The sequence below is a fragment of the Malania oleifera genome, chromosome 2, assembly GCF_029873635.1.
Source record: "Malania oleifera isolate guangnan ecotype guangnan chromosome 2, ASM2987363v1, whole genome shotgun sequence".
Classification (NCBI taxonomy): Eukaryota; Viridiplantae; Streptophyta; class Magnoliopsida; order Santalales; family Ximeniaceae; genus Malania; species Malania oleifera.
Genome location: NC_080418.1, coordinates 59,117,883 through 59,262,061, shown reverse-complemented (window position 1 = coordinate 59,262,061; position 144,179 = coordinate 59,117,883). Strand labels below are relative to the sequence as shown.

At 37.0% G+C, this 144,179-nt stretch overlaps 2 protein-coding genes and 1 long non-coding RNA gene across 6 annotated transcripts; 2 read left to right on the top strand and 1 right to left on the bottom strand.

Moving 5' to 3' along the window:
• Positions 1 to 34,391: 34,391 nt before the first annotated feature.
• Positions 34,392 to 75,805, top strand: LOC131148597 (protein CONSERVED ONLY IN THE GREEN LINEAGE 160, chloroplastic). Of its 4 annotated transcripts, none has more exons than XM_058098425.1 (9): positions 34,392 to 34,883; positions 35,416 to 35,465; positions 35,557 to 35,632; positions 35,741 to 35,836; positions 36,604 to 36,684; positions 36,809 to 36,900; positions 58,829 to 58,921; positions 64,948 to 65,016; positions 75,451 to 75,805. In XM_058098425.1, the coding sequence occupies exons 1-9, from the start codon at positions 34,569 to 34,571 to the stop codon at positions 75,635 to 75,637; spliced, it is 1,059 nt and encodes a 352-aa protein (XP_057954408.1). In that variant the 5' UTR covers positions 34,392 to 34,568; the 3' UTR covers positions 75,638 to 75,805. The 4 variants fall into 4 exon arrangements, with proteins under 4 accessions (XP_057954408.1, XP_057954407.1, XP_057954409.1 ...); XM_058098424.1 differs by having other exon boundaries at positions 34,465 to 34,883; positions 35,735 to 35,836; XM_058098426.1 differs by lacking the exon at positions 75,451 to 75,805 and adding an exon at positions 65,951 to 66,157 and having other exon boundaries at positions 34,467 to 34,883; positions 35,735 to 35,836.
• LOC131148598 (uncharacterized) lies at positions 50,679 to 53,448 on the top strand. The gene is made up of 4 exons (XR_009135012.1): positions 50,679 to 51,131; positions 51,765 to 51,897; positions 52,004 to 52,079; positions 52,198 to 53,448. It is a non-coding gene; the product is annotated as an uncharacterized LOC131148598 (long non-coding RNA).
• Positions 75,806 to 78,212: 2,407 nt separating the features above from the next.
• LOC131147704 (phosphoenolpyruvate carboxylase-like) lies at positions 78,213 to 89,792 on the bottom strand. Its single transcript, XM_058097232.1, has 11 exons — positions 89,536 to 89,792; positions 89,075 to 89,427; positions 87,063 to 87,454; positions 86,703 to 86,787; positions 84,574 to 84,796; positions 83,995 to 84,098; positions 83,756 to 83,843; positions 83,334 to 83,488; positions 79,974 to 80,972; positions 79,111 to 79,497; positions 78,213 to 78,695 (listed from the first exon to the last, which is right to left on the bottom strand). The coding sequence occupies exons 2-11, from the start codon at positions 89,240 to 89,242 to the stop codon at positions 78,408 to 78,410; spliced, it is 2,889 nt and encodes a 962-aa protein (XP_057953215.1). The 5' UTR covers positions 89,243 to 89,427; positions 89,536 to 89,792; the 3' UTR covers positions 78,213 to 78,407.
• Positions 89,793 to 144,179: the final 54,387 nt, after the last annotated feature.

Genomic DNA, 144,179 nt, shown 5'->3' with positions numbered 1-144,179 from the left:
CATGATAACACTCGAATGCCACACACTGATATAACCTGTGTTTGCCTTACTGAGATGTGTCTCACCCCTACTATACATACATTTTTACAGGTCCTTTGAGTAGCCAGAACTAGCGTCCTGGTATTGGGACCTTAGTCGTCGGTGTACTGCAGGTAGCGCTTAGGTAAGTGTTAGGACTTTTGTTTTGCGGGTTGCTGTTTTGGGGTATGTTTGGCACCCAGGTGTACGTCTTGTATGTATGGAGCCTAGATTCCATTTTTGGTATAGGCTCTGGTATGGTACTGAATGTGTATAGAAAGTTCTTTTTCCACTATGAGTATGATTGTGTATGGATGCGTATAGGGTGCCTGGTAACCCCACGGGGTCCGACCCTTATTCATTATGTTGTATCGTTGTTATTTGTATGATACAAGGACAAGTTTGGTTACTTATTCACCCTCGGGTCCCATTATCGGGTTCGGGGCGTGACAGCTTGGTATAAGAGCTAACCATGTTGTTAGGTCTTGTAGACTTGGTTAGGCTTAGCTGTAAGCACATACTAAAGTATAGGATGTTGGATGTGGGTAGAGTTTGTTGAGGGTTGTTCCATTGCTGGACCGGGATTTGTCGACGATATTCCGTGTTTTTCCTAGAATGATGATTTCAGTAAAAGTAGGGTAGATCATTGATGACTTTCGTGTCAGTGTGATAGGACAAACCTAGACCTGGCAGGGAATAGTTACATGATTTGTTGTAGATATTTGTGTTAATTGTACGTGATATAGGAGCCCTAACTGATTCTATTCTATTTCAGAATGGAGCCCAAGAAAAATAACTTGGGAAGTGGCTCTGAGGAGAGTGCAAGTGATGAGTCTTCATAAGTGCCTCAGGGTTTGACGAGGCAAGTTATGCGGGAAATCAGGCGGAGTGTGAGGAGACGCGAACGCTTTCCTACTGCTACGGGGTGTACCATCGAGAGGTTCACACACATGCATCCACCGACATTTGCCAGGAAACCCAACCCGATTATAGTGGAGGACTGGGTTCAGAAGACTGAGAGGATTCTGGAGGTCCTCAACTATACAAATGAGCAGAGAGTCCTATACGCTACTTTCCAGCTGTCTGGGGAGGCGAGGCATTGGTGGATTGCCGTGAATTTACTGGAGAAGCAGAGAGCCAGTGTTTCTGGGATGTCTTAAAGCCTTTTCAAGGAGGTGTTTTTCGAGAGATACTCGTGATGCGAAGGCGGATGAGTTTTCTGCTCTATCGCAGGGAGATATGACGATGTAGGGGTATGTTGCTCGGTATATAGAGCTATCCTGCTTCGCACCGTGTCTAGTTTCGAGCGAGTATGAGAAGGCATGGAGGTTTTAGAAGGGTTTGAGGAAGGATATCTACAAGCTAGTAGGTATGCTTCGGATCCGTGAATTCTCGGTTTTAGTGGATAAGGCCTTGGCGATCAACACTAGCATCCGAAAGGATGAGGTGGATCAAGAATTGAGGAAGAGGGTAGTACCTTCTAGTTCTCAGTCGGGATCTCGTCAGGGATCATGGAAGAATAAAAGCAAGGGCTCAGGTTACCGTCAGAATACCGAGCGCTAGAGTACTCAAGCGAGTCAGTCATAGGATCGTTGTACTAAGTGCCTTAGATGGCACGAGGGTGAGTGTCAGTCATTTGGGGATAACTGCTACAACTATGGTCGATCAGGCCATATGGCTCGTGACTATCGTGCCCCGAATAGAGACGTGCCTGCGTCCAGTCTGAACCGAGGGAGCAATCAGATAATTCGAGGAACCATTCAGCCGAACACAACTCCGGCTAGAGTATATTCTCCTACTCCAGTTGATGCTGAGCATGCGGGGAACGTGGTGACATGTACTTTGATGTTGCTTTTGAATAAAACTTCTATTTTGTTTGATTCAGGTGCGGCTCATTCTTTTGTATCTGTGAGTTTTGTTAAACTATGTAGAGCGGAGACTCATGTCATGAACGAGGTATTATCTGTTGCTACACCATCTGGGAGTATATCATTCTGTAGGAGGATGCTAGCAAACTGCCCAGTATTAATTCAGGGAAGGCTGCTACCGATGAATTTTATAGTATATGATATGTTGGGATTCGATGTCATTCTGGGGATGAATTGGTTGTTCTCCAGTTATGCTGTGATTGACTGTCATAGGAAGGTAGTAGTTTTCAAACCTCATAGGGAGTAGGAGTATGAATTCGTGGGATCGTGTGTGCGTTCGATGTCACAGGTTCTATCGGCATTATAGGCGAGGAGGTTACTCTTGGATGAGTGTCAGGGGTACCTATCTTGTGTGAAGGAGCCGTGAGATGAGTTGAAACTTGAGGGTATGCGGGTCGTCAGCGAGTTCCCGCATGTGTTCCTAAATGATTTACCCGGTTTACCTTCGGATCGTGAGGTGGAGTTCGTGATAGAGTTGCTACCTGGCAAGGCACCGATCTCTAAAGCTCCATACCGAATGGCTCCAGTAGAACTTCGGGAGTTGAAGGAGCAGTTGTAGGAACTACTGGACAAGGGCTTCATCCAACCGAGTGTTTCGCCCGAGGGAGCTCCAGTATTGTTTGTAAAGAAGAAGGGCGGGTCAATGTGTATGTGTATTGATTACGAGAGATCAACAAGGTGACTGTGAATCGCTACCCAATGCCTCGTATTGATGATCTCTTTGACCAACTTCAGGGGATGCAAGTCTTTTCGAAGATCGACCTACGATCAGGTTATCATCAGGTGAGGGTCAGATATGAAGATGTTGGGAAGACTACTTTTCGAACTAGATATAACCACTATGAGTTCTTGGTTATGCCGTTTGGGTTGACCAATGCTCCGGCGGTGTCCATGGATCTGATGAACAGGGTTTTCCATGAGTACCTAGACCAGTTTGTAGTGGTATTTATTGACAACATTCTGGTGTATTCAAGGAGTTCGGAAGAGCATGAAAACCATTTGAGGTTGGTGCTATAGATTTTGCGAGAGAGGAAGTTATATGCCGAGCTGAAGAAGTGTGAGTTATGGTTGGATCAGGTCGCATTCTTAGGCCATGTCGTGTTTAAGGGTGGCATATCAGTTGATCCTAGCAAAATTGAAACTGTGGTTGACTGGGTAAGACCAAAAAGTGTGCAGGAGGTTCAGAGTTTTCTAGGATTGATAGGTTACTATCGTCGGTTCGTAGAAGGCTTCTCTATATTGTCTGGACCTCTGACACATTTGACCAAGAAAGGGGTGAAGTTTGAATGGACCAATGATTACAAGCAGTGCTTTCTTAAGTTGAAGCATCGGCTGGTTACTGCTCCTGTTTTGACCATTCCTTCGGGGGATAGAGGTTTGTGATTTATAGCGATGCGTCTCTAAAGGGTCTGGGGTGTATGCTTATGCAGCAGGGTAAGGTAATTGCATATGCTTCTCAGCAACTGAAAGAATATGAGAAGAATTATCCTATGCTTGAATTTGAGTTGGCCGTTGTTGTTTATGGACTGAAGATCTGGCGACACTATTTATATGGTGTGCAATGCGAGATCTTTACTGACCACAAAAGGTTCAGGTACTTTTTTTCGCAGAAGGAATTAAATATGAGGTAGATACGGTGGCTTGAGTTGATTATGGATTATGTTTGCACCATCAGTTATCACCTGGGAAAAGCTAATGTGGTAGCCGATGCATTGAGTTGGAAGTCAGGACCTGCGGCTGTATCTGCTGTTGTAGCTCAGCATCACATCACATAGGATTTGGAGAGCTCAAGTATAAAGTTGGTATCTGGGGATCATCGGGATTTCTTGGTGGTCCAACCGACTTTATTTGAGTGTATAAAGGCCGCGCAGGCTAGTGATGTGGAGTTGGCAGAGGTTATGGAAAAGGTACAACAGGAATTGGCTACAGAGTTTAACATCTCTGAAGGAGGTGTGTTGAGGTTTGGGAGTAGGTTATGTGTTCTGAACAACGGGGAGATCAGAAGGACAACTCTGGAGGAAGCGCATCGTTCTTTGTATATGGTAAAACCTGGTAGTACGAAGATGTATCATGAATTGCGCGAAACCTTCTGGTGGTCTAGTATGAAGAGGCAGATTGCTTAGTCCGTGGACCATTGTCTGATGTGTCAGCAGGTGAAGGCTGAACATCAGAGGCCAACAGGGCAGTTGCAGCCTTTGCCTATTTCGGTGTGGAAAAAAGAGCACATTTCAATGAACTTTGTTACCAGATTGCCACCAACACTTCATGGGCAGAATGTTATTTGGGTGATTGTGGATAGATTGAAGAAATCTGATCATTTCATACCGATGAAGGTTAGTTATCCTTTGAGTAGGCTAGCAAATATGTATGTGTATGAGATTGTGAAAATGCACAGGGTACTGGTGTCCATTGTATCAGATCGAGACCCAAGATTTACTTCTTGATTCTGGTTGAGCTTGCAGGAAGCATTAGGGACGAAGCTTACTTTCAGTACAGTGTTCCACCCTCAACAATGGAACTAGTTGCTTAGATTTGCAAAATTTTAATAAAGGAGCTCCCCCTAAATTTATGCAAGTTATTAAATATTTTAGTTTATGAAGCTTCTCTACTATGCATTAAGCCTAACTCACGTCTAATTTGTATGAATCTATCCTCAGGTAGTGGCTTAGTGAATATATCAGCCCACTGTTCATTTGTACATACAAATTCAAGAGCCACATCTCCTTTTTGCACATGATCACGAAGAAAATGATGTCTAATCTCAATGTGTTTAGTTCGTGAATGTGAGATAGGATTTTTAGAGATGTTGATCGCACTAGTATTATCACATTTAATAGGTATTGTTTCATAGTGCAATCCAAAATCCACAAGTTGTTGTTTCATATAAAGAGTTTGGGCACAACAACTTCCAGCTGCAATATATTCAGCTTCGGCGGTGGATAAGGCAACTGAGTTTTGTTTCTTAGAGAACCAAGAAACAAGAGATTGTCCTAAGTAATGACAAGTGCCGCTAGTGCTTTTTCGATCAACCTTACTACCAGCAAAGTCAACATCAGTATAACTAACAATCTCAAAGGTAGTGTGCTTAGGGTACTAGAGACCTAGCTCTATAGTTCCAACTAGATACCTAAGAATTCGTTTAACAGCTTTCAAATGGGATTCCTTAGGGTCAGCCTGAAATCTAGCACACATGCACACACTAAACATAATATCAGGCCTACTAGCAGTGAGATATAGGAGACTTCCAATCATGCCACGATATAATTTTACATCAACAGGGATCCCTTGCTTATCTTTATCAAGCTTTATGGAAGAGTTCATAGGTGTGCCAAGAATTTTGCAATCTTCCATATTAAATTTCTTTAGCAAGTCCCTAATGTATTTAGATTGGCATATGAGAGTTCCATGATTAGCTTGCTTAATTTGTAGACCTAAGAAGAAACTAAGTTCACCCATCATGCTCATTTCAAACTCACTTTGCATGCATTTGGCAAACTCATTACACAACTCATCATTGGTTGCTCCAAAAATAATATCGTCCACATAGATTTGAACAAGGAGCATATCATCATTTTTGGACTTGATGAAGAGTGTAGTGTCAATTTTTCCACGGGTAAACTCATTTTCTAATAGGAAACCACTAAGCCTCTCATACCAAGCTCTAGGAGCTTGTTTCAATCCATACAGGGCTTTAGACAACCGGTAAACATGATCGGGATATTTATGATTCTCAAAACCGGGTGGTTGTTCTACATATACCTCTTCATTGATGTAGCCATTTAGAAATACGGTTTTAACATCCATTTGAAACAATTTAAAATTTTTAAAAGCGGCAAAGGCAAGTAGCATACGAATGGCTTCTAATCTAGCAACAGGAGCATATGTTTCATCAAAGTCAATCCCTTCCTGTTGGTTATACCCTTGGGCAACTAATCTAGCTTTATTCCTAGTTACTATCCCATTTTCATCTTTCTTATTTCTATATACCCATTTAGTTCCAATGATGGTGTGCTCATTTGGCCTAGGAACTAAGGTCCACACTTTGCTTCTTTCAAATTGATTAAGTTCTTCTTGCATGGACATTACCCAAGATTCATCTTCTATGGCTTCTTTAATATTTTTAGGTTCTTCTTGGGATAAGAAAGCGGAGTGGTTTACTATATTTCTCAATGATGATCTTGTAGCTACTCCACGAGATGGTTCGCCTATGATTTGATCTATAGGATGACTTCTAATGTATTTCTACTCTCTAGGCAACTCTTGATTTCCATTCTCATTACCCTCAAGTGATTTTTCGTTTGCTTCTTGATTTTCACTTGCATTATTTTCAATGGACATTTTCTCTAAACATTTTCTAATATCGATATCATCTTCATCATCTTTGTTAGAGAATGGATTAGACTCATCAAACACAACATGAATGGATTCAATTACAGCTAAAGTTCTTTTATTGAAAACCCTATATGCTTTACTATTAAGTGCATAGCCTAGGAAGATGCCTTCATCAGATTTAGAGTCGAATTTTCCTAGATGCTCATTATCTCTGAGCACAAAGCATTTACAACCAAACACATGAAAATAGGAAATATTTGGCTTATGGTTGTTCCACAATTCGTAAGGGGTTTTATTAATTGATGGTCTAATTAACACCCTATTCATAACATAGCATGCAGTATTAATAGCCTCGGCCCAAAAATATTTAGGTAAGTTATGCTCATTCAACATAGTTCTTCCCATTTCTTGTAGTGACCTATTCTTTCTTTCAACTACACCATTTTGTTGAGGTGTCCTAGGTGCAGAAAAATTATGAGATATGCCTTCTAAGTCACAATATTTTTCTATGCTTTCATTTTTGAATTCCGTGCCTCTATCACTTCTTATGTGAGTGATTTTATGTCCTTTTTCATTCTGAATTCTCCTGCAAAGTTTGGTGAGATGTTCACATGATTCATTTTTATGTGCAAGAAATAACACCCATGTGAATCTAGAAAAATCATCCACAATTACAAAAGCATAAGATTTACCACCAAGACTTTGCACAGAATTAGGCCCAAATAAATCTAGGTGAAGCAACTCCAATGGTCTAGTAGTAGATATGAATTTCTTTTTCTTAAAACTAGACTTTGTTTGCTTACCCATTTGACATGCATCACAAATTTTGTCCTTTACAAAAGACATTTTAGGCAAACCTTTAACCAATTCTTTTCTAACAAGTTTAGACAACAAGTCCATGCTAGCATGCCCCAAACGCCTATGCCACAACCAACTAGCTTCATTTATAGCAGAAAAACATGTTTCTTGTTGTGAAGCTAAATTATCAAGAGATGTAGTATAAACATTTTCATGTCTTTCAGCAGTAAAAAGCACTTTGTGGTCCATTTTATTTTCTACTATGCATTTGTCATTTTCAAATGATACTTTATATCCTATATCGCACAATTGACTTATGCTAAGTAGATTATGTTTCAATCCATCAACCAACAGGACATTATCAATAGTAGGAGAGGAATCCTTACCAACCTTACCTACCCCGATGATGCGTCCTTTGGCATTGTCGCCAAATGTCACGTAGCCTCCATCCTTGGGAACAATTGAAGTGAATTTTCCCTTGTCACCGGTCATGTGTCGTGAGCACCCACTATCTAAGTACCACCGGTCCTTGGATGAGGATGATCTTAGGCATACCTGAAAAATAAGCTAAGTGACTGATGCTGGTCCCCAAATTTTATTGGGTCCATGGGGGTTAGTAGCAGGGTCTACTTTAACTACCCATACCTTTCTGATTTTAGCATACTTATTCCTAAGTGGACAATCAAATTGAATGTGACCAATCTGTTTGCATTTAAAACATTTCAATCTACACTTAGGTTCTTTAGGAGGGATATGAGATTTTGACTCACGAGTAAAATGCCCTAAGTAAAGATTAGGTCGTCTAACATTTTCAATGCCATTAAAACCAAGACCCTCTTTACTTAAGGAATTTCTTTGGGCACCAAGTAATTTTTCAAAATTTTCTTTGCCCTTTGTGAATTTAAAAATGATTTTGGAGCTATCCTCCAATTTCCTCTCAAGCTCAGCAATAGTGGTATCTTTTTCTTTTAAAATAGATGCATGAGAGATTTTTGCCATATTAAACAATTTTGACCAATTTTCACATTTCTTTTTCAAATCATTTTTCTCTTTGGTCATTTTGCCAAGCAATTTTGAAACATGAATATATTCAAATTGTAATTCTCTAAATGTAGGCATGCTGTCAGAATCACAATCATCTGATGAATAATAAGAAGATGATGAACTAGAAGACGATACCTCATCCCCGTGTGCCATTAAGCACAGATTAGCGACCTCCGTGTCACTATGATCTGAATCCGAGTCGTTGCTGCTGAATTGGTCCCATGACGTCCCAGCCTTCATGGCTCTCTTCTTTTTCTTAGCCTCCTTTTTCAGTATAAGGCAGTCAGGTTTGATGTGCCCCACTTTGCTGCAGTTGTAGCATGTAGGAGCATTTGATTTTTCCTTTCTTTTACTGGACTCTCCCTTCTCATTAGTGGAGTCTCTATACTTTTTAAAAGGCTTCCTGTTCTTCCTGAAAAATCTACTAAACCTTTTGGTTAGCATTGCCATTTCCTCGTCAGTGTCAGACTCACTATCTTCACTAGATGTGTCATTTGATGCTTTTAGTGCAGTCACCTTCTTAGCCTTGTTATGCTCATTAAGTCTTTCATTTGTGGACAGTTCATAAGTAATCAAGGAACCTATCAGTTCATCTAGGCTCATGGCCTTAAGGTCTCGACCCTCAGCAATGGCCGTAGCCTTAGCTTCCCAAACAGGAGGTAAGCCTCTAAGGATTTTTCTGATCATCTCATATGTGGGATAGGTCTTTCCTAATGCATGTAGTGAGTTTATGATGTGTGTGAATCTAGTGTACATGCTCTGAATGGACTCACCTACATTCATCCTAAAGGCCTCATACTCACTGGTCAACATATCTATTCTACCGTCTTTCACATCTCTAGTACCCTCATATGTGACCTCTAACTTATCCCATATTTCTTTTGCAGTTGAACATGCCATAATCCTGTTAAATTCATTTACATCAAGACTACAATATAAAATATTCATAGCAGTGGCATTAAGACTAACAGCTTTCATATCATCATCATCTTATTCATCCTCAGTCTTAGGAACCCTAGCTGCACCCTCAATTCTCATAGGGACATAGTTTCCCTTAGAGACAATCCTCCACACCTTCCAATCAGTATTCTGAAGGTAGATGCGCATCCTCTGTTTCCAGAAGGTGTAATTAACACAGCTAAAAACGGGAGGTCATGTGGAAGATGGTCCCTCAGGGAAAGGGGTCACGGAGCTATGAGCCATGTGTGATCTTTGTGCAAAATAACAATTAGTCTATGCTACGTGGCTCTGATACCAATTGTTAGCTTTACCGTGATCCCAAGAGGGGGGGTGAATTGGTATTTTTAAATTTTACCTCCTAGGTATTCCTTTCTAACAACAGTATGTTCACAAGCCTAGGGTCAATCTAATGCGATTAATGTAAATATACCTGAAATTAAATAAGGCAGTTTAAACAATCATATAAGCACTAGAAAGCAGTAAAGAGAGGATGACACAGAGATATGTTATCGAGGTTCGGCCAACTGCCTACGTCCCCGCCTTGGCTAACCAGCACAATGATTATCACAATACCTTGCTCACTTAAACAGGTGGAGCGGCACCTATACAAACCAGGTCAAATTACCACAGGGCTGACCTCAACCTTTACACCAATCCTTACCGGGCTGGATTACCGCCCCCTCAGGCCACGCGTGGAATCTCTCAGATATACAATCAAAGGTATAATACAAGAGTGCTTTCACGTAAAGCAGATTTGTACCACAAATGCGCACAAGCACAAACACCATAGATGATTTAAAATGTAAGCTCTGTGTGGTCTAAATATGTCAACTCTCAACAATGTTTTCTATCTGTGTAGCAAGTACGTGAGAGAGTGTCAATAATAATCTGTGTACTTCGTAATATTCAGTCAAGAGTGTTCACACAGAATATCAAACGAGCCTCAATATTATCAATCAATAGAATGCGTATATGCTTGGATTGCAAAAAGGATAATCTTTGTTTTCGGCAAATGATATATATACTTGTATAAATAATACCACAAAGATTGATATATCACACACACGAATATCTTTTCATAAATATATCAATATGAGCACCACAAGATATTCGGTAATGTTTGAAAGTATTTTTGCAATCTCCAAACAAAGACGAACTTCCTAAGATATTGCAATGAGAATGCAATACTTGGGATGTCACAACAAGTCTTTCTTAGGGCAGGCTTATTGGCAAAGCCTCCTAAGAAAACTTAAGTTATGCTCTCAAAAATCGATTCAAATATGCAACAATATGGAGAGCTAACCTTTAAGTAAAAAGTACTCAATACACTTACAAATGATTTAGATGAATGAAGAGTGTAAGCTTGAGTAGGTTTTAAAAGAAGTGTGAGTAATGAGAGGCAAAAATGAGTATTTTGGCTTGAGAGAAATTTTGTTAATCTTTTTGCTAATCCCTGCTTAAATCACCAAATGAAGGAGTATATATAGACATACTAAAAATTTTGACCGTTGGGGACTTATTAGGGATTTTTGGAAAAGATTAATGACACTTAAGATAATTTAACCCTGTTTAAAAAATTATTAACCGCGATAAAAATAGGAGCAACCCGAGAGGTCCGGTCGACCAAAAATGTTTCGGTCGACCGGGACTCAAGTAGCTCGGTCGACCGGGGGCATTTTGAACTGAGTGGTCGGTCGACCGGGACAGGGCGATTTTCAAAAATACTGAGGTTCGGTCGACCGGGGCCTTTTTGAACTACAGGGCTCGGTCGACCAGGTTGTTGGGAAATCTCTCAATACCCCTCGGTTGACCAGGTAGATGTAGTACAAATGTGGTCGGTCGACCGGGAGGTCAAAAAGTTGACTCCCAGGTGGTTCGGTCGACCGAGGTCAAATGACCTATAAGGGCTCGATCGACCGGGCCTGGGTCAAATAGTTGACCCGGACCGGTTTCGGTCGACCGAGCCAAATTAAACTGAGTTGGCCGATCGACCGAAAGTGCACCAAATGTGCATTTCGGTCCCTTCTTGCAACATTCAAACCCTATTCAAGTGCCTATTACATACAAGTGCAAAAGTGAGTGTCCTAAGGTCACTTGGGTCCAATTTGGAAACACCGAAAAACTCCGGTGTCGGTCGACCGAACCCATAAGGTCTTTCTATGGTTTGGTTTGAGCTTGCAAATTAAATCATGCATGTGATGTGTGTGAGCTTATTACAAACCGAAAACCCTTATTACAGACAAATTTCATTTAAAAACTATTACAATTAAGAGTATGAAATTGTCTTCAAGTCTTTAAGCTTTTCACGTGCCACTGAAGATATGCTAATATGAACCTGCACATGAACTAGATATTTATTAAATACAATTGTATTTGTCATTATCAAAACTAGGGTGTGACCTATAAGGTCAACAGGGGGTAAGGTATTTCTGAAGATCGCTCTAATGAAAGGAGTGATGAGATTTGGGAAGAAGGGCAAGCTGAGCCCGAGATATATCAGACCATTCGAGGTTCTTGAGCGAGTGGGTCCGATAGCTTACAAGATTGCACTACCTCCAGCACTTTCGAGGATCCACAATATGTTCCATGTATCCATGTTGAGGAGGTACATGATGGATCCGTTGCATGTGTAAGTCATGCAGACTTGGAAATCAAGGGTACTTTAGTGTATGAGGAGATACCTATTCAAGTTCTGGGCCGTAAAGTTCAGAAGCTTCATACCAAAGAAATACCGTTAGTAAAGGTATTGTGGCGGAACCACGAGGTCGAGGAAGCTTCTTGGGAACTGGAAATGGAGATATGCCGAAAGTATCCGCAATTGTTCTAGTGTATGTATATTATCCTACTTCAGGTTGGGATAGGTGGTTAGTCGTTGGGAGTATGTGTGTTGTGAACTCCTCAAACAATTTATGTATGTAACCACAGTATTCCTCCTCCATAAGTGAGAGCATGTGTATGTATGTATTGAGACGGGGCTTCATTATAATAGCCGCTGATTCTTTTCAGAGTCGAGTTTGTGTTTTGAATGTATGAATGAGTTCGTGAATAAAAGATTGAAAATTTCACGGACAAAATTTTTGTAAGGAGGGGAGGTTGTAAGAACTCGAACCGTGATATATGAATTTAAATAATTAAGAGAAGGGTAAACATTGGAACTTGAGCAGACTCTGTCGACGAGGAGATTTTGTCGAAGAAGGCTTTGTGTTTCTCGTCGACGAAATTCAGACGCTCGTCGAAGAGGAGAAGCCAAGGAGTCTCGGGAAACCGGTGTTCTCAGGCTCGTTGACGAAGTTACCGTCTCATCGACAAGGTGTCTATATGACCTCGTCAACAAGGACGTCATTCGTCGACAAGGGTGGCCGGGTCAAAGGGGCTATAAATATCAGTTTCATTGCTTAACCATTAAGAAACTTCAAATATCTTCTCCCTCTCTCTATAGAACTCATCCTACTCTCTTTTTCTCTAGATTTCTTCGTCGTTCATCATATGATTCGGTAATCCGACATTACCACAAGGATCGTGGAAGGATTCTCTACAAAACCTACGGATTGGAATCCCATTTCGAAGATTTTTGAGTTTTGGCTTAAAATCGAGGTAAGGCTTGGTTTTCTTTTCTAATCCGGTAGTTTGGTAGAGGACGAGGTTGTGAGTATATTCTATACTGTGCTTTGTAGGTTTTGAGAATTCGGTTCGCTGTTTAGGAGCCGTAGAGTTTGGGTTTGGTCTTTTGGGGGAAAGGTAAGGGAATGCAGTTTATGTTTGTTATTTTTTAAATCGGAATCAGTGGAACTGTGGTCCACAGTCCTGCGTGTGTTTTGGTTACTCATTTAGGGAAATTTAACGGGTAAAACTATGAGTTTTTCATGATTACAGTTTTGGGAAAAAAATGGTATTGGGTGGCATCTTTGGTTTTGTTGGAAATCGTGTGTATTTGATGATTTATACTGTGTAATTGGGATGACCACACCTTGACTTTATTTGAACTGTATATGTTGGAAAATCGGGATTTTAGATTACCAAATGGGCGTGGTATGTTTGGTTCTATAAGCATGCATTGATGTGTTATGTTGAAACGCAATAGGAACTGGGTTCTGAATTGTTTTAGGTACTGAAAGAGTGTCCAACTCTATATCCAAGGGCGTGTGTTTATTGCTTTCTATGTTGGTAAGAGTGTTCGACTCTATATCCGAGGGTGTGAGCCTATTCCGGTTGATCATTGAAGGGTGTGGATCCACCAGTTTGCGCCGATACGATGCTATAGGAGTCTGGGACTAGCCATGTGCCAATGGCGCCGTGCATCGCGGGTTGGCTACAGGCCAACGCCGGATATCACAGACTGGCTACGTGCTGAGGGGTGTGACGACACCGTGTAGATCATGGATGTGCGTATGCGTGTGTGTTGCGTGTATGCACTGTACTGGAACTGTATTGTGAAAATACTGGAATTGCATTTAACTGTGTATAGTTGCTGTCATGATAACACTCGAATGCCACACACCGATATAACCTGTGTTTGCCTTACTGAGATGTGTCTCACCCCAACTATATGTACATTTTTACAGGCCCTTCGAGTTGCTGAAACTAGCGTCCTGATACTGGGAGCTTAGTGGCCGGTGTACTGCAGGTAGCACTTGGGTAAGTGTTAGGACTTTTGTTTTGCGAGTTGCTGTTTTGTGGTATGTTTGGCACCCGAGTGTATGTCTTGTATGTATGGTGCCTGGATTCCATTTTTGGTATAGACTCTGGTATGGTACTGAATGTGTATAGAAAGGCTTTTTTCCGCTGTGTGTATGATTGTGTATGGATGTGTATAGGGTGATTGGTAACCCCACGGGGTCGGACCCTCATTCATTATGTTGTATCGTTGTTATTTATATGATACAGGGACGAGTTTGGTAACTTATTCACCCTCGGGTCCCATTATCGGGTTCGGAGCGTGACAGACCAACAAAAATATATACAATATATATTCCCTCAGATTTGGGGTACATGAAGCCCGAAAGAGCTTGTACCCTTTTTAATTACAATCATAGGGATATTAAATCAATAAAATATTTTATAAAAATATCTCCCATATTTGTTTTAAAATTTTTTATGATTTTCTAAATAATTTTATAATATTTTCAAAATTTATGGAAGGTTTCAATACATGATAATAGGATAATAAACTAAGATATTAAACTGTCAGAATACATATAATAATAACAAGAGTACATATCTACTAGGATATTACAAATACCAAAATAAGCAACAAAATACCATAATACTATATGTGTTAAGATACTAAAGATATTATAAAAGGTAATACCACATATATTACAATACCGAAAAAAAAAAATCCAAGTAGTATTCAATATAGACATAATAATAATACCATAGTGTCATATATGCTACCATAATGAGAAACTACCATCAACAACAACAACAACAACAACAACAACAACAATAATAATAATAATAATAATAATAATAATAATAATAATAATGATGATGATGATGATGATGATGATACCATAACGTACCCTAATCATAAACTACCCTAATAAATAATGATAATACCTTTAATAATACCATCATAATAATTTATACATGATCCTAATAATAATAGTAATATCACACAAATAATAATATAAAAAAAATCACATAAGCATAACAAAAAATTTCACCTAAATATGAACGGATGATAATAACAATAGATCACATCACCTAAATATAAACATAAGAAAGAAAATTAAAACAACATACAATATACACATGAATAAAGAAATAATAAATAAAAATGATCTTTAAATATATAAAAAGTGAATGCATATGTGAATACCTGTGTTCAGTGTGTGTTATGGTATGTGTAAACTAGGAGTGTGTTCATGAGTGTTTAGGTTGATGTGTGTGTGTGTTTGTAAGTTGGTGATGTGTGAGCCGTAGGTACTCGCAGTTGTACCAGCTGTTACGGTGGTGCCGGAGGGAGGGTGGCTGTTGCTGTTGGATGGCTGGAGCAGGGAGCGATAGCAGTGGTGACGGCGTGGGCGTGTTGCAACTGACAGGTGGCCGGAGTAGTGGAGTTGTAGAGGCTAGTCCTTTGCGTCTGGCTTCAGCAGGGCAGGGGAGAACTAGGCTGCAGCGGCAGAGGGGAGGATCATGTGCGTCGGAGTTGATGGAGATGCCTTTGGTGGTGCTGAAATCTGGTGTGGAAGCTGCTGTGCTATGCTCGGTTGTTGTAGCAAGTCCGGCTGGAGGCAGTGGTGCTGCGGGGTGTTTATGGCCGGAGGAGAGCTGGAGCTTCTGTGAAGTTGTTGCTATGGTGGAGCTTCTCCTCGGGAATACTGGCAGCAACTGGAAGGGAGCCTGTGCTGTCACAGCTGAGTTGCGGAGGAGGGGAGATGGAGTGTGGTCTGCTGGTGCTAGTGCTTGAAGGATGCTCGGCTACTGGAATTGGGGAGAACAAGGGAGAGCCAGAGAGAAAAACTGAAGGGGGAGAGGAAGAGAGTTTGAGGGAGAGAAACAGAGGGACGGAGAGAGGATTTGTGAGAGAAGTTGAGGAAGAGAGCAGGGGAGATTGAGAAACAGAGAGAATTTGGGAGAGAATCAGAGGGTGCACGGGGGAGGCTCTGCCGTTGCAGAATAGGGGTTTTTTTTTTTTTTCTATTTCTCTGTGCGCCCTGGCTATGTCCTTGTGTGCGTGTGTGGCTATGTAGAAAAAAACCCTAGGGTTTCCACCCCAATCTTCTTCTTATCTCTTTTTTTTTTTTCAATTTATAATAATAATACTAAATAATAATAATAATAATAAGTAATAATAACAATATTAATAATAATAAAGGAATAAGAAAGATGACAATAATAATAATACTAATGATAATAAAAATACTAATAATAAAATAATATTCATAATAATATTAAAAATAATGAAAATATCCTAATAATAATAATGCTAAAATAATAATAATAATAATAATAATAAATAAATAAATAAATAAAATACGACACCTTTGTTATATTTGGCCCGGGAAAAATGGGGTGTCAACAATAGATATGTTAAGTAACGTAGATAGAAGCTATGTTATATGTTATTTATACCTGTATTCTCAGATTCAGTTATTCATGATGTTTTTAAATTAGATTTTTACAGAAATGTAACTCATTTGCCACACACTAGAAATAGCATATTTCATCTTACTGAGCATTGTCTCATCCCAGTGATTTAATATTTTTTTCAGGTGATCCAACTAGGCGAGCAGATCAGGCTCACAGGTAGAGGGGGCTACAGTACTGCCCTTTCTGAGGGTGAGTATTCTAGGAAGTTATTTTCTATGTCCTTACTTTCAGTTGGGAGTATTTTTGGAAAATAGTTGTGTATGTACAGTTTGAGGAATACTCTAACACTCTAGTATTGTAGTATATATGTGGATATGTTTTTATGTATTCAGCTTCCCTTTATTTAGGTTGATGGTTAGATTTAAATTAGAAGGTATCAGAGTAGTGTAAGTTTCAGAATATATATTAACAAATAAAAAAGAATTAGCAGGTCATTACAGTTTGGTATCAAAGCCTAGTATGTAGACTTTAGAGTGCAGTGGGAGCAATACCAAAGTATAGTAAAGGATTTGAGGTTTGTTCTGTAATTTGGGTACATGATTTCAGTGGTGTTTTGTGTTTTTCCTAGGGTGACGATTTCAGGAAAACCATAGTAAACTATTGTCGGGTTGTGTGTCTAGGTTGCAGAACTGGATTTTGAATTAAGATAAGGGAAGGGAGTTAATTATGAATATAGGATTCCAGTTGAATGAAATAGTATAGGTTTGCATGGGAGATAAGATCATTAAAGCGTGTTCCTTATTTTTCAGGATGGACCCAGGAAGCAATGACACGAACGCTGGGGAAGACAGGCCAGGGCCTTCCAGTATAGGAGGTGGAGATACTGAGGCAGTACTGCATTGCGTCACCCAGCAAGTAATGGCTAAGATGGCTAGGAGCTCAGGGAAGCGTAGCTGCACGATCGAATAGTTTATGCGGATGAAGCCCCCATCTTTTGCTGGAGGAGATGATGAACAGAAGGTGGTATTTGCGGCATTTAACTGACATGAGAGGCGAAACACTAGTGGAGATCAGCGTGATTAATTGAGGAACAGAGGCCGGTTCCAGTGCCAGTGACGTGGGACTGATTCAAGGAGTTGTTCTTCGAGCGATATTTTCTTGCTATTGTTCGGAGCACGAAGGTAGGAGAGTTTATGCACCTAGTACAAGGGCAGAGGACAGTATCTTAGTACGCAACTCAATTTATTGAGTTGTCGCATTTTTCCCCATATTTAGCACCAGATGAAGAGAAAAAGATAAGAAAGTTTGAAGAGGGTCTGAGGCAGAACTTGTTTGAGCAGGTGATTGGTTTTAGGGACATTTGCGGAGGTCATAGATAGGGCTGCAATTATTGAGAGTGGCATACAAAGAGGTATTGCAGTTTAGAGTCAGAGAAAGAGGCCTACACCTTAGGGTTTTCAGGCTGGATCGAATAGGGGCCCATGGAAAGGAGGCTGTGATAGGGGAGATCAGAGACAGATGACCGGACCTCGTGAGAATTAGGGTATGTAGACCTGCTCGATATGTCAGACATGCGGGAGATGACATTTAGGAGAGTATCGGGCAAAGAGAGATGTTTACTATTATTGTGGAAGACCCAGCCACATGGCACATGCATGCCCAAGACCGCCAGTCCAGGTCCTAGCTCCCAGACCCTATCGGGGAGGTTATCAGGCAGCAGAGGAATGTAGCCCCAGCGAGGGTTTACAATTTGACACCGGATGATGCTGAGACTGCTACGGATGTGGTGACAAGTACTTTTACTGTTCTATCATATCTAGTTTTTTTTTTATTTGATTCAGGTGCTACTCATTCCTTTATCTCTGCGTCCTATGCCAAATTATCTAGAAGTAAAACCCAGTCATTAGATATAGAATTGTCAGTGGCTACACCGTCAGGGTCAGTGATAAAGTGTCAAAGGGTACTTCGAGACTATCCAATAGAAATTTAGGGGAGAGTGCTACCAGCTGACCTGATTATGTTAGATATGTGCTGGGTATATATTGGTTGATAGTTAATCACGCCAGTATTTATTGTCATCAGAAATAAGTAATTTTTAAACCCCCTAGTGAGTAGGAATTCAGATTTGTCGGTTCACGTGTACGTGCTCCGTCGCAGCTAGTGTCAGCCATGCAGATGAGTAGATTGCTCCTGGACAAAAGTCAAGGGTTTGTGGCTTTTGTAAATGAAGTGTTAGAAAATGAATCGAAACTTTACAGTACACCAATAGTACAAGAATTTCCAAATGTTTTTCCAGAGGAGCTACCTGGGTTGCCTCCCGAAACGCGAGGTGGAATTTGCTATAGATTTACCTCTAGGGACAGCACTGATCTCTAAGATTCCTTACCATATGACTCCAGCTGAATTGGGAGAATTAAAGGATCAATTGCAAGACTTGCTGGATAAGGGATTTATACGACCCAGTGTATCGCCATGGGGAGCTCTAGTGTTGTTCATAAAGAAGAAAGACGGATCTATAAGGATGTGTATTGATTACAGGGAGATAAATAAGGTCACTATTAAGAACAAATATCCTCTACCCCGTATAGATGATCTATTTAATCAGCACTAGGATACACGAGTGTATTCCAAGATTGACCTTAGATCAGGTTATCATCAAGTAAGGGTAAAAGCAGAGTATGTTTCGAAGACAACCTTCAAGACCAGGTATGGGCACTATGAATTCCTCGATATGCCATTTGGTCTGACAAATGCCCAGCTGTGTTCATGAACTTGATGAATAGAGTATTTCACTAATATCTAGATCAGTTTGTAGTGGTTTTTACTAATGATATACTGGTTTACTTGATGAATTTTGAGGATCATGAGGAGCATTTGAAAAAGGTACTGCAGACGCTTAGGGAGAAAAAGCTCTATGCCAAGTTTAGTAAGTGTGAGTTCTGGCTTGAGAAGGTTGTGTTTTTAGGCCATGTGATCTCAAGAGATGGTATTTCAGTGGATCCCAACAAGATTGATGTGGTGGTAAATTAGGTCAGGCCGAAGAACGTGCAGGAAGTCATAAGTTTCTTGGGATTGGCAAGTTATTATCGTCGATTTGTTGAGGGGTTTTCAGCCTTATCAGGACCTTTCATTTATAGTGACGCATCTTTAAAAGGTCTCGATTGTGTACTGATGTAGCATGGTAGGGTGATAGTGTATGCTTCTAGGTAGTTGAAAGAATATGAAAAGAACTACCCTACTCACAATTTGGAATTGGATACAGTGGTGCACGCACTGAAGATTTGGAAGCATTACTGATATGGTGAGAGATGTGAAATATTTTCTAATCATAAGAGTCTAAAGTACTTATTTACGCAAAAACAATTGAATATGTGGAAAAAAAGATGGCTGGAACTCATTAAGGATTACGATTGTACCATCAGCTACCACCCAGGTAAAACAAATGTGGTGGCTGATGCACTGAGCTGTAAATCAGAGGATACAACGCAGTTAGCAGTAGGAATTCAGCACCCAATTCAGATGGACTTGGAAAGGCTTGGTGTGGAGTTAGTGAAAGATGATTCTCAAGCGTTTATTGCCAGCCTGGTTGTATAGCCTACACTATATAAAAGGATTAAAGCTGCTTAGGGGGATGATCTAGAATTAGCGGACGTAATAGCCATAATACAGGATGGTCAGGGAGAGAGGAATTTAGCATTTCTGAAGATGGGGCTTTGAGATTTCGCACCAAATTATGCATACCTACGGATGATAGCATTAGGAGATTGATTTTAGAGGAGGCTCACAGGTCTCTATACACAGTTCATCCCGACAGTACGAAAATGTATAGGGATCTGCGACAGTATTTCTGGTGAAGCAGCATGAAGAGAGAGATTGTAGAATTTGTACAATAGTGCTTGACGTGCCAGCAGGTTAAGGCTGAGCACCAAAGGCTGGTAGGACAGTTGCAACCACTTTACATCCTTGAGTGGAAGTGGGACCACATATCCATGGATTTTGTTACTAGGTTATCGCTGGTGTCACATAGTCAAAATGTCATTTGGGTAGTTGTTGATCGGCTGACAAAGACATCTCACTTTTTACCTATTAAAGTTAGCTACCCTATGAACAAATTAGTAGAGATTTACATTCAGGAGATTGTTCGATCCCATGGAGTGCCAGTATCTATAGTCTCAGACCATGATCCACACTTTACATCATGGTTTTGGAAGAGCTTGCAGAAGGCTTTGGGGTCTCAGTTAGCATTCAGCATTGCTTTCCATCCTCAGATAGATGGTCAGACAGAGATAACGATCTAGGTACTTGTGGATATGTTGCGAGAGTGTGTGTTGGATCTTGGGGGTAGCTGGACCCTGTATTTGCCACTGGTGGAGTTTGCCTACAACAACAACTATTAAGCTAGCATAGGGTTGATACCTTATGAAGTGCTTTACGGTAGAAGGTGCCATTCTCCTTTATACTGGAGTGAGTTAGGTGAGAGGTGAGTTTTGGGGCTAGAAATAGTACAGCAGGCATACGATAAAGTCTAACTTATTCAAGATAGAATTAGTGAAGCACAGAGTCGGCATAAAAGTTATGCGAATACTCGCTGCAGGGAATGGAAATTTGAAGTGGGTGACCATATATTTCTAAAAATAGCACCATTGAAGGGAATCATGAGATTTGGGAAGAAGGGTAAGTTGAGCCCTAGGTTTATTGGCCCATTTGAGATACTCAAGAAGATTGGGTCAGTTGCCTATCGGCTAGCTTTACCACCATCCCTATTCAAAATTCATGACGTATTTCATGTTTCTATATTAAGGAAATACGTCCCAGATCCTTCCCATATTATCAGTTACGCAAAATTATAACTCAGTGATGTTCTAGCATATAAGGAAGTTCCAGTGCAGATCTTAGATAGAAAAGAACAGGAATTGCACCGTAAGAAGATACCACTAGTAAAAGTCCTGTGGAAGAATCACGCTATAAAAGAAGTTTCTTGAGCTTGAAGATGAAATCAGACAGAAATACCCCTACTTGTTTAGTGAATTACAATAGTGATGTATAAGTTAAAGTAATAATAATTTTATTTTGTTTAGTACAGTGTAATTGTAATGTAGAGTATAGGATAGGTAGTATTTTGATTTTAGGGGAATTTTCTTTTATAGTTGTATTCTCCTAGAACTACCTATGTAACCATGGTATTCCTCCACCATAGGTGAGGACAAGTAATAAAATAAGTAGAGTGTTTATCTTAAAGGATGATAAATCATATGAATAACAAATTTCAAGGACGAAATTTTTATAAGGGGGGACAATGTAGAGACCCGACTAATTATCATAATTTAATAATAGAAGGAAGAGAGGAAAGAAGAATTAAAGAAAGAATATAATAGGGTCTCGTCGACGAACATAGGGGATTCGTCGATGAGCACGCATGAGGGGCTCGTCGGCGAGGACGTGTCTTGTTGACGAGAAGATACCAAGAGACTTAATGTCAGTTCCTAAACTTCGTCGACGAGGAGTAAATATTCGTCGATGAACGTCCTTCGTGGCCTCGTCGATGAAGTGATGTGTCTCATCGACGAGCCCATGGTATAAATAGTCCTAAACTTGGATTTTTACGTAGAATTATTAGCAAAATCCTCTCTCTCTCTCTCTCTCTCTCTCTCTCTCTCTCTCTCTCTCTCTCTCTCCTCTATGGTTTTTCCCTCTTCTCTATTTGATCTCGGCCCCATTTTTCGCTGGATCGATGATCTGAGGCCACCACGACGCTCTTGGGGAAGTTCTCTCCAAGTCTACCGAAGCAGATCGTTGGTGGGGGTGGGTTGAATTTCATCCCAATCTCAGGGTAAGGTATTCTATTCAGTATTTGCCTTTTCCACAGTTATTAGAAACGTAGTATACGAAGAAATAATGATATTTTTTTCTACAAAATGTTATTTTCAGGGTGTTGAGTGGGGAACCCTACGGGTGTAGGACCAGTCACAATAGGGGGTTTTTGCAGAAATCAAGTAAAGGAAATATACTATACTAGCTAAAGTAGAGATTTTTACTAGTAAAATATAGTATATGTTCATGGGTTTCAGAGCAAGAATTTATACAATTTATAAATTATGTTTAAGATGTTTTAATTATTATGTAGCATGAGAATATGGATATAGTACAGAATCACGTTTTGTAGTGTGTATACAACAACATGTTTTACAGAATATACAATCAGGGAAATGCTTTTACAATTTTTCATAATACCATGATTATACAGTTTTAAAGTACCATGACATACAGATTTACAGTTTATTTCAGATATATAGTTGATACAGATACAATTTATTACAACATCATGGTTAATACAATTAATACTGAATCATGGTAAAATAGAAAGATTGTATATTGAAATGTATTATATAGTATCAGACCCTGATGGACCATTACAGATCAGGTTACAGAGCACCGTACCGTAACTATTTTCAGTTCAGAGTGCAACCAAATAACTCAGATAGTATGTGCATTTTCAGCAATCGATCGTGCCTATGTTGTGGACAGGCTCCCTGTCAGTTAAGGTTGAGGAGATCGATTTGACTTTTGGAGTTCAGTTGACTTATCCTGGTTGACCAGCCAGTGATAGGTCCTACCTACGGGCCGCACAACCCTATCATGAGGGATTACATTATGACATACATTTATCCATCTAGGGAAGTTTTTCTCAGTTATTATATGTAAATATAGATTTACAGAAATAGAGGATGTACCTATGTATATTAGAAGTAATATGAATAGAAAATTTATAAAAACAGATATGTTAAGCAACGTAGATAGAATGTGTTATTTATACTTGTATTCTCAAATTCAGTTATTCATGATGTTTTTAAATAAGATTTTTACAAAAATGTAACTCATTTGCCACACACTAGCAATAGCATATTTCGCCTTACTGAGCGTTGTCTCATCCCAGTGATTTAATATTTTTTTCAGGTGATCCAGCTAGGCAAGCAGATCAGGCTCACAGGTAGAGGGGGCTATAGTATTGCCCTTTCTGAGGGTGAGTATTCTGGGAAGTAATTTTGTATGTCCCTACTTTCAGTTGGGAGTATTTTTGGAGAACAATTGTGTATGTACAATTTGAGGAATACTCTGACACTCTGGTATTGTAGTATATATGTGGATATGTTTTTATGTATTCAGCTTTTTGCTGTTTAGGTTGATGGTTAGATTTAAAGTAGAAGGTATTAAAGCAGTGTAAATTTCAGTATATATATATATATATATATATATATATATATGTTTAAAAAATAAAGAGAAATTAGTAGGCCGTTACATATTTCATTGTCTATATATGCTTATACATGTATACAAAAAGGAAAAAAGAAAAAAAAATATACCTTGAAGTAAGGATGCCACAATGGGTTGCCATAAATTTCAGGTTGCATAGAACCTTTGTCCATTAGTCTAATTATGTGCATGCCCAGTGCAGCCAAAGCTCTTAAAATTGTCCTATTCCAATAGTGTACTGTTGTAGGTGAATGTTGAAATCATTCTTCTATGAAACTTTTTTCTAAGATACAATATTTTTAAGGCACACTGCAACACCTTCTTCCACACTAACACATTTCTCATTCTTTAAGAAATGCATCATTTTTAGCTTATCAAATAAACTCTGAAATACATGTGGTATCATATGGTCATAGAGTGACCTAGAAGGACCTTAACTATATAAGCCTTGCAACTCAACATAGATGTTCTACATGTGGTTTTCTCATGAAATTATAATCACTCAAAGATTTCATGTCTTTTGCAGTGTAATTAAGAAAGAAAGGGAATGTGAACATAAAAATATAAATAAGAACACGTTTATAATAGTTCATTTTCATTATATATCAAAGACAACTACCGTATAATTACATACAAACATAAGGAAACTTAGAACTACCAAGCATTATGAGCATATTTCATTATGTCAAACATTAATATTATAGTTCATTCCTGCTCCCTTTAGTTGCAGACGAAAAACATAAAAGGAAAAAAAAACACTGTTAAAATTGGTGTATTCCCAAGAGGGGGGGGATGAATTGGAATTTTAAACTTCTTCCTAAGTTTAACAAGATATTAGCAGTATTTCACAAGTTAAGGTCTTTCTAAATGGATTCTAATACCAATTGTGCAGATAATAATATGCATAAATTAAATTATGCACGACATTCACAATGTATCAAATATAGCATACATGTGCAGGAATATAAAGTACTAGAAATTAAAGTAGACGCATGATATGTTATCAGGGTTTGGCCAATACTGCCTATGTCCCCGCCTCAGCTCGCAAGCCCGAGGATTACCACTATTACTCACTTAACGAGTGGAGTGGCACTATTTACAAGACCAGGTCAAATTACAAGGGCTGACCTCAACCTTTACAACCTCTCCTTACGGGGCAAAGAAGGCCTTAACAACCGATCCTTGTGGGCTAGATCAACACCCCTTCATGCCACGCCTAGAATACAATAATGAATATAAAATTTGCGTATAAATAAAGATGCTTCTAATACAAGCAGATTTGTACAGATACGTACAAGCAATAACCAATGCACTTCAATATGATAGGAAATATAAGCTCAGTAAAGATATATGAAACTACGCTCAATATAATGTCAATATGCAATCAAAGTGTAAAAGTGAGTTTAGCAAAGTTTCTTTGAAACAATATATATAAATATATCAACCAAAAATAAGGTTTCAAAGATTTTCAAGAGTATAATCAAATATCTCAAAAAAGGATTTCCAAAAGTTTAAACACAAGAGATATTTAACAAACAAGCTTGTCAAAAATATTTTCTACAAAACACAAAACAAGCTCAAGAATTTTGCAATAAAGATGCAAAGACTCACAATTGTTGGCCTAACATGACTTTTCAATCTTATTTTGATGATAACAAATAAAAGATGATTTAATATGTGTTTGTTACAATGATGATATTTCAGGAAAGACAAATCTCAAAAGAAAATCAATGGAAAGCTCACGATCACTAGGGACAAAAAAAGATACATTCATATGTAGAGTGATCCAAAAGAAGCTCAAGCAACACCAACATAAGTTATGTGCAAGTGGAAACTTAAAGCCAACTCAAGCTCAGGTCAAATGGGATATAAAGCAAAATACTTTGGAAAGGCTTGAAGATTAGAGTTTTAGACTTTAAGACCATTGTTGTAAGTACTTCATGTTTAAATATCTTATGAAATATTTTGAAACTCCTCTAGGGTTATTCATTGACTTAGAGACCTTATTTAAAACCCTAGAAAATGTTTTATGAGAAATCAAAGTAAGAGAGAAAAAATGTTTTTTTGAAAACTAAAACTAAAAAAAAAAAAAACAGAAAATGGTCTGCCCAGACGACTGAGGTTGACTACCAGAAGATTGAAGAGTTTCCTTAGAAGATTAAAGTTTTACTTCAGTTTACTAAAGAATTTCTTCAGAAGACTAAAGAATTAGTTCAGTATGCTAAAGATTTTTCTACTGAAACACAGAAGAGGCAGCACACCCTTAGAAGACTGAACCCTGAGTTCAGTCATTTGACCCTGTGTCCAGACTAAAATTTTCAGTGTTTTAAGGTACTTCAGAAGACTAAACCCGACACTTCAGTTTATTGAACACTATTAACGACTATTTCTTTTTAAATATTTTAAAATCGAAATAAAGGTTTCTTGTGCCCCAAATTTTCTAAAACCTTGGAAGATACTCAAAGTAATCTTGGGCAACACGAAATAACTTTTAGAAGCCTATAAATACATGATTTTTCAAATCAAATTATACCAAGAATTGAAAAATCTGTTCATAAGCTAAAAGCCATCTTACTATCTTGCTGCTCTCTCTTACTTAACTCTTTACACAACTGAATTGCTGAAAATCTGAAGTGTTGAAACATCATACTCTGAGTTCCAATTGCTGATTCTCATCTGGAGAAGGAACTTGGTGAATTTATTCTTGAGCTTCATTATATTTCCTTTGATATTTAAATTTTAAAGTATATTAGTGCTTTTGAATTGTACTAATCAACTCTGTGTGAGAGTGTCTTTGTACACCATCTTGTTTCTTGTCTCTTATGGTTCTTTGACTATTCCAGGTTGTTGGATCGTTGTACCAAGTGAGTGGTATTTCTTGGAGAGGTATTGCTCTAACCTAGTGAAAGAGTGATTAAGCATGGGGTATCGCTTGTAAACGGTTTGCTCCGCCTGGAAAGGAGTACTTTAGTGGTATCCTTTGGTGGTATTGACCAAAGGCAAGATGTAGGCTGGGGATAAGTCGAACCTCATAAAAATCTCGGTGTCTCGCTTTCCCTACTCTTTATTTTCAGCATCTATATACATCGTGCTATGTGTATGCTAAGTGCAGGTAGCTGAGATCAAAACTAAGATTAAAAGAAGATTCTTAATAAAAGAAAGTACGTTTTGATTAAACTTTTGCGGAAACCTAAAAAGGGAGTACATTGTTTAATCATTTGCGGAAATCTTTATTAAGAGAAGTGTAAACAAATTTTCATTCAATACAGAGCTTGAAACAAACTCATACATTCACAGGTTGTAAAAGTTGAAAGTGCTAAAGAGCTGCATACTTCATCTTAGTTTGATATTTTTGGTTGTTTACTTTAAGTTGTTGATTGGTTATTTAAGTTTTTCATTACTTGTGTTGTGTTTTGGTTTGTGGATTGAATAAGTAAATAAAACTTTGTGTGATTGTTAAAACAACAAGAGGTTAAGAATTCATAAAAGGTATTAAAAGAAAATTTTTATAACCCAATTCACCCCCCTCTTGGGACTACAGACCTCAACTTTCAACAAGTTTAAGAAGGTTTCCCAAAAAATGAATTTATGAATTCACTAGGGAAGACCTCTTGGCTTACTTTCATAAAAATCAACAATCAATTCATGTATTTGAGAGTATAAGCAAGTATAAACAATATGGGGTATCTAACAATACTCTCACCAAAGATGTTTTAGCAAAGGAACGAGAATGGCTGGAGTATATGGGCTTGTATGGAAATGAAAGGCACAAGAAATTTTAGAGAAATTTTTGGCTAATGATTTTTCTAATCCATGCTTAATCTTTCCAAATGAAGGAGTATATATAGACATACTTAAGATTATAACCGTTGGAATATAAAGGGTATTATTAAAAAAATTTAATGAATTTTTAATCCAATTTACCCTTAATTAACCTCAGTTATAACGGTTAAAAATATGGCAACTCGAGAGTTTCGGTCGCCTAGACCTTAGGGTCAGTCGCCCAAACACTCACAATTGGAAAAGTTGAATTTTCAATTTCGAGTGCCTGAGGACAAGTCCGGGTGGTTGAGCCAAGGTGATTTTCCAAATGCACGAGGTTCAGTCGCCCAGTTCATAGTTCGGTCTACCAAACTTTATGATTCGGTCACCCGGGGTAAAATTAAACTTAGTATTCGGGCGCCCAGGGATGGTAGAAAGTGTTAGCCTTTACGTTTGGTAGACCGAGAACAGTATGTTCAATTTAGGTTCGGTTGCCTAGGCCTTAGTGAACATGTTGACTTTCTACCAGTTCTGTAGATAGAGGCATTTTCGACGCTTTAGGTTTGGTCGCCCGAAGCCCTTTCAAACTTAAACCTAGGTTCCGTTTTTGAGCATAAGGTACGCTTGTTTGCATATGAGTATAACTTTTAAGATATAGGGGATTTGTTATGTGGTGTGTAGAGACGTATGGTTAGTTTATAGCCTAGGCTTTTTAATTTAGCCTAAAAACCTGGCGTTGGTCGACCGGAGGCCGATCGAAGTCTTTTCTATGGTTGTTGATTTCCCTATGGCGATTTGATTTTATAGTCCTACCATGCATGCCTTGCATTAATTATTACAAACCCAAAGAAAAATAGAATGAAATACAATTCAACTTGAAACAAACAAGAAAGTTCATGCTCTGCTCCTTTGCAATTTCATGGATTGCGCCGAATGGTGTGCACATTCAAATACTTTTTGGCTTTCATTTCTTATTTGTCATCCGTGCTTAGAAAATAAACCTGTTCATACATTTATCACACATATGAGATACTGTGATTTATCATAATCAAAACAGGGATCGGACTCAAAAAGTCAACAGACACAGTTCATTCTAGAAGTTCAGCAACTTAAAACATAAAAGCACAAAAACATATGAAAGTTCCCCATGTCAAAGAAAAAGTATCAAAACCAAAAAACATACAAACACTAAAAAACAACCAAGCAAGAACATAGTTAATCCTAGACTTTTTAACCAACCCATCCTTCTTATATTCAACATATTCAAAAACATCTTCCTCCAGCTCAGGTGAGTGATTTTTTGAGATCCTTGTTGTACACGATCCATTAGAAACATTCTCTATGCTCTCTAATACAACCATAACTTCCTGAATAGATATGGATTAGAAACAAGACTAGTAGCACTATTCTTTCCACCATTATATTCTTTAGCTTTGGCATTAGGAGCATATGTCCTAGTAGTCAAAGAAGAGGCTTATAAGTCCATTTAATGATCAAAATTTTCCAACCTAGCTTCCTTTTTAGAGTTACTTACACAGGGAGAACTAGAAGCATATCATGCCTTGCCATCTTTGGAGCTATCGCTAATGGAATCAATTTCACTAACTCTAACTTTGCCAAGTAGAAACTCTTCCTCAATTCAGCTGTTGTAATATGTGGCTTATATGTTGAGTGGAAAGCATGTACAATTAGAAAACATGGTAAAAAATAGTAGCTGAGATTTGCAGGAGCAAACAAAACCGTCAACATATTTTTCAAGATGACAAGAAACAATCGACTGTTTTGGTGCTGTTACTTCGACAGTTTGCTCTTAATATTAAATCGTTGATGATATGTCTGAAACCATCGATGATTTGGCTCAATAACTCAATGTTGATTTTTCAAATTTTGAATTTGGGAAGTTGTATGGGTTGGGTTTGGGGTGGAAAACCTCCGAAAGGACTATATATACATGGTATATGTTGTAACTCTAAAATATTCATCTATTTGGACAAGAAGATAGTGACAAACTTGTAGTTTTGCTCCTGTGGATGTAGACATTAACGAACCATGTAATTCTTCGTGTTATTATTTTATTGTTTTCATATAAACTGTGTTATTGTGTTTTCTATATATTTCACTATTGTGTGCTGCATTGTGAGATCGTTTGTTTTCGCTGTGCATTGATTTGTACAACAAATTAGTATCAAAGTAGTGTTGTAATGACTTCTCGAATTTCTTTTGTAAAGTTTGATGTTATTAAGTTTGATGGAACCGGAAACTTTGGACTATAATAGAAAAGGGTTAAAGATTTGTTAGCGCAGTAAGGTATGGTGAAGGCATTATACAGAGGTCAACCGGAAGGCATAGATGAAACAAGTTGGAAGGAATTAGGGAAGCAAAGGCTATGTCGACTATCAAACTTTGTTTAACTGATGATGTTTTGTATTATGTCATGGATAAGGATTCTCTGGCTACAGTTTGGCAAAATTTGGAAAGTCGATACATGTCTAAATATTTATCGAACAAATTGTTTCTTAAGCAAATATTGTATTGGCTTAAGATGGCGGAGGGTTTGGATTTGAACCAACACATCAATGCATTCAATTAGATTGTAAGTGATTTGATGTGGGTTGATGTGACATTCTAGGAAGAAGATAAGGCGTTGATGCTATTGGATTCCTTACCTGTGTCTCACACGTATGAAAATCTGGTTAACTCTAACATGGGGTAAAGAAACCCTGAATTTGGAAGAGGTAACAAGTGCCCAGTTGGGTTTTCGTCAGAGGAAAATAGCATGTGATGAAATTTCACAAGTTAAAGGGCTTGTAGTAAGGGGTAACCAGGAATGTGAGAGAAGTGAGTTCCTGAGTGGATCGAGTGGAAATAAATCTCGGTTGCAATCTAGGAAGAAGAAGGACATAAGGTGTTTTAAGTGTGGGGGAACATAAAACCAGAGTGTTCGGAGTGGAAGAAGGGGAATGCAAAAAATAAAGAGGGTTTGTCAAAATCTATGAATGTAGTAGAAGGAGACTCAGGGAGCAGTGATGGTGATATTCATTCTGTTTCATCGGGTTCAAAACGCCTCACGAATTTTTGGATCTTAGATTTGAGATGTTCTTATCACATGACACCAAATAGAAATTGGTTCAGCACTTACAGGTCTGTAAATTCTAGTTTTGTTCTAATGGGAAATGACTCTTCATGCAAAATTATTATAATAAGGAATATCATAATGAAAATGTATGATGGTATTGTGAGAACATTATGTGATGTAAGGCATGTACCGGACCTAAGGAAGAATGTGATTTCATTAGGCACTTTAGATTGTAACGGGTACAACTACAAGTCTAAAAGTGGGATAATGAAGGTGTGTGAAAGCGAATTGATGGTGATGGAGGGATAGAAGTTAGCGGTAAATATCTATGCACTGCTAGGTATCACAGTTGTAGGTGGAGCTGCAGCTATAAAATCTGAGTCAGGTAATACTGTTTTGTGTAAAACAGCCACACACAGGATGGAGGGTATTCTTAATTACATTTAATTAGATATTTGGGGACCGGTGAGGATAGCATCACGGGTTGGACATATGTATTTCGTAAGTTTATCACGAAAGGTCTTGGTGTACTTCATGCGGCACAAGTCAGAGATATTTGCCAGGTTTAACTTGTGGGAGAGGTGGAAAACTAGACTGAGAGTAAGATCCTCAAGTCAGATATTGGAATGAAGTATGCTAGTGTTCAAGGAGTTTTGTGAGTAGCATGTAAGATTGTATGCAGGGCTTGCAAGGAACTTCTTGGTAAAGTCAGTAAGTATGACATGTTTCTCGATAAACTGATCACCAAGGGTATCACTAGATGGGAAAGTTATAGGAGAGGTTTGAATAGGTTATGCGGTATACTACTCTGGTTAAAGAGTGTTTGGATGTTCAACCGTGCGTGTTTCTAGTGAGGTAAGATCTAAGCTTGGTGAAATGTTTAGACGATACATCTTTTTGGGTTATAAGAAATGTGGGTTCAAGTTGTGTATCAAACAAGATGGTGATCAGTGGAGAACTGGTTTTTGGTAAGAAAGTGATGGTGCAGCGTACTCAGGTAGACGAAGAGAAATAGGTGCCAGAAAACTGCAGCATCAATGAAGCATGTGATGCATGTGGAGTTGGAAATTCAAGGCAGATATTACATTGTTCATAATATAGGGATTTTTAACTTAGGAGACCAACAGTATCACAATATAAACTGCAGCAAAAATGATATTATGATGCTGGTGGAGTTACAGACTCAGGGTAGAGATAACATTGTTCATAATGCAAGGAGTTATAACTCAGGAGACTAGCAGGATCACAATGGATCCAGATGCACTATTAGGCCACCACTCAGGTATTGGAGAGGTTTAGCATGGTTAAACTAGTCACCGATACACTGTTGGCGAATCATTTTTATTTGTCTACCGCTCAGTACCCAAGGACAGATGATGATATTCGGGATATGTCAAAGGTCCCTTATGCCAGTGCAGTGGTGTGTTTTGGTAGAAAACAGAGAGATCAATCAGTTGTGAGATTTATGGATGCAGACTATGCAAGAGACTTGGATAATAGGAGATCTACAATAGGGTATGTATTTACTATTGTGGGAAGGCCTATTTGTTGGAAGTCTAGGGTACAATCTCTGGTTGTACTATCTACAACTGAGTTAGGGGTTTTTGGTAATAGCCGAAGCTGTCACAAATAAGTTCATGCATTGCTTGGACTTAGTTTTTGTCTTCAGTTTCTAGACGAAAGGTTATCCCAAACTATACGGATTTTTGTCCCAAGTTGTTGACTTTTTGAGTCTGATCCCTGTTTTGATGCTGACAAATCACATGTTTCTTATGTGCATATTTTAGTGCGTGAACATGTATTAGTCAGGTTACACATAAGATCAAAAGAACATGGAAGCCAAGGCAGGTCTTAAAGAACAAATTTGGCGCATTCTATAATGTCAAAGAGCAAAGGAGAAGAAGAATAAGACATGTTTTTAATTGTATATGCATTTATTTTTTATCATTTGGTCTGTAATAATGCATGCATTTGCATGATATGGATGAATGCTCAGATCAATTGTAGATAGACCCTAGGGACTAACATATTTCATCAAAAACTTTTTTCTAAAAAAACTAAAATCATACAAAGTTTTTGGAATAGCTTTAGGGTCAAAATCGGGGCAAAAACAAAGCCTTTGATCAACTGACGCTAGATTCCCCTTTGCACCCCAAAATGAGAGTTTTTCTCAAGATATGTTTCTACACCACAATCACAAAGAAATATGGTCAATACAAGGTTGCATTATTCTACTTATTTTCATCATGTAGACCTTCCACAATACTCATCACCCCTATTCGATCTCACTATTTTGATTCCTTTCCTAATCTTGAGCTTAATTGAGACTTTGAATGCTTAAAATTTTCATTAATAAGCTCAACAACACCATAATGGAAAAGATTTTCAATGAAGGTGATGAAATATCTATAACCACCCATTGCAATAGGAGTGAAAGGACCCGAAATATCTAATCACATACCAAGAGTGCTTGGTTTGATTATGTGCTAGGTGCTTAACCTCAATTTTGACATGAGTTAAGTTCTTATCAGACACTTGTCGAACTAATCTAGCATCGCTAGGGCTGTTGTAACGCCCCAACCTAGGTTTGCTAGGGAGCACTGCGTCTCTCTTCCTCCACCTAGACCAAACAATAAGGGGGCAAGTCTTATCGGACTAATGACTGACCTCACAGACCAACATGCGTCCTTTTCAGTGTTTTTTGTCCTCACTCACATACTTCCTGAGAAAACTTCCCAGAAGGTCACCCATATTAAGATTACTTCAAGTCAAGCACGCTTAATCGTGGAGTTCTTATGGGAAGACTCCTGAAAAGAAATTATGGGAAGACTCCTGAAAAGAAAGGTGCATCTTTTTGATATGGGTAGTAACATCTAATCCTTTTAAACCTTTCTTCCACAGGGTATCACATTCTCCCCCACTTACAAAACGCAACGTCCTCGTTGTGAACCCACATTTCTAAACCCAGGCGATGTGAATCTCATCACACTTCCGGTTGGATAATTGCTCTGATACCATTTTGTAATGCTCCAACCAGGGTTTGTCAGGGAGCACTATGTCTCTCCTCCTTCACCTGGACCTGACAACAAGAGGTGGGCCTTATCAGACAAATGACTGGCCCTACAGACCAATATGTGTCTTTTTTAGTATGTTTTGGTCTCACTCACACACTTCTCGAGAAAACTTCCCAAAAGGTCACCCATCCCAAGATTACTCCAAGCCAAGCATGCGTAACCGTGGAGTTCTTATGAGACTACTCCCGAAAAGAAAGGTGCACTTTGTTGATATGGGTAGTAACATCTAATCCTTTTAAGCCTTTTTTTCATAGGGTATCACAACTGCAAAATGAGTCAAGCCAAACTTTGTCAGGTTCAAACTTATTTATTAAATGAATGAACTTTAATATACTTGCTTAAGATAATTTATAATGCAAATGAACAAACCAACAAGCCTTTATTGATTCAAGCAACTAAGATGCTCATGAATGATTTGGTTTTTTTGGAACCTTTCACTGTGAGAGGCGAGACGTTTTTAGAGTTTTGCCAGGTGTCACGATCTCACATCAAAGGTGTACAAGAGAGATATTGAGCTTATAAGGATGGTTTAAGCTCCAACTATGAGAGGCGCCCTTTATAGGACAAACTTGCGAGACTAGTGGGCTTAAGGCAAACAACACATCACCAAAGTTAGGTCTTAAACCGTTACATTTCGTATTAGAGCTACCCTAGAGGTAATATTATGTGGATGGATCCTACACAAAAGTGTAAGCCACTCTAACAACGGCATCAAAAATTGGACAAAAGAGTATGTCATGATCCCACATCGAATGTGTACAACTATGTAAGATACCTTTTATACAGTAAACTAGTGACACTAGTGAATCAAAGCGAACAATATATTTTTAGAGTTGGGTTTAAGACTATTATATAGGCAAAATGGTGAAAATAGGCTTCTACTAATATTACGATAGATTTTTCTTTTTTTTTTTATTTCCTACCAAATCAACCTATTGACCATGAAAAGTGCCTCCATCATTAAATTCAAGTTATAAATTTTGAGTTAATCCAAACAATCCATACTTTTAAACATAATACAATATATTAAACTTGATTCTACTTTATTAAACGAGTTCATGAAAAGCATAGTTTAAATGTATTAAATGAATCCACAAGACCTCTGTTCTTTCATTTTTTGATATGTTTTTTTTTCCCAATTGAATCCGCATTTGTGGAGAATAAACGGACGGAGAGTAGCACGTGGAGAATTAATGGACACAAAGGCGCGATATACTTTCTTCACTTTCTGAACCAACTAGGTTCACAGCTGGTGAGTATCAACTCTCAGTGATCTCATCAGAATTGAGAATGGCAGTTCTGAACTACATTTCAGTGACCTCCACAGCGACACCCATATCTCCAGATTCACCACCTTCACCTCCCAATCCTAGACGGACCAAAGTCATCCTCCCTAAGAAGAAGCCCCTTAAGTGGTCCACCGGTGTTGCCCCCGGCGATTACGGTGGCCCGCCGATGACTACGAAGCTTCGCAAGTACTGGGGTGGCGAGAAAGATGACCCCTTAACTTCCGACGACTTCATATGGAACAGGGACTTCATGAGTCGCATGAAAAGATTGATTCAGGACCCTGACTCTTCCTCCCTGCAAACCCCTCCTCCAGAGGTTCAGTCAGCTTCGCGTTCTTACTCTTTCTTGCTTTTCGTTTTAATTTTTTTTTTAAATTTCTCCTGGGCGCTGGGAGTGTTATTTGTGTGATATTTTTTTTGATGGGTTAATTTAGTTGTGAAATTAATGGGTTTTTATGATTTTTGAAATCAAATATGTTCTTTTTGTTACTCAATGTCCGTGTCTGAAAAGTTTTATTTAAATCATCAATCAAACGGGTTTTCCTTTCAAGTTTCAATTGCTCTTTGGTAAATGGAATCTCCTGGGTTTTTTTTTTTTTTCAATTTTCATTTTGTCGGTTACTTGAAATTAAATCTCTCTCTCGCTCTAGCTCTCTCTCTCTCTCTCTCTCTCTCTCTCTCTCTCTCTCTCTCTCTCTCTCTCTCATTACGTTATATCCTTGGTTTGCTTGCTTAGTTCATAAAAATGGCATGGAACTTTGTGGTGTTTAAGATAACTGGAATCATATATGTTTCTGTTGGCGAGTTTCGTGTTTTATTGCTTAATTAAAATTGTGAAACCAAAATAGGAGGAGCCTTCTGGTTTTCTCAGCTTACATAGAGTCTCGAGCATTGACAGGTTTGTTCTTGATCAACTCTGACAATTTATAAATTACTTGTTTTTGGATTTATATTTGCTTGTTTTGATATTTTCTAGTTTTGGAATGTAGTTTGGAGGTTGATCTAAGCAAGGAACTTTCAGAACCCTCAAAGCTTGTGTTGAAACAGCAAATGAAATCACCTCAAGTAAGACGAATAGTATTGAGTTTTCACAACTTCAATATTTTCCCCCCCTTTGGTGTTAATTTGTGCACTTCCATTTTATCAATATATGTTTAATAAAATGAGATTCAGATCAGTGACAAAGTTTCATCAAAATGGAAATTCGCACCAACACGACGTGAGCAAGATAAGTGGGGTAGAGCAAGTAAGGCAGCAACTGGAGGCAGTGTAAGTGTTGTTTTTCTTGACAACTAATAATTTTACTAGAAAAGGACAAGGTTGAAGGCCATTAAACACATAGAAGCCTTTCAAATCTTGAGACCTTGCTCAAATTGCAACAACTCAGTGAAAAAAAAAGGAGCTAGAAGAAAGGACTTGATAAGGAGAAGCTAAAAATCTCTACATACTCATCATGGGCAGCAATCTTATGAACACATCTATGAGCTCTAAAATCAACCCTTTTCATCTTAAAAAATTCTTATATTCCTGACCTTCCTAATACTGCAAATAAGAAAAAATGGGGTTACACTTGAAACAATTTTGCATTTTTGTGCACACCACTATCACACCATCCACTAAAAAGCTTCACTTTTTTGGCATGACCCAAAGTATTCCCAGCAACAAAAAAAATGAAGGGTTAAAATCAACTAAGTCTGTTAACAATGAAGTAAAAAATGGTCCATGGACTTTCCTTTTCGTTTGTTGTCTTGTAATGTTTTGCACGTTGAGGAGTATTTGTGATTCTCCAACTCCTATCAGCGAGGTTATCAACTATTAACTGGAGGCAGTATGGTATTTGTGATATCTTAAAATTATGTTTCGTGAAAATTTTTTATTGGGTGCATTTTCAGTTAATTGGACCTTTTTTTCAGTTTTATTTTTTTTGACTCAGTTTTAACTTCAGTCATTATGTTAAATTGTTTATTTAACATCATTAGAAAAACATCCCTTTCAAATTCAGAGTTTTGATATAGCCTTTAGAGCCTTACCTGTAGGATGTGATGGTTCGGGAATTAAGCCAGTCTCTAGTGGACCCGGAGGCATTGGCTTCTCAGTCAAAGGAGCAGTATTTTAAGGTATTTCATTGAAGTATGTGGGCCTATTGTATCGTCTTCTCATTGATAGTATTCATATGCTCTGTATGTTTCTTTGACCATAAATTTATTCTCTTTTATCTTTCCATTTGAATTACTTGTGCAGTTGAAGAAAAATTTGCAAATCCTCACACTGGGTATAGGTGGTGTTGGAATAGCGTCAGCTTATGTTTCTTATTCTCCTGAAATTGCAGCTAGGCAAGTACATTATGGCTTGTTTGATTTCTAAAACATTTATGACTTCGTTCAATGTATGATCTTCCCATTAGCCATTTGATGGATGCTGCCAAAGGATAAATGGATAACTAGGTGCTCAAATTTTACTTGAAGATTTTCAAAGTAGAGATTTGTTTTCGTTGGGCGAATCTAGATATCTTAGGAATTTTAGTTAATTTAGGTTTTCTTTTTTTGGATATAGTTGTTATTATGGGTTTTTTTTATATTTAAAATCAAGTTATTTTGACCAGAAATGAAGATATTTTGATGGTTTATTGGGGAGATTAAGCTCAGCTGCCAAAAACTCAGATAAGCTGTGATATATTAGTTCTAAGGCACAGTATTTTTGACCTAAAAGTGGTATTTTGATTACAGCTGCAGGATTTGATTGTCAAATGAAAATTGGAATTTTCTGTGAGATTTTGAAAAATACATAAGAGAAATTGAATCTGATTCCGAGAAATAAAGGATTTTTGCAAGATTTTTAAGTATACTTGAGAGAAATTGGATCTGATCATGAGGATCAAGGACTTTTGTGAGCTTTTCACAATATGGAGGAGAAATTTGTCCTGCCCACTTCAGTTCCAGATTTGCTGATCCTGACTGAAGCAGTCAGATTTGCTGTGATATTTTGTATTTCTGTTAGAATTTGACCCCTTTTACTGAAAAGATAGGTGGATTTTCGAAAAATTGCAGAAAATAATTAGGCTGGAGTTGAAAGTCTGATTGAAGGCGCTTAGTAAGTAAGAAATACACCATGTATCTCGAAACATTGAGATGCTTTGCAAGAAATTCAGAATTTTCATAGAGAAATTGGTGGTGCTTCAGGAGAGACTTCCTGGAATAGACAGAAAACAGTTTAAGGACACTTGGGTGAGGCTACATGGGCCTCTCTATGTGCCTGTACTCCCTTACAATTTGATTTAATGTTTCTTTATCGGATTCCCAAGCCTATGACTTTGCACCAGGTCCATACTTTCATGCATTCCTTGTTCTCCCTCTTCAATACAAAAAGAAAATCTTTGCGTTGTTTCCCCATCAAATCTTGATTTTTTTTATTTACCGTTATCCTTACAAACCCATCCTTTATTATTTATTTATTTATTCCCAAGAATAGAGTGTGACTTTGACACATTTGGCTATCGAGTAGTTGGCTATTCTTAGTGATCAAACTTATGTATACCTTTTGCTCACTCCCTCATTTTTCCTTATATTGGCTAATCGACATAGAGAGCTATTTTGATTTCTATGGATTTTTAATGGGCAAAGCATCCACTTTGCTAGGTAAAGACTCGTTTGATTGGCAAAGAGAGTATTAGCAAAAGATTGACAGAGACATAGGGCATTTTGGACAACCACCTCTTACCTCATGGTATGAAATGAAATACATTTTTGAAAGAAAATATGTCCCTCCTTATTGGAGACATTAGACCAATTTTATAATATTAAACAATTGTTCTCTAGTGTGTTAGAATATTTTGTTAAATATAATGATATGGATGAGAGTAAAAAAACATAATTCTGTGTTTTTCATTTGCAAGTTTTGGAATATTAAAATTTTCAAAAAGTACTATTGCATGGCTTTTTAAATTGTAGTATAGCCTGATTCACACTCAAAATTGTTTGCTTAAAAAATCTTTTTTAATGCATTTGTATCAAAAATTGTGCGTGTGGTTTCTACTAGTTATAGGGTGTGATTTAGAAAATTGTCTATGTGAAAAAAAAAAAAAAAACTCAAACATGTACTTCGCTTGTGTGACACAAATTCTTTGTACATACAGTTGGTCCCAAGCCCGGATAAAGGAGCAGGGTTGTGTTAGTTAGCTAATAGCAAGCGTAAAACTTTGTCAGATCTTGTTATCATGAATTCTTACCAAATTCACCTAGGTTAAGGGAATATATTAGGTCAATATAAAAGGCAGAGGATAAATATGTTAGCACAAGAAACTAAAAATAGTCGTGGAATATAGGAACTCTTATGGGAAAAAGTATGGAAATAGTGAAAATAATGTTTAGGAGGAAAATTAACTTAATATACGTTCAAGAGATGAAATGGGTAGGAGAGAAAGCTAGAGGAATTGAAAAATCGGGATTTAAACTTTAGTATGATGGTATAGAGAAACATAAAAATGGGGTGGGTATTATTGTAGACATAGACTTAAAAGATAATGTAGATGATGTTAAAAGAATAGGGGACAAGATCATTAAAGTCAAGAATTCATGATAGCTTTAGGCTTTGAGATAGTGAACGTCATTAGTGCATATGCTCCCCAAATAGGATTAACATAAAATCTTAAAAGACAATTTTGGGATGATATGGGTAGTATTTTACAAGGGATACATGTGTCTGAAAAGACATTCATAGGAGCTGATTTGAATGGTGACATTGGAAAGGGTAATATAGGATATGAGAGGATACATGGAGGCCATCGATATGGAGATAAAAATGAGGCTGGTAATACAATCTTAGATTTTTCCATGTCTTACGATTTGGTTATATTGAATACTTGCTTTATAAAAAGAGAAGAACACTTAATAACCTTCAAGAGTGGGTATAATAAAAGCCAAATAGATTTCTTATTAACGAAGAACGGGGATCGTCTATCTTGTAAGGATTGTAAAGTTATTCAAGGTGAAAGTTCGGCCACACAACATAGAGTCTTAGTATTAGATATACATATTAAAAATTTGGTGAGAAGGAGCAACATAAATCAAAGCAAAAGAACTAGATGGTGGAACTTGAAGGGAGATAATTTGGTAAAATTTAATGATAAAATGAACAAAGAGTATGATTGGACAGTAGGGGATAGGGTTGATCTAAATACTATTTGGAATAGAATGACAAATTCTATCGTAAGAATAACAAAAGAGGTTTTAGGGGAGTCCAAAGGAAGATATTCGGGTAGTAAAGAAGGTTGGTAGTGGGATCAAGAAGTCAAAAAAGCCTTTAAGACAAAAAAGAACTAGTATAAAATATTGAAAAATTGTGGAAATATAGGAAATCTTTAAAAATATAAAGAAGCAAGAAAAAATGCAAAAAAAGACTATTAGTGAAGCTAAATATAGGGTTTATGATACTTTATACACTAAACTAGATACAAACGAAGGAGAAAAAGACATTTATAAACTTGCTAGAACTAGAGAAAGAAAATGCAAAGATTTAGGTGATGTAAAATGTGTAAAGGACGAGAATGATAAAGTCTTAATTAGATAAGAAGACATAAAAGAGAGGTGACAGAGATACTTTAATAAGTTGTTTAATGAAAACCAAAATGGAAGATTGAACTTGGACGTGACAAATGAGGAGAAGACTAAAAATAGAAAATTTATTCGCAAAATTAGAGTCCTTGAAGTTGAGGTGACATTAAAAATGATGAGAAGTGGGAGATTTATAGGACTAGTTAAAATACCAATTGAAGTTTGGAAATGTTTAGGGGATAAAGGAATTGTTTGGGTAACTAGTCTATTCAACTCAATTACAAAAACCAAGAAAATTCCAGAAGAATGGAGGAAAAGTACATTAGTACATGTGTACAAAAACAAAGGCGATATTCAAAACTGGAATAACTATTGTGGAATTAAGATTATGAGTCATATGATGAAATTATGGGAAAGGGTAATTGAAAAATACATTGATTGTGAGGATCCAATTTATTCACTCTTTTAGTTAAATGATGGACAAATAATCTACCCACATGTACAAGGACGCAGTGGGAACAATAAAGCAACTAGGAAGAGAAACAAAATAAGGTATCTTACATCTAAGGAGGATGGCATTTTGTTGATAAGGGAGCAAGTAGTGAGCACGATATTGCTTCAAAGGCTTTCAGGAATTCATCTTACACAACAAGGCATGAGTTGCTAGGATATGATTGTTTTTCATCTTTGCAACTTCATTTTGTTTTGGAGTTTGGGCACAAGATGACTTATAAATCATTAAAAATCTAGCCATACTGATGTATTTGTTGACATTATGACTACGAAGCATTCTCATAGGTAAAATTGAATTGAGTCTCTATTTTAGAATTGTTAAGATTTGATTAAAATGAATGACCTAACTTGAATATAGGTCTCTTCCTCTATTTATAATACAAATTAAATACATTCTAATGACGATAATACCCTTACTAACTCTCAATAATTAACATACTAATACACAATAATAATAATATATATAACCTATAACACTCTCCCTCAAGTTGGAGCATAAATGTCATATGCTCCTTGCTTGTTACAAATGAATTTAACGTGAGCAGCCCCCAACATTTGGTAAACAAATCAGCAAGCTGCATGTCCGATTTCACATGAGTGGTTGTAATGAGCTTCTGTGCAAGTTTCTCTTGAACAAAGGAGCAATCAACTTCAATGTGTTTTGTCCGCTCATGAAAGGCTAGGTTGGAGGCAATATGAAGAGCAGCTTGATTATCACACATCAACTTCACTTCCAACATATTCTTTCAAGTTCACAAGCAGTGTGAGCCATAGCTTTATATTCTAATTTAGCACTTGATGTTGCCACCATAGTTTGTTTCTTACTCCTCCAAGAAATCAAATTACCACCAACCAAGATACAGTATCTGGTGGTGGATCTTCGATCGTAAGGTGATCCAGCCCAATCTGCATCTGTATATCCATGGATATAAGTGTGACCCTGATCATGATATAAAAGGCCTCTTCCAGGTGCACCTTTGAGATATCTCTAGATGCGAATTACTGCATCCCAATAACTTGTCCTCAAAAAATCTAGAAATTGACTCACAACACTTGTTGCAAAAGATATATTCGGCCGAGTAATTGTGAGATAATTCAACTTTGCAACAAGTCTCCGGTATTGTCCAGGATTAGGAAGCAAATCACTTATATCTGACATTAACTTTTTAGGATCCATGGGTGTGTCAAACGGTTTAGATCCTAGCAAGCCAATTTCATCCAACAGATCAAGAACATACTTTCTCTACGACACAATAGTTTTGATACGAGATCTAGATACTTCTGTACCCAATAAGTATTTCAGCGGTCCCAAATCTTTGTTCTGAAACTGAGTTTGTAGAAAAAAGTTTGAGACTTTGAATACCTTTATCATCATCACCTGTAATAACAATATCATCCACATAAACAACAAGAAGGATCCTACCCGATGAAGTATGGCAATAAAACACGGAATGATCTAGAACACACTGTTGTAGACCAAAATCAAGTACTACAACACTGAAACGATCAAACCATGCTCTGGGAGACTATTTTAGACTATATAAAGCCTTCTTGAGCCAACACACTAAGCCTGACCCCCCCGAGCAACAAACCCAGGTGGTTGCTCAATATAAACTTTCTCCTCAAGGTCACCATGCAAGAAGACATTTTTCACATCTAGCTGAAGTGGAGGCCAGTGACAAGTAGTAGCCAAGGAGATGAACATACATATTGATGTAAGTTTGGCAATCAGAGAAAAAAATATCAGAATAATCCAGACCATACACCTAAGTGTATCTCTTAGCAACAAGACAGGCCTTTAGATGAGCAACAGGACCATCAAGGTTGACTTTCACAGTGTAAACCTAGTGACAACCAACCATAGGCTTGTTAGGATGAAGAGGTACCAAGTCCCAAGTAGCATTGTCATGTAAAGCGTATCTCTCTTCAACCATAGCATCCCTTCACCAAGAATGGACTAAGGCTTCCGAAACAGATTTAGGAAGGGTAGTAGATGATAGAGCAGTAACAAAACAATAATAGGAGGGTGATAAGGAGTCATAAGAAACATTTTTGGAAATGGGGTGTTGAGTACATGTGTGTTTACCTTTCTGAACAACAATAAGAGGATCAACATCATGGGAAGTCCGATCATCAGACAAGGAAACCAAAGGTGTAGTAGTAGAAGCTAGAGGGGACTCTTTTCCTTGGAGCCGCCATCGTGAATACACTTGAAAATTAGGATGATCAAGAAGATGAGAAGGACTCGAACCACATGGAGGCTCAGATGGTTGGTTGGGTAGGGGCAACAATGTAGGATTTGGAAGATTAGGCAAAGGAAGAGACTCATTGAGCTCAGAAGCACTCAGTGTCTTGGTGTAGTAAGGTGTAGACTCAAAGAAGGTAACATTGGCAGAAATAAAGAAGTGATGCAACAAAGGACTATAACAATGATATCTTTTTTGAATATATGAGTAGCCTAGAAAAACACGTTTTATAGAACGAGGATCCGGCTTATCCACCCGAGGAGTTAGTTGATGAACAAAGGACACACACCCAAATATATGAGGAGGAAGAGAAAATAAAGGTGAATTAGGAAAGAGAATGGAGTAGGGAATTTTACCACTAAGAACAGAGGATGGCATTTTGTTGATATGATAACAAGCAGTAGGTACAACATCACTCCAAAATACTTTAGGTACATGCATTTGATAAAGTAAAGTGCGAGTGTTTTCAAGATGTCTATTTTCCGCTCTGCAACCCCATTTTGTTGAGGAGTGTGGGCATAGGATGATTGATGAACAATAACAAAATGAGTGATGTAAGTAGTGAATTGTGCATTGAAAAACTCTTTAGCATTATCACTTCGAAGTATTCGAATTGGCAAACGAATTGAGTCTTTGTTTCAGAACAAAAGGCACAAAATACATGAAATAACTCATAATGATCTTTTATTAAATATAACCAAGTCTTTCTTGAGTAATCATTCACAAAGGTTACAAAGTACTGGAAATTCAACTTGGACACAACCCTACTAAGGCCCCATACATTTGAATAAACTAACATAAAAGGGCTTGCAACCCGTTTATTGACTTGGGAAGCGAAAGAAACACGATGGTGATTTCCCAACTGACAAGACTCACAATCGAGACAAGACGCAGAACTCAAATTAGTAACAAGACACTTTAACTTTTCCAATGAAGGATGACCTAGGCGATAATGTATTTGGAAAGGTGTGACAGCAGCAGTGCAGGCGGTAGAAGGAGATAGAGTCCACCAGCTTCATGCCCTCCCCCAATCGCCTTCCTTTTCAAATCCTAAATAACTACAAAATCAGGGAAGAATGTTGCTGAACGGTTCTGGATTTAGTAATTTTGCTAACGGAGATTAAAAGGAAATTTGGGAATATAAAAACCAAAGGAAGAGAAATAGAAGAAGTGGGATTTAGAGTCCCAATTCCCTTGATTGCAGCAGTGGATCCATCAGCAAGAGTAACATAGGGTAAATTTGTAGGATATTGAAGATTGGAGAAAAAGCTAAGCATACCTGTGATATGATTAGTGGCAGTGGAGTGTATGACCCAAGGACTAGGATGGAAAGTACTGGATGACAGACATACAATGTGATTGCTTATTTGGGCAAAAGATGCAATGGGAATAGAAGCTTGTTGTGACGCTTGATATTGCTGGAACTTGGAATACTCTTCCTCTGACATAGATATAGTGCGTTGCCCCACGCTCGAACCCAAAGGTTGAGGAGTTGGTGGTGGCTGCATTGGCTGCCCCCAAAAGAGTGAAGTCAGTGGTGGCTACATTTGCAACATGTGAAGGTCTGCTGTGAAGATCCCAACACTGCTTAATAGTATGACTATTCTGTCTACAATGAGTGCACTTGCGAGGAGTACCTCTGCCTCATCTGTCTCTACCACTACGACCACTCGAACCACCGAGATAACTTTTGCAGTTGTTTGGTAGAGAACTAGAATCACTTTGTGTAGCAAACGTTGTCCTTTTAGTGCCAGATGCAAGAGTAAGAGAATACATGCGAAAGGAAGCACGAAGGACACGATAGTAAACATTGGAAAATGATGGAAGCACGACGCTACTGAGTATTTGGGACCAAACTGGCTCAAACTCAAGTCTGAAGCTTGCTAGAACATGAAGAATTATCATCTACTCCTTCTGCTTCTACATCTCATGAACGTTGGTAGTTATAGGTTGGGTGATGTTAATGTCCTCATGAATATGCTTGATCTCTTCAAAATAATCTGTAATACTCCTATCTCCTTGTTGTAACAGAAAGTACTCCTGGGATTAATCATACATATGTGTAATGTTACTGGAGCATAGAAGTTTGACATAATCCCAAATCTCCTTGCACGTATCTAGATGCATACACATCCATGTAATTTGTGGCTCCATTGAATTCCAATAAAAAAAACAATCAAGGCATCTTCTTGAACCCACGGGTCTTTTCTCTTCTCATCTAAAGAATCAAATTGGAGCAAGTGGTCAGATTTCCCTAATCTTGCTAAAAAAATCTGAACAACTTTAGACCATTGAGCCTAGTTCTTTCTATCCAACTTTTGAGTCATTATTTGTGGTAGTGATGTAGGAAACACATTTTTGGGATTCATAGATTCCATCCCAACACTCTCAAAGCAGCAACTACATCAAAAACAAGAAGAACAATCAAAACTAATCAGGACAATCACAAACAATGTGAAACACCAACACAACGACGGACGAGGTGAACAACTCACCAACATATATAGCATTGCCACAGCACTCACAAATCATAAAACACACTAAAAAGAAAAAGAACAATCAATAATTGGGACCATGGTTTGAAATCGCGGTCGCGGGTAGCGTCGCGTAACGGTCGCGGGACGCGGGAGATGCGGGTGTTACGTAACGGGAAGCGGGCGTAACGGTTGTGAATTTTTTTCACGCGTGCACAACCATGCCAAAATCGAAAAATAAGCATGAAATCCATTAATACATGATTTTTAATGAATTTTAAAGGCCTTCATTCAACCTGCAAACGTTTTTTAATAGGCATTATGATTTTTATATTAATTTTAGTGCTTTGTTTACAAAAAAAAAAAACATATTTTTTTATAGTTTGCATTACTTTAATGAGTAAAAAATGTAGAAATGTAATTAAAATGAAGAATTAATTAAAGTATAGACATAAAGTTACTAACAACGAGTCAATAGACTCAATACTCAATTTACACAATACACATACATGAATTGGAAAAGTGATTGGTATCAAATATCAATAAATAGTTGAAAATACATGAATACAATATTTCAAACTTATAACATAACACATGTCACCACCAAAAAGAATGATGTGGAGGGTCTTCATAATTTGCATCTGTCTCGAGATTGGGATTGGAAATTATTTCCCCATCCTTGTGGAAATACATGGCTGAATGAACCCAAGTTTGCGTCATTTCGTTGTTGCTCCTCAAAATGTACTAGTGGTGAAAATCCAATTGATATAGGAGGTGCATAATCTTCTCTTTTTCATATCCTGAATAATGTCCATAAGTTGGGGCTGGGGCTGGGGCTGGCTCTAGGTAGTGTGTAGAAGAGGACTCACTAGGAGATGATGAATATGCTTGATGAGATCCATATGATTGTGATGATGAATTATATAAACTAAAGTCGCCAAAACTATAAGCCACATCATATGAATCTTTAGCGGAATCACGATCTCGTTGTTGGCTACTCCTTCCCCTGGGTTGTGAAGATTGGTAACCTAGAGAAATACCCAAATCATAATTTTTGGGTATATCAAGTAGCCCATAACAACTTTGAGGGTATGTTTCCCCTACAAATGATGTCACTGTATCATACCCATAATCATATTCTGCACCGCTGCCACCATCACCCCTAGCCCTAGTCCCAACACCACTAGGTTCACTACCACCATCATCATCACTTGGTGGGCTCAAACTAAGATTATCATCACTTTGTGTACGTTCAGGACTTAAACTTGAATCATGCACATTTATTGGTGGCTGATCATCTCCTTGTGCAGTACCACCGACCTCTTCATCTAACCAATTTCAGTTGTCTAGATCATCGAGTAATGGTGCCTCTTTTTCATGTAACCATGGACTCAAAGGATCATCTTCTTCGAAAATATAGTCCAAATTAATAGTGTTAAAGCTATCTTCAATGTCCTGTTGGCTTTTTCTCATTGTATGTCTCAACTTTAACCTCATGTTGTAATGCACGAAAACAAGTTTTTGTAGTCTCATATACTTTAGTCTATTTCTTGTTTTCATATGGATGAGGCTAAAGGTGCTCCAATTACGTTCACAATTTGAAGCTGACGTGGTTTGACTAAGAACTCTGATTGCTCTTTTTTGTAGCTCAAGAGCACACATGCCATAATGAATCCACCATTCGGCTGCATAAATAATTGAAGAAAAACACATTTCAATACAGTGTATTTTTGAAAAGCCAAATTTGGACATAAAAATTATTCAGCCACATTTACCAGGATTTGTTTGTTTCATTGCCCTTTGAACTAGTGGAGTTCCAAATGTCTCCTGCCTATCCCGATATAGCAACACCTAAAAAAGCAAAGATTGTGAAGTATAATTAATTAATTAGATATATATTATAGAAAGTATGACAAAATGCTAAAATAATTCATTATTCAACATAACCAATACTTAATTAATAGCCCGAATTTGAGTGTTTATATCGGGCACTAGCTTGGTTATCACTTTTTTAACTCCATAACTTCTCTAGCAACTTTAGAAGAGGGTCGGGCACCATACAAAAATTGGGGGTTAAAAAAGTATCCTAAAATTAAATTTACAAATATATTAATCAATATTCAATAATAGTGTACTAGTGTTGTAACTTTTAAATTAATTACACATGAATTAAAAGTTGAAATAATAAGAAATTGTATTTTATCTACACTTACTAGCTGCATGTAAGTCTTGATGCAATTGAAAACTCCACCGATGATTAATAATTTTCCAATAATCTTTGTAGAATCGGCAGTCTTTCTGAATTGCCAACTTTGCCCTATCAATTACCTCATATATGAAACTCATAGTTGGTTTTTCATCACCATCAACCAATTTAAGAACTTTTACTAAAGGTTCTTGTACTTTAATTATATCAGAGGCCTTCTGCCAAAACTCTTTCCCTAAGATAATCTTTTTTGCATTATATGTTGGGCCAGATTTTGCCATTTCAAACCTTGATTTTTTCCAAGGCAATAAAGTTGGTGGCAAATCGAGTTATGCAGGTTGAAGCAATTCATTATTATTTGTGAATTTTTTCATGTAATTCACTGTCCACGTGTGGTTGTAAATAAAAGAAGTTATTATTTTAGCATTTTCTAAGACCTTCTTCACATTACTTTTCTTACCAATGTCTTCAAGAATAAGATTTATGCAATGAGCTGCACATGCTGTCCAGTAGAGATTGGGTATCCTTTGCATTAATAATTTCTCTCCCGCCTTCATTGCAGCTTCATTATCGGTTACTATTTGAACAATCTTTTCCTCTCAATTTCTTCAACCACCTCGTCCATTAATCTGAAATGAAATTATATATTCAACAATTACTACTACAACAACCAAAAACAACAAAATCAAGCCGTTGTCCCATTAGTTGGGGTTGGCTATATGAATACTTTTTCGCCAAATTATGCAAAACAGTTATTGCTACTTAATTAAATATATGCTAGTCATCAAGTGGCTCAAGTAAATTAAAATTAGAAAATTACTTGAAATAATATTCAGCTGTTCGGCTCGGTACATCAGAGGCATCAAGTGACTTGTGGAAAACAGTGCCTCTATTGGAGTAAACTAAAAAGTTTATTATGTGTTTTCTTATGGGCCCTGACCAACCATCACACATAATGGTTACACCTCTCTCATTCCAAATGCTAGCAAAAGAAGATGTATAAGTTTTTTATTTCCTGATACTCTTGCTCTAAATATATTTCTGAGACCTCATAGGATGATGGACCCTTCACCTCCTTTCCAACCTCTACAGCAACATCAAGCATCGATTGCAGAAAAGGAGAGTCAGCTATGTTCGTTGGAATTCGATTATAAATTAGGAATTTGCTCAGTGCTTTTCCTAATTTACTCTTTAAACCTTTCAGAATTTTGGTATTTATTTTTGGTTGCTTGGCACTCCTACTTCTTTCTAGAGTAGGATCCATCGCTCTTAATCTAGCTTTAGGGGCATTAGGATTAATCCATTTTCGCCCATTGCCTCCAACTTCTCGAACACTTTGTGACCGAACTCTACCAAAACCCCCGGCACTGCCACTACGAGAGCCACCGCCCTGTTCATAATAATTACCACTTCCACCGGTTCTTGCCGTAAATCTTTGCCTCTCTTCCCATTCTTGGTGTGCTCGTATGCTTTCTTGTCGAGCAAATCTCATTATTTCCTCATTTGAATCTTGTTCATCGCTCAAATTTTCAAAATCTCCTCAGATTTGAGCTTCTACTTTATCTTGCCCTTTTTGTTTGTTTTTCTTCTTCTCTGCATATTGTTGTAGATGTTTCATCATTTTTTCTCTCACTTGCGTGGTTACATTTGGAGACGAAGACACCTGACCTTTTTTATGTGCCAAGTGTTGTTTTAATCGTGTAATTCCTCCTTTAATTGTCTTTCCACATAATTTACATAAGACAACATGTCTACTACCTTCCACTGGAGTAGCGAAATGCCAACCAATGTCTTCATTAGGTAGCTCTTCAATTCCTTGTCTCTCACGTGGCATATTGGTGCTTGATTAGATGACTTCTACACAAGTAAACAAAAACAAGTTATCATCCTTATACAATAAATTAAGAATAAAATGGTTCATAATAAATTAATTAGTTAATTACATAACAATATTACATAAATGATGGATTAAATTTAAACTTGAAGTTACTAATTGTTAAAAATTTTAGTTGATTTATACATATATAATATATTAGTTTATATTAGAATTTACAATTTAACAAAATAAATATGGAATTGTAAATCTTACAATTTAATTATTTAAATGGTAATATACTTGAACTTGAGTCACTTAAGAGTTGAGACTTGACTAATTGTTTATAGATTAGAATTTATTATAAATTGTAGAACTAATATTAAATTATTAATTGTCAAAGTAATAAAAAAATATAAATATGTAGAATATTAGTTAATAATTTTTTACTAAATCTGTACTCTAAGTTTCTAAGTTCTATGTTCTAGGTTCTAACTCTCTAAGAGTCTAAGTAACTCTATAAATTTTAAATTTTAAAAATTTATAGTAATTTTTTATTTTAATAAATAAATTCTACTTATACAATCATTACTAATTTACTATTGTTAATTTATATTCTAATTAAATTATAAATAAACTAAATTTATATACTAATTATATTTATAAACTGAAATTATAAAACAAACTGAAAATTACAATTTATATACTAATTAAATAAATTGAAATTTACAATTTATATAAAGTATAAATTGAAATTATAAAACATACTAAATTTAAAACTGAAATTTACAATTTATATACTAATAAAATGAATTGAAATTTACAATTTGAGCGACGAAGAAGATTCAAATGAAGAAATAATGAGATTTGCTCGACAAGAAAGCATACGAGCATAGCAAGAATGGGAAGAGAAGCAAAGATTTAGAGTAAGAACCGGTGGAAGTGGTAATTATTATGAATAGGGCGGTGGCTCTAGTAGTGGCAGTGCCAGTGGTTTTGGTAGAGTTCGATCACAAAGTGTTCGAAAAGTTGGAGCCAGTGGGCGACAATGGATTAATCCTAATGTCCCTGAAGTTAGATTAAGAGCGATGGATCCTACTCTAGAAAGAAGTAGGAGTGCCAAGCAACCAAAAATATATACTAAAATTCTGAAGGGTTTGAGGAGTAAATTAGGAAAAACAGTGCAAATTACTAATTTATAATCAAATTCCAGCGAACGTAGTTGACTCTCCTTTTTTACAGCCGATGCTTGATGTTGCCGCAGAGGTTGGAAAGAGGGATGAAGGGTCCATCACTCTATGAGGTCTCTGAAATATATTTACATCTTCTTTTGCTGGCATTTGGAATGAGAGAGGTATAATCATTATGTGTGATAGTTGGTCAAGGCCCACAAGAAAATACATAATAAACTTTTTAGTTTACTCCAATAGAGGCACTGTTTTCCACAAGTCAGTTGATGCCTCTGATGTGCCGAGCCAAACAGCTGAATATTATTTCAGATAATTTTCTAATTTTAATTTACTTTGTACCACTTGATGACTTGCATATTTTTAATTAAGTAGTAGTAATTATTGAATATATAATTTCATTTCAGATTAATGGACGAGATGGTTGAAGAAATTGAGAGGAAAAAGTTGTTCAAGTAGTAACCGATAATGAAACTGCAATGAAGGCGGGAGGGAAATTATTAATGCAAAGGATACCCAATCTCTACTGAACAACATGTGCAGCTCATTGCATAGATCTTATTCTTGAAGATATTGGTAAGAAAAGTAATGTGAAGGTCTTAGAAAATGCTAAAATAATTTCCTCTTTTATTTATAACCACACATGGACAGTGAATTTCATTAAAATATTCACAAATAATAGAGAATTGCTTCGTCTCGCATAACTCAATTTGTCGCCAACTTTATTGCCTTGGAGACCATTGTTAGGCATAAACAAGCATTAAAGGAAATGTTTACATCTGATGCTTGGAAAAAATCAAGGTTTGGAATAGCAAAATTTGGCCCAGCATATGATGCAAAGAAGATTATCTTAGGGAAAGAGTTTTGGCAGAAGACCTCTGATATAATTAAAGTATAAGAACCCTTAGTGAAAGTTCTTAAATTGGTTGATGGTGATGAAAAACCAACTATGAGTTTCATATATGAGGCAATTGATAGGGCAAAGTTGGAAATTTAGAAAGACTGGCCATTCTGCAAAGATTATTGGAAAATTATTGATCATCGGTGGAGTTTTCAATTGCATCAAGACTTACATGCAACTAGTAAGTGTAGATAAAATACAATTTTTTATTATTTCAACTTTTAATTCATGTGTAATTGAATTAAAAGTTACAACACTAGTACACTATTATTGAATATTGATTAATATATTTGTAAGTTTAATTTTAGGATACCTTTTGAACCCCCAATTTCTGTATGGTGCCCGACCCTTTTCTAAAGTTGCTAAAGAAGTTATGGAGTTAAAAAAGTGATAACCAAGCTGGTGCCCGATATAGATACTCAAATCCGGGCTATTAATCAAGTAAGTATTGGTTCTGTTGAATAATGAATTATTTTAGCATTTTGTTGTACTTTCTATGATATATATCTAATTAATTAATTATACTTCACAATCTTCGCTTTTTTAGTTTTTGCTATATCGGGATAGGCAGGAGACATTTGGAACTCCATTAGCCCAAAGGGCAGCAAAACAAACAAATCTTGGTAAATGTGGCTAAATAATGGATGAATGGATCTATTTAATTCGTCATTTTTATGTCCAAATTTGGCTTTTCAAACATACACTATATTGACATGTGTTTTTTTTCAATTATTTATGCAGCCGAATGGTGGATTCATTATGGCATATGTGCTTTTGAGCTACAAATTAGAGTTCTTAGTCAAACCACATCAACTTCAAATTGTGAGCGTAATTGGAGCACCTTTAGCCTCATCCTTACGAAAACAAGAAATAGTTTAAAGTACATGAGACTACGAAAACTTGTTTTCGTGCATTACAACATGAGGTTAAAGTTGAGACATACAATGAGAAAAAACCAACAAGACATTGAAGATATCTTTAACTCTATTAATTTGGACTATATTTTCAAAGAAGATGATCCTTTGAGTCCATGGTTACAGGAAAGAGAGATACCATTACTCGACGATCTGGACAACTGAAATTAGTTAGATGAAGAGGTCAGTGGTACTGCACAAGGAGATGATCAGCCACCAATAAATGTGCATGATTCAAGTTCAAGTCTTGAACGTACACAAAGTGATGATAATCTTGATTTGAGCCCACCAAGTGATGATGATGGTGGTAGTGGTCCTAGTGGTGCTAGGACTGGGGCTGGGGGTGGTGGCGGCGGCGGTGCGCAATATGGTTATGGGTATGATACAGGGACATCATTTGTAGGGGAAACATATCCTCAAAATCGTTGTGGACTACTTGATATACCCAAAAATTATGACTTGGGTATTCCTCCAGGTTACCAATCTTCACAACCCAGGAGGAGTAGCCAACAACGAGATCGTGATTCTACTGAAGATTCATATGGTGTGGTTCATAGTTTTGACGACTTTGGTTTAGATGATTCATCATCACAATCATATGGATCTCATCCAGCATATCCATCATCTCGTAGTGAGTTTTCTTCTACACACTTCCCAGAGCCAGCTCCAGCCCCAACTTATGGACATTATTCAGGATATGGTCAAAGAGGAGATTATGCACCTCCTATATCAATTGGATTTTCACCACCATTACATTTTGAGGAGCAACAACGAAATGATGCAAACTTGGGTTTATTCAGCTATGTATTTCGACAAGGATAGGGAGATAATTTCCAATCCTAATCTCAAGAGACAGATGCAAATTATGAAGACCCTCCGCGTAATTCTTTTTGGTGGTGACATGTGTTATGTTATAAATTTATAATATTGTATTCATGTATTTTCAATTATTTATTGATATTTGATACCAATCACTTTTCAAATTCATGTATGTGCATTGTGTAAATTGAGTATTGAGTCTATTGACTCATTTTTAGATACTTTATGTCTTTAATTAATTGATTCTTCATTTTAATTACATTTCTACATTTTTTTATTCATTAAAGTAATGTAAGCTATAAATTTTTTTTTTTGTAAACAGCGCACTAAAATTAATAAAAATCATAATGCCTATTTAAAAAATTTTGTAGGTTGAATGAAGGTCTTTAAAATTCATTAAAAATCATGTATTAATGGATTTCATGCTTATTTTTTGATTTTGGCATGGTTGTGCATGCGTGAAAAAAATTCACGACTGTTACGCTTGCTTCTTGTTACGTAACACCTGCGTCTCTCGTGTCTTGCGACCGTTACGTGACATTATCCGCGACCGTGATTTCGAACCATGGGTTGGCCCTACTGGCATTTGGCTGGTGCATGGTGGGGAGTGGGGTGTCCTATGGCGATGAGGTTTTGTGGGGTGGGTCGTCCGGTGGGGTGGGGGAGTGGTGGTGGTGTCTATTTATGGGTGTATGGTTTGTTTTGTGAAATAATATGGATGGAGGTGGATCTGGGAAGAACAACCGCTGGAATGGTGTTTTCTGATGACAACTGAGGGGAATAGGGTTTAGGTTGGATCACTGTCTGATACCATGTTAAGATTTGATTAAAATGAATGACCTAACTTGAAGATAGGTCTCTCCCTGTATTTATAATACAAATTAAATATATTCTAAGGACAATAATACCCTCACTAACTATGGGTAATTAACATACTAACACACTCAATAATAATGCTAAAAGACATATACAACCTCTAATAGGAACAAAAGGCACAAAAGATGTTGAATAACTCAGAACCATCCTTTATTTAATAAAGTCAACTCATTCTTGAGAAGTCATCAACAAATGTAACGAAATATTTGAAAAACCAAATTTGACATATAGGGCTAAGACCCTTAACATCAGAATGGGCTAACAATCTCTTTATTGTCTTGGGATGCAAAAAGGACAAGATGGTGCTTTCCGAATTGACATACCCACACTCTAAACTAGAGACACAGCTTAATTCACGAGCCAACTATTTTTATTTGTCCAACAAAGGATGAGTGAGACAATGGATTTGAAGCAGTGTGGCAACAACAATGCAAGTGGTAGAAGGAAAATGACTCAAAATAATAAAGTCCACGAGCCACTTGTCCCCTGCTGATCATCTTCCTCATCTTTAAAGCCTAGATGACAACATAGGGAGGAAAGAATGTTATGGTTCAATTCATCTATTGCCATCATGCTAAGAGATAAGATATTAAAAGGGAATCCTATACATAAAACAACAAGAGAGATGGAGGAAGTAGGGTTGATTGTTCCTATTCCCCTAAATTTAGTGTTGGACCCATTGGAAAGAGTTACACAAGGCAAGTCATCAAAACACTAGAGGGTGAAAAATATGGTCGTTGTACTTATCATAGTGTTGGTGGCAGTAGAATCTATGACCCAAGGACTAGCGGGAGAGATGCCGGACAACAAACAAGTTAGAGGGTTATCTATCCAAGAAAGGGATGCAATAGGAAGAGATGCTTGTTGTGATGCTAGGTAATGTAGGAGCTTTAAATAATTTTTCATTCGTGACAAATATAGTGCCTTTGAGACATCTTTAGTGCATTAATATCTAGTGCCTAAACTAGTAGAGGTGGAATCAGTGGTGGCTGCATTGGCAACTGGTGGGGTACCAAAGACTAGTGAGAGAGATGTTGGACAACAAACAAAGAGTTTCCTATCCAAGAAAGCGATGCAATAGGAAGAGATGCTTGTTGCGATGCTTGAAAATGTAGAAACTTTAAATACTTTTTCCTTTAAGAAAAATATAGTGCCTCTATGACAACTATAGTACATTAATCTCTAGTGTCTAAACTAGTAGGGGTGGAATCTGTGGTGGCTTCATTGGCAACTTGCGGGGTTCCATGAAGATCCCAACACGATTCAATCAAATGACCCACTCATTCGCAATGAATGCACTTGCGTGGGATACCTAAACTATGTTTGTTTCTCCACTATTACTTGAACCATCTTGGGAACCTTTGTTACCACCCAATTGATTGCCAAAACTACTTTGTCTGGAAAACATAGACATCTATGATCTAAGTTGAGGCACCCAGACAAGGGCTAAGGAATAAGTTCTGAAGAAGGCGTGAAGTACATGAGAGTAAACATCAACAAAAGAAGGCAACTCTGCACTGCCAAGATTCTGGGATCAGACCAATTCAAACTTGGGCTTCAAACTCGCTAGGACTTGAATAATTGTTACCAGCTCCCTCTCCTTTTGCATCTCAATGAAGACCATGCGGGGTTGCATAATTTTGAGTTCTTCCTGCATGTGCTTCATCTCTGCAAAGTACTTGGTGACACTTTTGTCTCTTTGTTGTAGCTGGAAGTACTCCAATGAAATTACTAGAATGCAGTAGTTTAGCATAATCCCATATTTACTTTGCTATATCAAGGCGCATACCCATTCTAGCAATCAAAATTATCTCCATGATGAGGAAATGATTAATGCATCTCCTTGGACCTAAACCTCCTTCTTGTTATTTATATGGGTATTTGACTGAAAAAGGTCTTTGAGCTTACCTAAGCCTCTCAACTCCTTTAGACTATTGCAAGTAGTTGCCCCCGTTTTACCTTTCTAGTTGTAATTTGTGGCATTGAATACAGAACAAGATTCTTGAGATTGATTGATTCCATCACCAAGATGTATAGTGTACTACTAATGGTCACACACAATCAATAAATACCACACTGGTAGAGAGACAATGGTTCATACTTGTTACATGAATGAACACAATTATCCAAGATCTGGCTTTGGGCAAAAACGATGGCACCCACGAGCCTTTTGGCTTCAAAAACATGTTCTATAGACCTAGATGACTAAGAACAAACAAGCTGGACTTGAAAACATTGCTGGAGAACTCCTTGTGCATTTGGAAGCTAGAGAATAAATTCTAGGGTTAACCTAGTTGGTACCCTGTGAATGCAACTGTCATGTTAAATTTTCAAAAGGAGGCTTGGAGCTATTGCTGATGTGAGGCAATGTTGGGACAAGTTTCCAGCAATCCAGCTATGGTTTTGATGAAGGCTTTGTTAACCTTATGGGCCACAATGTTGTTTAAGGTTTGGGCATTCACACATAGTACATGATGACGATGATGACTTTAGGGCTGTAGGGTTATAAGAATCATTACTTTGATACTATCTTAAGAGGAAGAAATAAAATGTTAGCCTTGGTGTATTCCTAAGAGAGGAGGGGTGAATTGGGTATTTAAAAATTTATCTCCTAGGTCAAATTAACCAACAACAGTATTACACAAACCTAGGGTCTTTCTATATAATTATAAACCCAATCAACACATGTATAACAGATAATGAATTAAACGTAAAACATACATGTGCTGAAAATGAAAGTGCGGAAAATAAATTGTGGAAATAAAAGACACGCACGATATATTATCAGGGTTTGACCAACTGTGCCTACGTTCCCGCCTCTAGCTCGCAAGCCCGATGGTTTCACTATGGCTCACTTAACGGGTGGAGTGGCGCCTAATACAATCAGGTCAATTAGCACAAGACTGACCTCAACCTATACAAATTCTCCTTGCGGGGCGGAGAAGGCCCTAACAATCCTTACAGGCTGAATTACCGCCCCCTCAGGCCACATCTGGAATACAACAGTATTTTTCACAGTAAGACTGGTATGGTGATTATGCTTTCATGTAAAGCAGATATGAACCCAATATGCACAAATAATAATCAATCCACACCAAACATGTAAAAATTGTAAGCTCAGTGGTGTATATGTGCAATCTACACTCAATATAATGATTATACTCAGTCAAGCACAAGACTGTTCAAACAAGCAATATCTTTGAAACTAGATAAAGTAAATTTCAATAGCTAATCAAGATTCCAAAGATATCAATCAAATATTCAAACTAGCTTAAGAATATTATCTTCAATGATATATGCACACTACTAGTTTGAAATATATTTTGACTTGTTCAAAATATTTTTGCACAACAAAAATCAAAGTCATGGAAGTCTTGCAACAACTATGCAAAGACCCCAAAGCTTGCTAATCTATCCCAGCAATGATTTATAATGTGAAATCAGTGGGATAAAACTAAGCTAAACTCTCCAAAAATAATATCACAATCAAACAAGCAAATGAGAGTTTTTAGCAAAATCTAGCAATCACAAGCACACTCTATAAGCTCTCTCAATCTCAAAATGTATCAAGGGAATGAAAATTTAAGAGTATTTGGACAAAGAGTGTATTTTGAAAAGGGATGATTTTTTGGCTAATGAAATTGCTAATTGTTACTAATCCTCACAGATGAGCCTATATTTATAGGCAGGGGTAAAATTATAACCGTTTAGGACCCATAGGGAATTCTTAGAAAAGTTTAAAAGCACTTAGGAAATATTAACCCCATTTAATAAATTTAACCTCAGTTAAAAACTTTTTAACCCGACGAGGTTCGGGTGACTGAACCGTGGTTCGGTCGTCCGAACAAACACATGTATAAAAGCTTTTAAAATAAGTTTGGTCGCCCGAGTTCAAGTTCGGTGGCCTGAATCAAAGTCAGTAGCCTCTGTTCGTAAATTCGGGTGCCCGGTCATAGGTTTGGTAGCCCGAACTCGTGTGTTCGGTCGCCCGGGGCTCAATTTGAAATAAGTAGCTAGGTCGCTCGAGTTGGTAAAATGTCCCTTTTGAAGGGTTCGGGTGCCCGTGGACGGTATGTACAAATATGTTCGGTCGCTCGAGAGCCTAAGTCAACTATTGACTTCTCAACAGTTCGGGTGCCCGAGGAGTTTTGAACTCCTGGGGTTCGGTCGCCCGAGCTCTCTCAAATTCCTGTATAATGTTCAAATTTAAATTCAATTTTAACACTCCTGAATTCTATATGATATATGTGCATGAGTGTTGGGACCTAGAGTCTCACTAAGGTCTTTTCAAGGGCCGTTTTGAGATAGTCCCAAAATCCGGCGTCGGTCGACCGAAGGGTGCTCTAAGGTCATTCGGTCCTTATGGTCATTTTACAGTCATTTTGAACTTACAAAACCTACATGCATGACATGCAGAGATTATTACAGACCGATATCCTAATTACTATTATAGATCCATATAATATAAATTACAACAAGAAATAATCTTCAGGGTTTTCAGGTTTTACTTCATGTGCCATCAATTGATTTGCTAATATAAACCTGCACACAAACTTGAAAGCCATCAAATTCAACAAGTATTTGTCATTATCAAAACCAAGTGTGACCTATAAGGTCACTATTTATAATATATCTTATTTACATCATACTTGATTGATACTCACGGACATATGGTAAAAATAGACTAAGTAACTAGTAATAGTTCTCTCTAATATTATTATGTCTCAATGATGTGCTATTTATCTGTGCTTTCTTGTGTTCAGCTATGGTGCTGGATTGCTTGGTTCCTTGGCGTACATACGCATGCTTGGGAGTAGTGTGGATTCTCTTGCAGATGGAGCTAAGGGGTTTGTCAAGTATGCAGTACATCACTCCTAGTTATTACAGTGTGTCAGTGAATTTCATATTTTCATAACATTATCATGCTATATACAGATAAATGACATGTATACCTACTAGGAGTTGTTAACTAAAGTTATTCATTCATTAATGACTGTAAATATCACGGGCAGCTGAAAAATTATTCACTTTAGTTTTTAGCTACAATGAGGCCATTATAATTTACTGGTGCTTGGACTTGGGTGTGCGTGCATGTCTAAATGTTTTTCGTTTTTTGATAGCAAGAACCAAAGTTATTCAATAATGACTGTAAATATCATGGGCAGCTGAAAAATTATTCACTTTAGTTTTTAGCTATGATGAGACCATTATAATTTACTGGTGCTTGGACTTGGGTGTGGGTGCATGTCTAAATGTTTTTCTTTTTTGGATAGCAAGGTGCATGTCTAAATGTCGGTTTGTGTATTTTCTGAAAATTTACCATCATTTCAAAGCATCCAGTAGGCAGGAGTACCTATTGTGAACCATGCCCATGGGGACCACCAAATAAAAATATTTTAATTCTTGGCATTTTATTTATTCTCGAAAAACCCCTTGGAAAAGAATATATATTTTTTGATCAAAAAAGAAATTGTGTAAAGATGGGAGAAGAAATTATCTAGAAGAGAACTAGAAATCCTCAAGAAAAAGGGTAAAAAACTAAAACAGAAAAAGAGAAAAAAAACAAGGCTATATATATATATATATATATATATATATATATTATATCAGCGAATGGAAGGAAATTCATTAGAGAAAACAGAGCATCCAGGGAATGCCGAGCAGGACAGACAGAACAGCAAAAGAAAAAAAGCAAAACCCCAATCTAGTGAGTACATCAAGGAAATCAAGAATAACAGCCAAGTCTCTCCCAGACAGTCTACTGTGCCAAACAGATATCATAGCCATCCAGCCATCAAGAAGGTCTGCAATGAAGAAACCTCCCCTACAAAAGCCCTACTATTCCTTTCTTTCGAAACAGCTCAAAAACTAGCAAGGGGGATCAGGGAATAGCCTTCCTTTTGGACTTGTTGGAGAGGATCCCTTCCCAAGCTCAAATCTCATCCTCAACTGAAGCTGCCATGATCCATTTCTGCTTAACATGAAAAAAGCTAGGATCCAGGGATTCCTTGTCCAAGAGCAGTGGAGAAGGATGTGGTTCACCGATTCCACCTCTTAGAGGTACAGGTAAACCTTTCTTTTGGGGATTGTCTAAGGTGAGGATTTTCCCCAAAGCAGCCTCCCAGGTAAAAAGGCAACTTTCACAGGGGCTGTTGTTTTCCGAACAAGCTTCCAAGGAAAGTTGGTCACACTGTGCTGGCATGCATGGGTGATTATAATAAGGCTTGACCAAGAAAATACCGTCTTTGCTTAAGGTCCAAACAGGCTCATTGGAAGAGACCTGGCTCCGAACATAATGAAGGCTGCTGTAGAAATGAATAAGAATGTTTGATCTCCCAGTTCTAAACATTCCTGATCAGGGGTATGTTCCAGAAGGTCCCATTATTATTTTTTTCCTGATGGTGACAAATGAGGGCATTTTTATCGCAGGCAAGCCTGTAAATGGAAGGGAAAGTAGAGCTGAGCTGGGAATCACCACAACAAATGTCATGCCAAAAAAATATATATCCTCCTCATTACCATTGCTGAAGTGGATGTGAGAGAAGAAATTCTCCTATCCTCTCCAGATGAATTTCCAAACACCTGTGCCATAGCCTTCAGTAACATCTTTGGAAATCCAGTCATGATGATTAAAGCTGAATTTAGTTGCAATAGCATCCCTCCAGAAATAATTTCTCTTAAAACATGATTTTGATAGCTATTTTCCTAATAGAGGCTTGTGAAAGTGAGGAGAGATCTATGGCCAAGTCCTCCTTTTTCATAGGTTGTTTAACATCTTCCCATTTAACAAGATGATACTTGAACTCCTCTCCTGTGTTCCCCCAAAGGAATTTTCTTTGGATCCCTTCCAGTCTTTTGGCAACAGCACTAAGGATGAGGAACAAAGACATAAAGCGGATCAGGAGATTGGCTAAGGTGATCTTGATGAGCGTGAGATTGCCACCCTTTGAGGATAATTCCTTTTCCATCCAGCCAGTTTTCTTTCAAATCTGCCAATAATGGATCCCAAACACCCTTGTTTTTGAACTTGGCACCCAGTGGTAGGCCCGAGTAAGAAATGGGAAAGGCCCCGAGATTGTAACCTAAGATGCTTGCAAGAAAAGGACCATAATCGCAAGGCCTCATAGAGATGATTTCACTCTTATCCAAATTCACCTTAAGACCTGTAACTGCCTCGAAATCAAGAAGAATGCAGGAGGTTAAGGATGTGAACTGGATCAATATTGCTAAAAATAATGGTATTATCTGCAAAAATCAGGTGGCAGACCTTTTGTTGTTCCTCCCAATGCTAAGCTCCTTAAGCAGGCCATCCTCATTGGCTTTGACTAAAATAAGGCACTTCATGATCAAGACAAACAAAAGTGGGGAGAGGGGGTCCTCTAGACGCAAACCACGCAAAGATTTGAAGGACTCCGTGGGGCTGCCATTAATGAGCACTGAAAAAGAGGGTGTATATATGCATTGATTGATCCAACTGCATCAAATGTCCCCAAAACCCATCCTTCTGAGAATATGAAGTAGACAATTCCAGTTCATGTGATCAAAAGCTTTTTCCATATCCCGTTGGCAAACAAAACCGCTGTTTCCTCCCTTCAAATAGGTGTCAACAACCTCATTTGCAATAAAGGCTGCATCCATGATCTGTCTGCCTGTAATAAAGGCATGTATTTTTCAGGATCAATGAGACAAAGGTTGAGTTGATGCTAGCTACAAATTTTCCAGAGCTGTGGAAATCATTGAAGACACCAAAGATATCTTGCTTGCGTGTCCTAATTCTTTTGAAAGAAAGCCATGTTGAAACCATCAGGGCTTGGGGCTTTGTCCTCATGGCAGCTCTTTAGAGCTGAAACTATTTCCTCTTGCTTGAAGGGTCTCTCGAGCCACTGAGCCATGGATAAGCTCAGATTTTTAAAGAAAATACCGTTCACAGTTGGCCTCCAAGGTTCCTGTTTAGCGTACAAATTTCTGTAAAATTTGCAGGCAGCCCTTTTAATTGCCCCATCCTCCAACAGGAGTTCGCCCCCCCACTTCAACTTTTGTCATCAAGTTCTATCTTCGATGCTCATTAGCAGCTTGGTGGAAAAATCAAGTGTTCCTGTCCCCAGCCTTTAACCAAAGGGCCCTAGATTTTTGCCTCCAAGATATTTCCTCTGCTGTGATGACCTTGGCAAGGGCTCTTTTAAGGCAACACTTTTGGATCTATTCTCAGAATTCAGGCTCCCTCCAAACTCTTGGTCATCCAACTCATTCTTCTTAAGGTTGACATTGCTAAAGACATTTTCATTCTGCCAGTTCAGTTTCTCTTTCAAAATTTTTAATTTATAGGCAATCAATCACATAGCTGGCCTGCCCTTCAATCTGCATGGAATGCCACCAGTTCTTGATCAGATCACCAAAACCTTCATGATTAAGCCACTTGTTCTCAAATCAAAAGGGGGTTGGACCCTACCTGATTCCTCTTGTGTCAAGCAAGATGAGGAAGTGGTTGAAAGTGGGCTGGGGGAGTAAGGATTGAGTAGCCTTTGGAAAATGGAAAGAACTAGATAAGAAAGTGAATTGTATTCCATGAACATGATTCAATCTAGTGTGATGTTTGGAATATATGACAAAGGTGGAGTGTTGGAATATTTCTATTAACATGATATCAATCTAGTGTGATATCATTCATGTCATATAGGTCCGAGTCAGACATAAAATTGTTTTGATTTTATATATATATATAAGATGGACAGTCAAACCTATTTCTCGATTCAATAGAAGCCCAAAGAGGTTAATAGGATTGCAAATAATGAAAAATATGTAAAAAGCAGGCCTGATTATGCTGTTCCTAATCCTAAATGAAATGTAACAATGTGGGGATCCAGCCCATCTTGAAACCTTTCCCATTATAATTCACTGAACACCACAGGCTAGCCAATTCCCATCCTGTCTTCATCTTTCTTTTGTCCTGATCCAAATAAACTTCATGAACTCTAGGATGAGACAACCATAGACCCATCTTATCCAGCAGTTGTTGAGCTTCTAGATCCTTCCCATTAATCTCCTCCACAGTTGGCAGAATCCCGTCCTTATACTGCTGCTCCATACCCATTCCCATCATCCTAAAATATAGGAACACCCTTCAACCTTCTATTGGAGATGGATGAACATACAATAAATTTCTAAGTAAATTAGATGAATCAGACTCGAGCCATATTGTTCCTGAAACTCATCCAGAAGCAGACCACCATCATGATCAAGCTGAATTGTGTCATCTCTGTCGCTGTTTGACACATCACCCCATTTTTTCTTCTCCTTTCCTTTGCTATTCCTCCCATTCGTATCACCTTTTTTACCATTCAAAGAGTCCACAACACACAAGCTGGCTCAGCATTACTTCTTAAATATTTTTTTCAATATCCCAGCAAAATCACCTTGCTTGGACTCCAAACTTTTTTCTGTACTTACACCTTCCTTACCAGTGCTTTGACAAAAGTAAATCTTATTGCAAAGATCATTTTCAAAAGAACTTCCCTTAGCATTGATCTTATCCCCTGCATCACATCACCTTTACTGTTAGTCAAACACGCTCCCCCCCCCCCCCCCCCCCCCCCCCGAAAACAAAGAAAAAGCCAAAACAAAACAGCATTAGCCAAAAGAACCTCAAGGATCTTGTCACAATAGCGGCCCTATCCCACTGATGACACAGAGACATCAGCCCACCTCCCACACTCGTAACGGCAGCAGCCCTTGCTATTGTACGCTACCTTTTTGCTCTGCAGCATGCACCTCATCTAATGACACAGAGACATCAGCCCGCCTCCTGCACTCATAACGACAGCAGCCCTTGCTATTGCACACTACCTTTTGCTCTGCAGCATGCACCTCATCCTTGCCTGTAATCTGCAGCAAAGATGGGTCCGGCTTCTTCTTCTCCAATTGGGAAATGGATCCAGTACAGTTGCAAGGTAGAATGCTCCCAAAGTGGATCCCTGATTACAGGGATAAAGTTTTTCATTGGAGAACATGATTTATGCTTGATTTTCTATTATCTGATTAGTGGAGGATTGAAATTTTGTGCCCGCATAGCCAAAATTTGGCTTAGTAAAATCAAAACAATGTGATGTCAAAAAATGTAGAATGCTGTACTTGTATGGGGCCTGTAATAATATTTGCAAACAAGTACAAGTTCTTACACATTTGGAGCAGATAAAATTAGTTTTTCTTCATCTATGTTTAAACTTGTGTTAGGTTCCCCGTGCATATAATAGCTAAAAGCTGGTCAGGCCTTTCTAAAGTAAATGCAACTTCAATGCTCAGCAAAGGGTTGTGTTCAGTCCTGCTTATGCACATTAAAAGGAAAAAGACAAAAGAGAGGTATGTTCTTGTCAGGTTTGGTTCGTGGAGTGGAATAGGGTGGGAATGGAATGAAAAATCATATGAGTGATAAATTTGTTTCCATTCCTTATATTCATTCCATTCCTACATACCAAATATGTGGTTGGAGTTGGATGGTGTTAACCGTGTACAGTCCATGATTGTATGAATGATTCCCCCTCAAGAGTGCTTTTTTGAATTTATTTTCCATTTGTCAGAACAATGGATGATTTGGAATAATAATCATTTTTTAATGATTAGGAAGGAATATAGTCGACTGGATTATATGCAAGTAATTGTTGTCGATCGCCATGGGTGAGCCTTGTTATTGGGCAGTATATTTTTGTGCATAAAGGAATTTTAATTCATTATATGACTGAAGCCGAAGAAAAAATATGATATATGATATTTGATATATGATATATGATATATAAATACATACACATTTCCTGTCTTCTTATCTCCTTTTCTAGCTAGAATGTAAACATGATCAGTTTCCAGTAGCTGACTGAAGATTCACTTGCAGAGGAGCAGTTATGCAGCCAAGGCTATTGATTCCTGTTGTGTTGGTCATGATCTTTAACCGGTGGAATGGGTAAAGTATCAATACTAACATGCTATTCTTAGTTTTAAGTTGCTTAGGGCATCTTTCTCTGAAATCCTATCGATCTTTGCGATTATTTCTTTAAATATCTTTGAAACTTTCAAAATTTTCCTTTTTCCTGTTGGTCTGATGTTGTTTATTATTTTATTTTTTTAATGATTTATTCATAAGATTGTCTTCGCCAAATTTGTGTTTTCACAGTTTTCATCTTTATCTTCCCCATAGAATGTTGCCTCTCTGATTCATAACTTTATGGAATCTTTTGCATTTGATTTTGAGTGCTCATGGTTTAAATATCATTTGCAGGATTGCTTGTACATTTGGTTTACTGGATTGATTAAACATGTAGTTTGTTCATTGTGTTATCAAGACTATCTTTGCTAGGGTGGTTAGGTTCTCAAGATCATGTGTATAGTTTACTGTATTGTTGAACGGCTTATTGCACATTGTCTGCAAAAGATTTGTGCATTTTAGAGAATTTAATGCCTGTTTAGGGGGTGGATGGACTGTTGGACGTCTCATGGAAATGTAATCATTCTGTTATGTGTTCCAAATTGTTTGAAATGAGAAAGTTACGTGATACCTGAGATTACCCCATTTGTTATGACACATTGAACCATGTCCGGTATGTCAAGAGATGATATTTTTTTGCATTATTTTGCCATTGTTACCGATGGCCACAATTCTTTGCAATGGGGTCTTCATTCTGATGGACTCCTTCACGCAGTTCAGTAAACAAAATAGAATGAATTTATTTCTGAGGGATGTCAAAATTCCTATTAAACGTAGTTGGAAAATTCAATCTTGCATTTAGCGCCGCAGTTTGTTATTTGTGTACATATGCTAGACAAAGGAAGTAAATATGGCAACTAGAGCTGCTATATCTCTACTTTTCACTAGCTGACACAACATTGTTTCTGAGCAGGTTTCTTGTTCCAGAATACAGTTTGATGCCCCTAGAATTGATACCAATGCTAGTGGGTTTTTTCACGTACAAGATTGCCACATTCCTCCAAGCAATAGAGGATGCATTTACTATAGTTGGGAAATAGACTTAAATTTAGGGAGACTACTGTCCAACTGCTACAGATACCGAGTTATTATGTACTTTTTGTGCAACTTGCTGAGGTATGTGTTCTGATTTTTAAAACTGCTGCTACATTTTACAGTTTTACACCATTGTCTGAGAGTTACAAATTTTATGCCATATTTTCAGCTCAAAGCTGAAACTTGTTTTGAGTTTTTCTACTTTGGTTAATTTCATGAAGTAGTTTGTGTTGTGTTTGGGAGCATAGAGTTCAACTCTTGGATTTAGATTTGTGAGGTCAACAAATTCAATACAATTGTATTGAATTCCGTTCAAATTCACGCAATTCCAAATCTAAAGTTTGAAATCCAAACTCTCAATAATGATTTTTATTTGAGGCTTTGTTTTTTATGCAAAATTTATCATTAATTTCTTGTTATATAGGCATGTTCTTGTCTTCCTTATTATGATGCCATTTGTAAGCATTGTGCCATATGGCTCCACATGGCTGTCTTTCTTTAAAATTTATTATTTTATTATTGTATTGGCACTGTTGCTCAACTAAGAGACAGAAGGCAGAAAGAGAAAGGGGCTTCTGGGGCAAAAGAACCAATTAATCATCCTAGTAAATAATGTCTTACTTCTATAAAATAAGCCTTTATTGTGGGTAAATAAGAAACCTAAAAGATAAAATATTCTAAAATTATGAATTAACTCCTAAATGATTAAAATATCAAAATAAACCCAAAATAACTGAAATTTCTCAGATTAAAATAACCCCCTAATTTCTAAATGTTCAAGCAGAATATAATTGCCTAGAATCATTCAAACAGGGCCCCCCATCAGATTCCCCTTGTTGGGGAAACTCAGCCTTTGAGTTCTGAAATGTATTAGTAACGACTATATAATCTGGACAGCTATCAAAGGAGGCAAAATCAGGATATGGCAAGAATTGCACCGCATCATCAATCCTCATGGGAACGGATCAAATAGATTTTAAGAAGCATCACCAAAAAGCTTCACGTCATCCATACTATGGATGGAAAAAGTATTGGAGAGCAAACTGGAACTAGTACCTGAATATTGGAGCTCCCCTGCAAGCATCATAAAAGGCTCGTATGCCCTATGATAAAGCAACTTGTCTTCCAAATAAGAAACCAATTAAAGATCCAAATCTAATGGCTCAAGTATGTATGCATTTGGTTCATAGTCAAGCATTGTGAGAAAACCTAGCAACTTAAGATTTTAGGTAAAGTGATTATCTAATATGGTATTAAAGCCTGGTTGCCTGGGCTTAAGTCTTTGGATGTGTCTATTGTAAGTTTGTCTAAAATTTAGCATGTTCCTGGAGTTATTCATTTTTTGTTTCTCTCTCCACATGTGATTGCGCTGCACATGGGGAGTGTTATCAAGGCTTGATTTACGTTGTTGGGCCACAATCTAGTCAAGCTTTTAGATAAAGTGGTAATCTAATAGGAATATATGGAGGGAAAAGGAGCATGTGGTGGAGGAGAAATCATCTCAAGGGAATAATTAATGAATTGAAGAATAGTTGATAAAATATAGAGCAGACAATTGCAGCTTATTCTTTGGGTTAAGAACACACAATTATGGCTCAATAATTGAGTCATTAATGAGCATTTTCCCTGTTGTCAACAATTAAGTTTGGTGACAGGTCATGGTTCATCTCTGGTGTAGAAGAAGCATAAACCGTGTCTAGGGTCACTAGAGAGAAGTCTAGGGACTCATCTTGATAATAAGACTTATGACTCGTGCCCATTGAAGAGTCAGTAAATTGTGCACTAACAATATGCAAATCATTAATGTAGTTGTGATCATTATGTAAAAATCACATGATAACTTGAAACAAGGGGGTAGTTATCTTCAATGAGCAAGTTAAGCCATTTCCTGAACTTTTTGGACTAGGTCATGGCTACCATTTGAACTTGCTATTGGCCAAGGAAACTCCCTGACATTACAGGTGATGTTCTTATGATTGGAAACCTGAAGGAATCTTTTAGCTTCCAAAGCTATGTGATATACCTCAAGTGAAGTGATATAAGTCTTTGGGTTTTGTGAAGGAATTTGATTCTTCATTTATTGTCTTAACCCTTTTTGGAACACAGTGACATTCTTTATAATCTAATTTGTATCAAACCCAAAGATCATTACATTTAGCAAAATACTCGAGCAAAATAGAAGATAGTTGTTTATAGTTATACCATTAATTGTCTCCAATAAGGAGGGATATATTTCTTTTTCGAAAGGTATTTTATTTAAGATCAATTGGTATCTAGTGGTTCTCCAAAATACTTTATGCCCCTTTCATTCTTTTTACCAAATCTCAAAAATACTGTCTCTTTCTCAGTCTTTTGCCAATATTCTTTTGCCAATCCAATAAGCTTTGATTGAGTAAATTGGATGGATTGGCAGTTAGAAAATCCATACCAATCAAAACAATTTTCTATGTTGACTAGCACAGTGTATGAACATGTGAGGGTTTGAACAGGTATCAAAATCAAAGGGACTGAAGAGCAAGTATGAGGGAATACACAAAGTATAGACCCTGTGCCAACTCACAGTTAGATAACAAAAGTAAATTAATTTTATAGGGGAGTACAAGCACAGACCAAACTCCATGTGGTCTCACCAGAGAATCCTTGAGCTGTTTCTTTTAGTTCGAGGAATCTAAAGATTCTAAATGAATTTTCATAGAAGAATTTCAATTTCTCACCGCAATATTCAATCTATCATTGGAAATACCTATAAAAATAACTTTTTATGTTGACTAGCCAATCTATGAAAAAGTGAGTGTTTGAATGACAATCAAAATCAAAGGGATTGAAGAGTGAGTATGAGGAATACACAAAAGTATGGCCCCTCTGCAAACTCATAATTAGATAAGAAAATTGAATTAATTTAGAAGGGAGTAGAAGCACATACCAGTCCATATGGCCTTATTAGAGAATCCTTGAGCAATTTTTCTTTTAATTTGCTGAATCAAACAAATTTTCATGGCAAACTTTCAATTTCTCACAGAAATATTTTGTTTCTTGTTGTAGCTATACAAAGTATCACTAATTCTCAGATAAAATCCAATTGACACTAATTTTTCTGTTGACAGATTAAATTTTCCTCCAAATTCTGAAATATCCAAGAAAAAAATTCAACTTATTGCAGACCTATTCAATTTCTTTTTAATATTCTTCAAAATCTTGTGGAATCATATTCTTCCTAGATGTAGTCAAAATAGGCAGTCAAAATATTCCTCTGAGGATCAAAATATTGGGGGTCCAAGTCAAACTAACTTGACTTGGTGTTTTCAGGTACTCATAAACTACCCTTTGATTTTCTTGACTTCTCTATCTGTTATTCAACAAGCAGGAAGAATAAGAAGTTAACTGAGCTGACAACTGCAGTGTCAGCCTGCTGGCAGTTGGTTTGTTGGGTATTGACTCCCTCCTTAAAAAATTCCAACACCCCCCCCCCCTTTTTTTTTCCTTCTGTATTTTTATTGAAGTTTTCTTGTGTCAGCTGTTCCCATTCTTTTTTCTGATGGTGACATTGGGATAAGAATAAGGGTGGGCCAATTGGGAGATTATTAAGTAAATTGTTCAACAAAGAAGAAATGATCAAGGGTGCCGAGCTAGTGGCATTTAAGAAATATTAGGACAAACGAGAGAGAAACTGTTGGCTTGTCGATTGAGTATTTCTTAATTTGCTATGGCAAACACAAATTTCATGTCGAAAAGTCCAGCAGCTGAAATTGATTTACAGATATGCAACTTATATTAATAAAAGAATGAGGTACAATCTGGTTTTCTATTATCTCCTTGGAATCTCTTTGATCTGAGGGCCTATAGCTTATTCTCGAAAGAATTGATGATTTTCCCAGTGAAATTAGTAGGATCTCAACAGCCAAATGCTTATTCACAAAGGATGTTTAGAAGATTAGTTAACATCTAGAAGAAATGCCTGTGGCCTGATGTTCTTCCTCTGCTTGGTAAGATTTGGAGTGGTCTTGGGTTTGGAGTGCGAATTCTTAGCTATTGGAGCTTTAAAGCCTTTATGATAGCTAGGATTTCTATTGTTCTTCTTCATAGAGGTTGCAAAAGTGAAGCCTCAATAGCATAGGTTTGAAAGTGGAGAGAAATTTTTGTCTTTTCTTTTTCCCAAACAGAATATGATCCCTTTAATAGGAAACCTTAGGGTTTGTAGAAATTCTAAGATGTATGAGACACTAACATGCTTGGTTTGGGCTTGTGACCGACAACTGGGCCCTCTTTTTATGATAAAAAAAATGATGTATTAAGAAAGGAAAAGGGTTTACTACCTAAAAGAGGACAAGAAATCCTTGATAAAAAAAGACAGACAACAGATGAAAAAAAATCTCACTAAAAAAAAAAACTATATGAGAAAACCCTCCTTAAGCCCTTTCCATCGTAATTCATTGAACACTGCAGATTTGCTAATTCCTTCTGGCCCCCCTTTTTCATTTTTATTTTGCCCTCATCCGATCAAACTTTGGTACCTCCGGAATCAGATAGCCACAAGCCCATCTCATCCATCAATTGTTGCACTTCTAAATCCTTCCCATTTATCTCCTCCACAAGAGTGGGCAAAACCCCATCCTTACTCTGCTGCTGTTTATCCAATCCATCATCCTCAAATTGTTATGGAGATTCCTTTTAGAGTCTGGTTCCTTTTGGCATACATGAATAGAGAGTGGTATTCATAGGAATGCCTTCAAAGACTACTTATGATTTCATATTGGTAAAAAGAAAAAGCTTTGGTTTTGTGTTGTTTTTTTTCTGTATCGTGGACTCTTTGGCATGAAAGGAAAACTAGGATAATTAGAAGTCAGAGGATTCCAACGCATTTGATTTGGTAGAAAGCTTCATTTTTGGCTGCATTTTGGGCTTATTCTTTTGGGGGTTTTAAGGGTATTTCGCTGTCTGGTATCTAAAGGGATTGGAAGGCAGCGCTGATGTGAATACTTTGTTTATTTTTTCCTTTTTTCTTTTTTTGCTATGGAGGAGGATTGGCTTGCCCTCTTTTTCCTGTAATTTTTTTTTTTTTTTTCCTTTTCTTGCATTAATGAGGTTTTTGTTATCTTAAAAAAAACCACCGTGTAGAGAAAGCCCAGATGGAAGCAAAAAGCACAATTCTTTCTCAGATCTAATCAAATCTGAAATGTGATATCTAGAAATCCGAGAGTTTTTCCCCAACCAATCTATCTGTATAACAGACAAAATGGTATTATGCCATAAAATCCTTGCACTATTTTGCCTCCCAAAACCTCTAAATCCATTCAACAAATCCTCCAAATGATGGGAACAAACCAAACACTGTCCCAGCAAACAAAATAGTTTGTTCCATATACACTACTTTTTGTTAAAATTGAGTTAAAGTGATAAACATTTAATTCAAATTTGTGAACTAGTTCTGAAATTTAACTTGAACTTGTCATTGAATTTGAGTACAAATTATTGTTTGGCATCTAATATTTGAATATTTCTTGTTTTTCAATTTTAACTGGATTTGTTTAGATCAAAATTATATAGTAGAATTAAGAGATAATTATATAAATCAAAGGTTTTAATTTAATAAAAAATAATATTTTTCTTATCATATATTTATAAATAATAAATTAATATTTATAAATAAAAAATAATATAACTAAATGAAGAAGTGGAAAGTATATAGAAGACATGAAAAGGGTTGACATGGGCAATAGCAGCCAATGGTGCAAGGTGGTGTCAATGGCAACTTGGGTGGCGAGGGGTTCAAGGTAAGGCAGTGTGGATAGCGAGAGAAAGGGTTTCATTTGGTTGTTGGGGCTTTTTCATCATTTTTATTTCTTATAATGGAAGAGACCTCTGAATTTTCGGTCTAACTGAATCAAATATGTTGCCATGTTTGATTGGTCATACTAATTTTAGAAAATTTAAGACAGCCACCAAACACTCCAATGTTTGACTGGTTCGTATATTTAGGAAATTGATTTAGACATAACCTCTATTTTGGAGAATACTTTGATCAAACAATTGCCTCCTAAGCCATAGAGCAGTGAAGAAATAAATAAACATCATGCTCACTACTAGTGCAACACAGCATTTATATCAAGAGAGACCGCCGTATCTGTTCTTCTATTCTGATTGTTGGTGTTAATTCTATTAAAAAAATGGCTTTTCACTCAAATGCTGGACTCTCAATCACTTGTTTGGCAAGGGGAAATGTATGAGAACTCTAAACTGGATTAGAATGAAAATATTTATGAGAAAAAACCCCGTAATTACCCAAACACTAAATCCTAACATTCCCACAAAAAAAATGCTGATGAAAATCCAACAAACTCAGTTGTGAAGAACCTCTGTCCCCAGTTACCACTAGTAATGGGAAAAGAGGAAAAAAAAAAAAGGTGCCTCAGGACGCAAAGTAAGACAAAAAGATGAAAAGAAAAGCCACCAAAAAACAAACTTGACCAAGCCAAATGACCTTCCAAAATCAAAACTTGCGACCATTCCCCACTTTATATTTGGCACATGGAAGGAGAAATTGTTTACCTGTGAAAAGAATTTACGTGGCCTATCATGAGATTGGATGCAATATTATTAATGTCATACCCATTCTGTTGCTAACCAAATTTTCTTTTGATTACTTCATGCCAAAGAGAACCAATTTCCAAAGGAAAACCTGATAACCAAAGCAATGTTTTTAGATACCAAATTGTCAGACCCAAGTCCCCCTCTTCCTAAAACTTGCAAAAGCTCTCCTGACTCACAAGATGATCCCTCCCATCACCTGCTCAAGGAAAGAATATTTTTTCTCTTATTATACTCAAGTTTGTTAGCAACATGTGCTGGAATCTTAAGCTAGGGTAAAAATACAAGGGAAATCAAAAAAGACATGCATGGATTAAAGTATGTGATCTCTCAAAGAGAGTGTGCCCTCCTCCACCTATTTTATGACATTTACCTGCACATTTGGTACATAGGAATAAAATGGAATCAGGAGGAATGGAATCAAAATTTTCACTTTATTTAATCATGCCCCCATTCAAATTTTCATGCCATTCCTTTCCTATCTCATTCCATTCAGCAAACCAAACATGCTGTTAGGTGCCTTAGCAACCACTAGGTCCCAAAATCTCCCAGAACAAGGATTCCCACCTAATGGAATTCCTAAATAAGTCGAAGGCTGCTACGAAATGCCACAACCCACAAGAGCGGCATGCCTAGATGCCATCTTTGGACTCAAATTAATAGCATCTAGACAACATTTACCAAAATTAATCTTAAGCCTTGAAACTAACTCAAAAATAGTGAGAGTATTACGAAAATATGACCTGTCATCAGACAAGAAATGAATGGAAAACTGCAGAGATAGTCTCTCCATGCTTACCTTTCAACAATACCTTGTACACAACCCCTACCAGTGGCCCTCTCCATCATCATATTCTAATACATCAACAAACAAAAATAAAGAGAACGATGCCCATGCCTTGCGCCCCTTGATGCTGAAAACCACGTCTTTGGTTCTCCATTCATATTCACAGAAGCACAGGAAAAAGAAAGGTGATCCATAATCCAAACTTGCTACCTAGGCTCAATACTCTTCCTAAGATCCTTTCCAAAAAACGCCAACCCTTTAATACACCTCAAAATGCAGCTTAAAGGTTATGCTCTGCTTCTTTCTTCTCTTGACACCCTCCACAACCTCATTAACCAGAAGGCACAAGGACAAGATCAAGAAAATTTACTGTAAGATTGGGAAAGATGTCCTCCCAATCACTAGAATACAGAAGGGAAATCACACTAAAGTCACCTCAAAACAATGTATTAAACATAGCATTAGACAAAGGGAAATCATGAAGACCTCACTGTTGATATTTATGTTGGATATTTTAAATTAAAAAAACTATCTATTTAATAAATAATATATAATAGTCATCGATTTTTATTTTAATTAAGTATATGTTAAATTTAATATATTAACTTTAAAAATTTTAAAATGTCAGCTACTACTTTAACATTTTGTATTTATGATACTGGAAGTTATAATTAATTTTAGTTATATAAATTATGATCTAACTTCATTTCAAGATACGTTTTTCTTCTTCAAAACAACTCTATATTCTACTCTATTTTGAGATTTATATTTTGTTGGGTAATTAAATAACACTTCATCTCCTAAAGTTCTAGTGTTTGCAAGCGTACACAAAACCAAGTTAGCTGAGTAATCTTGGAGGTTGTGCACGCAATGATTATATACACCGAGAAATATTTTTCGTAGGTGTGAAATCGGCTTTAAAGATAATGGTCCTTCCACGCCTCAACTTCTAATAAGTATTTGTATTTTTATTTAATATTAATTTTATTAGTCAATATTTTTCCTTCTATTATATTTCCAACAATCTTAAAGTTGAATGTTATTATCTATTTTAGAAGGAAAAAAGTTGCATATATTGAAAATTATTAAAAAGAAAAAAAAGAAAAAAACTTGCAATTCCTTTTACCATGGTAATTAATGCACATATATGTGTAATTTTGTAGTGCAATATCCAAGTGGATAATAGACAGTAGACATATAACCATAGTATTGACATTGGTTCGTGTTTCTGTGAACTAACTTGAATTAATTGAATAGTCAAATTGAACTATTATTAGTGTGATCACAAAAATGTGGGGGTACCTAGTATTAATATGATCAAAATATGAGAATTGAGAAATAACTATTGATTCATGATTTTCCTTAACCAAAGGACTAGCTAAAAAGCTAATAGAAAATAAACATCGAGGGAGATGTCTCTTAAGCCCTTAACATAAACTGCTAATGATGACAACTCAATTTATATGATTGGAGATCCCATGAATTAGGTTCAATAGGTAATAACAAGTCATTGAGTAGTTTGATGAGCACTATTATTTGTTTTGATCACTCCTCTGGTGTAACTGTAGCGATTGTGAGGTTGAGTTTATCTTTTAATAAGTCCATATTCTTTGTTAGGTGGTGTGTTTAGTTGCAGTTACACACTTGATGGATTTACTTATGATAGTGTGGAAGTGGAGCCGCGGGGCCGCTTCCTATGAAAGTTTATTGGGTTAAAATTTTCTAGAGCGCTAATGAATATCCACGTATAGTGCATGACCTATTCATACCCACCTGTAGGAGTCTCGTGTCCAGAGATGTTATGCGAGTGATATGCTTATAGTGTTACATTAAAAGAATTTGGTTCAAGAATTTAATATTCATCAAATTCTTGAAACACCTAAAATATATTTTTTTGTTCGCTCTATAGCTTCTGATTAATTGATGAACTTTGTGTCCTCAGATTGTTTGTTTTTGGTAGTTTCTTCTAAGATTGTGGTTTCTTTTGCTGTGGATTGTGTTTCCAGGAAGAGAGGATTCCTTGGGAAAGTGGAATGGATTAGCTGTGGTATCAGTAGGACATTATCTGTGTTAAAAGTGTTGAATGGAACCAGGCATTGTAGCCCCAAGGCTTGGCTGGCTGCAGCTGACAATTTCCCAACCTTGAGCAGCTGCTACTCTCACAAGAACAATCTTGTTGGACAGGACAAGTGAAAAATAGTAACATATTTTAAATTATTATTTTTTGTTTGAAATTTTATGGATAATTTTTTTTTAATCTTAATTTAAATTCATATTTTTATTTTATTTAATTTAAATTAGAAATTATGTATAAAATGAATGATTTAATTGTTAATTTAAGATATTAAAGTATTTTGTTAATAAGTTGCCAAATAATTGAAAATTATAAAATCTAATTTGGTTTTTTTTCTAAAAATAGCTGAAATTGACGACAAAAAAAGGCCACGATGCAAAAAATGTAATTTTACAATTTTTATATAAAATAGAAAATAGAAAATAGAAGTAAGAAAATGTTAGATTGTCAAGTTCTATTGGTTGGTAGTTCATCCAACATAGCTTTCCTTTTCTTTTCTAATTTTTGAATCATTTTTTTTTCTTTTTTGAGGAAAATCATGAAATAAAAAATATTTTTCAGTTAATTTTAAAAATTTAAGATTCTCACAAAAAAATTTTCCTAAAATTTTAAAATAAAATAAATTTGATAAATTCCAAGAAGTACAAAAATTTTCATAGAAGTTTAAAAATTGAACAATAAAGTTTTTTTTTTAAAAGTTCATAAAATTTTAAAAATATCATAAACAATATAAAATTTTTTAAGTTATATAAATTTTTTTTTTAAAAAAATATAAAATTTATAAAAAATGAAAGAGTGAATTTATAAGTTAATTTCAATACAATTAAGTAAAAATCTATTTACTCCCTATGCATTAGTTGGACCTGTACTCGCTAATTTTGTATAATTACATTTGTCATACAAATTAAGTTCAATACTAATAATGGATCTTGTTGAAGAAGAAGAATTTTTTAGTCTCTTTGAAATGTTCACAAAGATTTTAAAATTTCATAAATTTTTTTTTTTTAAAAAATTCTTCCCATAATTTTATTTTACTCAAAAAGAAAATCCATAAAAATTTAAAAATTCATAAAATTCCTTAAAAAATAAAAAAATCCATAAAAATAAAATGAAAGTTCGAAAATCTCATAAAATTTATAAAATTTATAAAATTTTAAAAAATATCACGAAGTTTATAGAATTCCACAATTTTTCAAAAGAAAAATCATAAAAATTTAAGAAATCCAAAAAGAAAATCATAACATTAATAAAACTTTAGAAGTTTCATAATAACTCAGGAAATTAGAGATTTTTTCATAAAATTTAGAAATTTAAAATATATTTACTAAACAGTCATAAAGATTTAAAAAAAAATCTTTTCGTAACTTCATTTCACTCAAAAATGAAATTTAATTCTAAAAGTTGCTTAAAAATTCAAAAAAATCCATAAAAAATAAAATGGAAGTTCTAAATTTCTTGAAATTTAAAATTTTCATAAAATTACAAAAATATCACAAAACTTAAAAAAAAAAAAAAAAAAAAATCTTAAACATTTATAAAATTTTAAAAGTTTCATAAGAGTTTAGGAAATTAGATTTTTTTTGAAATATTCACAAAGATTTTAAAATTTTCATAAAAATTTAGAGAATTAAAATATATTTCGAAAATGGTCATAAAGATTCAAAAAATCTTTCTGTAACTTTATATCACTCAAAAATAAAATTTAATTCTAGAAATTAAGTAAAAATTCAAAAAAAAAATAAAATTGTAACTTCGAAAATCTCATAAAATTTACAAAATTCATAAAAGTTCAAAAATATCATGAAACATACAAAATTCTAAAATTTCTAAAAAATATCATTAAAATTTATTAAATCTAAAAAAAATCTTAAATATTCATAAAACTTTAAAAGTTTTATAAAGAAATTAGAGTTTTTTTTTTTTTTTAAATATCCACAAAAATTCAAAAATTTTCACAAAAATTAGAAAATTAAAATAGATTTCTAAAACGGTCATAAAGATTAAAAAAAAAAAAAAATTCATAAAGTGACAAATTTTTTTTTTTCAATTTTCTATACAAAATCATAAATGCTGGTCCGTTAGGAAACCCAAGTAGATATGAAAAATTAGAAGCCTTCATATTTTCCTTTCCCCTCCCTAATATTTTTCAAGTTTGCTTTCCCCACCCTAATATTTTTCAAGTTGCATACAAGGCCTAAATCTCAAACAGTGTTCAACAAAGTCACTTTGATGACTATGCTTGAGCGGATATTCACATTATGTAAACTAGAGACGGGCACACACACATGGCTCTCCAATTATAATTTTTTTATTATAAAAAAATAATAAATAATTAAATAGCATAACGTCATTTTGAAATAATTATAAATAATCATAGAAATATTTTGAAATGATTATAAATAATTATAAGCATAAATTTGACATAATTATAAAAATATTTTGAAATAACTATGAATAGTTAAAAGAGTATTTTAAAATAATTATTAGAAATTATAAAGACAAATTTAATATTTTTGAAAGAAAAACACCAAAAAAAAAAAATACCCTTAATAGTATTAGAGATTCTAATAAACTCGCCGTTCATAAAGGAGATTCGATTGCAATGAAGGGGATTTTGCATGTTCTGCTGCAATCCGGCTATGTTTTCATCCGACAAAGATGGCCCTAAATATGAAAAGCAGGTAGAGCACAAACTTTTTTTCATCGGACAAACAAGAACTTTATTCGTATAATAAAAGCAACATCTAGTTGGGTGAACATTAGATGACAGTTCAGACCACTGACGAGCATCCTGCATGCTTCTGCATCATACTTACATAAAAACTGAAGGTAGACCGTGATTTATCAACACTGTAACATCATGAGTTTTCAACACCAAATGACTTTGCATTACCCAGTGTTTTGCAAGCCTGCAGCAATACCTTTCATGGTCAAAATAAGGGTATCTTCGAGGCCAGGAGCATAATCACTCGTAGGGTTGAGTTTCACTAGTTCTGCAGCAGGATTGCTCGATTCCCTTTGCTCCTGTGGCCCGACCTTCACAGAAAGGCTGGGATCCCGGATCCGCTTCAGTGTGTAGGCCTGGCAGACATTAAGTGTGGTGATGTATGAATCACGAAGACGGAGTCGTTGCTTCAAGTATGGGTCTCCTTCAAGCAGATCCTTGTGCCCAGCAATCTACAGATGAAAAAAGAACGAAATGGTATTCATTATCATCTAATGCATAGCTGCTACTTTACTCGTGCAGAATAAAAATCTGGCATGCAATTAAAAGTCATACAGATACAACACCGAGCTCATCCTTTTATCCACGTTTTACATCCTAATCCTGCACTTTCGACTTGAGAAATATTATATTTATTGAGTTCTTTAACTTGAAGCATCGAGGAAATGATTTTTGAATAGCAGTATTTCTCAGTTCTAGAAATATGTATTCTATGAATTTTAAACGAACTATATTGTCTTCAAAAGTACACAGACCCAGCAACTAAATACCGGACAAAAGACCAAATTTAGCAAAAGCTTATATGGGGTTTGCCAATAGCTAGAGCTCTTAAATTGCTCCAAGTTCAGTGATTTCCTTTTATATTACCTGGAGGAGGTGACATTTTGTTTCTTCATACTTGGCCCTCAAAAGTTCTCCAAATGGCAAGAGATCTTCCACAACTAGGAGCTTGTCGTACAAAGCAGCAATTCCAGGATTTCCTTTGGCAAACACCATCTCAACCAAGTCGATTGTGACCCTAAAGAAAGGCCACCCATTATACATTTCTTGAAGCATTTGGAGGTTCCTTCGATCCTTCTCAATTACATGCTTAAATGCTGCCCCAAAGCCGAGCCAGACAGGGAGATGAAACCTTGTCTGTGTCCAAGCAAAGATCCATGGGATTGCACGAAGTGATTCAATGCCCCCACTTGGCTTTCTTTTTGATGGCCGGCTACCAATGTTCATCCGACCATACTCCAGCTCTGGTGTTGCCTGTGGAAGGAAAGAAAGGACACAACTTTGTAACAGTAGTGCCACAATGATGAATTCTGGAATATTTTGGCAGGGGAAGTGATTTGGATTTTGGAACAAAAAAATGATTAGAAAAAGCATTAGTCAGAAAATTGGTGGCAATGACAAATCCACCGAGGATCTCAGGCACAAATGGGAAATCAGAAGGGGGCAAACTTGACAAAAGTGAAGCACCACATGCTAAATATGGAGAGAAAAACAGACATTATATCATATACCCTAAATAACATAAGATTATGTTAATTGTTCCAAATTTCCAAATATCATAAGATTATTTTAGTTATTCATAAGCTATTGAATTAATTGAGGCTAATTAAGTTATTCTCATTGAAAAAGTAAATTGTAGTTTAGAATTTCCATTTTTTTAACAAGGGAAGAATTTCCCCTATAATGGCCAGTTGAATATAGTCAAGAAGTCATATAATTATGATACTTACTAGTCGGAAGTATTCAACAAAACGAGGTTCCTGGAAAACTATGGAACGGTATTCCTTAGTAGCAATGATTGCCATCTCATCCATGAGTGAGCGCCATTCTGGCTTTGGTGAGATTGGGGGATGAATTCCATGCTCAAGTGTAGCTGCTGTGAAACGCTGGAGTGTTCTAAAACACAAGTGTTCCTCCCCAAATGACTGTTCAATTACTTCACCTTGAACTGTCACACGAAGAGACCCATGAATCGTATCAGATGGCTGTGACAAAATAGCAAGATGGGTGGGACCCCCTCCTCTTCCAACTGTCCCACCTCGGCCGTGGAACATTGTAAGCTTCACCCCATAACGCTTTGCCACCTTTACAAGCTCCTCTTGAGCCTTGTATAACTGCCAAGCAGCAGAGAGACGACCAGCATCCTTGCCAGAATCAGAGTACCCAATCATGACTTCTTGCTTCCCATTAATCCTGTTCCTATACCAATCTATTGAGAACAGACGCGCAACAGCAGCAGGAGCAGCCTCAAGGTCAGCAAGCTTTTCAAACAATGGGACGACCCTTAATGGCTTTTTCACATGGCATTCTCGCTGTAACAACTCAACAGCAAGTACATCAGAAGGGGCAGTTGCCATTGAGATTATGTAGGCACCAAAGTTGTCCGAGGGAAGCTCGGAAATGACATGAAATGTGTCCAATACATCAGCAATTTCTTCAGTTTTGGGAAGATCGGGGCCGAAAAGAGGACGCTTACCCCTGAGTTCACATAAGAGCCACTCTTGTCTGCGTTCCTCAGACCATTCTTTGTAGGATCCAATGCCTAAGTGCTTTGTGATAGCATCTATGACATCTGTGTGCCTGTCTGATTCTTGCCGGATGTCAAGTCTAACAAGCGCAAGTCCAAAAGTCGAAACTTGACGTAAGAAATCAAGAAGGCTTCCATCAGCAATTGGGCGATCACCGCAAGAGCAAAGTGATCTGTAACAAAGTTCAAGAGGCTCCAGGAACTACAAAATAAAATATATAAATAAATACAAAAAAAAAAATGCAATTATATTAGAATTAACATCATTTTCAGTATAATTTAGCACTCATAGTGAGCAGATGTAATGCTTTATAATATACGTGCTGCATCACATCTCAAGTATTGTACCATGAATAATTATTGAAAAGTCCGTACAAAGAAAGGAAAAGGAATAATGAAGAGAACTTCATTAAATGACAGAAACAAAATAAATAAACAACAAAAAGACAGAAACTTTCATTAAGGAACAAAGATGGAAGTTACATTCCTTGGAGGAAATTGAACTCTGATCATTCTGTGACAAATTTGAGTCTCGAGGCTTCTTATGCTTCGCTAAGACACTATATCTCTTGGCCTTATTGTGAGGTACTTCATACAAATTTGAGTCTTGACGCTTCTAATTCTAGCTGAGGTCCTAACACATAAGAATGGCGCACATTGTGCCAAAGGGAAACATCATCATTTTCTACATTTCTAGAATGGTGTTCAAAGCTTTTTAAGAGGGGGAGAAACTGAAAGAAAAAAGGGTTGTGGGGGAAGAAATTCAACATGGAGAATACCGGCTCTTATTGGTGATTGCCTCACAATGCTTAGGGAAGGAAATATTAAAACTAAAAATGAAGCCACAGGCACTTAGAAAAGGTGACAATGGAATTCTAGGAGGAGAGGGTACAGAAAAAGTGAGAGGGTTTTAGAAAATGGCAAAATGGCAGGAAATTTCCTGGCAAAATCAGCCCATGCCTACAAAAGCCAGAACATCTAGAAATCAAAACTATCTAATGTAGCTCATCAAGATCCTTGCATGTGATTTTCTGGGCCATGCCTCGCTCCATCTTTAGTGCTACAAAAAGAGAAAAAGACAAAAATATGATCCTAAATACGCTTAATACTATAAGGTGGGACTGTGGGAGGCAGATACAAACCTTTTGGATCGTACCAGTTAACACAAGGTGAGAGCCCAAGGCACAAACTTCAGTGAGAAAGACATAAGTCCCACCATTTATTGAACTTATTTAATCAAATCAAGAAATACAAAGCAAAAAAATTACAGTATATATATATATATATATATATATATAATCAAATCAAGAAATACAAAAAGTATGTGTAGAGAAGAAATTAATTAATTGCTATTATAGTCGAAACAGAACTTTTGAAAACAAAATATTGTTGGCACAACGTATTTCTTTGAACTCATATGTATCACTCTTAGCATTAAAATAACAATTTAGTGATGCAAATCTCTTGGAATTTTTAGGCTATAAGGTCATCAAAGAAAAGGTCTAACCAGTAATCACGTAATCAGAAATTTGGCATTTGAGAAGGGGAAAAAAAGAGTTTAGAAAAACTCCACATATGCCAAGTAAGATTATATAAGTGCAATGAAAGTTATAAACTAAAAGAATAAAAGGAATAACTACATGGGATTCTCACAAGAGTTCCTTATTTTGGGTCAGTGCATAGTTTCAGGTACATGGTAAGTTTTGAAGCATGGAACTTACCTCGGCAAAAACCATGTAGCCCAAGCCTATGTGAATTAAACCTGAGGGTTGCAGCCCAATGTTTACAGACTAGCCTCAGCTTGAGTTAAGTGTTGAAGCATAAGCCTCAAAAGCTTACTAAATGAAATGTGTTTTTAATCCTAACACAAAAAATAATGCAAACAAGATATGTAATGGATTTAGACATTGATATAAGAAACCCAAAAATCGATATCCACTAACAGAATAATTTAGTTAGAGCAGTGGCTACAAAATCTGTCACAGAATAACATCAAATTGCAGTTGAGTGTGTGTGTGTGTGTGAGAGAGAGAGAGAGAGAGAAAGAGAGAGAGAGAGGATGCTTCAATTACGACATTATCAGCACCATAGTATCTATGATTTATTTAGTTTATCAATCTCATACTATAAAATTTTTTAAATAAATGATTTGAGTATATATTTCTAAAAACACTAATAAATGCTTGATGCAGTAACCAGTAAATAAAATGAAAGAAACTTATGTTCAACCAGTGTAGTTGACCTCCTAGTAGAAATGAGAATGGACAAAAAATTATTGAATGAGCTAGCAAGCCTACTATTGCTTGGGCATCCAGCCAGTCACCTATTTTCCGTATCTTTCAGAAATTTTGCAAGCACACCCATGGGCACATATAGGCGACATTGGCTGCAACATGGATGCAGCTAGTAACCACCATTACACGTTCCTATCTTGTAATATCATCTGGACCATCCAGATCCGGATATTATTTGAAGAAAACAATACAGGTTTGTACAGTTGAGAATTGCCAGCTACATATCTCTGAAAGAAGAAGGTTTAATGAAACAGTAATGATTGTGTAACCTGCTCAACATTGGTGAAAGCTGCTTCCTCTGGAATGTCAGAGTTCCCACTAGATAATAATTGTCGAGAGCGTTCACGTGTATGATACAGCTTGTCCCTCAGATCACCAAGAATAACACGATAGGGCTCATTTGGAGGAATCTGTTTCCAGAACTCTGGGTTCATAAAGCATTAATGAGTACAAAAATCAGGGGAAAAAAGAAAGAGGAAATATATGGACCCCATGAACAATTGTTGGAAATGATAAAAAAAAGTTTCATTACAAAATTTTTTCTCCACCTAGAATATGGAAACAAACAGCTTTGATGGAGCTTTGACAATCCATAACATTTTTTTTTTTAAAGATATGTGACAATTCACAACTTCTAAAGAAAAAAAAAAAAATCAAAGGAGCAACGTTTACACTTTCTTATTTTACATACCTATGTAATGTTTTGCATCTCTCTTTGATGATCGATGAAGTTGATCAGCACGAGCACGAAGTTCATCACTGCATCGCCACATTGATAACTGAAAAGAAATAATGAAATATGATAATTACATTATAGCAATAAATGAAAGAAAAATTGAATTATGGCAAGGCAATGATGTATGAAGTGCACCATGTAACCAAATAATGCTCTAAAAAATAAAGTTAAAGAGCGGAACAAATCCTCCATACCTCAAACATAAGATCCTCAATCTGGGAAAAATACAGGTTAGCAGCCATCATTCTAGCCAATAAGCATACATCCCTTGTGACTTCAGGAGTTACCCTTGGGTTTCCTGCAGCCCGCATCAAAGTTTTAGGCAAGCAGAGCATCACAACAGAAAGGCATTTGGGGTGTGCACGTGCGCAAGTGTGTGCATGTTTGTGTGTGTGTGTGTGTGAGAGAGAGAGAGAGAGAGAGAGAGAGAGAGACTTTTTCAACAACCGCCATATCAATGTTTAGCCGAAATTGCTGAGCAAATACTCAATAAAAAGAAGCTTAGAACTCAGAATTTAGTGCTAGTAGTCTTGTTTCATAATTGTGAGGCAAAAACAGAAAAGAAAATGTTTTAAGTGAAGAACAATTCTACACGTGGTTTCTAAGTGAGAAAACTCAATTTTCTTACAGAGTCGTCAGACCATAATCTAAAAAAGTTGAGAGAGAGAAAATCTATCTTTAAAATTGGTTATTTCCTTTTATTATAATATGCATAATTCAAATGCAGGAGATGATGTGTTCATACAGGAATAGCTTGAGGGAAAGGATAGTACCATCACGATCCCCACCCATCCAAGAAGAGAACTGAATAAGAGGGGCATTGTAAGGAACACGTTCATTTATTCCTATGTTTTTCAAAGCTGTGTCAACACGACGTAAAAATTTTGGAACGCCTTTCCAGATTGTCTCATGAAAGTAACTCATTCCTGCTCTCATTTCATCTTGTGGAGTAGGAGGAGTCCTCCGGATTTCATCCGTACGAAATGCAGCTTGTATCTACAAGGGAATAAGTGGATAAGAAAGTTCTTTTTCATTTTTTTTTAAAAGAAAAAAGTTAAAAGTAAATAGCAATTTAACCCTAAGAACAGTAACAAAAAGTGATGCCAAGTTGCAGTAGTTTTTTCTAGCAGTTTATGAGACAAAGCACATTTGAAGCATAAAGAAAGTCCCCATGTGCACAGAATTCATTTAAAGCACAAGAAAGCACATTCATGCATAACTTATCACATCAAAGCCAAATGATGGACAATAGATGAGTGGAACAGAATAGGAAAGCAAGAGAACAGTCAAGAAACTATGCATATTACAATGCAGGGGGAGTTCCTGGAGATTTTATATTGCATGGAAAAAAATTTTGAATAATTAATTTTCAAACACCAAAACCTAGTGAAGGTTTCCAAGATCAAGGTTCAGTGATTGGCTTGAAACATTGGAAAAAGTTAATTAGGTATTAAGATCCTAGCCAAAGTGTAACACTAGTCTTGCCAGCTGTTGATGCACTCGGGAAAAGAACAAACTGCACTATAGAATAAATGCAAGAGGACAAAGATTTAGTTCCTTGACATGGTTCTAGGCAGCGAGTAACAAAGTTAGTGATTTAACATTATAGTTTCACACTTTTTTGCACAAACATTTGACTAGGTTTAAGCTAAATGTTCTTACTAGCATCTTGAAAATGTACTATCTTCACTAATTACATAAGCCAACACTTACTAAAATCATTCTCAGAACACAGAAATATTAAGAGATACTTTACTCGTACCTGAATCTCAAACTTTTCCATCTTAATGCATTAAAGAATTCACTTATGTTAACAGTTCAAACAGTGGGGAAAGATGCCTACTTGTCTCCCATGCTCCAATTGACTGCAACAGTTCTAAAAGGAAATAGTTACATGCAGAAAGGGCTACAAAAGCTTCAATACACCATTCAACATGTGTGTGTGTGTGTGTGAGAGAGAGAGAGAGAGAGGTTTTCTGATGACAACAATATGGCGTGTTGACTTCTATATAGGAAAAAGGAACAGTTTAGATCAATGGGAAACAGAAATCAAATTGAAATATCCATAGTTTGGCCATGCAACATTCAATCTAGTACACTGGAAATGTAGCAAAAACAGAAAGGTTATGTATGGTTTTTGGGGAATAGCTATTCCTAGGAATAAGATGGAACAATGTGAGACATTTGGAAATAAAGGTATCAGTATTCCTAGTCTATTTGTTATTATTCTATCCATCATGGAATGTGAAAGGAATATACATTCCCATGGTGAATTTGGGAATAATTATCCCTTGTCTTCCTTGTTATGGATTTATACAGGGTCTAATGTTGTCCTTTGCTTCATGATAATAACATCTTTTTTTAATGCAAAATATCAAATTCTTCAATTATAGCTACCTCTATTCCTAAGAATAGGCATTCTGTGAACCAAACATAACCTAACACTCTAGGTACACATAGGATACCGGTATTCCATTAGGGAACTTACCATGAAACCAGAATTTCAATAGCTACAAATCCCAAAAGAAAATTGAAAATTATAGAGTTTAGCATACAAAAAATAAAAGTTTTTCTCATAATTAATAATGTTTATACTACCACTATTCCACATTATCTCATTCATATTTAGTAGTGTTGTCCTCATCCATGGATGAATAACATATTAAATATAACAAAAAATGTGTCAATGTGGTTCACAATCTCATTTCCCCTTTTTGATTTGTTTCGTTTTGTTGTTGTTTTTATTACAAGTTTCATTTTAATTTCAAAAAATAGTAAAATATAAATATGCAATGGAAACTATGAAGAGTCAAATATTCATGGGGATGAGATCAAAATATTCATGGGGATGAGATCAAATATTTACTAGTGAAAGAGCATTCCAACATTGACAAATACATACCTCCCTCTGTAGAGCCTCATCAAGTTCCTGCTTGTCATCAGGAGTTATGTCCTTGGCATAAAGCTGGGCCAGGCAATTCCGTATCCTGAAAAGATAGTGAAAAAAGAAAAGAGCACATCATCAATAAGAGCCTAAACGAAGCAAATTACCATCAGGCAATTGCTCATTTGGCATTGGAATGACTGTTTTGAAGTAGGTGATTGCCAGTCCAATCCTGCCTGGTTGTAAAATACCAGAACCAGAAGTGCCTAAGATAAAAAAAATACCAAGCAAAGTACACAAGTGAAGCCCTACTACTACCAAAATTGATTTCCCACCCAAGGAAAAGAACTGTAAGACTTTCATAACCAAAGAACAAACCTTGCATGCTTTTGAAGCAGAGATCTACGAACAGATTGAGTAGGATGTGCAGTAAAAACCAAATCAACTGTTTGGTTTTTCAATGCATCAAAAACTTCTTCTGGGGATTTCTTCAGTTGCACCACAAGCCTCTTGAGGGTCTCTTCTATGTCTGATTCAGTTGTTGCAGAGTTTTCATCAGCGAAATCCCCTTTCTTTAACTTAATTCTTCGTCGGTAAGCAATCTGAACTTCCTCAGCTAAGTTGGCCAAGTTAAGCATGTGGGAAAAAGATTTAGCAACCACAATGGAATCCCCAGGATCCAAACTAGTCAGCACCCTGCCAAGCTCCTCCAATTTTTTGGGGGTGTGTTTCCCTTCATACTCTGCTGAAAGCTCATAACAATCTTGAACCTAATCCATTAGGCCATAGCAAACAATAAGTTATGCTATAAACTCCAGAAATGTCTCGCATGAAGTGCACTCATCCCACTGTTATGATTGTAAAGCAACTTATACAATATATACAAGTGGTGGTAATAGCATAATTCTTTCTCCCAGCATCTGCTTGCCAAGAACACCAGGGGAAAGAAATAAAACAAAAGGAGATTGAAATTTCAGAGATGAATATATTTATCCCTTCTTCCCAAAATATTAGGCCACACAGTTATTATATGATCAGTTGAAAGGAGTTTTGAGTTTAATCGGCTCCCAGATAATGAAAATAACTAAGATTAATATTTTTTGTATAGAAAAAATAATATAAGAAATATTCAAACTCCAGAAAGAGAAATACTTATCATTGTATGTTTGTCATAAATGGTCAGAAAAATAATTATGAAAATGAGAGAGTGGATAAAGCTTTTTAGTGTAAAAGCATAATCAGTATCTCTCTAAACCAAGTAATAAGCCACTTGATGCTATAAGGGGCTGTTTTGTATTATTGTCATAATTTCTGAAAACAAAAAATTTAAAACTAGAAATAGAAACCCAAATGAAAATTAATAACTACTTGGGTTATGTTCATAACTGAAACGAAAACTAAAAACATAATTTCATTTTTCTTTTCTTGGATCAAATAACAGTTATTATCATACCATCCTTAAATCGCCATAAAATTGTCCATCCTTAAGTATATAAGCAATTCACTAGTATCACAAAAATCTTATCCCTGCTTTTGAGAGCTTGGATTTCAGGCCTTAGATTTGGATTTGTGTGAATTTGGAGGAAACGTAGTACAAAAATGTATTGAGTTTCATCTAAATCCACAAATCCAAATTCAAGTCCTAAATCCATGCACCCAAATACTACCTATGAGTTCAGTATTTAGAAAAAGATTAAAGTCCAACTGACTTAAAAAATTATTAGAATAATACAAAGAATACAAATTAAAAGATATTTTACTAAAATACTAGAAATTGCTAATAATTATGCTTTTAAATCCATTCTCTAGTACTCCAAGAATAATCCTATTGTATGTGAATTAGAAATTTAAGAAAATATTTTTTGGAATTTTTTTATTTTTCATTTTTATAAATTTAGGGATATTTATTTTATTTACATATAGTAATTTTATTTTAATTTTTTCATAATAAAAAAAATGTGCATATAGTAATTTAATTCAAAAGGAAACTTTGGATAAATATAGTAACTGCGAACCAGCTTTAGTTTAGTTGCCACAATAGTTTACAATTTACAAAAGAAACTGGAAATGAACAAGGCACTCAAATGTCTTAGATCCACTTATTTCCATACTGCAACACATAGAAAATAAATTTTAAAAATAGGAAATAAAAAAATAATACCAAAGAGAACCCTCCGGAAAACAAAACAGAAAAACGAAAAACCTCATGAACTTCGCGGAATTAACCAAAAAAGGGGCTTTCAAATTGCAGAGTGAGTATCATGAAAAGCTGCAAACTCTGAATAAAATTTATATTTCAGTTCAGTATGCAGATAAGCTTGATCAGACAACCAAAGCAACAAAAATGCTCCAAAAACAGAAGCGAAAATTCGGAATATTAAATCCAGTACCGTCTCTTTGAGATTTTCTCCATGCAAATCCTGAAGAATGTCAAGGAACCGATCCAACAACAGAGCGTCATACTCCACCAGCTTGTCATCCTCAGACACCTTCTTCGGAACCAATAACCTCAATTGTGCATCGATTGAGGCCAACTTCTCTAAGTTCCTTGCCGCCATTTCTGCTCTTTCTCTGCTCCACTTCTGTTCAACTGCCTCGCGCTCTGTGATTTATCACTCAAAGCAGCGGAGAGAAAGCACGTGAAACCCTCCAATTTTCAACCGAAAAACAGATGCTTGAACAGAAATTACGGCTCGAAATAGAAACCTTGAATTGAATTGAACCAGCTGATTGAGGTGGTAGACTGAAAAACCAAGTATGTATGTTTCAGAAAGAGAAAAGCGGGTGCGAGGAAATGAATCTCGTGGAGCACATGAAAAGATGATTGCGTAGATTTGCTGAAAATGGGCACCTGGTGATCTCTACACAAGAAAGTTAAGAACCATCACGTGTGATTGAGAGAGAAAACGAAAAACAGAGAGGGAGAGGCGATGGTGGTCTTCACAGTGTTTCTGATTTGACAAGCTACGGTCTCCCTTCCTGTATCAAATTCCCCACTTTCTCGTTCGAGCTGTGGGCTTTCGATCAGATTCGGAAGAGCCTGGGGACTTTATAATAGGGCGTGCCGCGACACCTCACCTCACCTCACCTGGGCGAATACTAAACTTTAGTATATTTTATTTTCTTTATTTGTAAATAAGATTCAGATATTTATTATTATTATTATTATTATTATACTTTTGTTTTTTGAAAAATTATATTTATTTATTATTATTTTCAAAATTTTTCATATAATTTCATAGATATTTTTATTTTAATTATATTTTAAATTAGTAATATCATAACGGAAAATCATAAAATCTGGTATTTTCACAAACAACTGAAAATCGACAATTAAAACAAAAAATTGACGATGTAAATGCATTTCTATATTTTATTTTCCATTGTATAGAAATAAAAAATAGAAAATAAAAATAGAAAATAGAAAACAATAACGATATCAAACAAAGGTAAGTTTTAAATTTCCAAGTCAATATATGTAGTGATGATCACGTTAATATAGACCTTGGCCCATATTTTGAACCTTGGACCCCATACTTTTTTTTTTTTTTTTTCTATTTCCTTTTCATAGTCAAGGATATGGGGTATAATGTCCACATATCAACATGTGACTGAAACAAGACCACCCTTACATATGCTGAGTTGATAGTTGAGGACTACCTTAAAATTTCTTCGTAAGTTTAGGCTTAGCTCATAATATTGAGAATATCCTTTCTTGTTTATTTTTATTTTTATTTTTATTTGTATAAATTTTAAATTAAAAACCCCTAATAAGGATGTTTCAAATTTTAACTGATAGAATGTTAAATATTAAATATTTTTAAATTACTTTTTAAGATACACTTCAATAGTTTGACATATATATGACTGCTACAACAATATTAATTCAAAGTTAAAAAATAAAAAATATTTTTCATAATTTATTTTAATTTCATATAACAGAGGAAATTTTTGGGTTTGGTACTTATTGAAAAATTGGTCCTAATTTCTTTACATGTTTGCCATATAATTTTGAAATACATTTACATTTCTTAAATTATACCATTTATTAAAAATACCCCTAACTTCAAAAAGTAAGACTCACACACACCCCAAACTATCTTTATGGTTAAAAAAATAAAAATAAAAAACTCTTCCATTAACAAACAATAGTTAAATTTAATGGATTATTGTAATGTACACCTTAATGATTAATAATTTTTCTAGATAGCATTACCCTTATAAGCTTAAGAAATATATTAATTAGTAAATTTTACATATGAATATGGCAAAGAAGCCTACAAGTGAAAATAAATACAATATATAATTTTTCGCTCGGACAGTCAAAAATACAAAAGAAATAAAAATAAAAAATATTTTTATTTTATATATATAAAATTTTAATGCATTTTATATATATACTATATATAAATAAGATCCAGAACTTCACTCTATTTTTTTTTTTATTAAATAACATTTGCCTTGAATTTTAAAATCAATATTTTCCTTTTCAGTACCTTTTAGGTGTTTTCCAACCACAAGGGTGCTCTCTCTCTCTCTCTCTCTCTCTCTCTCTCTCTCTCTTTGGGACCCTACTTAGGCTAGGGTTGTGAAAGCCATAAAGACAAAAGAAATTAACTCTTTTTCTAAGACAAGTAGGACGGGACATGGGAAGAGGAGTGATATATCACTAATTATATAGAGGCAAAAACAATGTTTCAAGCTTCGGTTATAGATCAATACAATTGTAATGGTGTTACTACTATTGAGATGAAGTGATAAGTCCCAAAACCACAATTTGGACATTCAAAAAATACTGATAAGAAATAAAACATACAAAATCCCGACGCAAACTTCATTTAACAAATTTTATTCTAACAACCAGTGTTTGGAGTAGTGCAAGCAAAAACCTTTGCATGAACTTATGGTGAAGTGTGGCATGAGTTTTGAGGTTGTTTAATTCTTGCCATCTAAAAATGAGTGCCAAGTTAGTATGTTTCAACTTTTATATTGTCGCATTTAATAACTTAGTGAAACATATGTTAAAATGAAAGTACATTTTCCATTAATCCTTTATTTCATTCCACCCGCAAACAATTCTATTCCTCCCCATGAAAGGAATTAAGCATCCTCTGTACATTTTGCAAGGGAATCATAGAAGTTGTGGGCATTGGATGCAATCCTCAATTCAATTGAGGTGGGTCATAAAAGATATAGGCATTGATATTCTTAATTGGAATAATGGAACTTTATTATTTTTTTTTTTTTGCAATGAATTTTAGGTGTCTTGTCCAAGTGCATCAGCATTGGTCGTCTTAATTCAAAGTATAAGAGTTCGCCCATCTATATTACAAGAAAATGAAAAAAAAAAAAAAAAAAGACCAACAATAAGAAAGAAAGAAAAAGACGCTGGGATTTTATTCCAAATTCCCTTGGTTAGCATTCATTCCCTAGCCTTTACTTTTTATCGATGCACAATTCAAAGTTCACTTTCTTTGAAAAATTGCCCTCATATGAAGCAACTTGAAAAAAAAAAATAAAATGAGAAGGAAAATAAATATATAAATATGTTTTTTTTTTTTAATAAAAAATTTGGTTATTGAGAAAAATGAGAAATAAAAGAAAAAAATGTTGTAAATTATTGAATAAAATTTTTTTACACTATATTGGTCATAGATTTTTTAAAATTTTAATTGTATTCATATTTTTATTTTTGATAGTATTTGATATAAAAAATAAAATTCATTAGAAAAATTTATTTGATATAAAAAATAAATTTTAATAAAAAAAATTTTATTTGATATAAAAAGAATATTTAATTAAAAAAATTAAAAAATTTTTTATACATTTAAAAACCTGCACGAAGTATAGTTCGGCAGCCATAAAAAGTAAAAAATGATTAAAAGAGAAAGCAAATAAGAAGGAAGGATACACACAAAGATGTATACACCTATCCGGGGCTTATATAACATAACTTGGGTAAACATCCATTAATACAAAGCAAAAAATATAGGAAAAATTAAAAATACAATGGAAAATGAAAATTTTTACATTTAAATTTTTTTTTGAAAAAGGAAAATAAGCTAAAAAGTTAAAAAGGGATCCAGTGGGCTAGCTTCTCCATACTTGCACCTGCACACATGCTAAAGAATATAGTTAGGAAATCAAAATAAAAACTAATTGGTTCTTAAATTTGATTGAACAATTTAAAATTGATTAATCAATTTAATTAACAAATTGATTTTAAGTTCGATTGATCAATTTAAAACTAATTAACAATCCAATTTAAATCAAGGTTCTTTCCCTCAGGCCTATAAATAGAGAACTTCATAAGGGACATGAGGCACAGAGAAACAAGAAAAAGAAGAAGAAGAAGAATTGCTTATTGGAAAAATCGGGAAAGGATTGTAAGAAGAAAAGCTAAGAGTTTAAGAGATTGAGGTTCCGTGCAGAGAAGTTGGTGCTTGCGATCAAATTTCAAAAGTGAAGAGCAAAAAGAGAATATTGGAGCTTGAGCAAAGGAGGATCAAAATAGCATATTCTGAAATAAGAGATTGGTTTTCTAAATTTTGTGTTAGTCAGTTTAATTTTTTTTTTTAATTTTAGGCATGTTTAAAAATAAAACTGTAATTTGAGTTTAAATTTTAATAAATCCCTTGAGAATTTCTACAGAATCATTTGAGTAGGCTGAGGTACTTGACCCAGACTCAAGAGTTTAGATCAAAATTTGGATCTAAAAACTTAGACTCGAATATTCCTAGATCCAACTCGAAAATCCTGAATCAATTTGACTCAGGTCTAAGACAACTGATTTGAATACCCAACCCGAGTCCCATGGCCTGGATTTGACCCAAATACTTGGACCCAAGTCAATGTTGACTTGGGTCAACTAAGCCCAATCTAGCCCTGCGCCCAAACCTAAACTTAACCAATCAGCCCTAACCCGAGGCCCAAATAGGCCTGACTTAGACGACTCTACCTTGAACCTAACCAAAACTAAACCCAATTTCAACCCTGGCCCAAGCCGAGCCTAGTACATGCAACTGAACTATCCCAAGACTTAAACTTTGGCCCAACCTAAAACTAACCTAAAACCTAAAACCAAGTACCAACTTGACCTAACTTAGACATAAGCCCAACTAGCCTACAACCCAATTGGGTCTCACTCAGCCTAATCCAACCCAAATTAACCTAACCACTACTTCGGCCCAACAACTTAATCTAGCTTAGTCCCTGCCTATACCCCAACCCAAGACTAAGTTAACTGAAACCCTAATTCTTCTTGTTTGGAGTCTAAGAAAATTCATGGAAATCAACTAGCAAGTTTTTCAAATAATTCAGGGGAATGGTGTAATCCCAAGGGGGGGGGGGTGAATTGGAATTTTAAAAACTTTTGCAGAATAATTTACCCAATTCACCAAATGATATCCCAATCAAAATTTAAATGCGTATATGCAAGACAATCACAATAATATAAAAGAACATACACGTGTAGAAATCAAAGTGATAAGGGAGAGAGAAAATGATACAAAGATTTTTAACGAGGTTTGGAAAATCCCACCTATATCCTTGTCACGCCTCGAACCCGGAAATGGGACTCGGGGGTGAGCACGTAACCTAACCTATTCCTGTATCATACAAATCATCACAGATATAGTACAAAGGATGAGGGTCCGACCCCGTGGGGTTCTCAGGCACCCTAAACATATCCAATCATAATCATATACGCAGCGGAAAAAAGGTCTTCTATATACATATACAGTACCATACCAGAGTCTATACAAGAGCAGAACATGGCTCTAACAAAATGTACAAATTGGGTGCCCAAATACAACTTAAAATGACAACCCAACAAAACTACAGTCCTAGCACTTACCCAAGCACTAACGCAATACATTGGCCACTACGATCCCTACACCAGGACGCTAGTTCCGGTTACCCGAAGGACCTGTAAAAATGTACGTACAGTAAGGGTGAGACACCTTTCAGTAACGAAGAACACAGGTTATATCGGTGTGTGGCATTTGAGTGTTATCATGATACAACATACATGCAGTTAAATGCATTCCAGTACTAATTTACACAGTGCGTACACACACACATACGGCGGCCATTTATATGCAGCACTGTCACAATACATACACATGATCAGTAATCCTCAGTGTCGTCACACTCTTTGGCCCGAAGCCAGCCCACGACATAGGGCGTTGGCCCATAGCCAACCTGCGAACACGGCGCCACCGGCACATGGCTAGTCCCCGACTCCCATGGCATTGTACTGGGGCTAAACTAGTGGATCTACACCCTTCGGTCTGATCTGCAGGAATAGGCTCACGCCGTCAGATATAGAGTCGGACACTCTTGCCTACATGGCAGGCGATAACACGCCCTCGGATACAGAGCCGGACACTCTCAGTACCTGGGACAATTTCAGAACTGCGTTCCTACTAGCATTTCAACATATCACACACACATGCATGCTCATACAACCAAACAAACCACACTCATTTGGTAATCTAAATCATGATTTTCCAAAAAAATACAGTTTAAACAAATTCAAGGCACGACCATCCCAATATCACAGTATAAATCACACACATACTCGGTTTTCAACAAAACCCAGGATTCAGCCCGTCGCCCCCTTTTTCCCAAAACTGTAATAATGAAAAACCCATAGTTTTTTCCGTTAGATCCCACAAATGAGTAGCCAAAACACACACAGGACTGTGGACCACAGTTCCACCGAGTCCGATTTCAAAAAATAACCAATATAAACATAGTTCCCCTTACCTTAACCCCATAAGCAAATCCCAAACTCCAAGGTAGCAAACCGAGTTCCAAAACCTACAAATCACAGTACAGAATATGTTCACAGGACAGTTACCTACAAATCTACCGGATCAGAATTGAAAACTGAGCCTTACCTTGATTTTACGTCGAAACCCAAAAATCTTCGAAACGAGATTCTGATCTGTAGAAGTTGTAGAGAATCCTTCCATGATCCTTGTGGTAGCTTCCATTTCCCGATTCCGTCAACGATTGACGAAGAATTCTAGAGAGAAGGAGTAGGGAGAGGTTTAGAGAGAGAGAGAGAGAGAGAGAGAGAGAGAGAGAGAGAGAGAGAGAGAGAGAGAGAGAGATTTCAAATTTCTTAATAAAGAAGCAAAGGAAATTTCCTTTTATAGCCCCTTAACCCAGAAATTTCCAATTTTGCTCCTCTCTTAATATTTAAACCCATTTTTCATATTTTGGGTTCTTACAATCTCCCTTCCTTACAAAAATTTTGTCCTTGAAATTTGTCATCTTTCATTCCCAGACTCATACATACAATCAAATACATAGACACAGCTCAAGAGCGAACTGGCGATCACCACAGCGCAGTCCCATCATACATATACACATAGACACAACTCAATAGCGAACTGGCGATGACCACAACGCAGTCCCATCATACACATACACATACACATACATACTCTCACTTATGGTGGAGGAATACCATGGTTACATATACAACCATCTCAAGAGTTCACAGTACTCAAACTCCTGATGACTAACCACCTATCCCAACCCACAGTAGGATCATGTACAAGTGCTCAAAATAACTATGGATACTTCCGGTGTATTTCCGTTTCCAGTTCCCAAGAAGCTTCCTTAACCTCGTGGTTTCGCCTAAATACCTTCACTAATGGTATCTCTTTGGTACGAAGCTTCTGAACTTTACGATCCATAACTTGAATAGGTATCTCCTTATACGCTAAAGTATCCCCAGTTTCCAACTCACCATAACTAATCACATGTGAAGGATCCAACACGTACCTCCTCAACTTGGAGACGTGAAACACATCATGAACCCTCGAAAGTGCTGGAGGTAATGCAACTCTATAGGCTACCTAACCCACTCGCTCAAGTACCTCGAATGGCCCGATATATCTTGGGCTCAGCTTGCCCTTCCTGTCGATTCTCATCACTCCTTTCATTGAAGCAATACGCAAAAATACCTTACCTCCTACTTCAAACTCTAACTCACTGCAGCGAACATCTGCATAACTTTTTTACCGACTTTGAGTTGATTTAATCCTCTCCCGGATCAAACCTACCTTCTTAGACGCCTGTTGCACAAGTTCAGGTCCTAACACCTGACGTTCACCAACTTCATCCCAACACAAGGGAGATCGACACCTCCGACCATACAAAGCCTCGAACGGTGCCATCCCGATACTAGACTAGAAGCTGTTGTTATAAGCAAACTCCACAAGTGGCATAAACTGTATCTAGCTACCGCCGAAGTCTAACACACAAACTTGCAGCATATTTTCCAATATCTGTATCGTCCTCTCCGACTGTCCATCAGTCTGGGGATGGAACGTTGTACTGAAAGTAAGCTTCGTCCCCAATGCCTCCTACAAGCTTACTCAGAATCGGGAAGTAAACCTTGAGTCCTGATCTAATACTATGGACACCGGTATCCCATGTATTCTCACAATCTCATGCACAAACAAATCTTCTAGCCTACTCAAAGGATAGCTAACTTTCATCGGTATGAAATAAGCAGATTTCGTCAATCTATCCACGATCACCCAAATAGTATTTTGCCCGTGAAGCGCTAGTGGCAAATTGGTCACAAAATCCATGGAAATATGCTCCTATTTTCACACCGGAATAGGCAAAGGTTGCAATGGCCCTGTCGGCCTCTGATGTTCAGCTTTCACCTGTTGACACGTCAAACACTGCTCCACGAACTTAGCAATCTGCCTTTTCATATCAGACCACTAGAAGGTCTCACGCAAGTCCTGATATATCTTTATACTACCAGGATGTACCGTATACATAGAATGATGAGCCTCCTCTAGAATCGTCCTTCTGATCTCATCATCGTTCGACACACACAGTCTGGTCCCAAACCTCAACACACCTCTTTTAGAGATGTTAAACTTTGTAGCCAATCCCTGTTGTACCTTTTCCATAGCCTCTGCCAACTTTGCATCACTAGCCTGCGCAGCTTTTATATGCTCAAATAAGGTCGGTTGGACCACCAAACTAGCAAAATAAGCCTGATGATCACCAACCACCAACTCTATACCTGAGCTCTCCAAATTCCGTCTGATGTGACACTGAGTTACAACCACAGATACAGCTGTAGGTCCTGACTTCTGACTCAACGCATCAGCCACCACATTTGTCTTCCCCAGGTCATAACTAATCGTGCAATCGTAGTCTTTGATCAACTCTAGCCACCGCCTCTACCTCATATTCAACTTCTTTTGCGTGAAGAAATACATGAGGCTCTTATAGTCAGTGAAGATCTCACATTGCACCCCGTACAAATAGTGTCACCAGATCTTCAGTGCATACACAACAGCAGCCAACTCCAGATCATGCGTAGGGTAATTCTTCTCATACTCCTTCAGTTGCCAAGAAGCATACACCACAACCTTACCCTACTGCATAAGCACACATCCTAAGCCCTTCAGAGACGAGTCGCTATAAATCACAAATCCACTATCCCCCGAAGGAATGGTCAACATTGGAGCAGTAACCAGCCGGTGCTTCAACTCCTGAAAGCACTGTTCGCAATCATTGGTCCACTCAAACTGGACTCCCTTCCTGGTCAATCGATTCAAAGATCCAGACAGTTTAGAGAAACCCTTTACAAACCGACGATAGTATCCCATCAGTCCTAGAAGACTCCGATCCTCCTGCACATTCTTCGGCCTTACCCAGTCGACCACAACTTCAATCTTGCTAAGATCAATTGATATTCCATCCCCAGTAACCACATGGCCTAAGAACGCAATCTAACTCAACTAGAATTCACATTTCTTCAACTTAGCATACAACTTCTTCTCTCGTAGAATCTGTAACACAAACCTCAAATGTTCCACGTGTTCTTCTGTGCTCCTCAAGTATACCAGCATGTCATCAATGAATACCACCACGAACTGTCTAGGTACTCATGGAAAACCCTGTTCATCAGATCCATGAACACCGCTGGAGCATTCGTCAACCCAAAAGGCATGACTAAAAACTTGTAGTGGCCATATCTGGTTTGGAAAGCCATCTTCGCTACATCCTCCGCTCTAACCCTCACCTGATGATATCCTGATCACAAATTGATCTTCAAAAAGACCTGCGTCCCCTGCAATTGGTCAAAGAGATCACTATAAGAGGTAAAGGATAACGATTATTCACAGTTACCTTGTTAATCTCACGGTAATCAATGTACATCCGAATCGACCCGTCATTCTTTTTCACAAACAGTACTGGAGCTCCCCAGGAGAAACACTAGGTCGAATGAATCCCCTATCCAGTAATTCCTGTAGCTGCTCCTTTAACTCCCAAAGTTCTGCTAGAGCCATCCGGTATAGAGCTTTAGAGATCGGCGCCTTACTAGGCAATAACTCTATTGCAAACTCCACCTCACGATTCGGAGGTAAATCGGGTAAATCATCTGGAAACATATCCAGGAATTCGCTGACTACCCGAATATCCTTCAGTCTCAACTCATCCCGCGGCAGTTCCTTCAGACAAGCCAGGTGCCCCTGACATTCGTCCAAGAGTAGCCTCTTTGTCGGAAGTGCCGACAGAATTTGTGTGCTGAACGCACACACGATCCCACGAACTCGTACTCCTGCTCCCTAGGAGGTCTAAAAACTATCACCTTTCTACGACAGTCGATCACGGCATAATTGGAGAACAACTAGTCCATCCCTAGAATGACATCGAACCCTGACATGTCGTATACCACAAGATTCACTGGTAACAACTTTCCCTGAATTTCCACTAGGCAGTCTATCAACATCTTCCTACAGAAAGATACACTCCCAGATGGCGTAGTAACAGCTAATACCTCATTCATGTCTAGGGTCTCAATCCCACACCGTCCCACAAAATTTATAGATACAAAAGAATGGGTTGCACCCAAATCAAACAGAACAAAAGCTTTATTTGAAAGCAATAATAAGGTACCTATCACCACGTTACCTGCATGCTCAGCGTTCGCTGGAGTAAGAGAGTATACTCTGGCTGGAACTGTATTTGTTTGAGTAGTTCCCCGAGGTATCTGATTACTCCCTCGGTCCCCACTAACTGCAGGAATGTCTCGCCTCAGTGCTCGACAATCATGAGATATGTGGCCTGGCTGGCCACAGTTGTAGAAACTACCCCCAAATAACCGACACTCTCCCTCGTGCCACTTGTGACAATTGGTACAACAACCATTGGTCTGGCTTATCTAAGAGTCCCGACGAGATCCTTTCTGAGAACCAGAAGGTACCGTCCCCTTCCTTGATTCCTGATCCACCTCGTCCTCTCGAATACTAGTCTCGATCATCGTGGCTTTATCCACCAACACCGAGAACTCGCGGATCTGAAGCATATCCACTAGTCTGTGGATATCCTTCCTCAAACCCTTCTCGAACCTCCGAGTCTTCTCATACTCACTCAAGATCATACGTGGTGCAAAGTGGGAAAACTCTATGTATCGAGCCGCATACCCCTGCACTGTCAAACTCCCTTGAGTCAGTGTAGAAAATTCATCTGCCTTCGCATCTCGTATGGAAGCCGGGAAGTATTTGTCAAAGAACACCTCCTTGAAATGGCTCCATGTCATCTCCTCAGGACCAACTCTTTGCCTCTCTAGCAGACTCACCGCAATCCACCATTAACCCGCCTCCCCAGATAGCTAGAAAGTAGCATAGAGGACTCGTTACCTATCCGTGCAGTGTAGAACTCCTAGAATCCTCTCAGTCTTCTCCATCCAGTCCTCCGCTGTCGTCGAGTCAGGTCCTCCAGAGAACGTTGGAGGATGCATGGGTGTGAACCTCTCAATGGTGCACCCCACAGTAGTAGGAGAGCGCTCGCTTCTCCTCACACTCCACCCGATCTCTTGCAATACCTGCCTCGTCAAACCTCGAGGCATAGAAGGAGACTCCTCACTCGCAGTCTCCTCGGAGCCACTTCCTAAGTTATTATCCTTGGGCTCCATTCTGCAACACAATAGGAATCTATCAGTATCCCTATAACACATACAGTTAACACAATGATCTACACTAATCGTGTTAACTACTTCCTGCTAGGTCTAGGTATGTCCTATCACACTGACACGAAAGTCATCAATGATCTGCCTTGCTTTTATTGGAATCGTCATCCCATACGGCGGCCATTTATACGCAACCCCGTCACAATACATACACATGATCAGTAATCCTCAGTGTCATCACACTCTTTAGCTCGAAGCCGACCCATGACATATGGCGTTGGCCCGTAGCCAACCCACAAACACAGCACCACCGACACATGGCTAGTCCCTGACTCCCATGGCATCGTACCAGCGCTAAACTAGTGGATCCACGCCCTTTGGTCTGATCTGTCGGAATAGGCTCACGCCCTTGGGTATAGAATCGGACACTCCTGCCTACGTGGCAGGTGATAACACGCCCTCATATATAGAGCCGAACACTCTCAGTACCTGGGACAATTTCAGAACCGCGTTCCTACTAGCATTTCAACATATCACACACACATGCATGCTTATATAACCAAACAAACCACACTCATTTGGTAATCTAAATCATGGTTTTCTAAAAAAATACAGTTTAAACAAAGTCAAGGCACGACCATCCTAATATCACAGTATAAATCACATATATACTTGGTTTTCAACAAAACCTGGGATTCAGCCCATCGCCCTCTTTTTCCCAAAACTGTAATAATGAAAAATCCATAGTTTTCCCCGTTAGATCCCTCCAAATGAGTAGCCAAAACACACACAGGACCGTGGACCACAGTTCCACCGAGTCTGATTTCTAAAAATAACCAATATAAACATGGTTCCCCTTACCTTAACCCCGTAAGCAAATCCTGAACTCCAAGGTCCCTAAACAGCGAACCGAGTTCCAAAACCTATAAATCACAATACAGAATATGTTCACAAGACAGTTACCTACAAATCTACTCGATCAGAATTGAAAATCGAGCCTTTCCTCAATTTTACATTGAAACCCGAAAATCTTCAAAACGAGATTTCGATCTGTAGAAGTTGTAGAGAATCCTTCCACGATCCTTGTGGTAGCTTCCATTTTTCGATTCCGTCAACGATCGGTGAAGAATTCTAGAGAGAAGGAGTAGGGAGAGGTTTAGAGAGAGAGAGAGAGAGAGAGAGAGAGAGAGATATATATTTGAGATTTCTTAATGAAGAAGCAAATGAAATTTCCTTTTATAGCCCTTTAACTTGGAAAATTTCAATTTTGCTCCTCTTTTAATATTTAAACACATTTTTCATATTTTGGGTTCTTACAGTCCTCTCCTTGGGCAAACCCCCCAAGGATTCGACTATACCACTCCTTTAATAGGACGGAGCCACCCTCTACACCATTCCTTCGAGGCAGACCAACCTCTCCAAGCGATACCCCACGCTCGACACTCCTTCAATAGGGTAGAGCCCCCTTCTCTAAATGATATACCCTCATTCAGTATTTCTTTGACATTTTCAAAGTGGTTTGGCCGAGTATTCATACGCAATTTCAAAATATGGCCATTATATGACCGTTGGGCAATTAAATAATAACTTATTTTGAAAAAACCTAACCATTGGAGCTCAAAATGGCCTGAAGCCGAGAGGTCCGGTCGACCGACCAAAGGGCGATTTTTCTTTTATTAAGTGCCCAGTCGATTGGCTTCCATATTGCATCATCATTTGTGCTTTCAAAAAGATAATATGTTTATACATTAAGCACACTAATGAGATGCTGTGGTTTGTCATAATCAAAATAGGGATCAGACTCAAAAAGATAATAATAATTTCAGAAGAAAAATCACAAAAAACAACAACAACAACAAAAAGTTGTTGAGACTTATTTGTTTTGGATTTTCTTGAAGATTCAAGGATCGAAGATAGAGAGCTTTAAGCTCTATCACCATATGTTTTTCTCAGAACCTGCAAAAATGAGGGAAAATGAGTAAGAATGAGAAAAAAACAAAAAAAAGGAAGAAAGAATAGAGAAGAGGGAGAGATAGAGAGAGAGTAGAGAGAGAAAGTGGGGAGCAAATAAAGAGAGAGAGAGAGAGAGAGAGAGAGAGAGAGAGAGAGAGAGAGAGAGAGAGAGAGAGAGAGAGAGAGAGGGAAGGTATGAGATAGGGAGAAGAGAAGACAAAAGAAAGAGATAGAGAAAAGAGAAAGAGAGAGTTGTGCAAGAAAGAGAGTAGAGAGAGAAAGTGAGTGGTAGAGAGAGAGAGAGAGAGAGAGAGAGAGAGAGAGAGAGAGAGAGTGAGTGAGTGAGTGAGTGAGTGAGTGAGTGAGTGAGGAGCAAAAAGGGAAAGGAGAAAAATAGAGAGAGTGAGTTGTGTAAGAGAAAGTGTTGGAAATGATGTGATCCCAAAAGGGAGGGAGGGTGGATTGGAGATTTAAAAACTTTTCAGCTAATTAAATCATTTCGCTAATTTACCACAGTTCATATCCTATTCAATATTAAAAGCGTGTATGTAAAATGATCAAGCCATCAGTGCAGACATACACGAGTGTAACATATCTTATTTAAATTAAATGTTTGCATGCAAATAATTATAACAGTAAATAAGTAAGCATACACATATGGAAATAAAAACGTAGTAATTAAATGAGATAGAGAGAACGACACAAGATATTTATTATCGAGGTTCAGCCAAACTAACCTAAGTTCTCGCTTTAGGCGAACCCCCTAAGGATTCCACTATCCCTGCTCACTTAAACGGGCGAAGCAGAAGCCGTTACAACCTTTCCTTACGGGACAAGGTAAACCCTAGCTAAAATTCCAAGTTGAGCCCAACTGGTCTCTTTTACGAGATAGAGACTCCCTAGTTCAATTTTCAGGTTGAATTGAACCAGTCTCACTTACGGGACTGAGACTCCCCAGTTCAATTCCGGGCTGAACGCACACAATAAAAATTATTTTTGTACATATTAAAACACTTCTAAATACAAGCATGGATGTACACATTAAAAGCTCAAATACATGCACTCTCTAATGATATGCATTATACTCAGTAGAGGAAGGGTACTTTCAAAATAATTTTTGTAATCTTTGAAAAGAATGTATATGAGAAAAAGCTTCAAAGATTTAAACCCTACAAAATATTTTCTCCAAACAATATTTTTTTCAAGAACAAACTGGAGAACCTAGGGTTTTGGTTTCAAATAAATTTTGCACAAAAAAATAAAATAAAAATAAAAATATTTGATATTCAATGTGCAAATCAAAGCAAGAATGTATTTCTCCAATATAATATTGTTAGCTTTAGTGCAATCTTAAGAAGGGGGGGGGGGGGGGGGGGGGGGGCGGGGGGGTGAATTGATATTTTAAAAATTTGTTCCCTAGGTCAATCCACTAATCTAGCAATAGTATTACGCAACCTAGGGGTAATCTAAGTATGTATGAAATTTTAGATATGATATATTAACCAACTTCAGTACATGCACTACAATTTCAGTATTTCTCAATAAGATACAATATCGTGTCAATCAGATATGTAGTATATTCGGTAGGGAAATTAAATCAAGCACAAAAGCAGAATATAGTGCAGGAAATGTAAATATGACACTGAATATGATATCAGGGTTTGGCCAATCCTGCCTACGTCCTCGCCTTGGCACACCCTCACAAGGATAACACTATAAGCTCACTTAACGGGTGGAGTGGCACCTAAACAACCAGATCAATTAGCATAATACTGACCTCAACCTTTACAAACAATCCTTCCGAGCTGGATTGCCACCCCCTCAGGCCACGCCTGGAATACAATAAATGAATATGAAATTTTGTGTATAATTTTAAGTGCTTGTACACAAGCATATATGTACTACAATACTGTCCAGATAAATATGCACTCATAGAAGATATGAATTTAATGCTCAGGAGAGATCCAATATGTAAACTCTCTAAGATATGTGAGTGTATGTATACGTGAGAGTTCAACCTTTGATTCAAGATAAGATATTCAACATACAAATAATCAAAGGAAGTTTAACACAATCCAAATCAAATATCTCAAGGATATTCTAAATGTAAAGAACAATTGATATTTTGGATTGAAACTTGCAAAAACAATATCAAAGATTATATGCAAGCTTTCAAGTCTTGCAATATGAGTGTGAAGACTAGCAAGCTAAAATCAAGATCTTCCCAATCAAATATATATGAAATGAAATACTATGGGAAAGATCAAACAAGCAAGAACTCTCAAAATAAATTTTCAAAATGTATGTGTATGTGAGAGTGTTTGCCAAAGGAATGATTTGTAAAAGTGTATTTAATAACCACAATAACTTCCCTTCAACCTTGCAATTGATTTGCAAGAGATGGGAACAAGTAAAACTAACACTCAATCTAAAAGAATGTTTGCAAGAAAGTATGAGCGAGAGTTTTCAAAGATATGAGCTTGGAATCAAAAGGATATAGCAAAAGAGTATGAAAAATATGAGAGGAAAATTCCCTAATCACTTTTGCTAATTGGTTACTAATTAAGTCAAATGAAGTGATATATATAGGGACGATTTTAATTTTGACCGTTGGGGACCTATTGGGAATTATAGAAAATATTTAATTGTATTTTAACCTAATTTACCCCTAACTACTGCAGTTAAAAATAAGCAACTCGAGACTTTCGGTCGACCGAGTCATAGGTTCGGTCGCCTGAACAGACACATGAGAAAAAAATGAAGTTTTCATGTTCAGGTGCCTGAAGAATTGTTCGGTCTGTTGAACAAAAGTCAGAAAGATTTAGTGAGCAGTTCGGGTGCCCAAAGAAAAGTTCAGTTGACCGAATTCAAGTGTTCGGTCACCCGGGGCCTGTTTTGAACTAAAGTGTTTGGTAGCCCAAGTTGGTGAAAAGTGCTCTGACATAGGTTCAGTTGCCTGAGGGAGATAGGGTTATTTTTTGGTTCGGTCACCCGAAACCAAGTCAACCCGTTGACTTCCCAGCGGTTCGGGCGCCTAAAGTGTTTTGAACACAACGGGTTCGGTCGCCCGACCTCCCATAATTTTGCCTATATGGTCTGATTCATTTTCAATTTGATCCCTTGATTGAGCAAGTTATTATGGGGATTTTTTGTGCATATGTGTAGGGGCCTAAGGTATTTTCTAAGGCCGTTTTGAGATAGTCCCAAAAAATCCCGCATTGGTCGACCGAAGGGTGCCCTATTGACATTTGGTTCCCTATGGTCAGTCTATGGTCATGTTGAGCATTTAGTCCTATCATGCATGTGATGCAGTTTATTACAGACCATATTATAGTACAAGTCAATTAAAAATGAATGCAAATACAAGAGAAAATAGGTCTTCATTCTTTTGATTCTTCAAACGCCATAAATGAAGCTTGATCTTCATAATCCATCTGACTTGCTTGAGTTCCTACCAACAGTGCATGCTAAGGATAAATCTATTTAAGAAGCTCAGTGCACAGGTGAGAAACATTAGTTTTGTCATAATCAAAACAAGATCAAGCTCATAGAGTTAATAAATATTTACCATGGAAATATATGAAGAAATATCAAAGCAAACTCCCAAAATGATTTTCAATGTGAAAAGGAAATGAGAGAGTTAATGCCTTGAATGAAAAAAAAAAAATGCCTATAAATATTACTCTCTTGTAAAGATGGTTTTCAAAGAATAATGAAGAGAGTTGCAAAGTGTAAAAGATTTGCCCCAATAAAAGAGTTTTGCAATAAAAACGTGTTTTGAGGGAACTTTAATTAGGACAAAATTAGAGAGAAAAATGGCTAATCAAAGTTGCTAATCTAAGTTATGAAAGGGATATTTATAGTTTTTCAACAAAATATGACTGTTGGGGATAGATTAGGAATTTTTAAAATTGTTTAATTATGTCTTTATCCTAATTACCTCGATAAAAAAATTGGTAACCCGATAGGTTTGGTTGCCCAGTGCAATGGGCCGGTCGCCTGAATAGACACAACAAATTTGAAATAATTTTAGGGTTTAGTTTGCCGTAGGTAGTGGCCGGTCGATCTGGTAAGGCGAAAATCCAAACCTTCGAGGTTCGGTCACCTGTCCTCAAGTTCGATTTGCAGGATCATGGGCTTCGGTTTGCCGAGGCATTTTTAAACTTTAAGTTTGGTTTGTTGAGGGAGGTAGGAAAAGTCAAAGTCAGGGTTTGGTTGACCAAGGGTAGTACATTCAAATTGGGTCGATTGGCCGAGTAATGGTCAAAATTTTGACTTTTGGACAGGTTGGTCGCCTGAAGTGTATATAACGCAAGGAGGTCAGTCGATCGAGGCTCTTTGAAAAGCTTATTTTTCCTATCTTTTGACCTTATATGATATTGTCCCTTTTAGTGTGTTGGCAATTTAGGCTTAAGGGAATTTTCATGATGTGTCCTAAGGTCAACCTATGGCCTTGAAATAACCTAAAAAATTCGACGTTGGTCGACCAACTCTAAAGTCAGTCAATGGATTTGTGGTTCCCTATGGTCAGTCTATGGCCATCTGAGCATACAATCCATATCATGCAGATGCATGCATTATTATAGACCAAATAATAAAATCAAATGCAATTACAATTCAAAACATGTCTTCTTCTTCTCCTTTACTTTTTGACATCATGGAATGCGCCAGATTTGTACTTTAAGACCGACCTTGGCTTCCATGTTCTCTTGATCTTATGTGCGACCTCAATAATACTTGTTCATGCACTAAAACATACACATAAGAGATACTTGTGTTTGTCAGCATCAAAATAGAGATCAGACTCAAAAAGCCAACAGAGAGAGAGAGAGAAAGAGAGAGCGTAGAGAAAAGAAAATAAAAGAAAAGAGAGGGAAACCATAAAAAGTTTTAATATTTTTTAAAAAGTAATATAAAATATTAATAGAACATGTGTTATCATACGAACAGTGACATATGGTACATCTAGGACCGCACATTTGATTAGTGACGTGGTGCAATCTTGGTTGTCTACTGCATGTTTTCTTTGGATGGATGGATTGCTGCCAAATTAGCGATTTATGCCAAACTCCCAAGACCTATTAGATTCTACCACGTGAGGAGTGATATCATGCTGATGTCACCCTATTGCAGTAATTCAAAATATATATATATATATATATATATATATAACAAAATAAAAATAATACTTGGGACATTAGTTCCCAAATCAGAGTAGTCACTTCCAAATTTTTTTGACTACTTCATATACTTGGGACATTAGCTCCCAAATACGAATAGTTACTTCCAATTTATTTTTGCTATCTTAGAGGCACGTGACAACATTTGTTAAATCCAAGTAGTTGCTTCCAAGTTGTATTGGCTATCTCAAAGTCATGTGACAATAGTTCCCAAATTTGATTAGTCTTTTCCAAGTTAGTTTGGCTATCTTGGAGGCATGTGACATTAGTTCCCAAATCTAAGTAGTCATTTCCAAGTTGTTTTGGTTATCTTAGAGACATGTGGTAATAGTTCCCAAATCTGAATAGTTGTTTGTAAGTTTTATTGGCTATCTCAGAGGCATATGACAATATTTCCCAAATCTGAGTAGTCGTTTTCAAGTTGTTTTTGTTGTCTTGGAGGCATGTGACATTAGTTCCCAAATCCGAGTAGTCTTTTCTAAGCTGTTTTAGCTATCTTAGAGATATGTGACAATAGTTCTCAAATCTAAGTAGTTGTTTCCAAGTTATTTTGGCCATCTAAGAGGCACATGACATTAGTTACCAAGCTTGATTACTCACTTTCAAGTTATTTTGGCCATCTTAGAGGCATGTGGCAATAGTTCTCAAATCTAAGTAGTCGCTTCCAAGTTGTTTTAGCTATCCCAAAGGTATGTGGCAATAGTTCCCAAATATGAGTAGTAGTTCCCAAATCTGAGTAGTCATTTCCAAGTTTTTTTGGTTATCTCCATGGCATGTGGCAATAGTTTCCAAATCCAGTAGTCATTTCTAAGTTGTTTTGACTATCGCAAAAGTATATGGCATTAGTTCCCAAAGAGCAATCATTTTCAAGTTGTGATGATTTATCTACCTTAGTGGTACATGGCATAGTTCCCAAACCTATGGTAGTGGTCTTTTCATAAATTAAGACAATTTATACCTTTGTAAGTTTGTTGAGTTGACTTAGATCTCATGCATCTTTGTAAGTCCATACATTTTATTTTGCTAGAGTTTTTGTTATATAAGGCCTAATCCAAAATTCGTGTTTCTTGTGTCTTTATAGATTTGTTACTATAGGATGCCAAGAGATACGTCTTCCTTTCATCCTAAGTAACAAACCTATAATAGGGGCAACCGCAGACATCCCATTTTGTTTGGGGCTTATATAACATAATTTGGGTAAATATCCATTAATACAAAGCAAACAATATTGGAAAAATGAAAAATACAATGGAAAATGAAAATTTTACATTGAATACAAAGAAGGAAAATAAATAGAAAATTTTAAAATGGATTCGATGGGCCAGCTTCTCCATACTTGCACCTGCACACACACAAGAATTTCAGTTGGGAAATTAGAATAAAAACTAATTGGTTTTTAAATTTGATTGAACAATTTAAAATTGATTAATCAATTTAATTAAAAAAATAAATTCTAAGTTTGATTGATCAATTTAAAATTGATTGATTAATCAAATTTAAATCAAGGTTCTACCCTCATGCCTATAAATAGAAAACTTCATAAGGGACATGAGACACAAAGAAATAGGAAAAGAAAAAAAAGAACAATTGCTCATTGGAAAAATTGGGAAAGAGTTATGCGAAGAAAAGCTAAAAATTTAAGAGATTGAGGTTCAGTGAAGAGAAGTTGGTGCTTGTGATAAAATTTCGAAAGTGAAGAAAAAAAAGAGAATATTAGAGCTCAAGCAAACGAGGAACAAGATAGCAGCTTTAGAAATAAGAGGATGGTTTTCTAAATTTTGTGTGTGTTAGTTTAATTTCGTTTAAATGTTAGGCATGTTTAAAAATAAAATTAAATAAAATTATGTAATTTGAGTTTAAATTTGAATAAATCCTTTGAGAATTCCTATAGAATCAATCATTTGAGCAGGCCAGGGTATTTGACCAAGACTTGAGAGTTTAGATCCAAATTTGGATCGACCTGAATATTCCTAGAACCGACCTAAAAAAGCTCGGCCAATTTGACCCGGGTTTAAGACAATTGACCCGAATACTCAACCCGGGTCCAATGACTCAGGCCTGACCTAAATACTTGGACCTAAGTCAATGTGGACTTGGGTCAACTAAGCTCAATCCAGCCCCAGGCCCAAACCTAAACTTAACCCTCATCCCTAACCCTAGGCCTAAATGAGCCTAGCTCAGCCGACTCTACCTTAAACATAACCAAAATTAAACCCAATTTTAACCCTGGACCAAATTTGACCTAATACAACCGAACAAACCCAAGACTTGAACTTTGGCCCAACCTAAAACTAACCTAAAACCTAAAACCAAGTCCAACACACCCTAGCCTAACTTGACCTAACTTATACAAAAGCCCAGTTAGCATACGACCCAATTAGGCCTTACTTAACCTAATCCAGCTTAAATTAACCCAACCACTAATTTAACCCAATAGCTTAATCTAGCTTAGTCCCTACCTAAACCCCAACCCAAGCCAAATCATAATTCTTCCTGTTTGGACTCTAAGAAAATTCATGCAAATCAACTAGAAAGTTTTTCAAAATAATTTCTGAAGAAAAATCATAAAAAAAAACAACAAAAAAAGGTGTAGAGACTTATGTATTTTGGATCTCCTTGAAGATTTGAGGATCAAAGATAGAGAGCTTTAAGCTGTCTATCACCAAGTGTTTTGCCTAGCACCTGCAAAAATGAGGGAAAAAGAGTGAGACTGAAAAAAGAAGAAAAAGAAGGAAGAAAGAACAGAGAAAAGAGAGAAAACGACGAGAGAGAAAGGATGAGACAAAGAAAAGAGAAAGAGAGAGAACTATGTGGAAGAGAGAGTAAAGAGAGAAAGTGAGGAGTAGAGAGAGAGAGAGAGAGAGAGAGAGAGAGAGGATAAAGAGAAGAGAAAAAGAGAGAGATAGAGAGAAGAGAAAATGAAAGAGATGGAGAAAAGAAAAAGAAAGGTAGAGAAAGAGCTGTGCGAGCAAGAGAGTAGAGAGAGAAAGTGTGGAGCAGAGAAAGAGAGAGAGAGAGAGAGAGAGAGAGAGAGAGAGAGAGAGAGAGGGAGAGAGGAGAGAGACAAAGAGAGAGTTGCGCTAAATGAAGAGAGAGGGAGAGTGGAGAGAAAAGAAAAAAAAAGAAGAGAGGGAAAACAAAGAAAAAGTGTATATATATATATATAAGTATATATATATATTAAAAATAATATAAAATATTAGTGGAACACATGTCATCGTAGGACAATGACACGTGGCGCATCCTAGGACCACGTGTTTAAGAAGTGACCTGGCACGATTATGCCCATCCAATGTGTGTTTTCTCTGAACGGACAGATCACTGTCACATAAGCGATCCATACCAAACTCCTAAGGCCCATTAGATTTTGCCATGTGACAGGTTATATTATGCAAACATCATCTCATTGCAGTAAATTAAAAAAATAACAAATATATAAAATAAAATAAAAATATCAGCGCCATGTGTCGCCACCACTATCTGACACGTGGCAGAACTTCCCCACCATGGAATCGGTTCAAACCAGTTGAACCGATATGACTCGTTACAAATCGCAGGTTCATTTCTTTAATTTTTAATTTTTAAAAATTAGAAAAAAATACTTAAAATTGAAAAAAATATAAAAAATATTTAAAAAATTAGGAAAAATAAACAAAAAATATTTGAGCTATTTTAATTTAGATGAAAAAAAATATAAAAAATAAAAGACCAAAAATAAATAAAGTAGAGAAAAAAGTCTTTAAAAATCTCAGAAAATTGTAGAAAAATATTGAAAAAATTTGAGAAAATTCTTAATTTGTTTTTGGAAAATGAGGCAGTGTTTTAAAGATTCTTTTTACTTAAATTTGATGAACGTGCTTGATTATTATTTGTATATATTCTATTTTGGAATGTTGGCGTCGCAATGCTTAAACAAAGGATAAGATGGTATTTTAAATTAGACATTCCTAAATCGCACCTTATTTCAAATTTTCTTTTTAAATTTTAAATATTTACTTACATTTTAAGAAGTTAATTAAAGACCATTAGATTCAGTTTACCGATAATTCATGCTTAATTGGACACCGTTCGTAGAACGGCTGTGTAGGGGGTGCTAGCTAGTACCTTCCCCTCCCATAACTGAAGAGTTAATCCCAACTCTAGTAAATGCAGATTAATACCACTAGTTTCTTAGACTTAGGATTAGTCTAGAGACTAATCAATAAGTAGTAATGAGGTGAACTAACCGCACCTAGGTAAATAATAGGTTAGTAGCGACTCCATCGAACCTTAAGAGGGAAAAAGAAAAGAGTTTATAATACATTATCCCAAATGTAGAAAAAAAATTATTGAGGAAATAGCTAATTAGAGTTTGACTTTATATTTTAAAAGTATACTTAGAATTGGACCAAAACTAAAGGAGAAAACTTGCATAGTCGATTATGTAAAAAATTAATTGTTACATATTCGTCACATATATGAGTTGCTACCAAAATATGGGTCGTGCTTGATATATTGAGGCTTGTCCTATTTGATCAAACTTAGAATATTTTAAAAAATTTAAAATTAAAAGTCTAAAATATTGATGAAGAATTTTCAATTTAGAAAAGGTGCTCAAATTCATTCATTAAGTTATGGATACTTCAATCCAATACTAGATATTCGTTGCCTTTTACAGTTACATATCCACACAACTAACACCATCAAACTACTTGGTACACCTTGTAAATTATGTATTTGTCATTTATACTAAATTCCATAAGAGAAATTGTAGTTTTTTTTTTTTTTTTCTAAATTTTTTGGGTCCATCATCTCAATCATTATTAATTCAAGGCTCGTATTTGTTTATTTATTTATTTATCGGGCTAAAAGTAAACTCAGTTGATCTGTGATGTATAATTAAACAAAAACAAAAAAAGAATGCAACAGTAACCCCCACAACTATTGGTGCTCGTCAATACAAAGTCTCAGGAAACCTCAACTTGGTGGCTGAATAATTAATTCATTAATCAGCTAAGTACGCCAATTGGAGTTAGGAGCTGAGGGAATGGATGGACCATGCGCAGAGGAAGACCAAGATGATAGCTGTATGGTTAATACTTCATAGGCAGATCACTCCCCCACAAACGTCGTATACATATTACGTTTTCGCATTCGAGTGCGGGCGTTGACATTTACATCAATCACCAAATTCTGCGAGGTGAAGATGACGTGCAAGAAGAAGGCCCCACATACCATTTGTGCGTCTTTTATTTCTATTTTTTCGTCCCTCCCCAGTTTTCTATCGCCTACATCCTTTAATATTTTTTTATTACATAGGAACTCCAGCTATCAACAAGTCTTTCGGACCCCTTGATGCCTACGGATCAACGTCCTTCCCCTAAGTCTTGCTGATCAGGTAAAGTTCAAAATGCGGACACGACTTCCGTGTATTAATTGGACGTTCGACTAACCTGACCCCTGTGACACATCTTCATTACCATCCACTGTCCCCGCTGGCTCATAGAGCGAACTCTCACCATCCACGGTCCCATCTGGCTCACAGAATAAATTCTCACCATCTACAGGTACAACTGGTTCCGTGAATGAATTTACCTGGAATTGAACCTCCGATACTCCTTTTTACGTGCTGATGCCTTTCCACTGTGCCATGCTCGTGGGGGCGCCTATGTCCTTTAATTTTCTACCTTCTCAATTGACATAAAAAAACATAAGGACTAGATTTCAGTCGTTTGACGTGTGACATTATGTTAACATCATCCTACGACAGTAAATTTAAATATATAAAATAAAAAAAAATATCAACGCCATGTGTGGCCACCACTGGCTGATATGTGGCAGACCTTCCCCCACCGTTGACCCGGTCTAAACCGTCATGAATCACTGGTTCATTTATTTAATTTTAAAATTTATTTTTACCTTTTAAAATTGGAAAAAAAACTTAAAAATTAAAAAAAATATATTTAAAAGATAGGAAAAATAAATAAAAATTATTTTGTTATGAAAACCAGAAAAGACTAATGGCTGTCACCCCTTCGTTTTCCACCATAATAAATTCTTTGCTATCCATATTGCCATATAAAAGGGCACTCTCTCCATCTCATTTTGACACACACATTGCATGTTTGAAGTAAGTAGACACATAGAAAGGATGAGAGAAGAGGAGAGATAGAGAGAAAAAAGATATTTTGTATAAGGCCGGTTTCAAATCATCTTATAATTCCTCCCGAGATAGTGAAATTTTTGATCCCATCCACCCGCGGAGAAGGCATAGCCGAACCACGTAAAATTTCTGTCTCATCTCTATTTATTTTCCTACATCTTTTATAACATGCTATCTACACGAGACTCTAACTATCTGAGATATTTTTCAATCCTATTTAATTTATTTCTTGTAACTTTTACTCCACAAGAGTATAATATTCTTCAGAAGAGAATATTTTTTTTTTTGAGTTTAAAAAGAACCAATCTCCATAATAGATGGTAAGATAAACCTCCTAAAGAGGCTATATATTTAATCTCCTGAAGAGATAGACCTCCTGAAGAGGCTATGTATCTAGTCTCCAAAAGAGAAGATAAATATTTACATCTTGAAGAAGGTATATTTTTAACCTCCCAAAGAGATGTTAAAATCAACCTTCTAAAAAGGTGAGACGTTTATCCTCAAGATGAGGTAATTCATTTAACTTCCGAAAGAGGCGGTAAATTATTACCTATTTCCATATAGTAATTGAAATCATAGTTTTGAAGAGTACAAATTGAAGAAAAAAATAATGTTCCTGAATAAACATATTTAAGTACCCATGGAAGGGTGAAAGTAATATTTTATCTATTATTATCTCAGCTTTATTTTAGTTTTTACATTTTATTTTTATAAATTTCTATATTATTATTAATTTATTCAGATATCGAATTTAAGTAAAGTTGAATTTGTTTCCTATGATATCAAAGACAACAATTATTTATCATGAATTCTTGATGTTGATATCCATCTAAATACAATAAACTTGGAAAACACTATTTAGATGAAAATACCGCATCCCTGCAGGATCACGCAAAAGTTATGATCTTCCTTTGTTATCATTTAGATGAAGAATTAAAGACTGAATACCTCACTATCAAAGATCCACTTATCTTATGGAAAAATTTAAAGGATAGATTTGACTATCAAAAGACCGTGATTTTACCAAATGCTCGACATGAATGGTTGCAACGTCCTCTAGGTGTACAAACTATACTCTCGCTCGATGGACGTACTACAGAAAAGAGACAAGCGTCTAAGGTTGCAAGATTTTAAAACAATAAGTGAATATAACTCAGTTCTACATAAGATTAGTTTGAAGCTAAAATTATGTGGTGAAAATATTACTGACGAAGACATGCTTGAAAAGACATTTAGTACTTTTCATCTCACTAATTTAATGTGCTCCTACAGCAGCAATATAGGGAGAGGAAATTTACTAAATTTTCTGGTCTTCTTGTTGTTGAGAAAAATAACAAGCTTTTAATGAAAAATCATTAAACTTGTCCAACTGGTTCAACTCCATTCCCTGAAGTGAATATAATACATCTTGTGGTCGAGAACGAGACTACAAGCATGGTCGTGGGCATGGTTGTGGCCATGGTTGAAATAATCAATGGTATCAACGTGTGAGACTGCAATCCCCAAGAAGAGGGATGACCCCTAAAAGCGGGATAATGATCAGGATTAGCGACCAAGGTATCATGAAAATAAATGTTACAGATGCAGAGGAAAAGACCATTAGCCGTATGCTTGTTGTACGCCCAGACACTTGGTAGATCTATACCAAGCCTTCATAAAAGGAAAGGAAAAGAGTAAAGAGTTTGAAACAAATTTTGTTGATAATGTTATTCCAATAGATCTTAATGTTGGACCATCCAACTCTATTTATCGTGATGTTGCTGATTTTCTTGTAAATAAAAATGAAAATAATGATGTAATATTTTAAGATATAAAGTAAGCAATATTGCATTTGGATTTCAATAAATAAATAATCCTATTTATTGTTGCTATGATCAATTATAATAATGAGTTTTTAAATATGTATTGTAGCGTGAATTGTTCTAAAACTTTGATTGATTCTAAGATGTCTTTGGAAGAAGTTTTTTTATTTGACAGTGCTACAATGCACACAATTCTTCGAGATATGAAATATTTCCATTATTTGAATATATCTTCAACAAATGTTAAAACAATATTTGGTTCAACAAATTTGATTAAAGGCTTCGAAAGAGCTCATATAAAGTTACCTAATGGTACTTTATTTCAAATTGATGAAACTTTATATTCTAGCATATCTAGAAGAAATCTGTTGAGCTCTAAATATTTAAGACTCAATGGTTATCACATTGAAACTACAAATGAAGACAGTAAATAATTCCTTTATTACTTCTATCGTTTTTGGAAAGAAACAAATTTTTAAAAAATTGTCAACTTTATCTTCTGAATTGTATTATACAAAGATTAAAGTAGTTGAATCATATAATGTCCTGCACCAGAAGTGTAATGATCCAAAGTTATTTACACTTTGATGTGATTGTCTTGGACATCCTGCAGATGTAATGATGTGAAGAATCATTAAGAATTCACATGGTCATCCACTAAAACCAGAAGATTCTTTTATCAAGTGATTTTATGTGTACTGCTTGCTTTCTGATTACACGCCAAAACTGCGTAATTGGACGTTTAACTCGGGCTTTACGGTTTATATTTTTAATTAAATGTCCAAAATTGTCCAATATTTTAATAAAATTTCAAAATCATCATTCTTGAACTTTATTGCACTATTTATGAGAATTTAGTAATTTTTTGTCGCAGGAAAATTCCCGGGAATCAAAACCAATACCTGTTCGTATTTCATGCATAACTTTTCCGTATGAGCTCCGATTGAAATGATTCAAATTTCTAGAAAAATAGGAAAGGATTATATACAACTTTCATGTTTTGAGTTTTGCAAGAAAAGGACTCCAGAAGAGCAGAATTTGCGATGAATAGAGAACAAATAAAATGAGAAAAAATATACATATGAATGGGTATTTGATGTGACCCGGCCATGCATGGCCGGGTTGGGTTGTTCCACGCCGGGTCATAGGGCTTTTCCCCATCTCCTATAAATCTTCTCTTCCTCTTTCTTCTTTGAGAGGCAGCCCGGAGGGCTCTCCTCTCCGCTCCTCTCTTCTTGTTCTTCTTCTTCTCCTCTTCTCTTCTTCTCCTTTGGTTTTGTTTATTTTTCCTTTCAATTGCTGCATTGCCATTCTCTATTTCCCTCTCTTTATTCTCTCTGTTTTATTTAATCTCTTGCCCTCTCCCCTCTAATCTCTTATTTTGCAGTTCCCTCTCTCTCTCTCTCTCTTGCTCTCTGTTTTATCTTCCCTTGTCTCCTTGTACCCTCAGCCACCATACAATCTCTGCTGTTGTCCTGGAGATATACACAGCAACAACCTGCTGTCATAGCACTCTCGGCCTTCCACATAACAGCACCGCAGCCACAGCAGGACTCCAGCCAGCATCCTCTTCTCCTCCAGCAGCTTCTTGGCCGGCCAGTGTAGCAGCAACTCTACAATAGCAGCCCCCTGTTCCTCCACAGCAACCCGTGAGCATCCGGTCACAGCACCTTCTCGGCCAACCTCCTGCTGTCCACACCATCACAGCACCATTGTTGTCGTGAAGCACAGAGCCCCTATGCTGCTGCCATACCTGCCACACACAACCTGCTACTCTGTTTTATACTCTCTCTCTCTCCTCTTTCTTCTTTTCTTTTCTTCCGTTTAATTTCAATTGCAACTTAATGTTTTGTTTTTTTTATTTGTTTAGTTATTTATTAAATTCTTGGAGAGTTTATTTGAATATTGTTCAAGTGGTTTTAATTTCTTTTGAAGTTTAATTCTCTTTTTGTTTACTTATCTTATTTTAATTCAAGTTATTATTATATTTAAATTAGTGGCTTTTTTTTATCGTTCTTTCAATTTAAATTCCGCTTTACTTCTTGAAAAATAGTAATAAAGAAAAAGAAAAAAATGATAAAATATAAAAAAAGGAAAAGAAAAAAAGTGTTCTTGTTTTGAAGTTTTTTTCCCAAAAATCTAGTTTTTTTTGAAGATTGATTTAGTTAGGTTCCTTTTTGTTAAAGTTCATATTTTTACTTTTTGGTATCGCTCAAGCTTATATTTTTTTTATGTATTTACATTTTGGTTCGGGTTCTTGATTTGTGTTAAAGTCTTGGTTTTTATTGTATGCTTTGAATCTAATTGAGTTTCCATTACATGCTTTAATTCCATGATTAATGTTACCATTTTTAATTAGAGCGTGTTTCGATGTTTTCTTAGGTAGATTAGAGTTTCCATTGTTGCATGTTTTAGTTCCATGTTCTAGGTTTCCAATTTTTATTAACGCGTGTCCCAATGTTCCCTTAAGTAGACGTAGGGTTTCTATTCTTGTTTCCTTTTATTTAGTGCATGTTAGTTTAGAGTTTTAAATTGCGTGTCATTTTATTTGTCTCAAGTGAAATTGAACCATCTTAAAAAACCTGAATCTGAATTGAGTTCAGTGCATTTTTAATTTTGATTGGAAGAACGTAAAATCTGAGATTAAAACGCATTCCCTGAGGAGACGATCTAGCCCTTGGGCTTAATATTACACGATAGAACTTCTATACTTGGGATAGCTTTTGAGCTGCTCATTTTTCGAGTGAGTCAAGTTTTTGGCGCCATTGCCGGGGAATGTTGTTCTTAGTCTCAAATTTGCGTTTTTCTCGTCATCTTTATTAGTTTTAAGAAAAAGAAAAAAAAAATCAGAAAGCGAAAAAAGAAAAAATTTCGAGTTTTGAAAAATGGCTGCACCTGCACCGCGCACGATAATGGATTTTATGCAGCTTAAATATGCTACTGCATCCTCTTCTACTATTTTGCCTTATGATGAGCTTAATTTCATGATGCAACGCGGGAGGACGTCACTGCTACCCGAGTTCTATGGGACGGAATCTGAGTGCCCATATCAGCACTTAGCAGAGTTTGAATTAACCTGCAACATGTTTTTCTCTCATGCTAAAGCTGACGAATCTACTAGACTAAATTTATTTCTTGCTACTTTGCAGGATAGGGCACTGATTTGGTTTCATTCCTTGAGACCTCACTCTATCACTAATTGGACTAATATGGAGTGTGAATTTCTGCATGCATTTTGTCCCTCACAGAAAACTCAATTTTTGCAGGAACAGATTCTTAATTTTGTGCAGCAGGATGACGAGACATTTAGGGCTTGCTGGGAACGATTCAAGGATCTACTAAGCACTTGTCCACATCACGGGTTTGACTCATGGAGGTTAGCTGATTATTTTTATACTGCTCTTACCCCTGATTGCAAGTGTTTTGTCCAGACTATGTCTAATGGAGAGTCCGTCAGCGAGGATCCAGATCAGGTATTATCATTCTTTGATTACTTAGTTGACAATGTCCCACAGTGCAATACACGATACACTCAGGCACCAATGACTGCACACCCTATCAGCACAATTAATGGTGATGATGCATATGAACCACCAGAATACCCAGATATTCCTCCGCCTCATTACCAGCCACAACAGATCCCTCAGAGCTGTATGCCATTAGAATTTTTGGAGGATAACATAACACAGATGGCGAACATGCTCTAGCAGTTCATGCAAACTCAAGTCGATCATAATAATGAATTGCGGGACACCATTAATGCGATAAGCACACAGTTGGACATCTTAGAAAACGAGGAAACACTCACAGAACTTCAGCCTAGTTCTCAAGAGTACCAGCAACCGCAACAACAAATACATGATGTTTCTCTTGAGACAGCAGAGGCCACCATCACCTTCAGTAGCGAAAAAGATGATCCCCAATCTGAAATGCTCATCGCCGGGCAAATAGTTGTCCCAACACTAGAAGTCACGGCTGAACCAGAAGAAGTCAAAGAAAAATCAAAGGAAACGGGGCTAGAAGCGGAGCAGTTAGTTGATGAGGAGACTGATACTCATACGGAGCACCAACCTTTGGTACCTCATACTCCGAGCTCAAAAACCATGGAATTGTCACTCCTGCCTAAATCAGATGTTAAGGAGCCTAATGTGGAGGCAGACTCTTGCAGTGGTATGATGATATGTACACTCGATAAAGAGGATGACCAGACTAGTGAGCATATAATTTTTAAAGAATCAGGTAAAACCTTTAATGTTAATGCTTCTGAAGAACTGCAGGTAATTATTCCGATCACTTTCTCTCAACTGTTAGTTCGTGAAGAAGCACATTTCCTGGACATGATGTTGAATAAAGACCCTTTCTTGTCAACACAAGAGGGTCGACCTGCACACGTATTGTTTGGTATATTGATGAGCATTATTTTATTTGAGGTTGATTTTCGTGCAGGTATGACGACTGATCCACTGTGGCGGCTTAAATTTGGAGAACCGCCGATGCAATTTATATACCTGTGGCCATCGGACGAAATTCCCCCTGAGCCTCCGCCAAGACAATTGTGATGTTTTTCTTTTCATTCTTGTCCTTTTATTTTATCTTATTTTATTTTTAGTTAGTTTTCAGGTTTATTTTCTCATAGTTCGATCTTTGTTTTCCATTATTTCGCCACTTAGGTACGCCTTACTTTTCTCATGCACAGTATTTTCTATTTCCCCTATGCTTTCACATTGAGGACAATATTCCACTTTAGTTGGGGGGGATGAGCATTCGCATGTGACATTGTGCACGTACACGTACTGGGTTTAAAAAAAAAAAAAAAACATCAAAAAATCAAAAAAATCAAAAAGAAAGAGAGAAAGAAAGAGGAGCACTAAGGAATCACTGCACTATGCCATGTTTAACACTGTGTATACCTTTCACATACTTGCGTATAACTTAAGAATTACACACTTGAGTCAATCATGCGTAGTTTCTCTCTATATGATCTTATGACTCCATGAAGAATCGATTGGTAGTACATTCGTGTTAATTTGGCTATATAATTTCTTGTATTTACATGCATCTCACGAGGCTAAATAAACACATTCATATGATTCATTGCACTTAGGGTTTCCTATGAGCACTGAGAGAACACTCGTGGCGACTATGACACCTTGTGAGATATCCTTGAGCTATTTATCGTCCTTTTGAGCGTTAATATCAAATCAGAGTTCATAGAACTCAATTCTCTTTTTCTGGATGATTCCTTTATACACTAGTCTTTATTTTTGATTTGCTAGCCTAGAGGTGACACCTAGTGGGGAGATAGAAACCTAGGTCTTGTAGCCTACTCAAGATGTGAAGGCCGAGCCACCCCTAGAGATAGACTTAATTCATGAACTTCTATTCGAGCTCAATTCCCATTGATGGTATGAAGATTACAAAAGAAGTGTTATGATTGTCCTTCTTGATCAAGAAAAGATAGAAAATGAAGAATGAGCAGAAAAAAAGAATAAGCAATACATATGCACATGAAATGAAATGTTAATGCCGGCCCAAATACATATCATAAAGAATCAAGGACACGACACATATTTTTTCACGTATGAAGATTCTTCAACCGGTTAATGCCTCAGATGTATTCACGACAAGTTTGTGAATGAGTTGATCTAGGGTGGTCTCGGTTGGATATGGCGAGTAGGTGAGAAGATGTTAGGGTGAAGGACCCGACACCTCATAGATAGGCTAGATCCTTTCCAAACTAGTCCACTCCATATACTTAGCGTTGTTCCTTTTAATATGTGGGATGTTTGATCGCGACACTCCTCCTCACATATGATGAGTGAACCCATTTTCTTTGAGTGTTCTTGAGGGTATACCAGTTAGGCCGAGTCAAAGCGACCGTTCTGTAGGTGTCCACTGGCGTCCTAGGTGTACTGAGTCACACACATCACACACACCTCGAGAGTTTACCTGTTATACTCGAACTTATATGATTGCATTAACTCTGAATGTGCCACTGATTAACTTCATGTGAGTATACTACTTTCAAATCACATATAAACGATGAAACTTGCATGGGTGACGTGTTTTGGAGTCGTGTGCATTGAATATGAACGAGCTTGTGTGAAATTCAGTTATGTTCTTGTATGTGAAATGGTATACTATTGCCGCATGTGCATTGATTTCATGATTACCGGAGTATGTAGTTGTAGATACCACCTTGAGATTCATTCACGTCATTTGCTAGAGACTAGCAAAACGTTAGTTGGGGGGTGTGGTTACGCGCCAAAACTGCGTAATTGGACGTTTAACCTGGGCTTTACGGTTTATATTTTTAATTAAATGTCTAAAATTGTCCAATATTTTAATAAAATGCCAAAATCATCATTTTTGAACTTTGTTGCACTATTTATGAGAATTTGGTAATTTTTTGTCGCAGGAAAATTCCTGGGAATCAAAACCAATACCTGTTCGTATTTCATGCATAACTTTTCTGTCCAAGCTTCGATCAAGACGATTCAAATTTCTGGAGAAAGAGAAAAGGATTATCTACAACTTTTGTGTTTTGAGTTTTGCGAGAAAAGGACTCTAGAAGAGCAAAATTTGCGACGAATAGAGAACAAATAAAATGAGAAAAAATATATATATGAATGGGTATTTGATGTGACCCGGCCATGCATGGCCAGATCGAGTTGTTCCACGCCGGGTCATAGGGCTTTTCCCCATCCCCTTTAAATCTTCTCTTCCTCCTTCTTCTTTGAGAGGCAGCCCGGAGGGCTCTCCTCTCCGCTCCTCTCTTCTTGTTCTTCTTTTTCTCCTCTTCTCTTCTTCTCCTTTGGTTTTGTTTATTTTTCCTTTCAATTGCTGCATTGCCATTCTCTATTTCCCTCTCTTTATTCTCTCTGTTTTATTTAATCTCTTGCCCTCTCCCCTCTAATCTCTTATTTTGCAGTTCCCTCTCTCTCTCTCTCTCTCTTGCTCTCTGTTTTATCTTCCCTTGTCTCCTTGTACCCTCAGCCACCATACAATCTCTGCTGTTGTCCTGGAGATATACACAGCAACAACCTGCTGTCATAGCACTCTCGGCCTTCCACATAACAGCACCGCAGCCACAGCAGGACTCCAGCCAGCATCCTCTTCTCCTCCAGCAGCTTCTTGGCCGGCCAGTGTAGCAGCAACTCTACAACAGCAGCCCCCTGTTCCTCCACAACAACTCGTGAGCATCCGGTCACAGCACCTTCTCGGCCAACCTCCTGCTGTCCACACCTTCTCGGCCAACCTCCTGCTGTCCACACCATCACAGCACCATTGCTGTCGTGAAGCACAGAGCCCCTATGCTGCTGCCATACCTGCCACACACAACCTGCTACTCTGTTTTATACTCTCTCTCTCTCTCCTCTTTCTTCTTTTCTTTTCTTCCGTTTAATTTCAATTGCAACTTAATGTTTTGTTTTTTTTATTTGTTTAGTTATTTATTAAATTCTTGAAGAGTTTATTTGAATATTGTTCAAGTGGTTTTAATTTCTTTTGAAGTTTAATTCTCTTTTTGTTTACTTATCTTGCTTTTAATTCAAGTTATTATTATATTTAAATTAGTGGCTTTTTTTTATCGTTCTTTCAATTTAAATTCCGCTTTACTTCTTGAAAAATAGTAATAAAGAAAAAGAAAAAAATGATAAAATATAAAAAAAGGAAAAGAAAAAAAGTGTTCTTGTTTTGAAGTTTTTTTTCCCAAAAATCTAGTTTTTTTTGAAGATTGATTTAGTTAGGTTCCTTTTTGTTAAAGTTCATATTTTTACTTTTTGGTATCGCTCAACCTTATATTTTTTTTATGTATTTACATTTTGGTTCGGGTTCTTGATTTGTGTTAAAGTCTTGGTTTTTATTGTATGCTTTGAATCTAATTGAGTTTCCATTACATGCTTTAATTCCATGATTAATGTTACCATTTTTAATTAGAGCGTGTTTCGATGTTTCCTTAGGTAGATTAGAGTTTCCATTGTTGCATGTTTTAGTTCCATGTTCTTGGTTTCCAGTTTTTATTAACGCGTGTCCCAATGTTCCCTTAAGTAGACGTAGGGTTTCTATTCTTGTTTCCTTTTATTTAGTACATGTTAGTTTAGAGTTTTAAATTGCGTGTCATTTAATTTGTCAAAAGTGAAATTGAACCATCTTGAAAAACCCGAATCTGAATTGAGTTCAGTGCATTTTTAATTTTGATTGGAAGAACATAAAATCTGAGATTAAAACGCATTCCTTGAAGAGACGATCTAGCCCTTGGGCTTAATATTACACGATAGAACTCCTATACTTGGGATAGCTTTTGAGCTGCTCATTTTTCGAATGAGTCACTTTCAAGGGAAATTAATTGCTAAACCATCTATTTCAAAGATAAGTCTTGAATCTCCTAATTTCTTACAAAGAATTCTTGGTAATATATGCAAACCAATACATCCACCATTTGGACCATCTTCATGGTCTTAATTGATGCATTTATTAGATGATCACATGTTTCTCTACTTTCTACTTGTAATATTAAATTTGCTAGACTTTTTTCTCAACTGATTCGATTACAAGCTCATTTTTACGATTATCCAATTAAATCAATTCATTTGGATAATGCTGGTGAATTTACATCCCAAACTTTTGATAACTATTGAGTGTCACTTGGAATAGATGTTGAACATCCCGTTGCTCATACCTATACACAAAATGGTTTAGTTGAATCTTTTATTAAGAGACTTCAACTCATTTCTAGACTTATGATTATGAGAACCAAATTGCCTTTATTTTTTTGGGGACATGCTATTCTTTATGCTGCATGTTTAGTTCGTATAAGGCCAACTACTTATAATAAACTTTCACCCATGCAATTAGTTTCTGGGCAACAACTTGATATTTCTTATTTAAGAACTTTTGGTTGTGCAGTATATGTTCCTATTGCCGCTTGTTGACCCTATGGGTTATCCCGGTTTTAATAATGACAAATACTCTTTGTATTTGATAGCTTTCAAGTTTGTGTGCAGGATTATATTAATTGGATTATATTGATGGCATGCGACAACTTGAAGAAAATTGAAGACCTTGACATATTTATTTATTATAATTTATGTTTACCATTTTTTGGTCTGTAATAATTTAAGTTCAATGGTCTGTAATAATTAGTGCCCTACTTGCATGATAGGATAGATAAGCTCAAGACCATAGATGGACCTTAGGATCGACCGACGCCGGATTTTTTTGATAGACCTCAAAAAGACCTAAACTGACCTTATGTCCCCCATGCATGCATAAATGAGTGCCCTATCGATTTTAAGTTAATCATCATATGAATAGAGAAAATATTTTAAAAAGAAAAGGACTGCAAATGACGAAATTGGCATGTTCTGTCGATCGAACTCCCATAAGGGCAACAGGTTGACTTCGCGGTCGACCGACTAGATATATATAGGCAGACTTGGTCGACCGAACCTCATCAGGTCAACAAGTTGACCTCTCGGTCGATCGACCTGAATTATATGGGCAACGCCCTGGTTGACGAAACCCCCACGTGGGAAATGCCAACCGCCCGGTCGATCGAACTACCTAGTTCAAAATCACCTGGTCGATCGAACCGTGCGGAATTGGAAAAATCACCTTTGAAACCCTCTGTACGGTCGACCGAACTCTCAGTTCAAATTTCCCAAGGTCGATCGAACCGTGTGACTTGGTCAATCGAACCTTAAGTTCGGTAGACCGGTGCTCTCGGGTTGGTGAATTTTACTGAGGTTAAAAACTTCATTATTTTTTCTAACCTCATTTTAACTTTTCTAAAATGTCTTGGATGATTATAATTTGGGGTATTCTATATATACCCCCTCATTTGAAAAAATTAGCACATGATTAGCAATCTTGACTAGCAAAAATTCTCTAAAACTCAAAATCTCCTATGCTCATTTCCAAGCCTCCTACACTCACTTTTACTATTTCTTATTGCTAAAATCCCCTTGTAAGTGTGCTTAAGTGTTATTATCAATAGGCTTTTGCTCTCTCTTGTTTGATTAATTGAGATTATTTTCTTGGAGAGCAAAACATTAAGTTTTTCCGAGGAGATTTTATTAATAAGTCTTCCTTAGGAAAAACTTCTTTGAGCTTTTGAGTACTGCATTTTCATTGCAATATCTCAAGGAGTTCACATTGTATTTTGATTGCTAAAAATACTTTTGAAATCATCTTCAAATGTCTCATGTGGTTTACTTTGAGAAATATTTGTTGAGATATTTGTCCACGTGCTAAAAGATCTTTGTAGCAATATCCTTTGATTGATTTTATCATTTTGATCTCAAAGATCAAATAACTTTTACAAACTAAATCTGAATATCTCTTGAGGTTTATATTTTGAGAAAAATATTTGTTGAGATATTTAAAGTGTGCTAAGGATCTTTGTTTGTGCATTGTGATTGAAATCATTATTTTGACATAAAGATCATATCACCTACACTCTCACGTACTGATTGCAATATTTGCATAAATCTTTGAGAGTAGACACTAAGACTATATTGAGCTTATCATATCTTATCATTTGGTAGTGTGTTGATTATATAGATATCAGCTTGTGTGAGAAGCATATTTCCGTGTATGCAAAAATTGTATTTCACATTTGTTGTATTCCAGGCGTGGGTCTAAAGAGGGAGACTAGCCCTGGTAAATAGTCCCGGATTGGCTTAGACCCGGTTAGGAAAACTATGTGCACCATCCTAGTAAGGTGTAGGTTGAGGTCAGTCATGTTAATTGACCTGGTTGTAATCAGTGCTGCTCCACCCGTTAAGTGAGCATTAGTGGAATCCTCGGGCTTACGAGTTAGAGGCGGGGACGTAGGTACAGTTGGCCGAACCCCGATAACATATCGTGTGTGTACTTTTATTCTCGACACTTTATATTCCTGCACGTGTATGTTAGCGCATGATTTAATTTTCGTATATTATTTGCGCATTTGGGTTTATGTGTATATAGAAAGACCTTAGATTGTGAAATACTGCTATTGAATTAGCTAAACCTAGGAATAAATTTTAAATACCCAATTCACCCCCCTCTTGGGAATACACCAAGGTTAACACCCCTCCTCAAAAAGCTAAAATGGGTCCTTAATGTAAGCTTGGAATCTATTTGGTTTTGATTCCCTTTCTATTATTAGATATCTTGAACCTTTAACATGTGATTTGTTTAAAGCGCTGTTTGAATATTCTCATTTCGATGAACTAGTATTTCCTACATTAAAGGGAGCAAAATCAGCGCCTGAAGCACCATATGAAATCACATGGAATGCTATGAGTTTATCTCATTTAGATTCTCGCACAAATCAAAGTGAACTTGAAGTTTAGAAGATTATAAATTTGCAAGAGGTTGTAAATCAATTACTTGATTCTTTTGTAAATACCAAGGCCATACTAAAATCTCATATATACCTGCTGCAAATATTCCAGCACGTAATGATGTCTTTGAAGGACAGTAGCCGGCTAATGAACCTAAATCGCAAGTTAAGCGTGGAAGGCCTGTTGGTGCAAAAGATAAAACTACTAGAAGGAGAAAATTGAAATATGAAAACACTTAAGAAGATGTTACATAGGTGGATAATCCATTAGACATTCACAAACCCATTTCTCCTAAAAGTGAAATCCCTATTATGGAACATCCTGAAGAGGAACCTCCTGAAAAGGAGTCTCTTGAAGAGAAAACTCATGAAGAGATATCCCTTGAAAAGGGATATGTACCTAGAATAATAATGAGATCTCAATTCATTACACAAGATAAATGTGGGATAGAAATTAATAAAGTTTTTGTCAATAACATATTTACATATGCAGTGACTACTAACATTACCAGAAGTAATGAGGACCCTGAACCTAAATTTGTTAATGAATGTCGATATAGAAGTGATTTACTAAAATGGAAAGAGGCTATTACATCAGAATTAAACTCTTTATTAAAAAGAGAAGTTTTTGAACCTGTAGTCTAGACACTAGAAGATGTCCAACTCGTTAGATACAAATGGGAATTTAAGGGAAATGAAAAAATTGAAATTACTCGATATAAAGCAAGGCTTGTGGTGCAAGGTTTCTCACAGAAACCTGTAATTGATTATGAGGAGACATATTCTCCCGCAATGGATGGAATCACTTTTAGATTCTTAATTGGGCTAGCAATCGCTGAACGACTGTCATGCATGATAGTGAAATTTATATGAAAGTTCATGAAGGATTTAAATTGTCTGAAGCAAAACCCATAAATTTATATTCAATTAAACTCCAACATTCTTTATATGGATTAAAGCAGTTTGGACGCATATGGTACAGTCGATTAAGTGAGTACCTTATGAAAGAAGGATTTATAAATGATCACATTTGTCCATGCATTTTTATTAAAAGATCAGAATCCAGATTTGCTATAATTGCTGTTTATGTTGATGATTTGAATTTAGTTGAGACTCGTGAAGAGCTCACTAAAACTGCTAATTATTTAATGGTGGAATTTGAGATGAAAGATTTTAGAAAGACAAAATATTGTCTTGGCCTACAGATTGAACATGTAAATGACATAGTTCTTGTTCATCAATCTAAATATACCAAAAATATATTAAGGCAATTCTATATGGACAAAGTTAATCCTTTGGGATCTCCAATGATGGTGCGATCACTTGATATTAAGAAGGATCCATTTGGACCTCATGATAAGGGGGAGGAATTACTTGGTCCTGAAGTGCCATATTTAAGTGCTTTCGGCTCTTTGATGTATCTAGCCAACTGTACAAGACCTGACATCGAATTTGGTGTAAATCCACTAGCAAGATATAACTTTGCTCCTACTCGGTGACATTGGAATGGAATTAAGCACATTCTACGCTATTTGAGAGGTACATCTGATTTGAGTCTATTCCACTCATTTGATTCCAAGTCTCAATTAGTAGGATATGCAAATTCTAAATATCTATCTGATCCACACAATGCTAAATCTAAAACAGAATATGTATTTCTTTAAGGAAAAACTGTTATATCTTGGAAATCAATAAAGTAGACGGTTATAGCAACATCCTCTAATTATTCTGAAATACTAGCTATCCATGAAGCTAGTAGAGAGTGCGTGCGTAACAACTTGAAAAATTTAATTAATAAAAATAATAAAAGAAAAGAAATGGAAAAGGGGAAAAGGGAAGAAAAATGAATTTTTAAAAGAACGGTCAGTGAGAACTCGTCGATGAACCAACTGGTCTCGTCAATGAGCATTCTTCCTTGGCTCATCGACGAGGGCAATGTCTCGTCGATGAGGATGTACCGAAAGGGTTTGATATATTCTTAAACTAGTCGACGAACTCATGGACCCGTCGACGAGTGTTCTTATTGGGATCGTAGAAGAATCCACATGTCAATGAGTCCCCTGCCTATAAATAGCAATATCTTTCATTTTTAAGTGAGAAAATCACTTTTCTCTCATTTCTCTCTTTAAAATTCAGCCCTTATACCTTCTTACTATGATTTTGGCTCAGATTTAGCCCGATTCAATGATCGGAAGCTACCACGAGACTCCTGGGAAGATTCTCTACAACGTAGGCGAAACAAATTTTCGGTTTGGAATACTTGGGAATCACTCCAAAATCAGGGTAAGTGAGATATTTTAGGATTTTATTATTATTTTGAAATATATGGAACCTAGGAAGTATTAAATGAGTGTTTTTCTAAAATTTGAGTAAGTTGGGATTTTTGGAATACAGGGTCTTGTTTTCGTTCGGTTTAGGCAGGAACTTGAGGAGCAGGTAAAGGGAAATACTTTATAACAACTTTTTATTAATTTATAAACCAGTGAAATTTTGGGTATAAAATTCTATATATATATATATATATATATATATTTATTGGTATAATTTTCTAAACGGTGCAGGTATTAAAAATACTATTTTTGATTATATACTATATTGGGAAAAATCGTGTGGCATGAAAATAACTTTGATAATTAAATGGTTGCAGGTGCTGCTTAATTTTGACTGATGTTCACTTGTGGATACTGTTGGGTTGTGAATTTTGTTTGGTTGTGATGCCGTTTGGGATGATTAAATACTGTGAATGGGAATGCATTGATGTGTTTGCCTATACTGGATGTGTATTGTTCTGAGGTTTATGTAAATTGCGATATAGTGTTGGTAGTGGTATGAGGAGGTTGTTATATTGTACCTGATATAACTGTCATATAACATTAATAGTGGTATGAGGAAGTCGTTATATGAGCATTTATATTAGGGGGTAAAACATTGGTAGTGGTATGAGGAGTTTGTTTTACCTATTTACCATGAAAAAGGTGGTATATGTGTAACCTGTGTGTATGAGAAGCATGTATTGTAACCTGTGTGGTTGATAGTCCTGTGTGGACATGTATGTTGTATGTATGAGACATTGTATTTTGTGTGGATATGGACCCCATGTGGGTGAGAATGAAGAATGTGTATATCTTGTGTGGATTGATTGTGATATGCGTATACATGTGGATCTTTGTGAAATGATTGACATTGGTTGCATATAACTTTAATTACTTAAGTATTTGGGGTAAAGTAGAATACTCCGCCCGAGGGCTTGCTGAGGAAGGCGAGTGCTCTAGTAGTTATTTGTGGAATACTAGAGCAGAGAGAAGCCACTTGTATGGGCGGGTGACCTTCCCTATTCTCGAAGACTTTACCTGAATACATAACCCGAGGGCTTACTGAGAAAGGTGAGTGCCCTGGTTTTAGCACTAGAGTATAGGGAATCTACTTGTTTGGGCGAGTAGACTTTCCTATTCTTGGGAATTATCAGTAAAAATAATTATGTATGTGTTGCCCTTATTGGTCACGCCCGATTTTGATTATGACAAATACTCATTGTGTCTAATGAGTGTTTGAGGCTTTGTGCAGGAACTAAGGGTGTTAAAATAAAGATGTGCACAAAGTCAAGTAAAGCCCGAAGACCAAAGTTTTATTTCATAATGTAATATATTTAATTGGTCTGTAATAGTAAGTAGGCACTTGGTTTGTAATAAGCTCACACATATCACATGTATGATTTACTACGTAAGCTCAAACAAACCATGAATGAGAAAATGACCATAGAAAGACCTTAGGGTTTTCCCTTAGGTCGACCTTCGGTTGACCAACACCGGACTTTTTTGGTGTCTCTATTTTGGACCCAAGTGACCCTAAGACACACACATGTACACATATGTTTGTTAGGAACTTGAATAGGGCTTGTTTGTTTCAAAACGAGATCAAAATGCACACATGATGCACTTTCGGTCAACCAACAAAGCCAGTACATCTTGGCCTGGTCGACCGAAACCGGTCCGGGTCAACTGTTAACCAAGACTCTGGTCGACCGAGCCCTTACAGTTCATTTGACCCTGGTCGACCGAACCACCTAGGAGTCAACATTTTGACCTCTCGGTTGACCGACCACTTTTGTACTCCAACTACCTGGTCGACCGGAGAGTCCTCGGGAGAATTCCTAGCGGTCTGGTCGACCGAACAAGCTAGTTCAAAATGGCCTGGTTGACCGAACCTCGAAAATTTGGAGAATTGCCTTGCCCCGGTCGACTGACCACTCAGTTCAAATTACCCCTGGTCGACCATACCATTTGAGTCCTGGTCGACCAAACCATTTATGGTCGACCGGACCTCTCGGGTTGCTCCTATTTTTTTACCATGGTTAAATATTTTTAAATAGGGTTAAAATGCTTTAAACATCATTAAACTTTTCTAAATAATACCCAATAGGTCCCCAACTGTCATATTTTCTCCCATGTCTATATATATGACTTCATTTGAGAAAATTAGGGGTGATTAGCCACTTTGATTAGGGAAAAATTTTCTGAAAAATAAAAACCCTATACTACTCATTTTCTTACTCAAACCACTCATGCTTGCCTTCTATCATTGCCTACATATTTTGTAAGTTGATTAAGTGTTTTGCTTAAATAGGTTTGCTCTCCTTTTGCTACTTGTTTAACATGACTTTCTTGAGAGCCAAACCTAAGGATTCTTAGGGGGCTTTTTCTAATAAGCCTTTCCTAAGAAAACTTTGTGAGATCTTCTAAGCTTGCACCTTCATTGCAAGATCTTGAGAAGAGTGTATTTGTTTGCAAAATTTTTTAAACACTTCCAAATATCTATTGTACTTTTATTTTGCAAAATATTTTGAAGAGATATTTGTTTGTGTGATTGTAATCTTAGTTGCCATATTCTTTCACTCATATATTATTAGCTGAATACAAAGATTACACACCTTTTGCAAACCAAGCATATACATCATTTAAATACTCACATGCTTGAGATATATTGCTGATTGAAATACTGGAGACATGACATCTCTGTGTGAACTTATTTATTGAACATATCTAGTGATACAAAGACTGTCAGTTTGTCACTCTCACGTACACATTACACTGATAGAAAATACCTTTGAGAGTTGAACCATTTAGACCACATTGAGCTTACATATTGAATCATACTGTGGTGTTTGTAATTGCGCGTATTTGGGTACACATCTGCTTTACTTGAAAGCTTATTCATTGTACCATTTGATTGTATTTCAAATACTGTTGTATTTCCAGGCACGGGCCTGAAGAGGGAGACTAGCCCTGGAATAGTCCCGGATTGGCTTAGACCCGGTTAGGAAAGCTAGGTACATCGTCCTGTTAAGGCGTGTAGGTTAAGGTCAGCCCTAGTAATTGACCTGGTTAAGGTTGAGGTCAGCCCTGTGTTAATTTGACCTGATTGTAAATGGTGTCGCTCCACCCTTAAGTGAGCCTTTAGTGGAATCCTTTAGCTTGCGAGCTAAAGGCGGGGACGTAGGCACAGTTGGCCGAACCCTGATAACATATCGTGTGTTTGCTTAAATTTCTGCATTTTATATTTACCGCACGTGTATGTTATGGGTGAATGATGTGTATGACTTAATTTCCACAGTATATTTATCTACGCATTTGGAAACTGTATAGACTGATCCTAGGTTGTGTACATACCGTTGTTGCATAGATCAACCTAGGTGAAAAAGTTTTAAAATTCCAATTCACCCCCCCTCTTGGGAATACACCAATTCTAACAGTATGTGTGTATATGTTTGGGTGATAGAGAAGTCGACAATGATGTGATTAAGAATGCATTTTCTCAGTTGCTACTGATAATGAAATACAATTGTATGTATATTTTGTAATTATATATTAAACACTTTAGTCACACACTGTTGTAACTTATTTCTTCCTTACTGAGAGATGTCTCACCCCAGTGAATATTTAATCTTTTTAGGTCCTCCAGGTGATCGACCTTAGAAAACTCCAAGGCGGGGTAGTTTTGTGAGTAAATAAAAGAACAGATATGTGTATAGACCGTGTTTAATGTTTTGTCCTAGTTATGTAATATGGAATATGATTATACCTTTTTATGGGTTTGCATATGTAAATATAGCACTTTGGTATTTTGTTTGAGGTTATTTAATTAATTCTGCTACGTGAATGGTATCAAAGACGCGTATTTGGTCTCTTAACACTTCAGTCCCCATGTGGTGGGTCCGAGGTGTTACAGTGTGTGGCTCAAATAAATGATTTCTTATATTCAAGAAAATTGTGGTATTCAATCAATCAAGGGTATTCCAATAGTTTTATATGAAGACAACACTGCATGTATAACTCAACTAAGAGGAGGATACATAAAGGGTGACAGAAGGAAGCATATCTCTCCAAAATTATTCTATACACATGAACCCTAGAAGAATGGTAATATAGATGTTTAGTAGATTCGATCAAGTGATAATCTAATAGATTTGTTCACAAAAACTTTGCCTATTACAATATTCAAGAAATTGGTTCATCTCATCGAAATTAGACATCTTAAAGATCTTAGAAGAAGGAGTTAATATATGGGTGACTTCCAAGGGGGAGTGTTATGAAAACCATATATAAAAGATTAATGGCTGTCACCCCTTCGTTTCCACCACCATAAATTCTTTACTATCCATATTATCCGATAAAAGGGCACTCTCTCCTTATTTTGACACACACATTGCTTGCTTGAAGTAAGTAGACATATAAAAAGGATGAGAGAAGATGAGAGATAGAGAGAAGAGAGATATTTAGTACAGGGCTGGTTCCAAATCATCTTGTAATTCCTCCTAAGATAGCCAAATTTTTGATCCCATCCACCCGTAGAGTAGTCATAGCCAAACTACATAAAATTCCTATGTCATGCCCCGAACCCAGTAATTGGACCCAAGGGTGAAAAAGTAATCTAACCTGTCCCTATATCATATAAGATCAAGATACAGTACAATGAATGAGGGTCCGACCCCGTGGGGTTCCCAGGAACCCTATACATATCCACATACACAACAGGTACATAGCAGAAAATAAGTCTTTTTACACACAAATTGTACCATACTAGAGTCTATACAAGGAGTCAACTCCAAAAAAATATAACACAAACTCAGGTGTCAGCCAAAACCACCAACAGACCACCAAATACAGTCCTAGTACTTACCCAAGTACTTCTCGCAGTACACCGACCACTACGCTCCCAACAACATGACGCTAGTTTCGATTACCCAAAGGACCTGAAAAATATGTACGTACAGTAGGGGTGAGACGCCTCTCAGTAAGGCAGATATAGGTTATATTGATGTATGACATTTGAGTGTTATCATGACAGCAAAACATACACAGTTAAATGCAATTCCAGTATTTTCACCAAATGGTTCCAGTATAGTGCATACACGCACACACACACACATGATCAACCTGGTGTCGTCACACCCTTCGGCCCGTAGCCGGCCCACGATACACGGCGTCCCTGACACATGGCAAACCCCAGGCTCCCATGGCATCGTACCAGTACAAACTGGTGGATCCACACCCTTTGGTGATTAGTCGGTAAGGCTCACGCTCACGGATATAGAGCTGGACACTTTTACCAAATATGGCCTAGCGATTTTATATGCCCACGGATATAGAGCCGGACACTCTTTTAGTACCTAGAACAACTCAGAACCCAATTCCTATTGAATTTCAATAAAACCCAACCATGCTTGCTCATATAACCAAACAAACCATACCTATTTGAAAATCCGAAAATCATGTTTTCCAAACATATATAGTTTAATATAAAGTCAAGGCACGACCATCCCTATTACACAATATAAATCGCCCTATACGTACGATTTTCAACAAAACTAGGGATGCAATCCAATACCCCCATTTTCCAAAAACTGTAACATGAAAAACCCATAATTTTACCCATTAGATTAGCCCAAATGAGTAACCAAAATGCACATAGGACCGTAAACCACAGTTATACTAAGTTCGATTTAAAAAATAACCGACATAAACTGAATCCCCTTACCTTTCCCTAAATGACAAATCCTGAACTCCAAGGCCCCTAAATAGCGAACCGAGTTCCAAAACCTACATACCACAATACAAAATATGCTCACAAGCCTATTCTCTACACAACTACCAGATCAGATTTGAAAACCGAGCCTTACCTCAATTCTGAGCCAAAACCTGAAGATACCCGAATCAACGATCCGATTCGTAGAACTTGTAAAGAATCCTTCCCTGATCCTTGTGGTAACATTGGATCTATGATTCTCATTACATACAACGAAGAAATCTAGAGAGATAGAGAGTAGGTTGAGTTTTCTTAGCTGAGAAGTAATGAAAATATCTATTTATAACCAAATTTGAGTTTTCTTAACTGAGAAGTAATGAAAATATCTATTTATAACCCTTTGACCTGGCCACTCCTCGTCGACGAGACTCTGCACTTCGTCGCCGAGAACTACAAAGACTTCGTCGACGAACTTTGGCTTCGTCAACGAAGCTTGCTTATTCCCAATTTATCCCTCTTTTAATTAATTAATTTCTCTATATCACGGTTCGGGTTCTTACAACCTCCCCTCCTTACAAAAATTTTGTCCTTGAAATTTGCTATCTCTTATTCATAAACTCATTCATGAAATCAATTATACACTCGACTTTAGGAAGAAAACCAGCGACTACTATAACGTAGCCTCGTCACAACATATACATACCCTTACATATGGCGGAGGAATACTGTGGTTATATACATAAACCGTCTTAGGAGTTCACAAGAACACACACTCCAAAAGACTAACCACCTATTTCATGTAATGTAGGGTAATACACATATACTCAGAACAACTGTGGATACTTCCGGCGTATCTCTACTTCTAGTTCCCAAGAAGCTTCCCTAACTTCATGATTCTGCCACAATACCTTGACTAGCGGTATATCCTTGGTACGTAGCTTTTGAACTTTACGATCCAAAATCTGAATAGGTATTTCTTCATACGCTAAAGTATCCCCAATCTTCAAATTCTCGTAGCTAATAACATGTGAAGGATCCAACACGTACCTCCTCAACATGGATACGTGAAACATATCATGGACCTCGAGAGTGCTGGGGGTAGTGTAATCCTATAGGTTACCGGACCCACTTGTTAAAGAACCTCGAATGGTCCGATGTACCTCAGGCTCAGCTTGCCCTTCTTCCCAAATATCATCAACCCTTTCATCGAAGCGATCCTAAAAAGTACCGTACCCCCCCACCTCGAACTCCAACTCATAACGGCGAACATCTGCATAGCTCTTCTTCTGACTCTGAGCTGATTTAATCCCTTCGCAGATCAAACCTATCTTCTTAGATGCCTGCTACACAAGTTCAGGTCCTTACACCTGATGTTCACCAACCTCACTCCAATATAGAGGAAATTGACACCTCTGACCATACAGAGCCTCGAATGGTGCCATCCCGATACTAGCCTAGAAGCTGTTGTTATAAGCGAACTCTACTAGTTGCATAAACTGTATCCAGCTACCACCAAAATCTAACACACAAGCCTGCAACATATCCTCCAAGATCTGTATCATCCTCTTCAACTATCCATCAGTATTGGGGTGGAACACTGTACTGAAAGTAAGCTTCGTCCCCAATGCTTCCTGCAAGCTCATCGGAATCGAGAAGTAAACCTCAGGTCTCGATTTGATACAATGGACACCGGTACCTTGTGTATTCTAACTATCTCATGCATATATATGTTTGCTAGCCTACTCAAAGGGTAGCTAACCTTCATCGGTAAGAAGTGAGCAGATTTCGTCAACCTATCCATAATCACCCAGATAGCATTCTGCCCGTGAAGTGCTGGGACAATTCGATCGCAAAGTCCATGGAAATATGCTCACATTTCCACTCTAGAATAGCTAAGGGTTGTAATGGCCTTGCCGGGCTCTGATGTTCAGCCTTCATCTACTGACACGTCAGACACTGCTCCACAAACTGGGCAATCTGCCTCTTCATACCACTCCACCAGAAGGTCTCGCGCAAGTCCCGATACATCTTTGTACTACCCGGATGTACTGAATACAAAGAATGATGACTTCTTTCAGAATCGTCATTGTGATCTCATCATTGTTCGAAACACATAATCTGGTCCCAAACCTCAACACACCTTCCTCAAAGATGTTGAACTTTGAAGCCAATCCCTACTGTACCTTTTCCACAACCTCTATTAACTCCGTATCACTAGCCTGCGCGGCTTTTATATGCTCAAACAAAGTTGGCTAGACCACCAAACTAGCAAGGAAAGCCTAATGATCACCATACACTAACTATATACCTGAGCTCTTCAGATCCTGTCCAATGTAGTGCTGAGCTACAACTGCAGATACTGCCACGTGATCCGACTTCCGACTCAATGCATCGGCTACCACATTAGCATTTCCCGGGTGATAACTGATGGTACAGTTGTAGTCCTTAATCAACTCAAGCCACCGTTTCTACCTCATATTCAACTCCTTCTGTGTGAAAAAGTACCCGAGGCTTTTGTGATTAGTGAAAATCTCGTATTGCACACCATACAAATAGTGTCTCCAGATCTTCAGTGCATATACAATAGCAGCCAACTCTAGATCATGTGTAGGGTAATTTTTCTTATAATCCTTCAGTTGTTGAGAAGCATAAGCTATTACCTTACCCTGCTGCATAAGCATGCAACCCAAATCTTTCAGAGACATGTCGTTATAAATCACAAAACCACCATCCCCCGAAAGAATGGTCAACACTGGAGCAGTAGCCAGTCGATGTTTCAATTCCTGAAAACACTGCTTGCAATCATTGGTCCATTCAAACTTTACCCCCTTCCTGGTCAAACGTGTTAGAGGCCTAGACAACTTAGAGAAACCTTCCATGAACCGACGATAATAACCTGTCAGTCCTAGAAAACTCTGAACCTCCTGAACACTATTCGGCCTCACTTAGTCAACCACAGCTTCAATCTTGCTAGGATCAACTGAGATGCTGCCCTTAGACACCATATGGCCTAAGAAAGCGACCTGATTCAACCAGAACACACACTTTTTCAGCTTGTCATACAACTTCCTTTCTCGCAGAACTTGTAGTACCAACCTTAGATGGTTTTCGTGCTCTTCCGAACTCTTCGAGTACACCAAAATGTCATTAATAAACACCAATATGATCAGTCCACGTACTCATGGAAAACCTTGTTCATCAGATCCATAAATACCACCGGATCATTTGTCAACCCAAAAGCATGACTAAGAACTCGTAGTGGCATATCTAGTTCGGAAAGTAGTCTTCGCCGCATCCTCAGATCGAACCCTCACCTGATGATATCTTGACCGCAGGTTAATCTTTGAAAAGACCTGAGTTCCCTGCAGCTGGTTGAAGAGATCATCAATACGAGGCAATGGGTAGCGATTTTTCACAGCCACCTTATTGATCTCACGGTAATCAATGCGCATACGCATCGACCTGTCCTTATTCTTCACAAACAGTACTGGAGCTCCCCAGGGCAAAACACTAGGTCGAATGAAACCCCTGTCTAGTAATTCCTGTAACTGCTCCTTCAACTCCCGAAGTTTTGCTGGAGCCATCTGATACAGAGCTTTAGAGATCAGTGCCTTACTAGGCAGCAACTCTATCGCGAACTCCACCTCACGATCCAGAGGTAAACTAGGTAAATCATCTGAAAACACATATGGGAACTCGCTGACTACCCGAATATCCTTGAGCCTCATCTCATCCCACGGTAGTTCCCTCACACAAGCCAAGTACCCTTGACATCTGTCCAAGAGTAATCTCCTTGCCTGCAATGTTGATAGAATCTGTGGCGTCGAATGCACACACGATCCCACAAACTAGTACTCCTGCTTCTTAGGAGGTCTAAACACTACCACCTTCCTACGATAGTTGATCACAACATATCTGGAGAATAACCAATCCATTCCCAATACAACATCAAACCTTGACATGTCGTATATGACAAGGTTTGCTAGTAGTAGCTTCCCCTGGATTACTACTGGGCAGTCTTCCAACATTCTCCTATAGAATGATATACTCCCAGATGGTGTGGCTACAGACAATTCGTCTTCCATGACTTGGGTCTTCATCCCATATAGTTTCACAAAATTAATAGATATAAAGGAGTGGGTTGCACTTGAATCAAATAAAACTACAACTCTATTTAAAAGTAACATCATAGTACCTGTCACCACATTCCCCACATGCTCAGCATCTGCTGGAGTAAGCGAGTACACCCTCGCTGGAGCTGTATTCGTCAGGTGGGTTCCCTGGGATACCTGATTACTCCCCTGATTTTGACTTGAAGAAGGCGTACCCCTCTTCAGTTTGTGACAATCCCGAGCCATGTGACTCGACTGACCACAGTTGTAGCAGTTACCCCCAAATGGCTGGCGCTCACCGTTATGCCATCTGCGGCACCTGGTACAACGATCACCTACCTGGCTCATCTAAGAACCCAGATGCTCGGTATTCTGTCGGTAACCCAAGCCCCTGTTTCTCTTCTTCCACGATCCCTGACGAGATCCAGATTGAAAACCAGAAGGTACTAGCCTCTTCTTTGGCTTTTAATCCACCTCGTCCTCTCGGATACTAGTCTCAATCATAGTGGCTTTATCCACCAAAACTGAAAACTCACAGATTTGAAGTATACCCACTAATCTGTAGATGTCCTTCCTCAGGCCCTTCTCGAACCTCCGAGTCTTCTCGTACTCATTTGAGATCAAACACGGTGTAAACCGGGATAGCTCTATATACTGAGCAGCATACCCCTACACCGTCATACTCACTTGAGTCAGCGCAAAAAACTCATCCACCTTAGCGTCACGTACAGAAGCTTGGAAGTATTTGTCAAAGAACACTTCCTTGAAACGGCTCCAAGTCATCTCCACAGGACCAACCCTCTTCTTCTCCAGCAGACTCACGACAGTTCACCATTGCCCTACCTCCCTAGATAACTAGAAGGTAGCATAAAGAACTCTCTACCTGTCTGTGCAGTGTAGGACCTCCAAGATCCTCTCAATCTTCTCAACCCAGTCCTTTGCTATTGTTGGGTCATGTCCCCTTAAGAATGTCGGAGGATGCATGCATGTTTACCTCTCAATGGTGCATCCCATAGAAGTAGGAGAATGTTCGCATCTACGGACACTCCGCCCGATCTCCCGTAGGACCTGTCTCGTTAGTCTTCGAGGCACAGTAGGAGACTTATCACTCGCCGTATCCTCGGAGCCACTTCCCAGGTCATTATCCTTGGGCTCCATTTTGAAAACACAACAGAGTTCTATCAAGACTCCTACAACATGTACAGTTAACATAATTATTTAACCTTAATCATGTTAACTATCACCTGTCAAGTCCAGGTCTGCCCTATCACACTGACATGAAAATCATCAATGGTTTGTCTTGATTTTACTAAAATCCTTATTCTAGGAAAAACACAGAACACCGCCAACGAGTCCCGGTTTAGAAACAGAACATCCCTTAACCAACTCTTCCCCCATCCAATCTCCTATGCTCTGGTATGTACACACAACTATGCCTAACCAAGTTTGCAAGACCTAATAACCTGGTTAGCTTTAATACCAAGCTGTCACGCCCCAAACCCAGTAATTGGACCCGAGGGTGAAAAACTAACCTAACCTGTCCCTGTATCATACAAGATCAAGAAACAGTACAATGAATGAGGGTCCGACCCCATGGGGTCCCCAGGCACCCTATACATATCCACATACACAATAGGTACACAACGTAAAATAAGTCTTTTTATACACAAACTATACCATACCAGAGTCTATACAAGGAGTCAACTCCATAAAAATACAACACAAACTCAGGTGTCAGCCAAAACCACCAACAGACCACCCAGTACAGTCCTAGTACTTACCCAAGTACTTCTCGCAGTACACCGACCACTATGCTCCTAACAACAGGACGCTAGTTTTGGTTACCCGAAGGACCTGAAAAATATGTACGTATAGTAGGGGTGAGACACCTCTCAGTAAGGCAGATACATGTTATATCGGTGTGTGACATTTGAGTGTTATCATGACAGCAAAACATACACAGTTAAATGCAATTCTAGTATTTTCACAAAACGGTTCTAGTACAGTGCATACACGCACACACACACATGATCAACCCGGTGTCATGACACCCTTCAGCCCGTAGCCGGCCCATGATATCCGGTGTCAGCCCATAGCCGACCCATGATACACGATGTCCCCGACACATGGCGAACCCCAGGCTCCCATGGCATCGTACCGATACAAACTGGTGGATCCACACCCTTCGGTCATCAGTCGGTAAAGCTCACGCCCTCGAATATAGAGCTGGACACTCTTGCCAAACATGGCGTATCAATTTTATACTTTCACGGATATAGAACCGGACACTCTTTTAGTACGTGGAACAACTTGGAACCCATTTCCTATTGCATTTCAATAAAACACAACCATGCATGCTCATATAACCAAACAAACATCACCCATTTGGAAATCCAAATATCACGTTTTCCAAACATATATAGTTTAATATAAAGTCAAGACACGACCATCCCTATTACACAGTATAAATCACCATATACATACGGTTTTCAACAAAACCAGGGATGCAACCCAATACTCCCTTTTTCCCAAAACTGTAACATGAAAAGCCCATAATTTTACCCATTAGATCCCCCCAAATGAGTAACCAAAACGCACATAGGACCGTGAACCACAGTTCTACCGAGTCCGATGTCAAAAATAACCGACATAAATTGAATCCCTTTACCTTTCCCCAAATGACAAATCTCGAACTCCAAAGCCCTTAAACAGCGAACCGAGTTCCAAAACCTACATACCACAATACAAAATATGCTCACAAACCTATTCTCTACACAACTATCGGATCAGATTTGAAAACTGAGCCTTACCTCAATTCTGAGCCAAAACCCGAAGATACCCGAATCAACGATCCGATACGTAGAACTTGTAGAGAATCCTTCCTTGATCCTTGTGGTAATGTCAGATCTATGATTCCCGCTACATACGACGAGGAAATCTAAAGAGATAGTGAGTAGGTTGAGTTTTCTTAGCTGAGAAGTAATGAAAATATCTATTTATAACCCTTTGACCCGACCACTCCTCGTCGACGAGACTTTGCACTTCATCACCGAGAACTACAAAGACTTCGTCGATGAACTCTGGCTTCATCGACGAAGCTTGCTTAATTCCCAATTTACCCCTCTCTTAATTAATTAATTTCCTTATATCACGGTTTGGGTTCTTACATCCTGTCTTATTTCTATTTATTTTCCCACATCTTTTATAACATATTTGAGTTATTTTGACTCAGATGACAGAAAATGGAAAATAAAATGACCAAAAATAAATAAAATGGAGAAAAAGTCTTTCAAAATCTCAGAGAATTGTAGAAATTTTTTTTTTGGAAATTGTTTTTAAGATTCTTTTTATTTAAATTTGATGAATTTGTTTGATTATTATTTGCATATATTCTATTCTAGACCGTAGGCGTTCCAATGATTAGACAAAGGGTAAAACTGTATTTTAGACTTCACTTATATTAGTTCTGTGGGGGGGGGGGGTATATTATAAGATCCCCTCATTTGGAGGTCTTATTAGATATTCTTAAATCGCATCTTATTTCAAATTTTCTTTTTAAATTTTAAATATTTATTTACTTTCCCAAGGAGTTAATTAAAGACCATTAGATTCAGTTTGAGGATAGTTCATGGTTAATTGGGTACCGTTCATAGAACAAGTGTGCAGGAGGTCCTAGTACATTCCCCTTGCATAACTAAATTCCTAATCCTAACTCTAGTAAAAGCAGACTGATACTACTGATTTCTTGGACTTAGGTTAATTTATAGATCAATCAATGAGTAGTAATTAAGTGAACTAACTGCACATACGTAAATAACAATTTAGTGGCAACTCTGTCAAATCTTTATTATTATTATTATCTTTTGCCATTCCGGACCTTTCTCTGGGATGTTGCGACAAATGACCCTTAATAGGGAAAAAGAAAAGAGTTCATAATATATTTTCCCAAATGTGGGGAAAAAATTATGGAGGAAATAGCAAATTAGAGTTTGAATTTATATTTTAAAAGTATACTTAGAATTGGACTAAAACTAAAGAAGAAAACTTGTAGAGTGGATTATGAAAAAAAATAATTGTTACATGCTTGTAAGTTAATGTTGGATACTAACTTCTGAAGTTAGTTGTCTGCGTATATAATATAATTAACTTGTGGAGTTGGGAGTTGAGAGAATGGATGGACCTTGCGCAGAGGAAGACCATCCAAAGATGCTGGCTGTATAGTTAATACTTCATAGATAGATCACTCCCCCGCAAACGTAGTATACATAATACGTTTTCGCATACGAGTGCGGGCGTTGACATTTACATCAACAATCGATTCTGCAGTCCTCCAGCGACGCGAGGTGCAGATGACGTGCAAGAAAAAGACAAATGAGAGGATTGAAGAAGAAACCATGCAGAGAGAAGAAATTAGAAGAGAGCAGAAAATTCTTGGCAGGCTCAGGTACTGAAGGAGGGTCTAGAAGGTAAGAACACCCCCAACCCCTATCTTTGCTTTTGAATGTTCGTTTGAATGATTGATGAGGTTGTAAGGTATGCAATTAAGAACCCAAAGCTCCAAAATTGAAAAGACAGAACCTTAATCCGATAATTCAAACCCAACATTTTGAATCCCAAATTAGACCCGAAAATTTGACCTAAAGGACCCCAAATCCAAACCTCAAAATACCAAACTAAAACCTCAAAACAGGGCTCACAAATCCCTTACACAGAAGTCAAAAACCCTATAAAATTCCCCAAATGGACCCTATCGCAATCCCGGATAAGGATCTAGAATGGTGAGATGGAATACCAATAGCCACTAACCTGTTATTTTCTTAGGTGGGGTTAGTTCACCTAATTACTACTTGTTTATTGATATTTAAACTAATCTTACGCCAAAAAACTAGTAGTCTCAATTTGAATTTACCAAACTTGGGATTGAAAGTTCAGTTATGCGAGAGGAAGGTACTAGCACCCCCTTACGCACACGTTCTTTGAACAATACCTAATTGA

Excerpts from the sequence above, each read along its gene's own strand:
- LOC131148597 (XM_058098424.1), top strand. The coding sequence starts at position 34,569 with ATGGCAGTTCTGAACTACATTTCAGTGACCTCCACAGCGACACCCATA. Across the intron at positions 35,633-35,734 it reads AGCAAATGAAATCACCTCAA|ATTCAGATCAGTGACAAAGT; the intron begins GTAAGACGAATA and ends TAATAAAATGAG. Across the intron at positions 58,922-64,947 it reads GGAGCTAAGGGGTTTGTCAA|AGGAGCAGTTATGCAGCCAA; the intron begins GTATGCAGTACA and ends ATTCACTTGCAG.
- LOC131147704 (XM_058097232.1), bottom strand. The coding sequence starts at position 89,242 with ATGGCGGCAAGGAACTTAGAGAAGTTGGCCTCAATCGATGCACAATTG. Across the intron at positions 84,099-84,573 it reads GATGGGTGGGGATCGTGATG|GAAACCCAAGGGTAACTCCT; the intron begins GTACTATCCTTT and ends TGCGGGCTGCAG. Across the intron at positions 83,844-83,994 it reads TTGAGGATCTTATGTTTGAG|TTATCAATGTGGCGATGCAG; the intron begins GTATGGAGGATT and ends ATTTCTTTTCAG.